This window comes from Brachyhypopomus gauderio, chromosome 5 (assembly GCF_052324685.1).
Source record: "Brachyhypopomus gauderio isolate BG-103 chromosome 5, BGAUD_0.2, whole genome shotgun sequence".
NCBI lineage: Eukaryota > Metazoa > Chordata > Actinopteri > Gymnotiformes > Hypopomidae > Brachyhypopomus > Brachyhypopomus gauderio.
The window spans coordinates 32729321-32869592 of record NC_135215.1 but is presented as its reverse complement, the minus strand read 5'-3'; the positions used below and the strand labels follow the sequence as shown (position 1 = coordinate 32869592).

The window sequence follows — 140272 nt, the reverse complement described above, 5'->3', positions numbered from 1 at the left end:
TCATCTGGTGCGGCCCACTCAAAAGCACGAAGTTCAACGCAGGACGTGGCCTCTGAAACCAGGACGGAGGAGGATGTGGGAAAAGTGGCATCTCAGAAGAAGGCCGTCACTCACAGCATCAGCATCAGTATGAAGGAGAAAGCTGCCAACCTGGCGTTCTCTCCGAAACGCAGCAGACTGGCCTTCTCCAAGTGAGTGCAGTGTCCTACATCACATCTTGGGTTTCCACAAAAATAACATGCAACACAACGCCAAGCGGCTACTAAAGAGCAAACGGATTAAAACATGCATTATTTCACTGCAGATGGGAACCTATTACGAACCTAATATGTTATGTTAAATTTCTTACTAATCATATGCATCAGGGGGAATAAAAGAAAAATATTTTGATCGGTCAGGTATTGTTACATAACTGACACAGATCTGTTGTTTGTCACTCAGGTCCGATAAAGACCTGGTGAACCAGGAACGCTCCGTGGCCTTGCAGAGGGAGAGGATGTTGGGTTTCAGATCACTAAAGACCAAAGAGGTAAAGACTGACGTACATGCAGACATTTCTCATTATTTCAGAGCCGAATGGAATCATCAGGCAGTTTACAGACAAGATTTGAATGTTGTATATGTTGTCCTAACACGACTTCTCTAACCAAATGCTGTTGGTTAAAAAACAACAGAACTTTGTAAACACTGTGATGTTTTGAGCAAATCAACATTACACTAGGAAATACCATGTAAAATAAGAACTTGGTATAAAGGGAGACCTGTCCTGGAAATGTATAAAATGAGGCAACTACAGTATGTGTGGATTTGAACAAGTGTTGCTTGTGTGTTGCATTTCAACCCTAGACGCCTACAGTTTGAACAAGCTGTACATGAATGCATTATACAAGACATGGAGGACTTTCTTTTTTAAGCTCATGATCTTACATAATACCTGAGAATATAAAATCATCAATGCACAATGTTTTGTCATTACTATTTGACAGAATTCTGAAATCATGCCTTTTCACATATTTGGTGTCATATCAGTTGGACAGCTTATTCCTCCTAATTTGTTGATTGGGTTTTGTTGTAATGAATCGATGGGAACGGTCAGGTGGCCCGGGCTGGCGGCCCAAAGAAGGCCCGCATGGCTCGGACCCGCTCCGACTTCCTGACCCGCGCCTGTAGCACCGAGGCCGATTCTGACGACGAGGACGATGAAGATTATGAATACACGCCTGTACACTCTCACACGCTGCCCCTACTCGAGTCCACAGGCCCGGTCAGCACCGAACAGGCCTTCCACAGTGACTCGGAGATGGTAAACTGGCTTCAGCAGTGACCCCCCCCCCCCCCCCCCCCCCCCCCCCCTCCCCCCAATCTCCCTTCTAACCAGCCCCAGTGCAGGCATCATTTTTAGCCACTGGCTGAACCAGCTGGGTGCTGAGACCGGTTGTGTGGTTCCCACCGAGAAAGGCCTTGTCACTAACTCAACATTCCCCTACAAATGTCAACTTTGGTATTGTTTAAAGCCTGGAAGTGATGATGAATGGATCACAACTGTCCAAAGACATCTCCAGTGGCACCATCCGTTCCTTCAGCCAGTATTCACATCCAGTCCTTCAAGAGTTGATGTGAACCTAACCACACATCAACAGCAGTGTTTCAAAACTGGGTTGGTTGTGTTTGTTGGGGAATATTGGTTTTGTGTAAAATGGGCCCCATTTTCCTAACCTGCTCCAGGTTTCCCCACCTGTTCTGGTTACTACCTCCACACAGCGCCTTTCTGATCTGTTAACCTGGAGAGTTTACACTGACCTTAACACCAAACCTTCTACACTGTACTGGCACCTCCTGCCTTGATTGTAGATGAAGAAGATGCTCCGCCGAGAAGACCTAACCATCTTGTTCTTTCTCTTTTCTGTATTCTGAGTAGTTTGAACTTTTTGTGAAGTTGATAACCCGCATGGAGTAGCCATTAATAAATCTGCTAAAGGCTAAAGCGCTCTGTCCCTGTCTGGCACTCACATGAGTCTCTCCTCGGCCCTCCCTCTCCACCTCATTCACTCACATATTCATTCACACCGACTACTTATTTCCATCCAATAAATGTCAAATATACAATTTTGCAGTAAGGGAAAAACATTACAACAAGACTTTCGTGAACTTTCAACAAACCTTTCATTTAACATTCTGATCTGATCTCTCTCTCTCTCTCTCTCTCTCTCTCTCTCTCTCTCTCTCTCTCTCTCTCTCCTGTCCCCCTTGTTCTTTAGCCCTCTCAGAAAGAGCAGAAGCGGCTGCAGAAGACCATGTCTTCAGGAGATCTGGGGAAGGTGGACTCTCTGAGGAAGTCCTCATCACAAACAGATGGCAGGTCAGAACCTCCTGCACGCTCTCGTGTTGAATGAAAGCTGAAGTCTCCACGTGGCGCTATAGTGCATGTGATGTTTCATCTGCACCTCAGCAGGGTCAGGGGTAAAATGCGCTTCTGGGGAAAGTCAAAGCATGGTGATAAGAAGGTGCCCACCAGGGGGCGCTCAGAAGATGCAGATGCCACCAACACCAACAATGGTAAGAGTGGAGACTGTCTTAGTGTGATTTTCTAGAAGATACTTTCAGCATAAGCAGCTTGTCAGCATCTCTCTCTCTCTCTCTCTCTCTCTCTCTCTCTCTCTCTCTCTCTCTCTCTCTCTCTCTCTCTCTCTTTCTCTCTCTCTCTCTCTCTCTCTCTCTCTCTCTCTCTCTCCTCAGACTCCCCCACTGGCAGCCCCGAGCGGGCTGGAGCGCCAGACCCACGTCGGGACAGTAAGGAGAACCGGGAACCAGAAGCAAGGATGATGATGATGATGATGTCGACGAAGAGGAGACGCAGCGTGAAGATCAGCAGCGTGACCCAGGACCCTGCTGCGTGGCAGAATGACTCCATCCACATCCTCACCCGCACGGCAGACTACCGCAGCATGAACGATTTCCTCATCAAGAAGGTGGCGTCACCTCACCACGCAGCACACGGGCCTTCATGGCCGTGCCTCTGTGGGACCGCATGGGAAGTGTATTCAGTATTAGATTAGATTATAGGAATTATTAGATCATGTATCTAAACCATGTCAAGGAGCAAACACCACAGATTTAGAGCAGTGGTCTCCAGTCCGGCTTCTAACCTAATGTCCAGTAGAGTTTAGATACACGTTGTAGCAGTTCTGCAAGGAGATACACCAGAAGAGTTGATGACCAGAATGGGTCTAGACTAGTAACCTCAGTTTGCTTTCAATCCTTTTTCTCATTAACTATGCGTGAATTTCTATGTGCCAGATAAATGATCTGGAGACAGAAGACAGTAAGAAGGACACACCTGTGGACGTTGTCTTTAAGAAGGCTCTGAAAGAGTTCCGCATCAATATTTTCAACTCCTACTCCACTGCCTTAGCTGTGAGTATCCGTTTCCCAGAGAAATGACCATCTGATGGTCAGGCCGGAGCAAACGTGAACCTTGGACTTTGCGCTTTCTCCCACTCAGATGGACGATGGAAGGAGCATTCGCTACAAGGACCTGTACGCGCTCTTTGAGCACATCCTGGAGAAGAGCATGCGTCTGGAGCGGAGGGACTGGTCCGAGTCTCCCGTAAAAGTCTGGGTCAACACCTTCAAAGTCTTCCTGGATGAGTTCATGACCGAGTACAAACCCATGGATGGCACCATGAGCAAGGTAGCGCTTGTAGACCACACGCCCTGATCCGTCTGTGGTAGCGCTTGTAGACCACACGCCCTGATCCGTCTGTGGTAGCGCTTGTAGACCACACGCCCTGATCCGTCTGTGGTAGCGCTTGTAGGCCACACGCCCTGATCCGTCTGTGGTAGCGCTTGTAGGCCACACGCCCTGATCCGTCTGTGGTAGCGCTTGTAGGCCACACGCCCTGATCCGTCTGTGGTAGCGCTTGTAGACCACACGCCCTGATCCGTCTGTGGTAGCGCTTGTTGACCACACGCCCTGATCCGTCTGTGGTAGCGCTTGTAGACCACACGCCCTGATCCGTCTGTGGTAGCGCTTGTTGACCACACGCCCTGATCCGTCTGTGGTAGCGCTTGTAGGCCACACGCCCTGATCCGTCTGTGGTAGCGCTTGTAGGTCACACACCCTGATCCGTCTGTGGTAGCGCTTGTAGACCACACGCCCTGATCCGTCTGTGGTAGCGCTTGTTGACCACACGCCCTGATCCGTCTGTGGTAGCGCTTGTAGGCCACACGCCCTGATCCGTCTGTGGTAGCGCTTGTAGGCCACACGCCCTGATCCGTCTGTGGTAGCGCTTGTAGGCCACACGCCCTGATCCGTCTGTGGTAGCGCTTGTTGACCACACGCCCTGATCCGTCTGTGGTAGCGCTTGTTGACCACACGCCCTGATCCGTCTGTGGTAGCGCTTGTAGACCACACGCCCTGATCCGTCTGTGGTAGCGCTTGTTGACCACACGCCCTGATCCGTCTGTGGTAGCGCTTGTAGGTCACACGCCCTGATCCGTCTGTGGTAGCGCTTGTAGACCACACGCCCTGATCCGTCTGTGGTAGCGCTTGTTGACCACACGCCCTGATCCGTCTGTGGTAGCGCTTGTAGGCCACACGCCCTGATCCGTCTGTGGTAGCGCTTGTAGGTCACACGCCCTGATCCGTCTGTGGTAGCGCTTGTAGACCACACGCCCTGATCCGTCTGTGGTAGCGCTTGTTGACCACACGCCCTGATCCGTCTGTGGTAGCGCTTGTAGGCCACACGCCCTGATCCGTCTGTGGTAGCGCTTGTAGGCCACACGCCCTGATCCGTCTGTGGTAGCGCTTGTAGACCACACGCCCTGATCCGTCTGTGGTAGCGCTTGTAGACCACACGCCCTGATCCGTCTGTGGTAGCGCTTGTTGACCACACGCCCTGATCCGTCTGTGGTAGCGCTTGTAGACCACACGCCCTGATCCGTCTGTGGTAGCGCTTGTTGACCACACGCCCTGATCCGTCTGTGGTAGCGCTTGTAGGTCACACGCCCTGATCCGTCTGTGGTAGCGCTTGTAGACCACACGCCCTGATCCGTCTGTGGTAGCGCTTGTTGACCACACGCCCTGATCCGTCTGTGGTAGCGCTTGTAGGCCACACGCCCTGATCCGTCTGTGGTAGCGCTTGTAGGCCACACGCCCTGATCCATCTGCACCGTTTCTTTTATTCTGATGTCTTTGTCACAGGCTCCGAAACCAGAACGCAAGAAGAGAAGGAAAAAGGAGACCGATATTGTGAGTTGCAGCTTTTAAAAGATCCCCTCAGCACTGATTTTAGATCAGTTTTCCCTCTTTGAAGTTAAAAAGCTTTTCTACCATCCAACTGATCCTGGTTCAGATGTAAAGCACAGTGTCATTATCGGAGCCCTAACCCTTCTGCAGGTGGAGGAACACATGGGCCACATATTCAAGTCCACTCAGTACAGCATCCCAACATACTGCGAGTTCTGCTCCTCTCTCATCTGGATGATGGACAAAGCTTGTGTCTGCAAATGTGAGTTTTTTATTTTTTTTGTATTTTATTTCTGTCTGGTGTGTCATGGGCAGAGCTGGACAGAAGTCCGTTGCCAGATGTTCCTCAGAGTGCACTTACACTCATTCTACCTTATTTTCTTGGGTGTACCTGTGTGTCTGCGTTAGCTGCAAAGTAAGATCAGTTTGAGTGGGTGGTTCTGGCTAAGCCGCCTCCCCAGGGTCTGGAGAACATCGTAATCACGCTGGGCCCATCCAGCCGCACATTTATCTGCTTTTACCTGTGAATTAGCTGGAATGCCCTGTTCCTCCACTCATTCTCCCAGTCAGTAATTCTTTCTCACAGAATTTCTTCTCTCTCTCTCTCTCTCTCTCTCTCTCTCTCTCTCTCTCTCTCTCCATCTTTCAGTCTCTCTCGCTCTCCCTCTCTCTGACTCTCTATCACACTCTGCCTCAACCTTTGTCTGTCACCCCCCTCTCTCTCTCTCTCTCTCTCTCTCTCTCTCTCTCTCTCTCTCTCTCTCTCTCTCTCTCTCTCTCTCTCTCTCTCTCTCTCCCTCCCTCCCCCCCTCCCCCCTAGTCCAGTACAGGGAGCGTCTGTACTCTGCCCTTCATGTTGAAGGCAGCAGGATGTGATTCTTGGGTTGGAGTGTTTTATACTGAAAGCTGAATTTTCATTTCTGTTTTCTGTGTCAGTGTGTCGCTACGCATGTCACAGGAAATGCTGTTTAAGAATGACCACTAAATGTAGCAAGAAGGTAAGGAAGTGTTCACTCTGAAATATAACCTGGGTTATTCATGCATATGTGCCAACTGTGCATAAGATCTTGAAATATTTCTGGAAATAAGGTATTTATGCATAGCAATAAAGTATATATATGTGTGTGTGTGTGTGTGTGTGTGTGTAGTTTGACCCAGAACAGTCTTCTCGGCAGTTTGGCGTAGAGTTGTCTCGTTTAACCAGTGACGAGAGAACCGTACCTGTAGTGGTGGAGAAGCTCATCAACTACATAGAGATGCATGGCCTCTACACAGAAGGCATCTACAGGAAGTCTGGATCCACCAATAAGATCAAGGAGCTGAAGCTGGGCCTGGACACAGGTGAGCACCTGCTCCACCCTCATAGTCCAGCTGCTCCACCTTCATAGTCCAGCTGCTCCACCCAAATAACCCAGGCTGGCCGAACGGATTAAATGTTTGGTGAACAAGTTAACATGTTATAAATGGAGTGAGAGTGGAGTTGAGAGTGAGCTAAATTAACATTCCTAATCTGAATGTATTATATATTACAGACCTAATTTCACCAACAAGAAAACATGTTTTTTGTGACCACGTCATGTTTCCTCATAATGATTGTCCTACTGATACAGTAACAGTATTCTGCAATGCCTCAGCTCTTAACTCTCCTGTTCTCTATCAACATTACCCAGCATTCCCTGCGTGCGTAACCTCTGCACGAGTAGCATTAGCCGCTAACACGTGTGGGCGTTCTGTGCAGTACTCAACCTGCCTTTGAACTCCCATTTCAGACACAAACAGTGTGAATCTGGACGACTACAACATCCACGTCATCGCCAGTGTCCTGAAGCAGTGGCTGCGGGATCTGCCTAACCCTCTCCTGACCTTTGAACTGTATGAGGAGTTCATCAGGGCCACAAGTATGGTGACCGTGTGTGCTGGCATCATTAGTGTGAGCAGGTAGCCTGGGGACTGCGGCCCCTTTTAACGACGCGCTCTCGTGTTGCTGTCGTGCTCCGCGCAGGTTTGCAGGACAAGAGAGAAGTGGTGAGAGGCGTGTACACAGTAATCGACCAGCTCAACAGGACCCATCTCAACACCCTGGAGAGACTCGTCTTCCACCTCGTAAGGTAAAATGGAGAAAATAGTTTTTGCGGGTGAAACTGGCTCAACTAGGAAACTGCAGTCATTTTAATGATGATGATGGTAGGGAAAAGGCAATGCAGATATACCCTCACCGGCCACTTTATTAGGTACACCTGTCCACCTGCTCATTAACGCGAATGTCGAATCAACCAATCACATGGCACCAGCTCAATGCATTTAGGCATGTAGACATGGCCAATCTGCTGCAGTTCAAACCGTATTTCAGAAACTGCTGATCTACTGGGATTTTCACGCACAACCATCTACAGGGTTTACAGAGAATGGCTCGAAAAAGAGAAAATGTGGGACGTGAGATTCACATCATGGATGTGCAGCCGACAAATCTGTAGCAACTGTGTGATGCTGTCATGTCAATATGGACCAGACTCTCTGAGGAATGTTTCTAGTAGCTCGTTGAATCTACGCCACAAAGGATTAAGGCAGTTCTGAAGGCAAAAGCCCGGTACTAGCAAGGTGTACCTAATAAAGTGGTCGGTGACTGTATATTTCAGTCTTTGGCTTCACACATCTCTTATAACATGTGTTCCGTTTCATGATGTATGGTGTACTGCTGTCAACAGGTACTGAAAATATTTTTAAAAAACGCAGACATTCGAATGTGAAACTTAATATTCGATTGTGGGGGGGGGGGAGGCTGTACGCTCCAGCAGTAATCCCATGAGATTACATACCACAGCTGGATGTCTTACGACCTCTCCCGTAGCGTAGCTGAACTGTCACAGACGAGGCCAACTTCCTGCTCTTTGTTGTTCTTGGAAATGTGTGCCCTAAATCTCGTTAAACAAAAATATAAAAGTAGGCTACTGTACTCACTAAGCAGATACTGAAGTCTAGAGACAGAAGCTTCATAACTTGCATTCCCCAATGGGCTGATTATTATTTCCCGTTTATGTCAAGTTAAAAGGCAGGTTTATGATGAAATAAATAAACCTATATAAGCAGTTATGCATCTGTCCGTATAAGCAGTTATGCATCTGTCCGTATTGGTTAGTGCTATTATGGACGTAATGCAAAAGACTGCAAAAATAGATCCTTGAATTGTTCGAATCAATGTATTGCTTTTTTTTAATCATCAAATGTCATTTTTGTTTATGTTTCAGGATCTCTCTTCAGGAAGAGACTAATCGAATGTCTGCTAATGCTCTGGCTATTGTGTTTGCCCCATGTATCCTGCGATGTCCTGACACCATTGACCCTTTACAGAGCGTCCAGGACATTAGCAAGACCACTGCGTAAGATATCACTGGCGGGTGTGTGGGAGGGGCTGTTTGTCTGTGGGAGGGGCTATTTGTCTGTGGGAGGGGCTATTTGTGTGTATGCGGCACATGTGTTTCCCTGTTCAGCTGTGCATTTTTTCCACATGTGGCCGGTTTGCTCCTCAGCTGTGTGGAGCTGATCATCTGTGAACAGATGACCAAGTACAAGGCCAGACTGAAGGACATCAGCACTCTGGAGTTTGCTGAGAGCAAAGCCAAGAGCCGCCTCACACACATCAGAAGGTCTATGGTAAGAGCGCTGACTGTTAAGATCTCAGTAAGAGCACTGTTCTCAGATCAGATCAGAAGGTCTATGGTAAGAGCACTGTTCTCAGATCAGATCAGAAGGTCTATGGTAAGAGCGCTGACTGTTAAGATCTCAGTAAGAGCACTGTTCTCAGGTCAGATCAGAAGGTCTATGGTAAGAGCGCTGACTGTTAAGATCTCAGTAAGAGCACTGTTCTCAGGTCAGATCAGAAGGTCTATGGTAAGAGCGCTGACTGTTAAGATCTCAGTAAGAGCACTGTTCTCAGGTCAGATCAGAAGGTCTATGGTAAGAGCGCTGACTGTTAAGATCTCAGTAATAGCACTGTTCTCAGGTCAGATCCATCCCCCCCAATTATACAAATCCCAAACATTCCAATATTCTGATATGGATTTGTGAATGTGGAGAAATGATGCCTGGTATTCTCCAGCAGGATGAATAATAACTTATCCACGTTTTTCCAGAAGTGCCCAACCCACTAACCCTTGTCTCCCTCTCCCCCCCTCTCCCCCCTACTCCCACTCCCTTCAGAAACCCGTACTAATTGCCGTTAGGTTTATGAGCATAACCCGAACTGCCACCCCGGTATGTATGCAAGTGCGCTGTGCTCTCCGGTCTCTGTGTAGTAACTGTAGTTGTCGTCGCCGTGGCATCGCCGCCATCCCTGTCAATCATCCGTCGTCCTGTCACCTGTCTGGTCTTTCGAGGATGTGGCGATAGAAGAGATCAGATATTTGTTTAGTTAGATCATTTGATTAGTTGGATCGGTTCTTTGTGCAGTTGAAGTGAATAGATACGTGTTCTAATGACTTTGGGCAAGTGGGCAAACTGCCCGTCAGCTGACTGTCCTTGTCTCGGTGTCTCCTCCGACAGAGGACATTTAACTACTAAACTTGGATTCATGGGTCGGAGTGCTTACTGTGTGTTTACAGTGCTGTCCAAGAGCTTGGATGCATGAAGACATTCAGAATTGCACTCTGCTGATGCAGCTGTACTACATAAAAATTCAAAGACAAAAATGTGTGGCTCTGGGTTTGATCTGGTTTAGATCAATGAGGCGATTGCCTCCGTGAGTGCATATTTGATGTTGATAAAGGCAGAAATGCAGAGTTGCTGATATTTTATTGTGAATACTTTGCCATTTGGCTGCTAGACACCAATATAATGCCAAATCAAATTAAATTCAAATGATTTGCTTGTACTGTGCAAACCTGCAAGTGAACAAAGCCAATCTGAGGTCACCTCAGCGCTGACCCCGGCTGACCCAATCGGCTGACCCAATCGGCTCCATGTGAATCCAACACTCTAGCACTCCCGGCCTGCATGCTTCTCACATCGTACTAATGCTTTTTGTTTTCTTGTTTCTTGTCTTGCTTTTGCTTCTCGGCTCAATAATGTGCAGCCAAGCGCAGTTAAAAAGGTAAAGCTCCTTGTGTGTGTGTAGGTCATGTCTGTGTTCAGCATTCTGCCCCCTGCAGGTCGCTCTGAGTACTGTCTCTAGCATAGCACTCATAACTGAATTAATGCCATTTATTACACACTGTGGGTGTCCGATGAAGTATGAAAATTCAAGCTTAAAACCTGCAGAAGCAAGTATATTTTGAACCGTGTGTGAAAATCATAGCAAGAGTGAGGGTCACGTGTCCATTCTCACACTTGCGAGGCGAACGGCCCACGGTGTGGGAGTGACGTCGTGTTTCCACTCGTAAAACATCCTCTGCTCTAGAAGGGTGACCAGCATTTCTGTTCTTCCTGTTGTCTTCATTTCCACCCACAGTCAATGTATCACTCGAGTCGTATTTTGCCGTTTTTCGAGCGTGATGCAGTGAGTTTGGGTTTTCTCTCCCTCTGTGTCTCAGGGTAAAAGCCGGCTATGCAGGAGCAGCCACACCCCCTCCCCCCCCACCAGCCCACGATCCCCGACGGCAGCCGAAGGGGAGGGGCCGGACGAAGAGGGCGGGGACTCCGGCCCGAGCGACCAGCAGCAGACAGCGATGCAACAGGAAGAGAGAGTGCTGACTCAGCAAATAGAAAACCTGCAGAAAGAGAAGTCCGTGTCCTCGCTGCACACCACACGTTTCCAGCCCTCTCGCTGTGTCTACGTGCCAGTCCCTTATCCCGTGTGTGTGTGTGTGTGTGTGTGTGTCGCTGCTGTCCCCGCAGGGAGGAGCTGACGTACGAGATGTTGGCTCTGGAGCCACGTGCCTCTGACGACGAGCTGCTAGAGTCCGAAGCGTCCATAGGAACAGCAGACAGCTCCGAGAACTTGATGACAGAACAAGAAGGTGCGACGTGTGAGACGTGGGGTGAGTCCACATCACTACATTACTAACTACAATTAACTCAACTATTAGAGCAGTGCAGGCCGTCATATTCAGTATAATAAAAATGGGTCTCATTTTCAATTTAAAAAGCAAGATGCTCCACTTACCTCTATTGAACACTAGGTGGCAGTGAAGTAAACAAAACGAATGGACTCGAGTCTTCCCTTTGAGGCCTGCTGAATGTTCATCTGAAAAAAGGTTGTAACATATTGACAGTAATCAGTATAGAATGAACCCAGGAATGAAAGCATGACAAAGTTACATTGTCCTTCGTTTTCACAGTAGCAAGGGTGTTCAAAAGGCCAGTCATGTACCGTACAGTTTAGCCAATAACACGTGACTTAGATGTACAACCAGTTGAGCAGGTCTAAAACAGCCAGACGAGACAGTTACACCAAACACAAACGTGTTCAAACTGAGTCTGGTCATTGCTCATTACACCAGCGGAGTATAAATGAACTGAGCTTCTACACCTCAACTAAATTCCCGTGTGATTACTACCTTACAAAGACCACTTTAGCCTACTACAATGACTATATGTGTAGTATTAAATTAATTGGCCATCAAAGGAAAATCCTTAAGATTTACAATATAGGCTTTGCGTGCATGTGCATGCGCCCGTGTGTGTGTGCGCGTGTGTGTGCGCGTGCGTGCGTGCGTGCGTGCTGAATTGAAATGTCTAAACATCTGCTGTAGTAAGACTGAGATCTCAGCCTAGAGGTTACTAGGTTAATGCGTGTTTCGTTTGGTACAGTGTAACACTCACATATTTTGCTCCACATCCGTTGTAGAGAAAAGCTGCGTCACCGTCCGCTCTCGGAAGTCCGAGTCCAAAAGCAGACGTGCTCTCCAGCGCCAGCCCGAATCTCTGGACTCGGTGGACTCCGCCATGGCCTCCCTCTCCTCCGCCTCCTCCATCCCTCACTACCGCTTTAGGTCCTCCTCCTCCGGCCCGTTCTTCTCCTCCATGGGGGGTGAACAGCTTCCGCTCCCCGAGCTGGAGGCGCCGGACCGGGCCGTGCTCACCGCGCGATGCGCCTCCAGCTCGGAGAAGACGCGGCCGAGGACCAGGGGCAACCGCAGCTGCCCGCCCAGGCCCCGGGAGTCGGGGGACGCAGGGGCCCGGCGGAGGGACACCGAATTTGGGTCGGGGCAGCCACTGGTGCTTTATGGTAATAATGAATTCATGGTGTAAAGACGAGAGCGAGCCCCATATAGGCTGAAGCTGGTATTCAGAGACCCGGAAGCGTCAAAACCGCTGAGAGCGGTGAAGAGAAACGCAAGAAGAGAGCTGAAAAAGTGTGTGTGAAATGTAGAACGAAAGAAAGGCAGAGGGCTACATCTTGAGGACACAGAGGGGCGTAGGATGAGGGTAGTTATCCGTGAGCTCATAGCTTTTCGCTACAGGTTGACGTGGATGCTAACTCAAGCTCTCAGTGCAGGATAATCTGTTGGAGTAGTGGGACAAGATCCGGATGGAGTGACGTTGGGAAAGGGGAAGACGTGGTGGGGGTCAGCCTGCCGAAACAAACGCCCCCACAGCTCCACCCTGCTGGGAGAGGGCCTGCTGGACCGGGCCGCCTCTTGCCGCTTAACCTTGAACTGTCCATCCTCATGTTTACAAAACTGAGCCAATCAGAAGTCAGCTGACTTCAGCAGACTGCATAGCGCTTTGCTAACACTTTTTCATCGCGATCCTGAGATGTCGGCATTTCAGACATTCAGAATGTGCTAAACGTGTAAGATAATATTGTATTATTCAGAGTAAAGAAGCAACATGACGCAGTGCTGCTGTGTGGAGAAAGTTTACTCATCTGGAATCTTTTACAGCAGTGTGTATGTCAGGTTTTTTTTATTTAGGTGCGTCTTTGTGTCAGTGTTGTGTCTCGTAAGCTTGTTTGCATTCTATTTTTCCTATTCAGTTCAAGATATTTTATAGGATAATTTTTTGGGAAGACAAAGGAAACATGAGTGGTTTGACCAGACAACAGCAGCTCTAATGTAGCTCTCTCTATTCATAATGAATATGTCCACATGACAACATGATTTCTGTTTTCTCACGTTCTCTTGTTTTTTTTAATGATTGCATATTAGTGTTTTGTGTGACCAAATCAGGACTTGAAGTATTTGTTTCATTTTATATTATCTATTTTTATGTGGCTGATTTAAATACTGTTCCTAATATATTGTTGTTTTAATGTCCTTTCCCGATTATATAAATATATATCTTTTTTATGAGAGCCATCTTTATCTTCATTTACAGTTTTCTTTTATGCCATTAGCAAACGTTGCTTGTCTCTTCACAGCAGGTCTAAAATCCTCTTAAAGAATAATATCTCAATCATATAGCTGGAGAATGTCAGAATAGTACAATCTTAGTCACACACACACACACACACACACACACACACACACACACACACACACACACACACACACATTTGAAGCCTCATTCCCATTAACCTTGTGCACTAGTACAGTTGCAGAAACCAGTTTATACCCACTAATCATGTACTTTTATAGAAGCACACAACGTTGTTCTGTTCACAGTATATACTGTACTGCATTTAGTACTGTACTGCATTTAGTACTGTACTGCATTTAACAACCACTCCCATCATCCTTTCAGGAAAAGTGTTCCAGTGAAGTTGTTTACTCCTTGTTATGTGCTGTTACAACTATCTCACATAATCTACCAGTCAGCATATAGTGTGAATGTTCCCTGTGGTGTAATAGATCAAGTAACATGAAGCTGCATTGCTCGTGTCTCAGTGTTATGGTGACTTGCAAACTTTTCCTTTCCTTCTCCAGCAGCGTTTGAACTAGACGAGTCTTGCCTCGTTCTGTGGCCATGAGGCTAGTCTCGTTCTGTAGCCCGCTGGGTGACACTATTTCCAGATGTCTTATTCAGTTTGTTTGTAGTCTGAAGGCTGAGCCGGGGTGGTTCCGCTTTCCAAAAGCTTTGCACAGATCTCCATATGTGAACAGGACAACAAGAAAAAAGAAAAGAAAAAAAAAACCCACCAGTTTCCGTGTGCTTCATGTGTTGTCTGTCATACGTGAATGTACTGATAGCAGAAGGCATGGTTCACACAACACTCTTCGCTTATTTCCTTCACATCTGTAAAATTCAAAACCGCCTGCAAGAGTGTAGGTGAGAAAACACTGTTTTAAAGGGATATATTATCCTGTTTGTGATGCTAAATGTTGAATTATCTGTTTTGTGTTTTGACAGACTAGACCGTCTGAAGGAACTTGTTTGTGCATCTAATTATTATTATTATTATTATTATTAATATTTTGTGTGCTAGAATTGGCACCATTGCCTGTGGTTTATTTTCTGTATTTCTTTAATGTACAAATATATGTTTATGGATGTAAAAAGAATATAATGAACATCCACTTATTAAAAAAATAATATAAAATGTGTACAACATTTCCTGAAAGCCTTTTTTTATCCCTGCACAATCTTACTTTTTACAGGAAATAGTTAAAACACATATTTGCAATGTTAACGTAATATAAATGGGGTAGGATAAATAAACAGTGAGTAAGCTCACCTATAACTCGTTACCAAATCTGTATTCCCCACCTTACCTTCCCAACGTGTTTAACATGTGTTTAAACGTTTAAATTTCTCACTGCATTGTAGAGCCAGAGAGGCGCTATAGGACTGTTATTCTAGTACCGTTGGTGCGCACCGGTTGTTCTCGGGGTTTTGTGTACGGGCTTGTCAAACTCTCGCGATAGCTACACATCAATCTTTCACATAGGAAAACGAAACAAGCGATTTCTTAAGTGTGACACCTATGACCGAGATTTATATTACATGACACACCTTTAATGTGTTTCTTGTGGCACCCGTTCGTCCTATTTCGGCAACTCTTCAACAGATATCCAGCGGGTATGAATACTTTTATACTTCAGTTTTGTTCAATCAACTTTTGTCCAGCTGACTGATACGATTTCAAACTGTCAAGATAAACTGTCAAGATTACTTATTAGTGTTTTCGGTAAGTTTTAAATTCAGAATGTGTAATAAAAACTAAAACTCTTTTTAACAGGTATGTCTCACGCGACACATGAGGAGACACTGGTCTTTTTTGACCTGGAGACTACAGGACTAGGTACATAGTCTAACTCAAGTATTGATTATCTATTGATTACATTATACTTCGCTGTATTTATCGATACAAACGTTTGGATTCGTGCTTGACTGGTCCGTCCGGTTCTGGGGCAGACACACAGTCCGGCCGTGATGACACTCAACACCCGTGTGTGGGGTGACACGTGTTGAGGGGCTGTTCCACCCACGATTACATGTATTCATGTGTAACAGGTTCACGATGTTGGGAGCAGTGGAGCAATAATGTGTCATGAGGGCATGTAGTCTAAAGCAGTGATTCTCAACTGGTGGGTCAGACATCTTGTAAAAAAAAAATAGGCTACTCTTCTAATTGGAGAGGGAGTATTAACACAGAAAGGCATCGACATCTTACATAAAGGTAACGCTGGCATATGCCACTGTTATCGGCATCTTACGTACAGAAGGCACTGGCACACGACACGACACTTTGTTTTCAGACACTGGCATGTGCCTATATCTGTGTCATTTGACTTTGTGCCTACGTTCAGATGTTTACGCTGCTGAAACGTTATTTGAAAACTACTGAAAGTCATTTATAGGTGCCAGTAGAAAGTAAGACACCATATTATTTTCCTCTTGGGAAAGACCTCAGGACCCTGTTATATGATGCGTGTTGTGCCGAATTCATACTCCTCTCCAGAGTCCGACTCCCCTCGTTTACACGCACTTAAAGACGCTACAGATGATATTCGCGATTTACGTTGTTTCTTTGCATAAACGTTAACACGGACGAAAGTTGCGTCGTAAAGGCCCCAGAACAGTGCGCCTTGCTGTTTTCAATAGTATTTAAACCGTCTATCATAAGATCACCAAACAAGTTGTATTAAATTACGTGCATTCTAAACAACAACCTCTTGAATTGGTATTAATAACTTTAATAATAATTTTAAAAACATGTTATTTTAAATATACTCCACCACTGCAACGTCTAAGGCACCGTCTACAAATGACCTTAACATGGACGCAAGTGACGGTCGTAAAGGCCCCAGAGCACTGCGAGCTTTTAAACGGTCCAAGACCACCAAAGAAGTTGTATTTCATTAAGTTCATCCTAAATAAAAACCTACAACTAAAATATGGGTATTTATACACTACCGTTCAAAAGTTTGGGGTCACCTAGACAATTTTGTGTTTTCCCTGAAATCTCATACTTTATCAAATGAGTTGCAAAATGAATAGAAATATAGTCCAGACATTGACAAGGTAGAAATAATGTTTTTTTTTTTTTTTTTTTTTAATAATTTTCTACTTTAAACTTTGCTTTCGTTAAAGAATGCTCCCTTAGCAGCAATTACAGCATTGCAGACTTTTGGCATTCTAGCTGTTAATTTGCTGAGGTAATCTGGAGAAATTTCACCCCATGCTTCGAGAAGCCGCTCCCTCAAGTTTGATTGGGTTAATGGGCACTTTTTTCGTACCATACGGTCAAGCTGCTCCCACAACAGCTCAATGGGGTTGAGATCTGGTGACTGCGCTGGCCACTCCATTACCGATAAAACACCAGCTGCCTGCTTCTTCTCTAAATAGTTTGTGCATAATTTGGAGGTGTACTTTGGGTCATTGTCCTGTTGCAGGATGAAATTGGCTCCAATCAAGCGCTGTCCACAAGGTATGGCATGGTGTTGCAAAATGGAGTGATAGCCTTCCTTATTCAAAATCCCTTTTACCTTGTTCAAATCTCCCACTTTACCAGCACCAAAGCAACCCCAGACCATCACATTACCTCCACCATGTTTGACAGATGGTGTCAGGCACTCTTTCAGCATCTTTTCAGTTGTTCTGCGTCTCACAAATGTTCATCTGTGTGATCCAAACACCTCAAATTTTGATTCATCTGTCCATAACACTTTTTTCCAATCTTCCTCTGTCCAATGTCTGTGTTCTTTTGCTCATATTAATCTTTTTCTTTTATTAGCCAGTCTCAGATATGGCTTTTTCTTTGCCACTCTGCCCTGAAGGCCAGCATCCCGGAGTCGCCTCTTCACTGTAGACGTTGACACTGGCGTTTTGCGGGTACTATTTAATGAAGCTGCCAGTTGAGGACCTGTGAGGCGTCGATTTCTCAAACTTAAGACTCTAATGTACTTGTCTTCTTGCTCAGTTGTGCAGCGGGGCCTTCCACTTCTCCTTCTACTCTGGTTAGAGTCTGTCTGTGCTCTCCTCTGAAGGGAGTAGTACACACCATTGTAGGAAATCTTCAGTTTCTTGGCAATGTCTCGCATGGAATAGACTTCATTTCTCAGAACAAGAATAGACTGTCGAGTTTCAATTGAAAGTTGTTTTTTTTCTGGCCATTTTGTGAGTTTAATCGAACCAACAATTGTAATGCTCCAGATTCTCAACTAGCTCAAAGGAAGGTCAGTTTTATAGCTTCTCTAATCAGCAAAACTGTTTTCAGCTGTGCTAACCTACTTGCACAAGGGTTTTCAAGGGTTTTCTAAATATCCAATAGCCTCCTTACATAGTTAGCAAACACAATGTACACATTAGAACACTGGAGTGATGGTTGTTGGAAATGGGTCTCCATACATCTATGTAGATATTGCATTAAAAACCAGATGTTTACAGCTAGAATAGTCATTTACCACATGAATAATGTATAGAGTGTATTTATTAATTACATTTAATGGTGTAATTACATTTATTAATAATATTATTAATTATTTTTGATGCATTTAATGTTAGCTAAATTGAAAAAAAAAACTGCTTTTCTTTCAAAAATAAGAACATTTCTAAGTGACCTTAAACTTTTGAACGGTAGTGTACATTTTTATGGTGGTCAGTTTTTTGACAAATATTCCAATAGCTTTTAAACGGTCCATCATAAGTCCACAAAATAATGTTGTTGATTAGGATGCACTTAATGTACTATAACTTGTTTTATGCTCTTATGATCGACTTTTTAAAAGCTATTGAAATATTTGACAAATTGTACACTTAGTATGTATACTTGTTTTTATCTTATGAAGGATCGTTTAAAAAATATTGAAATCTTTGCAAAAAACAGAGTGCTCAGTGCTCTGGGGCCTTTACAACCGCCACTTTCGTCCATGTTAAGGTCATTTGTAGACGTCCAATTTATAATTTATAATCCAACATATAATTTATTTATATGTAGAAAGTCCAATTTATTTATATAGTGCTTTTCACAACATTATGAACTTTTGAACTGCCATCTTGTGGTGATGTGTCGTTCGCGAACGATCCGGCTCTAAGAGCCGGCTCTTTGAATTGAACGATTGGAACCGGCTCCGCAATGGGAGTCGTTTTAGGATCCTATTTGAGAGCCGTTTTTTTCCTTCAGTATCTCGCTGTCTCTCCGCCTCCCTGTCGTTGTGCTTGTGCTCTGCAAGTGCCACAGTGCCAGTTTTTTTCCACCGTCGTTTTTATTTGTCCTTCGGTGCTTCGCTGTCTCACGTATTGCTCTGCTTCTGCCAGCGCAATGAACAAAGTCATGTTTGCAGGATTCATACACCTTTACAAGGTGGAATTAAAGCACTTGTACGTAATTTTCAAGGTTTATTTTCAATATTTCCCAGCACGTTAAACTTAATTAAGTTAAATATTTATACATATACTCGAAATGATACGAAATAATTCGCTTTTTTTTTATCACATCGATTCAGTCAGTTTTGTTGTGAAACGAAATAGTTACATTTTCAAGCATTTTCAAGTACTTTAGCCCACTTTAGCACTTTTCAAACCTGGAACACAATGCAACATTAAAATTTGTCAGGTAAATGTTCCTTCCCCTGATTTTAAAAGGGGTTGCCAGGTCCTACAAAAATATCCAGCCCAAAGTCAGTGTAAAACCCGCCCTCCAGAAGCTTAAACTAGCCCAAAGTATATGTCTGTCACAGATTTTATACCAAATGGCAAAACTATGGCTGTTTATATTAGTCATTAATGACTGGATTTTCAAACAAGCCCAATTTGGCGTGAAAACCGTGAACCTGGCTACTACATATAGTTTCGGAGAACTCTGCAAAGAATGTCTCCACTGTCCGCATGTCAAGCGTGTGCTCCACACATCTGAACAATCACACGCAGCTTTCAATTAATAATGTAAACCACTGAGGAAAAAGGTTATTTCCACTTTTTTTTGTGGAAACTCATCACAAGTGCTTAACAATGTCAATAATAAAACAAAATGTTATAAAATTAGGTTTAAGCTATTAATTAATTAATTAATTCATAACAGTGATGCCGGTAACGCGTTACTTAGTAACGCGTTACTGTAGTCGGACTACTTTTTTCAGTAACGAGTAGTCTAACGCAACTACTATTTAAAAACTAGTAGTCAGATTAAAGTTACTTATCTAAAACATCGTGCGTTACTATTTCTGCATTTCGGGGGAACGTAGGTTATATTTATTCATTCTTATTTTTTGGCTACACGTTTCTTACGCGGTTACGTCATCTCTGCTCTGCGGCGCCAAAGTCAGATGGAAGGAGAGGTTCGCCTTTAGCAGCTGGAAATACAGGCATTATTTTGATTTTATTTCGGCTAAGGAAGACAACATTAAGGTCCGTTGTACACTCTGTCCTGGCGACAGAGTGCTGTCTACTTTCAAAAACACAACGTCAAACCTGAAAAAAAAAAAAAAAAACCGGGGCTTGGCGGCGAACGTAAATTGTTACCGGGCGGGGTGTAAAATTGACTAAATTCAGTATTATATCGCGATCGATCGATCGCCGGTGGTTGGCGCCAGATCGAACTAGTAACTCATTGAATCATAGATGTGGATCAGAGGTAAATAAACTGGATTTTTTTTTCGGCGTGAGATATCGGAAGTGTGGCGTAAGCGTGTGAAGACAGTCAAATGCGTGTGTCTCAATGCGTGACAGTTGGCAACCCTGTAAGTGGGCGGAGTTGAACAGAAAGACTGTCTTATTTATTTATTTAAAAAACATGTAAGCCTATTTCAAGAAAAAGTTTACAAATGCCAGTGTCATTTTTGATGTTCCGGTTAAAATACATGTCAATAAAGTGAGTATTGGCAGAACTGGTAGTCATTTTCATGTTATAGGGGCGGGGGATCAGCCTCTGCTGAAAGTAACTAAAAGTAATCTAACTTAGTTACTTTTAAAAGCAAGTAGTCAGTAACTTAACTGAGTTACTTTTTAAAGAAGTAGTCAGTAGTCAGTAGTCGGATTACTGTTTCAAAGTAACTATGGCAACACTGATTCATAATGTAAAAAATAAATATGTGGAGCCGTTTGGGAGCCGAAAGAGCAGGCTCTCCGCAGAAGAGCCATTAGAGCCGCATCTCAAAATAGAGCCGAAAATCCCATCACTACCATCTTGGATGCGCTTGCGCAGTAGATGAAAATTGGAGCCAGAGCATGCGCATTAGAACTGGTAGGCAGGACAGTATCTCCGCCAGAGACCGTATCTCTGCCCCAACATTCGTTAGGATACGCCCACCAGTATAGACGCTTGACGTTTTAATAAACAAAGTAAAAGGTTTTAATACTGCTGTCGAGAGTTTTGCTGTAGAGTGTTTTGATAGAGTTTTGCTGTTGAGCCCGTTCACGTTTGAGCGTCTGGTATTAGATGTCAACCAACGCAGCTATTAACTGTCAATCACCTTATCGCCACACCCCTTTAAATAACACTTAATAACTTCTATAAAATTTGTTTATCGTAGAGAAAAACACTGGGAGAGATACTAACGCAATTGGGTGTTATAGAATTGACAAAATATAGTTGCTCAAAAAATGTACTTTACGTGTAATAAAAATTCAAAGTTTCTCGTCCGGCCCGTTCACTTACATGGGAATGGGCGGGGTTAAAAATTTTACTGCAGCCAGCCACTAGAGGGCAGCTGACTCACGGAGGCTTCACTTTTCACTCGTGTCGTCCAGTCCACTTTGGTCCAGATCCCTAATGAGCAAGCCAGACGCGACAGTGGCGAGGAAAAACTCCCTACGATGGTGGGGATTAGGAAGAAACCTCGGTGACGGTGACAGTAGTACACTTAAAATAACATGTCTAATTCCGAACATGCGAACATGAAAGCAACTTAACCACATTTACAAGGAAGAGAAAGACATCAAAGTCAAATTTATTTATATAGCGCTTTTCACAACACAACAAAGCAGCTTTACAATCGTTTGGGTCCATCAGACATGTTGGACGAGTCGGACGACAGAGATCTTAAATAACAGCTGATCTGACGTGAGTGCTTATTAGTTTGTATAATATTGGCACCTAGAAAAAGTTATTGGCGCCTGATTTTTTCCTTTTAGGACCTACTGGCTCCTTGAGTAATTTTTTGTCTTGAGCCCAGCATGCAAACCAATCGTTTACCCTTTAATTTGTTATAACATTTGTACTGTATGAAACTGGACGACTGGCTGAGACCAGTTGAGAACCCCTGGTCTAAAGCTAGGTTTATTCCGAAAATGACGTAATAGCGGTGGCTCTGCCCGTGCGCGAGGGGCTCGCGCGCTGGCGATTCGCGAGGTCGTGCACCTCTCGAATTTTCGCGCGCGCCGCGATTCTGCGCAATGAACAAAGTCATGTTTGCAGGTTTCATACACCTAAACAAGGTGGAATTAAAGCACTTGTACGTCACTTTCAAGGTGCATTTCAATATTTCCCAGCACGTTAAACTTAATAAAATTGTTATACTCTTAATGATTCGAAATAATTCGCTTTTTAATCACATTATTTAATGGTTGTTTATTTTCAAAACGCCCAATCTTAACGTCTTCACGTTCTCTCATGTTTCCTGGAATTACAACAGGCTCGTATTTGTTAACGTAATACAAGAGAACTGTTCAGTCAGACAGATATTTGTTGTGAAACGAAACCTGGAACACAATGCAACATAAAAAATCTTGGGGAAATGTTCCTTCCCCTGTTTTTGAGGGGTGTTTCTTTTGATACCACATATCGTTTCAGAGATCACTGCAAAGAATGTGACACAAGAAGCCCAGGTGTTAACTGAATTCATAAAGCATCAGTGGTTTGCAACGCTAATGTTCCATGTCTGTCCCTGTGTTTCTCTATAGATACTTACAGCTGTGACATAGTTCAGCTCTCAGCTATCAGTGGAAGCAAGACTTTTAATGTCTACATGCTTCCTCGCTGCACCATGTCTGACGGGGCCTCAAAAGTAACAGGCTTGACCACCTGTGACCAGCAACTTTTCCTACATGGGCAGTCTTTGGATACCATCCCAGTTAAAGAAGCTCTAATATCTTTCATTTCCTTCCTGAAGACAATCAATAACCCACTTTTGGTGGGTCATAACTGCAGACGGTTTGACAGGCCTATTCTACTCCGAATACTCCGTGAGTTCTCGCTGCTGGATGAGTTCACAGGTGTGGTCTCAGGTTTCATAGACACACTGCCTCTGAGTAGAGAGATGTTTCTGCTCCAGAAGTACACCCAGCCCTTCCTGGTCCAGCACTTCCTCCAGAAGGCCTATGAAGCACACAATGCTACAGAAGATGCAAGAGCCCTGCAGGATTTGTTCAGAGTGTGGCAGCCAAGCATCGACCTGGTGAACAGGCACAAGTTTACGTTATAACAAAACACTGGTACTGACAGGTCATAGTGCCCCCAGTTAATTGAAGCACATGATTGGGGCTTTAAAAATTATGTACAGTAGGAGCAACAAAATGGAGGAGGGTTTTTTTTTAAACATACAAAAAGATCAGGCTGTGGCGCTTTTATTTTGTATGAGTGTTTGTGTAGAAACATTCCTGATACTGACATTAACAGGTCATCAACAGAACATCTCAACAGAATGTACAGAACTAGTCAATTAAAACCAGCAGTACTTTGTGTGTGTGCATGTAAAGCCTAACCCATCATGACCTCATTAAAAAACTGTAAAAATAATGAAAGGGCTGATCAGTCATCAGTAGTTGGAAACCTCTGTCTACTCTCACTCTTCACTGTCCTTTGAACAACAACTGGGGGGAAAAATAGTCTTCTTCCACCTCCATAATATTGCTACGTATTCATGATGCTGAGAAGTTCTTGTTCATGCTTTCATTACATCCCACCTTGATTACTGGAATTCCCCCCTCAATGGCTTATCTAACAAAACCATCCACTCAACTGGATTGAGGGTAAATTTAGTAAGTAAGTTTTTCCTAAGACATGCTTAAAGATTCAAAGGAAAACAACTAGAAATTACATTAAATAAATGGTCACAGTCAAGAGGATATTGTTGTACTGTTTAAATGTCATTCTATTATTGGAAAGATACATTATTAGCACAACAAATAATACATTAGATGTCCTAGGGCATGCTATGTGATCTATGTGAACAGTTTTTTTATACAAAAGATAATTTGTCCACTGTTAAAGAGATATGTCAGCCAACATGAATGTGTTTAACTGAAGCCCACAACATTTGGCTCCATTCATCGTTTCACATTCTGTGTAGGGAAAAACTTACTGAAACCTGCTGAAACTACATATGTTTCATCATGCCAGGACTCCAGCGAATAGCACATCAATACATTTTGGGATGCAGTAGTCCTGTTTTGAGAAGGGGCCATTCTTGGTGGTTAAATGTCAAACAACAGTTTCCAGAAGGGTGGTTTTAAGAACTTAAAGCCTACGCTTAAAAGGTATGTTCTTGAGAGTCTGGTTAGAGAAAGGATCTGAGCGCTGTAATATAAGAGGCTTAATCTTCCATTTCCACATCTTCTGCCAGTTTCTGTACCATCTTCTCCTCCAGCTGTTTGGCTTTTCCTGTATTTGCAGAAAATATGTTAATACCACATTATGGCAGACGTGTGATTTTATCCAAGAACTGTACAAAGTTGTGTGTTTGTGTGTGTGTATGTATGTATATATATATATATATATATATATATATATATATATATATATATATATATATATATATATATAGAATTTAGGATTAGAATTCAATCCCGACATAGAGCTCCAGGATCATTCACATACCAATTAGTTCCAATTTAAGTGACCTGCTTCAATACACTCTGGGCTGTTGCCTCCTGCTTCTCTCTCTCATTGTATGTACAATCAACACACTGTTAACCACTGTTTTGTTTTTCTTTTATTATTAGTTTTAATTTTTTATTTAATTTTTTTTCCTCCTTTTGCTTATTGTATTGTATCTTTGTTTAATCTTGTTTGTATGGGTTGTATACCTTAATCCAATAAATAAAACAATTAAAAATCCCTATTCCAAATGACTGTGTCAGTTATCATTTAAAAATTTTTCAACATCAATTTGTGAATGTTTTATTTTATTCTAGTCTAGTATTATTGGGTTTATTCATTCATTGCTTAATTATAATGGTGACTGATTTATCAACTAAGAGGAAATCTTCAGGTTCTATAAAAACAATTCAGTGTTTTAAGTCTAAGCAACAGTGTAAACAGCATATTTCTACTAGATTAATAACTGAAGAAATATTTTGGATATGCTTCTTAGCCTGGTATGACCTCATAGTCAAAAGCTTGTCAGAAAAGCAGTTTGAATTCTGTTGCGCAAACTCTGTACAACCTATTCTGTAGTTGTGATGACACATTTTACACCTTTTAATAATGGTGAAACACAGCTTTAAATCTAAATGGCATTTTTGTCTGTATGCATGTCTGTTCCCCTTTAAAATTGCAGACAGCAATTGGTTCACAATTTTTTTTTTCTTTTTTTAAACCATCACTGTGCAGACCATGATGATTGTGTGATATGCAGAGTGCTCCTTTGTGAATCTGCAGACAGGTAAGTGTGATTTGCACGAGTGACTCACCTGCATGTGGTGCTCTGATGAGGTGGATGTTTTTCTTGACTTCGCTGATGGCTTCTGCCTTCTCCAGCTCTTTTCCCTTCTTCAGTCTTTACAACAAAAGAAGAAAACATACTTCAATACTTAAAGAGAAGAAAAACTGAATAAAGTGCCACACAGTGGACGTATAGCCATGTTTGAATGACTCATTAATAATCATTAGTGAGATATTAACTAAAACTAATGTTAATTCACCTGTTCTTGATAAATTGAGCCTGTCGCCTCTGTTTTATCGTCTCCACCTTCTGCATGGCCTCCACTAAAGGAAGAAAGTAAAATGATCACACCAGTTCACCATCATTAAATGAAATATGCTACACACTGACGTGGCACAGCAAGGTCTACACACCAGTCTTGTTCCACAGCTCCCTGGTGTATTTAACTGGGGTGCTTCTACGCTTCTCAAACTCCAGTGCGTTATCCTGTGATGGAAGGAACATGATTAGGAAAGTCACATATAATGAAATATATTCATATTCCTGTTCACTTTATTCTGCATATCCCTCCCCAGTCTTCTTACCACTGTCAGCTCCTTGCCCGCAGCTTTTCTAAATGCTTTTGTCCATCTGGTCTTCCTTGGATTTCGCTTCTTCTTGAAGTTCTTGTGACATTTTGATTTGCAAAATCTAAATACCTGCAAGAGACACCATGTAGATTTAAATGTGCTTATGAGGACTGATCAGATACACTCATCATTAAAGGCATCTGACCTGCATGTCAACTCACAATTCGCTTGATTTGGTACACTGTGTGTGTTTACTAACAGGCCCCTAACCTGTATCTCGCCACACAGCAGTCTGGTTCCAACAGTGACACGGACATAACACTGACACGAGTGTCGCAGAAACAGCTGCTGGAGCATTTGTGTGTGTCTGTCTGTGTGTATGTATGTGTCTGTGTGTATATGTATGTATGTGTCTGTGTGTATATGTATGTATATGTGTGTCTGTCTGTGTGTATGTATGTGTGTGTGTCCCTGCGCGGTTGTCTCCCAACTATAAATATCCAGTTAAAAGCTCTGTGAAATTGCCCCGATAAAGGCTAGAGACTTCTTTATTTTTAAAAATCAAATTTAATTCTAATAGTTAATTTGAACTATTAAAGGTTTTAATAAAGTGGGTGTAGTGACTGATCGGGTCTGATTACTCAAACACTGGCAGTTAGCTAACCAGCCGCGTTAGCTAGTTAGCTAGCATGCAGTGTCTTCTACACACTTTAGCCCATAAATCAGCTATTCATACAAGTTACTCAAATACCTTGCAGTCGTTCCGAACAAACATCATTCCATGGCCCGGATAGACCGGTCCGGAGCAAAAATAACACTTCTCAATGCGCATTTTGATTAAATAGCAGCTGCACTATTCGTCCATGTGTTTATGGTTCAGGCGTGGACGCTGGAAGGAAGTGTCCCTGCGTCATTTCCGGTGTTGTGCTGTCGCGCGAAACTCTCATAAAAGTCTTCCTTAACTGAGCGAGAGTTCAACTTGGGGACTTTTATACAACCAGGAAATAATTACAGATTTGTTTTACGTAGTTTTTATGAGGCTGAAAATATTTAGTAAAGCCACGTAAATGTGTAATATTTATTAGACACGAGTCTATTTCTCTCCCGATATTAAGGGCACGTTTTTCTGTGTTGGTGGAGAGAATGCTGGAATGTGCTGGAAGGTGATGACGTATCTGCAGCTTTCACTGCCGCAGGGTTTCTTTCAAAATGATGGTTGTAACCATAACAATATAAATAAGCATATGTCATTCTCTTTTTAGAGGCATTTAAGATAATACTTTTAGAGAAAATTTGAGATGGATAAATGGAACATCTTAACCACCAGCATCTCTCTGACAGTATACAGTCATTATTCATTATTATTTCACAGGCCATCAGGCTTGTTAACTCATCACTTACTACGTCTCCCCCCGACTGGTTTAACTTTTTTTTTATAAATATGCACCTTACAATTACAATTACACCTTACAAGCACCTAATGCTGCTACCATAATTTGCACAGAATTACTGCTGTCTACACGTGTATACACATACTTGCACATATACACATACACTTTAAGCACATTCACAGAAGATATCTCTATATAATTTATAGTTTTTTTATTTTATTCTACTGTTTTGTCCCCCTATATAGTTTATTTTTTATTCTATTCAATATACTTTGTATCTTTTTCTGTTTTTGTATATAACCTAAACTGACTGGTGAATGGAGGAACACCAAAGAAAGAATTTCATTGTACAGTGTAACTACTTGTTTCTGCTGTGTGTGCACATGACAATAAATTCTTGAATCTGAATTATTCTATAAAAATAAATCACAGCAGCATAAGACAATGACAACTTTCAAGAAATATTTTTTTATTCAACTGCATTGTTCTGACCACCATCAGTATGCATTAATGAATCACTTTTATGTAGGTTTTGAAAGAACACAACATTTTTGGGGAACCAACATTTTAGTGACATAAAGCTTGTTAATATTAGAAAATGCAAAGTAACAAATGATTGGGCCACATCCGTTCAAAGCAAAGAAAATGCACAGAGAATTTCTTTGGCAAGTTAGGGAAAAGGTTCTAAAAACAAAATATTAAATAAGCATTCCTTTTTGTTCTACATGTTTGTAATGAGTCGCTAATGCAAATAAACTTCCAGAAGTCCAAACAAGAATACATACAATAGCCAGAGGAAACAAAAAAGAAATACAGAAATGAAAACTCACACATCCCATATGAAACGTCCCATTTAGTCTGTGCATTCAGCAGTATATTCACATGCAGCCTTTTCCATTTTCTAGCATTTCATTCTGAATGTAGCACATCTGAAAATGAGTCTTTAATATGGTGCAGTAGTCAAAACAAGATGCAGCTTTATGACACTAAAAAATCACAGTCTACTCAGTTTACTATGGTGACTTTAACAATCTTTGGTATAGATTATTTGTTTACTCAAAACATGTCAAAAGCTGATTTTGCTGCACCTCACTTAAAAGGGTTGTCTCCAAACTGCTTGATTAAACACTGCGATATTGTGTCTCACTGTCAAACTCCACAAATAATTCAAATTCCAAATCGCACAGTGATTTCTCAGTCATACATGTCATCATGTGACAATCTTCGGTTCTGTGACACAAGGAAAGCAAGTACTCAGTATGTCTGTGACCAACCCCATTAAAGAAGTAAACAACTCTTTGGATAATAGCATCCGTCACCACTGCTGATAGATCTACAATCTACAAGAGAAAACTCATAAAGAAAATGTTGCATTCGTCAAACAGATAAATGCTAAAGCTAACTTGGAACAATGCATTCCCTAAAGCTGTAAAGCTGTAATGACATTCATTGTGGCACTTACAATATACAGAAATATATAGATGTAGATATATATGTATGCATATCTTTGGAGGTAACAGCATGTTGGCATCAGTCCACATCTCTGTGTCGTTCATTCATTCATTCTTTGGATCAAATATCTTTTATTCATATATTGCAAATCGGCCCTTCCACTATAAGGCCATTATGTTAAAGCTTTTGAGGTTTGATGCACTGAAACACCAGGGCATCATTTTTTCTTCTTATTTAAAAGAAGAGAAAAAAGAAAAAATAAGAATAACCAAAGTATACTGAAACTGAAGCCCTCCACAGAAGATACATATACAAATTAACACTCAAACTGAGGTGAACGTTATCACAAATCATTCTTAGCAAAATGGAAAAAAAATTAAACCTAGCTTAAATACGGTATTCCAAAATAAAAGCGGACCATATATATGATCCATCAACAAAATTAGAAGTATATCACTTAAAACACAGTAAATTATTGTTCTCAATTATCCACACAACATAATGCTGTTCAGAGGAGGTAGAACGGAAAAGCTAACAGTAAAGGTAAGCAGCATGAGAAGAATTACTGCTAAAAATAACAGTTAGCTGGCTGTCCATAGAGATCATGCCATACGTTTATCTTTAAGCAGCTCCACTTACAACTAAATTAGGTCCTTTCCTTAAGAACCTGAGGCACCTTAACCTGCTTCATAGGAAAAAATGTGTAATAAAGTGTAAAATCTTGCACATAGAAAACATGGCTTATAACGCAGACCACGGAAGTTCTGTCAGCACGTGTTAAAAAGGCAAACTGAGGTAGGTAGAGGAAAGAGAGGATTGACCAGCCCCCTCTAGTACGTAACCTGACAGAGAAAAAGACAAAATACTTCACACAAGGGACAATAAAACATTCTATAGAGTAAAGACATTCATCATTTGGTGAGATGCGTTTTCCTCCGAGCAAGCAGAAGAACTATAGTAGTAGGAAGTACATTGGTCATAAGTAAATCCAGGTAAGGTCCAGACCCAAAAGCAGTACGTCTTCAAAGTCTTCTGAAGATTAGCCACTCTTCCTGAGCAGGGCTGAAAAAGCTTACAAGACTTGAGATACAGCTGAGGCAGTGCTCCCCCCACATTCACCCCCCCATTGAGAGGGCATCTTGAAGTAGGCATTAGTAGACTTGTTTGGTAAAGCTATTTGTACATATTTGTTGAACCCTTGAAGAAGAGGCTCGTCTTTGGCACAAAGAGCTCTCACCTCCGTTAAATTAAGGTGAGTATATCCTGAGAGAGAGAGTGCAAACTATTTTAGCCAGTACCACTGGCTTCAGGAAGCATTTGATAATGAAGTAGAACAGAAGTAGGAGCTGCTGGCGATGAGGTAGTCAGGCTGAAGCTTAGACACAGGCATTTAGAACGTGGCTAGATGTCTCCTCCTTCTGAGGTGCTTCAAAATATCTCTCTGTAGCAAAATCTCCTGTGGAACTCCTCCCATCTTCACCCACAAAGGACTGCTGACAAGTGTCAGGGCTGCTGGTTTCTACCTCGTCATGAGAAAAGTTTCCAGAATCACCCGTCTCTCTGCTGCCCTCACTGGTCTGAGAGCTCTCCGACTCCCCCAGTGGACGATAGAGGATTTGCAGAGAAGAGGGCTGGAGAGGAACTGCCTGCTCTTCCTCATATTGCAGCACTGTCTTACCCACTTCATAATAGCAGCCTCGCTCCACAACCTGGAATACAAGGACATTCATATATGTTTATAAAATAATATCAATAATTTGTAGTCTCTGTTTATAAAATCTGCAATTATTTTGTTCAAGTTTCAAATATTATTACACTTATATATTGAGCTTTTCATAATAGACATTGTTATAAAACAGTGCTCCACTGTTCTCAGTTCAGACTGTGAATGATCAAGCCAAGCATGAAGAAAAGCATAAAGAACAAACCTCAAAATCTAACACTCAAAAATGGAGGAAATCACATTATCCATATTAAACAAAGTGTAATAATATTCCTGATGTTCTTATTCTGAATGTTACCTGGGTCTTATTCTGAATGTTACCTGGGTCTTATTCTGAACGTTACCTGGGTCTTATTCTGAACGTTACCTGGGTCTTATTTGAAATGTTACCTGGGTCTTATTCTGAACGTTACCTGGGTCTTATTCTGAACGTTACCTGGGTCTTATTCTGAATGTTACCTGGGTCTTATTCTGAATGTTACCTGGGTCTTATTCAAAATGTTACCTGGGTCTTATTCGAAATCTTACCTGGGTCTTATTCTGAACGTTACCTGGGTCTTATTCTGAATGTTACCTGGGTCTTATTCTGAATGTTACCTGGGTCTTATTCTGAATGTTACCTGGGTCTTATTCAAAATGTTACCTGGGTCTTATTCGAAATCTTACCTGGGTCTTATTCTGAACGTTACCTGGGTCTTATTCTGAATGTTACCTGAGTCTTATTCTGAATGTTACCTGGGTCTTATTCAAAATGTTACCTGGGTCTTATTCGAAATCTTACCTGGGTCTTATTCTGAACGTTACCTGGGTCTTATTCTGAATGTTACCTGGGTCTTATTCTGAATGTTACCTGGGTCTTATTCTGAACGTTACCTGGGTCTTATTCTGAACGTTACCTGGGTCTTATTCTGAACGTTACCTGGGTCTTATTCTGAACGTTACCTGGGTCTTATTCAAAATGTTACCTGGGTCTTATTCGAAATCTTACCTGGGTCTTATTCGAAATCTTACCTGGGTCTTATTCGAAATCTTACCTGGGTCTTATTCGAAATCTTACCTGGGTCTTATTCGAAATCTTACCTGGGTCTTATTCTGAATGTTACCTGGGTCTTATTCTGAATGTTACCTGGTGTCACGCTACGGTCCCCGAACCCTTCCTTTTGGGGCGTGTGTTAACGTTGTCTGTGTCTACTCGTCTGCGTCAGTGTAGCTCCGTGGGTGCGGGTGTGTCTTGTCATTATCCGTCTCACCTGTGGCTCGTCTCGTCATCACGTGGGGTTGATGTGGTCTGTTTATTTAATGTGCGTTCGCGCAGTGTCTTGTGCTCGTCGTTGTCTATGTCTGCATGTTGCTGTGTGTGTTGGATGTTTAACGTGCGCTATTGCGCAACCGTCAGAGAAATAAAGTGTGACGTTTGTAAGGGAAAAACGGATTCTGTGTCTCGTCCGTCTGTCGTCGCCCAGCGTCACAGAACGACGAGCCGACCAGAGACACCATGCCGGGATACACCACCCGACCTAAGAAGGGGAGGAGGCCCAGCAAGCACCACCACGCCTCTTCCCCTGCACAGCACCGCGGAGCCCCCGTCACCCTCGAAGCGATGCAGCAGGACCCGTTATGTGAGATCATGCTGCTCCGGGCTCGGGAAGCCAAGACGGAGGAGTTGGCGGACTATTTCCGCGAGACCGCGGTGCGGTTGTGGAAGGAGCGTCACCCCTCTCCCTCCAGAGACCTCTCACCTCTGCGGGTAGGCTCCCTCGAGCTCTGCTCCACGGAGAAGACCCCCGAGAGCGAGTTCGAGGGGGCGGAGTCTCCGGACGAGGAGGAGGAGGAAGAGGACCGTCCACCCTCTATATGTTCCGCGCCCACCGTAGATTATGGCGAGGGAGAAGAGGAGGTGGACTATCCCCACTCCGTGTGCTCCGCCCCAACCGAATACTACGGTGAGGGTGAGGAGGAAGACCGTCCCCCTTCCGTGTGCTCGGATTATACCGAGTACACGGACAGCGAGCGGTACACCGAGGAAGAGGAGGGCTCCTACAGGGAGGAGGAGACGCCGCCCCCTTCGGAGCTCTCCGCCGGGACGGTGAAAAGGAGGAGTCCAGATGTGGGCTCATCCCCCGAGCGCTCCCAAGTCAGCGAAATGGACTGTTCCCGGGGTGGCAGCTCGGGGCAGCCCATGAGCTGGAGCCGTGGTAGTGAGGAGGCGATGGAGGACGAAGGCACTACAACTGCCGGACCCAGAGGGAGATCCCAGGGCGAAGATGGACTCCCATACGGCCCACCGAGGGGAGGGGCCAGCCGCGCTGCATCTGGCGCGTCCGCCAGCCGCGCTGCATCTGGCGCGTCCGCCAGCCGCGCTGCATCTGGCGCGTCCGCCAGCCGCGCTGCACCTGGCGCGTCCGCCAGCCGCGTTGCGCCCGGTGGAGGGTTTGCAGCGAGGGCAGGAGGAGCACCGCCCACCGCAGCGCCTGCAGCACCAGCAGCTCCCGGTCTCTCTCCCCTGATCGCTCTCCTCCTGGCGCGCAGCCTGGCGCCACTGTCATGTGTGTCCGTTCCTGTTTTCGTATGTATTCCCGTATGTTTGCCTAATCTCCTTTTCCCTTTCGTGCCTCTGTGTGTTAATGTTCCTGTTTGTGTGTTTGTACATGTCCCGTTAAATGTGTCTAACGTGTTTTCCCCGGTCTTCCCAGGGAGGGTGTTCTAGGCTGTTCGTGGCGGATTCTCCACCGAGGGCGGTCATCTCCCAGACGCAGGACTGGGCGCTTCGGATCCGCCCATCGACGTGGGTTCGGGGCACTCGGTCCTGTTGGCACCCCGGGACGGGTAGTGCCCTTGGTGGGGGCGTCTGTCACGCTACGGTCCCCGAACCCTTCCTTTTGGGGCGTGTGTTAACGTTGTCTGTGTCTACTCGTCTGCGTCAGTGTAGCTCCGTGGGTGCGGGTGTGTCTTGTCATTATCCGTCTCACCTGTGGCTCGTCTCGTCATCACGTGGGGTTGATGTGGTCTGTCTATTTAATGTGCGTTCGCGCAGTGTCTTGTGCTCGTCGTTGTCTATGTCTGCACGTTGCTGTGTGTGTTGGATGTTTAACGTGCTCTATTGCGCAACCGTCAGAGAAATAAAGTGTGACGTTTGTAAGGGAAAAACGGATTCTGTGTCTCGTCCGTCTGTCGTCGCCCAGCGTCACACCTGGGTCTTATTCGAAACGTTACCTGGGTCTTATTCGAAACGTTACCTGGGTCTTATTTGAAATGTTACCTGGGTCTTATTTGAAATGTTACCTGGGTCTTATTCTGAATGTTACCTGGCTCTTATTCTGAATGTTACCTGGGTCTTATTCTGAATGTTACCTGGGTCTTATTCTAAATGTTACCTGGCTCTTATTCTGAATGTTACCTGGCTCTTATTCTGAATGTTACCTGGGTCTTATTCGAAATCTTACCTGGGTCTTATTCGGAATGTTACCTGGGTCTTATTCGGAATGTTACCTGGGTCTTATTCGAAATGTTACCTGGGTCTTATTCTGAATGTTACCTGGGTCTTATTCGAAATGTTACTTGGGTCTTATTCGAAATGTTACCTGGGTCTTATTCGAAATGTTACCTGGGTCTTATTCGAAATGTTACCTGGGTCTTATTCGGAATGTTACCTGGGTCTTATTCGGAATGTTACCTGGCTCTTATTCGGAATGTTACCTGGCTCTTATTCGGAATGTTACCTGGGTCTTATTCGGAATGTTACCTGGCTCTTATTCGGAATGTTACCTGGCTCTTATTCGGAATGTTACCTGGCTCTTATTCGGAATGTTACCTGGCTCTTATTCGGAATGTTACCTGGCTCTTATTCGGAATGTTACCTGGCTCTTATTCGGAATGTTACCTGGCTCTTATTCGGAATGTTACCTGGCTCTTATTCTGAAGGCGCTTGTCTGCACTGTTGAAGATGCTCCACTTCCATGTTCTCTGCTGATTGCTACTAATGGGCCCGTTACAATTGATCATTAACGCTGTCCCACCCTGAAAATAATCATTGATGCAAATTGTGTTTAAAATCAAAAGGTGTCTGTGCTCAAATCATGCCATTAAAGAGCTATTATAAGAGGTTTAAGCCATTCTTCAATATCTTACCTTAGAGTCAATAAAGTGGTTTCCCACCATTGGTACCACAACTTCAGAATTGTCTGCCTGGTGATGACTACCTGATGGCGTACAGTTCTGTATGACTTCACCACTCAACCGTCCAGTAATCTTTGAGGATGGGAATTTCCTGCAGAAACAACCAGATGTAGGTTAAATGCCCTTTGCACGGTTGCACAGCACGTGATTGAAATCTAAGATCTCCAAAGGTCTCACATACCTTGCTTTGCTTTTAGCAATCAGGATAAATATACAGATAATGATGCAGGCCAGAGCTATACACACTCCAATAATAATACCAGTCATAGATTTCTCATCAAGGTGATATAAGCCATTTGTGAAAGCTGCAAAAGAAATAACCAAAAGAAATGCATTTACATATCACGTTTTTTTGTCAATAAATAAATAAATAAATCAGAAAAAAACAAAAACAAACCATATGTGAAAATTTTAGCCAAAATCAAAGTTTTGTTGTGTGTTAGGTCAGGCTAAAGACAGAAAATAAGACTTTCGCAGCACTCTAATCAATAAAGAAAGAAATAAGCTAAACAGAGCAATACAGCCTCTTGCACAAACCTCTCACATGCAAGTGTAATGCAAGCAGAAAATGTAGCACCTGTAGTCTCAGCCTGGCTGTAGGTATGACGAGGGATTTTGCCTTGGTGATTTTTGCCCTTGAGTACAGGGAGTTCCACCATGCTGGAGAAAGGGCCGTCACCTGCCTGGTTAGAGGCGGAAACCTTCACCAGGTAGACATTACCTGACTCCAGCTTCTCCAGCAGAGCCATAGTATTGCTCCCTGGAAGTTATGACACAGATGTTTCAGTCTTTAGATCATTTTCATCAATGATGTTAAGAATAAAAACCTAGTGGAGTTCAAAATGTAGCTACATCCTGTAACCGAGCATTACATTTTATTATATGCACAAAGCACAATGGTTTACTGTTCATTTGCAAGACCTTCTCTTTTGTAAGACAATATCTATATCAGCTTCTCTTTTGTAAGACAATATCTATCAGCATAATAAAGACTCTAAGTTTCTTATGAATCTTATTAACACATTTTATTGTAATACACCTTAGTGATGGAACAACCTTCAGTATTTGCCCATGCTAGTGTTTCTAATATGTTTTATTACTCGTTAACTAATTAATTAACTCTATTATTTTATTCCTATCCCTCGTGCAAACATCAGTTCACACATCTATAGCTTCAAAAAGCTGTCACGGATCACACTTTATACCGAGTATTACACTTGTGACAGTCTGCACCATCATACCTTCTCTCTGCAAGACCTGCCACTCTCCCGCTAGCCACGCCCTCTGGGAGGCGTACAGAACGGTGTAGTGCGTCACGGCCAGGTGGGCTTGCAGAGGCTGCTTCCAGGACACCAGCGCGGTGTCCTTCTCTATCAGGGTGGCTCTCACCGCCAGCGGAGGGCAGGAGGGCGCTGGAACACAGAACTGCACTTAACACAGCCACATAGCAGAGGAAACATTCCCACAGCGAAGGGTTCAGATTTCACTGTTGCAAATATGCATTATGTGGATATGTAGGTCTAATTTATATTCATGTAGCAGTAGTATTCAGGAAGAACGGGGATGTAATAGATTTTAGTGTATGAGTTACCAGAGGTGGGACCAAGTCAGTGTTTTGCAAGTCTCAAGTAAGTCCAAGTCTTTATCCTCAAGTCCCGAGTCAAGTCTCAAGCAAAGACAGTCAACTCAAGTCAAGTCTCGAGTCAAGACAAGCAAACGTCCCAAGTCTGAAACTTGGAATTTCAAGTCCTTTCGAGTCTTTTTTTTTTACAGGCACCAACGTTTTACGAATGCTACGCTGATGCGTTTCTTTACTTGTTTTGTTGGTGTCCGCCAGCCAAAAGATGACAGATCATTTACATTTTATCTTTTCTTAATTACATAAATGTACTTAAACAAGAATGTTTCGTTACATCATTTTACACGAAAATATTGAAAATATTGAAGCGCACAAGCTTCATCATAAGCAAAATGCTGTCATTACGAATGGTTATTCTAAACATTTGGATAAAATGTTTAAATATAGACTAATAAAAGGTTAGGGTTATTTTTTCATTGTTTTCTGTTATTATTATTGTTATTGTGGGGTCACAGTGTAGGCTACTATTGTTACCTGGAGATTCAGTGGGGTCACATATTCTGATGGCGGCCGTCAGTATTGGTGACCCCAGTTAAAAAGGCTCACCTGCATGGACGTAATTTTGATTTCAAAGGTGGGGGGGACATGGATTCGTCACTATTTAAATATTTGGTTTTAACCGTAAAAACTGAGGGGGACCAAAACCGGCTTTTGAAAAAGTGGGGGGGACATGTCCCCCCCGTCCCCCCCCCAAATTACGTCCGTGCTCACCTGTACATCCCATTCATGATTTCTTTGTTGGCTGCAGTGGTGAGGGGATGGTAAATCTTGTTTAAGTACATTTATGTAATTAAGAGACGATAAATGTAAATATAAACATCTGTCATATTTTGGCTCGTGGACACCAACAAAACGAGTAAAGAAAGTGCATCAGCATAGTTTACGTAGCATTCGTAAAGCGTTTGTGCCTCTGAACAGAAACTGTGAAATAGTGCCCCCTGTGGTCACAAAACTCGACGGTCACAGAATCTGGTGTAACGCCGGTCTGCGTCAGAAGGACGGAAATGACACACTGACATGCATGGAGAAATGGCAAAAATGAACTGAAATGTGATCAAGGTTTGGTCCATTTTATCACCTTCTAAGAAGGTTCTCTCATAAATGGGAGAACTCCAGGCACTGGACATTTGATCCATGTGTAAGCGCACCGCAAACTCATAACGTGTGTTGGGCTTCAGATCCTGCACCAGCACAGTCTGCTCAGGTCTGCACAGAGTATGACAGAACATCAAACAGAGAACCCTGCACCAGCAGCTCTGAGAACATTCATAATGTTGGTGTGGGCATGCAACACACAAGCTGTGTTTGTAATCAAGGTAGAAACCGAGCCTGAATCGATCCAATTTAGTTAATTAGGTCTTACAAGAAATATTCCAGCAAGAAAAAGTCTTCCAGTGTAATTTCTGAATTCGTATTTGGTTGCACTGGACTCACGTTTGGAGGTACTGTACGGCAGAGGCGTTGTATGGGGCCACGGGGCCATATCGGACAGTGTAGCTGAGTGGTTTTCCAGAGCTGAAGGCAGGACGCCCCCAGCTGAGCCCCACTGCTGCAGAGCTGTTTGCCTGAGCGTGGACGTGGTCCGGAGCTGGTAGAGTGGCCAACCTCCGGTTGGGAGTGGCTGAAAATAAAACATGGTCAAGCACAGCTGCACAAAAACAAACAACAACAACAAAATCCTGACATGAAATCTACAAAATGTTTGTGCGGGCAGAAATATTGGAATAGACATCTAAAAACAATGACATTACATTTCTAATAGCTAGAATTTAAATTCTCAACACGTTTTAATCTGTTATTCAGTTTTCTGGTGTGATTTTGATGCTCAGTGTTTTCCAGGTGCACGTACAAGGACATCCAGGAGTGGAGACAGCCTGGCGTGCCTCATAGCCGTCGCCATGGACGCTGTAGGCAAGGACCTTCACGTGGTACTTCCTCCTTGGATCTGCACAATGACACAAACACAACCATGTCAAATGTTGTTTGTCTTCGGCTGTCCAATCACAGAATACGAACAACTGTATGAATCCCATAAGACAAATGGGCACGGACTTGAAGAGAGTTCATCCTTAAATCTTCCCGTGCCTGAAATGTCCACCAGGAAGTCAAACAGCAGACAAGATGGCGGTCGTTGTGATGGTTCTGCACTGAACCCACTCTGCTCCTTTGTTGAAGTCCACTCTCTAACTACAGGTCATCGGTCAACATGACAATAATTAGCAGTCAGGGCTCTGGTCATTGGTAAATGCTAATTATCATCTGTTCGACCTTAGGAGGGTCTCATTTCAACGATTGCATCCAGAGTTAGTTCACATTCTAATGGCATTTTGAACAAATCCAATTTAACTAAACAAGCTTGTGTCAGGTCATGGTTTCTCTGAAATGTCTTTTAACTCTTATTAGAAGTGAAAAGATCAGGACAGAGTCATTGCTGTTCAGGCTAGAACAGCTATGAATGAAATGCTATTTTACACATAAAATGTGACTAAAACACCTTGCACTGTGGTTAAATTTTAAACTGCAGTTTACTGACCACAATCATTTAGATTTGATAGACTATGAGAATATTGTGCTTCATTAAATCAAAACTTACTGACAATGCTCAAGATCAGAAACTGGACCAGTTCAAAATACAAAATGTGTGATGTCTTGCATATTACAGCCATTTGCCACAGGCCACAGGCAATTACCCAGATCATATAATCGTATAGCTTAATCTTATGACATACGTATAAGACTGACTATAAGTTTATGCTATATACATGATTGGAAATATAACATTTTAAAGTAGTCCTTGTGTATTTTTATAGTAATGCATTGATTGTCATGTGTGATGTATTGTTACCAAATCCTAAACATTTATTTTGACCAAGAAAGACTAAGCTTTTCCTAATTTTGTCTATTTTGGTGTTTAGCTGCTGCTTCTGAGGAGGAGTCTGGCTGGGTTTTGGTAGTGTGGGAGGTTTAGGGTAAGAAGTGTCTGGGGGTAGAGGTGAGAGGTCGTGGGGCACCGTCCCAGGCGCTTTTCAGCTGCCCTGGATTGCCCGTCTCCAGGGACATCGGGCTTATGACTTGAGGTCTAGAGGTCAACCCCAGATAAAACTTCATGTTCATGGACATGTCGAGTGAGTTAGGATAAGGACCAACATGCCTTTAGGATCAACCAAACATGATGAAAGCAAGGGAGAGATTGGGAAGTTAAACACCGGAAACACCTCTACCCGACATTTATAAAACAAACAAATGTTTTTAGCCATGTAAAATTACTTTTGACCAAAAAGGAAATATAGGATTACATAAATAATTCTCTTTTTGAGTAAGATCTATTTGGTATAGAGGCCAGAATTCCTTAATCTTCCTTTTCCAACAATCAACGTTGAAGTAAAATGATTTTGAATCCTGAGTTATTTTCTCTAAGGTCTCTGCCCATCACCCTGCTTTGTGTCCAGCTCAAACCAATAGCCACAGCCTTTGTTTGAGCTGCAGTGTCCAGCTGGATGGAGGGAGGGAGAGATGGAGGGATGGAGGGAGGGAGGGAGGGAGTGATGCTCCACCCCAGCCCCATGCACAATAGATGGCCATGATGGAGCCAGGGACAGAGATGGGAAAAGGGAAGGGAGAGACATCTGGCCAGTGACCTCTGACACCAAGAGGGTGTGGGTTGCACCCACAAAGCCAATGGCGAACTGATCAAACACACCATGCGTAAGTAACAACAGATCAATATCAAGTATTGATCAGAAAGAAAATGGAAAAGCCTAATCTGAAAAAGTGTTAAGGCTACAAATCCCTAAAAGTAACGGCCATGGGAATTTAACACGATAATCCACAAAAAACATTGTACTTTTTCTTAGGTATGCCTTGCCAACATAAAATATACAGTGATAAAACATTCTGACATGTGTGAAGTACATTTGTAATTTTATGATGCATAAAATATCATATTAGTAACCACACACCCACTAGAAAAAGTGTTAATACATTGAAAAAAAGTAATTAAATGCATCTTTATGTGACTGATAAATATGTGTACTACAATAACTCCAATGCATTTGTGCTCTTAAGTATCTTATCTCTTAAGTAGCTACAAAGTGCAGCATCAAATAGGATCCAATATGACCAAAAATAAATAATGCCACTCACCAAGTCCTGCAATAGTGTGCTGGTAGTCCTGTGGGCGGAGCTGGATAGTTAAGTTCTCTGATTGGCCATCGGGATAACAGGAGAGTTTGTAACCCTGGACCACGGCATCGCTGGCTGTAGGATGCCAGCGTACAGTAATGGAAGTGCAGTTGAAGGGTTCTAGCTGCACATTAGGGGCCGGTGGCACTGCGAAAACAAGACAGCAGAAGACAGTTCACGGTTAACAGTAGACAGTGAAGATCCACTCACCCCCACACGTACATGAGAAGGCACGCGAGGAGCACAAATGAGCCATTACACCCTCATTCCTCACTCTCATAACTACTCACTTTTGTTTTGGTGCAGGTGCTAAATAATTCACAGTGGTGGCTGAACAGCGTGCCTTACGGTTAATCAATAACTTAAGATTATTATTAACTAATAGGCATCGTTTAGAGGTTAACAAATACAGTCTTACCCAGTGACTGTCCAATGCAATATGGTCAGAGAGGTACGTATGTAGTATGACCCAGTTAACCCAATCTCAAATGACAATTTATAGATCACACAGGAATTCTCTGTGAGTCAGTTTCCATGCTTACATTTGCATTTGTACACTGAATGGCTGCTTCTAATGGTATTTGTATGGCAATGTGCAATTAATGGTGTGCTGTTCTTAGTATAGTAACTAAGATCAGTGTCACTGAATGGATGAAAATGACTTTCTTTCCTGCGAGGACAGTAGCCAGGAATATAATCAATAAGTGACTCTAAGAGAGAATGCTAAAGGCAGATTAGTCAATGGTAAATAAATAAAGAGTTTCGACTGAACATTTCGACCAGTAAAGCATCTCAACTCATTGATTCAGTGGCTTTGAATTGCTCTCAAGTCACGGATGCGATCGATCACATAGTGACTTCTGTAGTGACATGACCAATGGCTATACAAAACGTGTACTACATCAGAGTCAAGCTCCTAGACGAAATACAAACTAACGTTATTACACAATTTAATCACAGAAAATATCAGTTTTACTTTAATCTCGCAGTATGATTTGACTTTGAATTATCGTGAATATGGTATCGGGACCAATAGCAGGTCACAATACTATCGCACCTCCACCCACATTCAGAATTCCCTCCTATAATTGAATGTGTTCACATAGCCCATACGGTACACTACCACAACCACGGAAACCAAAAATCCACCATCACCGTTCTGCATTTCACTGACTCAGTACAACAATGAGTTTTGCTAGGCCAAACAGCATGCAAAGGGAGATAATTAAATGCAGTTGGGGTCCCTGGCCCTGGCCCTGAAACAGCCCTATTCTTCTCCATGACTGCATGTAGCCTGGGGCCCTCTCCTTTATGACCCATGACTGCACTGGTCCTCAGCTCCTAACTGACAGGTCAGGTCAGAGGTCACTAGGCAAGAAAATGCCGTGCCTTTGACAATGTGGTCAGCCAGCAGCTGGCAGGTTATACGCTGCTTCCTTTGCTCTGCCACACTTCCGAGCAATAATAAACTATTAATACCCAAGACGTAAACCCAAACGCTCGAGTCTCTTGATGGAGATTAAACAAAGCAAACTGCGTTAGAACACAGCAGCTCAGTTTTGTCGGGTAACAGCGAAGGTTAGTATGATCACATTCCTTTTATCGCTGCTGTGGTAGCCAGACTGTCAGTGTTTGAGTTTGGGTGGCACTCTCACCGGTGGTGCTGGAGGCTTTGGGCGTGCGGTGGGAGCTCCAGGCCGAGGGCTGGCTCCATCCGGCGCGGGTGGACACGGCCAGGCGGAGCAGATAGATGGTGTCCGGCTGCAGGCCTTGGAGGAGGTGCTGTGTGGAGTTCTCCCCCTCGCCGGGCAGCTCCAGTGAGCTCACCTGGTCATCCGCGGCGGTGCGGAAGGAGAGGCGGTAGGCGGAGACACGCCCACGGCTCAGCTTGGCAGGAAGGGGCTGCCAGGACACCAGGATATCGGTGGGACTGCGGCTGGAGAGGCTGAGCTCAGGAGCGCGGACCGGCACTGGGAAGGAGAAAGTGAGTGGGACTTCAGCTGTGTGTCTGAAACGTCATATACCGAAGCCGGACTCATATCATGGTGTAATCTGGGAGTTAAAACATCTCCCCATTTGTCCTTCATGATCCAAATGTGAAAGGAAACACGCAGGCGGGCTCGTAACAGAGAGGCAACACTAGGTCTGCTCTGAGCGTGTGCGGCGCTGAACTCACCGTCCTCCAGTGTCTGCTGGCTGACTTGCTCAGACATGCGGCTGGCTCCCATGGGCATGTAGGCCACGATATAAAACGTGTAGCTGCCCGCCGGCTCCAGATCGTCCACGATGTGGCTGGTGGTGTCATTCCCGATCACTGCCTGGTACTCTTCGTTGTTCAGACCTGAGTTTACAAGCACGCACGTAAATTTCACTGGCAGACACCCATTTTGTCGATGTTATATCCAGGTGAGAGCACCTGGAGATGTTAGATCAAACTCAACAAGAACCACAAGGTGAACATGAAAGTTGGAGATTTCATCACCACCATTTTGGTCAATATGCTATAAAAAGTGGACGGGCCTTAATGTATAAGCTTACAAAGTTATTAGATGAACTCATCAGCATGATATATCAGATATATTAGATTAATCAGACTTAATGATTTAAAGTCTGCAAGCAATTTATAAAGATTTTTTGTGATCATTAAATAAAATTTTAATTTGAACAACCTGTGTAGCTTCTTTAAACCAAAACAGGGCATGGCCTGAAGGGTCTGTTATAGTCAGACATCACGCAAGTGTTTTGAAACCCTTGTTGGCAGAAAGAAGAGCTATTTTCTGTTTACTCTAAATCCCCCTTTCCTTTCAAACATCTTTGCTAATACATACAAGGGTACATTCCACTTAAAATACCCCTCATTCCTGCCTAAAGGGTCTCTCCACCAAAAAACCTTATTAAACACTTCAGGCTACAAGCAGACCACAACATTACACAATTCACTGCTGTGTACTAATCACAAATGAAACACTTTGTGTCAAGTCCTAATCAAATTCTGGCACATATAATAAAAAGTTAATTTTCTGGAGTGCTGTAGCAGCTGCAATACATTTTCTTTAACTAGAGTTCACCGCCATTATGTGGTTTTGAGAACTGTTTCAGCATGTGTAAATATGCTCTACCACTGTAGTCGACAAACTTGACCATGCAGTCCCATTCTTATTCTTTCTTATTGAGGAAATCTGAAGATGATGACCTCAGTATGAGCCATCATTTGAAAAATTACATTTCTACATTAACATATATCGATTTTTGCAGGCTAATAAGAAAATGATGCCACAAGCCCAAAACTCAAAGTGTTTTATGTGCCTTTAAGAGTAACAGGAGCTCTGAGTGGACAATAGCTATCCTCAGCCCTCCTCTGCCCTGACCTCACAGTTGTATGGCAATAACAGATGGCCAACATTGCACATCCTTGACTTTCACATGGCTGGGACCTGCAAGCTTTAGTGCTCTCCTGCGTCTGCCACTCTGAAACAGCCCCAGGACTTGTTTCCTGCTTTTTTTTTCACTGCATGTTTCACATAATCTGAGCTGCACAATTCATGAATATTGTATCTTAATCGCTTCATGGTCAAAAAAACAAGCAAAACATAAATAATTATGCAATAATGGCCCAAGCAAATGAGCAAATTAAATACCCGCTTAATTTTGTCAAAATACAGTATTTTTATGGAAACCTCTGATAGCTAGAAAGATATACTTGAGCAGCGAATCATATGTGCTAATATGACTTTGGTGCTGCTATGACTTTGCTGCTGTCAGTCCAACAATTTAGGAGCTAGTGCACAATACGTTAGTCCAAAACAATTAACTTCACATACACTCAGTTCCAAAGCAAAACTGTAGTGAATCCAGATGTGTTTATGCAGCACAGGTGTGGAACTGGGTCTCCGTTTAACGTTACTCATCACTCGGGTCCTTGCCCTTTGGGTCCACCCCTCCCCTCCCGCTCTTCCTCCACACACCTTCCGCCTTCATGTAGTGCACGGAGTACGCGATGACTTTCTCGGCGTTGTACTGGGGCCTCTCCCAGGCTAGCAAGATGGCCGAGCTGGAGATCGTCTCCGCACGGACGTTGCGTGGCGCGCTGGGCCGGTCCTCTGACATGACCACGATCAGCCGAGCCATGGTCAGAACAGAGCCCTCGGAGTTCTCGGCCTGGCACTGGTAGATGGCATCGTCCTCTGGGATGATCTGAGTTATCACCAGTTTGCTGGAGGAAAAGGTTGAGGGCATCTTCAGGGACTCCTGTCACCAGTACTCTCGTACAAACTCTCGCTCACTTTTTTTGTCTTGTTTTTTTTTATCAGCATGTCGAGTAGACCGTGTGTGAATGCAGTCGAACTACCTGTGGTACATTTTAATCCTGCCGTTGGAGTGAATGGCTTCTCCGTTCTTCAACCAGGTGATGCGGGGAGCGGGCACTCCCTCCGCCTGGCAGCTAAAGCGCGCCGTGCCCGCCCTGGGCCGTGTCTGGCTCTCCGGTTTCTCCACTAAAGACGGGGGCACTGTGAGGGAACACATTCACATAACGAGTACAGAGTCCTGGGTTATAACAAGGTGCACAGCCTAAACATCCAGTCAATTAACTCACGAGGACGTTTGTGTCCACGTGTAAATAGACTCATGCACGCGATCGTTCAGCAAGAGCTTGTCTTGTGCAAGCAATGACATCATTGGGGGGGGGGAAAAGTCTCCTTACCAAGCACAGTGAGGTTTGCAGCAGCAACGGTGTAGTTCCTTGTGCGTGGTGTGGTTGCTCTGCACAAGTAAACTCCACTATGTTGGGCTTTCACAACGCTGATGACCAGGTTGCCATTGCCAAGCACTCTGGCCCCAAAAACATCTATGGGCTTGGAGTCAGCCCTGCTCCAGGACACTAGGGGGCGAGGGTTTCCGTCTGCTACGCACTCCAGAACAGCAGTGCGGTGCAGGCTGACACTGATGTTCTGAGGTCCTGCGATGATCCGAGGCCTCATGAGCGGCCTGGCTCCAGACGCTAAAGAGGAAACATTTCACATCAGGGTGGGAACACCACGCTTTTAGGACAGCACTGGTATCCCTGACAGCAACATGTACCACTAATTACCAGACACACATAGTTCAGGAAGAAAAAATCATGTCTGGCTTTACTAACTGGCTCAAGTCAGGAGGAAGAATGAATTAGTGAAACCAACTAGGTGATAGAATACCATGGATTTCAAGTTTAATACCTCTGCTTACATGCTTTCAGATCTGGTCAGGCTCATGCACACACACACACACACACACACACACACACACACACACACACACACACTCACACACACACACACACACTAACACACACTTACTAAAACGCTCACATAAACACACCTGGGTTGACAGTAAGCATGGCCTCTCTGCTTTTCACTCGATTAGCAATGTTGGTGGCCACACAGCGATATATCCCAGCATCCTCTGGTTTAACCTCGTGGATCTGCAAGGCTCCGTTTGGCAATACTGTGATTCTGGACATAAAACAACTCAATTATATTCACAATACAAATTGCTTTCAAAAATCTGTATTCAAACAACGCTTCCACGTTCATTCAAAGGCGTGTCTGACAAAAGGTGTGGTCAATGCTCTAAATGGCGGACCGCCATGGGTTCCTCGTTTGTATTAAAGGTGTACTACAGACCAAATGATTGCACGGCTGAATGTGAAGGTCCCCACCTCTCTGTCTCCAGGGGCAGCGCTCTTTGGTTCACTTCCCATGTGATAATGGCTGGTGGCCTGGCATTGACACTACAGGCAAACCTAGCGACAGAGCCCTCAGTAACTACCACAGGAGAGGGCTGAGTCACAAATGATGAGATATCTGAAAAAGAGACAGAGGGAGAGAGAGAGTAAGGCACAGAGAATATTCAAAATAAGTCTATATATTACACTTTTTGTGAAGAACTATTACATTTAAACAATGAGTATATAAAACAATCAGCATGGTATCCAGTGCAGTAACTCCTCTGATCAATGGATCAATAAGCGTATGGCAGTGAATGACCATTTACAGATGACCATTCATACATCATCACTAGTCAATACTTGCCCTATGGACTAGAATCAATTTATTCAAAATATTGCATTAAATTAATAGCTCTCCTCACTGACAAAGTCAATTCTCACAACATACAGCCATAGGTAACAAGCTCCTATTGGCCAAAGCAATATTGAGGGGTTATGGAAGTAAGCAAAGTAACAGATACATGAGAGATTTTAGATTGTTCTTCATCTTCTGCTCCCTCATCATCATCGTTCTGTCCATCCTTCTCCCATTGCATTTTCTCTACGCTTCACTCTTTCTCTCAAAAAAGGGTGCTAAAGAAAATCAATATATGTTCGTCCCTTGGTATAAACTCCCCCGTGTAAATCACGTTGCAAGAAGGCAGTGCGTTAAAAAGAGTTTTATTTATGCATGGAGCGTAACTACAGTTAAGTGACATTCATATAATCCAGCTGTTCTATCCATGGGGTACCACACTGAGAAGTGAACTTGCATGTGCCTTGGCTCATTGAAATATGGGTCTACACTGAATCATCTCCTCATATTAGTACTGTGATTGGGAATCTTTGATTTGCACATTCTTTGGGATCACTCTTGTTATTCTATAGACATGCCAACTCTCAGTATTGTGCTAAAATGCTTGCTTTGGATTAGCTGATCTAGTTACACAGCTGTTGCTTCCAACATAAAGAACAATGTAGTAGTTTTACATCAAAAGTCAAATTCTCACCCTGAAGATAAAGGTAAGAAGATCACACTTTCTCTTTGAACCTGGTTTCTGTCAGAAACTAAAATTATATTCATTACATTACAAAACCAATTTCTGTAGCTAAAATTTTGATTGTTGAGAAAAGAATGTCCTTTATTACAATTATGTAGGACCTAAAAAATCTCCCCCAAAATCAAAAAGGGTTGATGTAATGAACAAATCCCCTCAACCTTAAATCAGGCCTCTTTGGGCAGGCTTCAGTGGGGGAGGTTTAGCTGGCCAGTCTTGGAAGGTCAGTCAAGTCATAAAGAGAGGATCAATGCCTAGGTTACACAGGACAAAGGTTTCCTGCCAAAGGTCAGGGGTCACCTGAGCTCGTCTGTCCAGTCAATTTCATCCCGAATTTGGAGCCCCACTAATCGAATGCATTCAGAATATTTAAGTACCCAATACTGTGATGATTTTAGATGACCTGAACCTGCAGTTGACATTCTGAGGGCTTTGATGCTTATGTTTATCTTATCTTTATAGCAAACCAGAAAATATCCTGACTATATGCAATGCTATGGATAATCATATAACCAAACGATTCACTACTATTACACTGAACAGACCGTGTTCAACATGAGACCATATTTGTCAGTGGAATAACTTTATGTCAGTAGTAACATATCTGACTGCTGCTTGAGGTTCTAGTTAGGTAGCCGTAGTCTTCCATATGGGGTTAGTAGAACAGTGCCCGTGACAGACCTGCCAGGCAAACCAGACCAATCGTTGAGGCTGACGTACATAAAATAAAACACTTTACTAAATAAAAAACATTACTGAACTTCAAAGCAAACATTTGTAGGATGCAGCTCTCTCAACTAACTGTAATACAACTACAGGCATAACAGACCCACTCAGCATAAACATATCGATCCCATAAAGAACACCTGGTAAAGAGTCCTCATGCATCACTCAGGCTGAACACAGACAGCAGGCAGGCCAGGCTGTAGTGGTGGCTCACCGGCCAGCACCCCGGCGTTGGACAAAGCCAATCCCACAACCTTCCTGACCCCTAGGACTCTCCCATGGGCCCTCACACAGACTGGGAATAAAGCCGGCCAATAGCCAGACCCCCTCCCCCTCCCAAAGAAAACGAGGTTGCCCCAATATGAGGTTGCTGTGGTTACTCAAAGTTTTTAACCCTTTAGGTGCTACTGATCCTTATAATTTGTGAGCTTTTTCTTAGACTACTTCTAATCACTCAAAGTTTGAAAGGTCTTTGAGTGAAAAATCACTCAAAGTTTGAAATGCTAAGCAGTGGTAATGGGATATCTGAGATCCTGAAAAAAACCTGTACCCTCAATACAGGTTGTAAGTTTCATCACAGTTACTAATCAGTATTAAACAATTATGTCCCTTATATTTGGGGCACAAACTTTACCTCGAATTACAGCCATCTAGTATATGGTGCACAGTAGATGTAACTATATGTCTGAAAAAATACTATACTGAATAAAAAAAAACTGTCAAAGACTGAATATTTAACACCATACTGCACCTATGTAACAAAATCACTTGTTCCTCATATATTTATTTTCCCCAGAATGAGATAACACTGTGTTTAGGTAATGTCATCTCCCAAAACAGACTGAGCTCTTCCGTGTCTCTTTGTCAAGGCCAACGCTGGTCTGGCTGAATAGGCACAGCTGCCCTCTGTCCGTGGGTCTGTGGCCAAACAAACGTCCCAAGATCAGTGCGTTTGTCTTTCAGGGGACAGCCAGGGCCACATGGACAAAGGAGGCCGGAGAGAATGGCCCTTTACAGATTCCAGTGGGTAGTCAACCAGAAAACATCAGCATGGGAGGCACTGGCCTCCCTGATACCAGTGCTGAAACCCAACACAACTACAGACAAGCACATGGAGCTACAGGGCATGAACGTGTGTGTGTGTGTGTGTGTGTGTGTGTGTGTGTGTGTGTGTGTGTGTGTGTGTGTGTGTGTGTGTGTGTGTGTGTGTAAAAAACATGCTTCTCTTCCTCATTCTTTTTCATGAAGCTGAAATCTTTATGATGCTCAAGACAGACTCACCAGCCAGGCTTAAATGTCTTTTTAAAATAAGCTGGTAACATTGCACTGGCTTTAAAGCTGAATATCCAAAGCCTTACATCACTATCAATTAATGCGACATTCCAGAAAACCAGGCCAAAACGTTATGGGATGGACAAGGATCTGAGATCTGACACAAACTAGAAAAATTGTGATTCTGACAAGTCAACTTAGTGAATCCACAGAGCAAGGCCTGTCCACCAAACTCTCTGCTCCAGTCTGCCTACACACTGCTCCATTCAAATGGATGTTTTATTTAGAAAGTTAGGAGTCAATTTCATTACACCAGGCTGCTTCCATCTTCACTCTATCTCATTTACTTACTTGAGATTGTTAGGCGAGCTCGTTGGCTTAAGATGGCTCCATATCTGTTAGAAGCAAGGCACTGATAGAAGCCTTCGTCTGATTGCTCTCCGTCCCTCCTTACTAAAGAGAGATACAGCGATCCATTTGGCATGAATCGGACGTGTTCATTCTCCAACAGCCTGAGCCCGTTTTTGTGCCATCTGACGTCCACGGGCGGCTCTCCTAGCGCCTGGCAGTCCATCACTACATGATCATTACGAGACACCATCCTATCACTGGGCTCGTTTACAAAAGACAACTCACTAAAACACAAAACATCTGCAAGAGAGAAGAAGAATAAATGAGAGAATAAATGATTAGTGAAAAGCAAGAAAATGCAGAAATCTGAGGCACTAGGGTCAGTTTGAATGAAACATTATTTACAAGTCTCTAGTTTTTGAGTAAATTAAGTGCTTAGCAGACGTCACATGCTTTAATCATAACAGACTGTTGGAAATTGGAGCAAGTCTAAAGAAGAGCTCCCACTAAAGTAAGGAACAGCTCTCACGTGCTAAGATCAGCATATAAATGAATCAAATGAAGAGTCAACACTGGACTGCTGGGCAGTTTTACACGCGAATTAACGCGTCACATTTTTAACGAGGCAACTTTAAGGGAGGCAGTAACATAAAAATGTCCTAATTAGAAATAAACGAAGTTACTGTCCTATAAAAACGACAAGAACAAATAAAAACTCGGGCTGTTAGAACGTTACACTCGTGACCATGAAGAGACGCTTGAGTGTCCAGAACACGGACTAGTCTGGACCTTAACGGTACCTGAACGACGTTCTTTATGAATGTTGGACGGTGTGCAACAATAATAAAGTCACTTTTCACACTTTCTCCATTAGATACCCAAAATGTCCAGCCACCACTTCAGAGACAGAAATCCACAAACACAGTCAAAGAATAACATTTCACTTACTTGAAAAAGATAAAATCCAAAAGAAAACCAGCAACCGCTGATTTATCTTCCACTTAAAGAACGCCATTTATTGCAATTTATCCGACATTCTTTATGTCAAGAGCAGCCGCGTCTTAGGTGCGTCAAGTCCATAGCGAGGTCCGTGTCCAAATGAGACCTCTGAGCGCTCGAGCCCGGGCTCGCGGCCGCACTCGCCCTCCCCCACCACTACGTCGGCCACGCGCACCTTCTGCACAGCCCCCCGCGCGCATTGCAAGTGCGACGTTTTAAGTGGAGTGATGCCATACAACGGAATTGTAGCTCTAACACATTTAAATTTGCAACATTTCAGCAAACTCAAACGTCTAAGGCAGGGGTGCCCACAGTTTTCAGCTTGCGAGCTACTTATAAGATGACCCAGTCAGAAAGATCTACCGGGGTGGCGGCGAACGTAATTTGTTGAGCCGGGGGGGGTGTTGGTGGCGGCGAACGTAATATGTTGAGCGGGGGGGGGGGGGGGGGGGGTGGCGGCGAACGTAATATGTTGAGCGGATTGCAGATTGGCTACCGTGAATGTCAATCAAAATACAACCGTCAGTGCAGATGTGCGATTCATCTACTACTATTTTATGTGACGCGATCTACGCACATTCCTTCGCGATCGACCGACACTTCCTTCGCGATCGACCGGTCGATCGCGATCGACGTAATGAGCACCCCTGGTCTAAGGAAACTTGAAGAATAGAGTGAAAGAGAAGAATTATCCCCCCCCCCCCCCCTTCATCACATTTGGGAACCCTGTAATGAAATACCAACATGCAATATGTAAATGAAATATGTAATTGTACATGGACATTTCGACTAATTAAAAAAATATTTTGTATTTACATTTAATAAATGTTGAAGGCCACTGCTGGTTGGATTGGTTGGCCTGCTACAGTTCAGGTCACCAATATGATCTCTGCGCTCTCCCCCACTATCATGGCAGCTGCCCTGGTGTCATTATAAGAACATATAAGTGGCCACACATCAGCTCCTCAGTAAACACTGATATCGATCCAGTGAGTGTGTATTGAGAGCGTGATCTCCCCAACAACCACCACGCAGGCACACGTGGTGCTCACACAGAGGAAGGTGTGGGGGGAGAGAGAGGCCCTCCCAGTTCAGGATGTGGACAATGCATGAACAACTGTTAACTCAGCTGACCATTATCAGCATTAAGCCTCGTCTGACTATCCCATGTATAATAGAAGCGGTCACTGAGCACTTTACTTTCATTATTCTGTCCAAAAAAATCTAGAGTCGCACGTTTTAATGAATTTTCTGTTTGTTTCTTGTAATCTGGCCTTTCTGCTTGTGTGATTATCTAAATCCTCCTGTTTCATAGTCTTTTGCCTATATTAATTATTGTTTACTTGCAAAGCTCATCAGTGTTTTTACACCTTCTTAACAACATACCAAATGAAGCCACATTTTTAACCAAGTTTTAAAATATTTTCAATATTCATTTTAATTTTTTGGCTGCTCCCCATGTTACTACGTTTATTACTTTAAATTGCAATAGATAAAAAATGCTTTAATTTGCTTATTGAAAAAACAAAAACAAGTCTTCTCGAAACATATTTCAAAATATTATTGGGTTTCCTTCATAATATAAAATATTTTCCTTTATAGATATTTCTTAATTTTAAAGTCAGTTCCAGGTAGTTCCAAACACACAGGTTCCATACTGTGTTATAAATGTTCTTTACTAACACTGGTGATACATTCTGCCACAAATAACATGTTAGAATGTATAATTTTATTATAATAATTATAATATGAAAGTATTTTGATTCATATATAACAATGATTTAGAGTTTTAGAGTACTCTATTATGTTTTATTTTCTATAAAGTATTTTTAAAAGAAAACAAATAATCAGAAGACATATTATAAAACTGCAAAGCATCCCCTAATAATGATGGTTTCCCTTACTCAACAAATGGCTACGTTGGTAGTTAAATCAGTTATTGATTGGAGCAGAACCCTGACAGATGTACTCCTCCCTCACAGCTGAGGGTCTGATCACCAGACTCAGCATAATCAGACCAGCACTGTTGCCTTCTCACAGTTTACTACACATTATCAGTGAAACCCACATGGATTTTCAGAGCAAACTCTCTCAGCCATTTTCCTGTATTTGTATTTTTTGGCAGTAAGGTCCTCCCAAAACCTTTTCAGCTGATCCCAGATTAAACATCGATTGCTTTTCTGGATACTTAATTTTGATTTTAGCGAACACATTAATGCTTACAGTATAGCTGCATGAAAAAGCAAATGGAGGAATAACAATATTTTGTAAACAACCTGACCAAGTTGCTGATAATTATTGTTGGTGCTACACTGGTATTGACAATGGTCTCTATTCTAGGAGCACATACACGCATGTATTCTCCCTCGTTTTGACATGTGAGGTTTGTGTGTGCTAGATGTTGACAAAAGCAGGAACGAAGACAGGATCAATAGACTAAAAGTCATTAACATATTATGAATATCATTGAGGCCATGAGAAAGAAGATACGTGACCAATGGGCTCCCGTTGCATAGGTCAGAGGCAAGGGCAATCTGAACCCCCACCCCCATGACCTCTAGGGGCAACAGAATGACCTTTAAACTTCGTCAGAAGAGAGTGACCTATAGGTCCCAAATCTGCTCTCACGACACACAAAATTCAAGGATGAAGTTGATTAAGTAGGCATATGACTTCTAAACAAATTTACCCTGTCATAGACAGCAACTTGACTTTACAAAACTGCCATAGCTTTACAAAATATCTAAGTCAGGAAAGAGTCTGAACAACACTCGTTAGCATCTTTTAAACTAGGTGGTGACTTCAGTTATGTGTATGATCATGATTACCACATAAGGGTAGTAACATAAGGACATTACTGCATGCATATTTTTAAATAACCAACAGGGGGCAACGCAACCCCAATTCATAAGACAAGTCTATCAATTTTTAAAATGTCAAGCAAGTCAACTAGGGGAAATGGTGCTATTTTAATAACAAAAATGAAAACACTTGTTATTTAAAAATGTTTATTGGCTTTTAAAACCACTTAAAAAACTCTCACCTGTGAGTACTTTCCATTGAAAAAAAGAGAAAGGAACATGGCTAAAAGGCGTCTGCGATATGAACAAGCTACTGTACACTGAGCGCACACTGGACAACAGCACAGAGAAGGGTTCAGCTCTACGCTTTCAAAGAGACAGGAAGAAGAAACACATTGTTTTCTACGAGACCATTCTGAAATACAGCATTGGACTTGTTTGATGAATCTGTGTATCAAAAAAGTAAGGATTCGAAGTTCCTTCTTAAAATAAAAAAAGAAAATCAGTGCCTTGATAAATGCCAGAACATAGAAAAAATATTTACAATTTTCTTCACAAAGGCATTTTTTTTAAATAAAAGAAAAGAAAAAGCAAAACAACAGAAGATGCATGTAAAGAAAACAAAGAAGAACAGTCTGGAACTAAAACACACAGAACAATATTAACTTAGCAAACACCACACACAGAGCTTTTATTCTGAAGAACTACACGTTTTTTTTCTTTTCTATCTGGTCAACACAAGCAGCCCTCAGTTTTGGTGGAGGGAGTGGTCACAAAGTATACTACAATAGATAGTTCAACATACATGCGCACATACAATCATTGAATAACATAGTGAAGCATGTTCTCTTTTTATTCACTTTTAATAATGTTATCTTAAATTTTGTTTGCTTTTATCTTATTCTCATGGATGAGAATGAGTAAAACATGTATCTCATTGAGATTAGTGCACATTGCTACACAAGGCAATTATTCATTTAATTTTTTTTCTGATGTTATATGCAATTCCCCTTTTGTAATTTACCTTCGAAAAAATCTGTTTTTTTGCCAGCTTCAATTATTCCATTTTGTCTTTTAAATGTCTGACAAAGCCATGGTTTACAAAAAAGAAAATTTTTTTAGTGCAATAAAGTGAACTTCCAAAGTTTGCTGAAATCATGAACCATTGAATATCCAGTGCCTGCCACTCCAAGGTTCTCTGCGCAATACATTTGACTGTCACAATAAAATGAACATTTTATATATCATTATTCATCTTTTTTTATATAACCATGCTATTGTTTTCCTCTCTGAATGTACACATCACATCTGCAAAAGCAGAGACCAATATATTCTTTCAAGGAAAATGGCACATCAGCAAGCTAGAGACCAAACAGACAGCATCACTTGCACAACACATAAAGCCAAAACATAACACACAGCATTTCGTGCTGGCTATAGATTCAATATGATCAGTGTAGTAATTCTTTTCTCAAGGGCGCTTAGCTCTATCTAAAAATCATCACCATAATACAGTGTATTGATAAAATTCAAATTTTATGATGAATGTCAACATCCCCCATCTTTTTTAAAGAAATGTAGCATTATTATGACTACCAATAGCCAATTTAAGTTTTCAAGAAGCTATTAAGTAATGAAGTTGGACAACATGCTTCCCATCATAATTAACTATACATCAGGTACGTTTGCCATATACATACTATACACAAATGAACCCACCAGGAACTCAAGTACATAAAACCCTGTTCAATTCACCAAGGAGTCAAACCAGATCCCTCTTGTAAAGAATGTCACTTGGAGATGGATATAATTGATCTCAATTACTTATTGTTCTTCAACAGCTTGTCTTTGGTATGGATGTAAGACTGAAATTCACTGATGGCAGTTCCAGGACTGACTTTTGACCACAAGCAAGTCATAAAGTATCTATCCATCAACATACCGTTCCAATGCAACAATACCATCATTATGTCTAGCTTTTAATTGTGAGATTATGTGAAGAACCACTGACATGTTAAAATATTAAAAGACAACAGTTTACAAGAATTATTATAAGGAATGTGTTTGGAAATCAAAACATTGATTCACAATGACAAATATTCAAGCTTTTTTTTCTTTTTCTCTTTTTCTTTTGAAGTGCACCAGAAGTTATTTTTTATTCCTCAAATTCCACACATTTAAAGCCTTTCTTAAGATGACATAAGGCCTTGGATGTTGAAATAAGGCAGACCAACTCCCTCATTTATTCTTTTTTTTCCAAAACAGTGTAGATATAGCAAAAATCTGACTTCTCTATCAATCTTTTAACAGTACAAGTAATATGGCCTATTGTTAAATATTATACTATCCATTAGGCAAAAAACAAAACAAAACAAAAAAAAAAACCCAAAAACAGTGAATGGAGTGATTTGGCAGATGCTTATATTCAGCACCTATTAGCACCTAAAATCTTTTGTAACTTTGAAATTTTAGTTAAGATATGTAAGAATGCTAAACTTTCATGACAGTGAAAATTGAGTAAACTCTTTAGCAATAAGATTTCCCAACACACCCACGGAGGCAAACGAAACAGTGTGCAACTGTCCACTGCTTAGGCAAGACAGTTAAAAAGACTTATATGTTTCAATCAAAATATTGCATTTAATTCCACATCACTGGATGATTATTGGGGAGAAACGTTTGTTTCAAATGACAAATTAACTCAAAACTATAAAACGTAACTAAATTTGTGAATATATTCAAAAGGGCAATACATACTTAGTAGTATTGTAAAACAAAGACATGTATGCACAATACAATTGAGCCCATTTAAATGTAACAGATTTACATGAAACAGGCATGGACTAACACGGGGGGGGGGGGGGGGGGGGGGGGGGGGGTATTGAGGTGTGTGTGGAGAACTAGCCTGTGAAAGATCACTTCAGGTCAGGCTGGTGTTTCTCACTGATCTGACAGACATCCAGATTGTTACTGCAGTGACATATCCTAAATCACATTTTAAAAATACATATTAAAAAGAAAGTCACAAAAAATATGAACATTTAACAGAAACTGCAAAATAGTGACAAACTGCAACACCCATAACAGGAAAGCAATAGCAAACGATACTAACCCAACATTTCCACTGTTGGCTGGTCTTTATTCTCCAGCCAATCGAATCCAGCAGAGTTCACAGTGTCACTGCATATCTGCTGAAACAACGGGTCGTTCTTGAGTTCCTCCAGTGTCGTGTCTTCATATTGGTCCTGTTGTTGACTTGGGTCAAACAGAAGGTTGGGATCCAACGTGTTCAAATCATTGATGCTACCAGAAAGGTCAGAGGTCAAACGAATTTCACTGGAGAAGTCCGATGCAACCGCACTGAGTTCCGATGCCACCTGCCCTACTAGTTGTGAGCTAGGGTTGAGCCCATCTTCCCCCAAGAGATCTTTGACAGTGCTGTTGAAGTCCAGTTGCTCCTGCTGCTGTTCCTCATCCTGTTGTGAGGGTTGAGGAAGCAGTTGCCGTTGGTCGAGATCCGGATCATCTTGCAGCTGTTGATGGTCCTGCAGTTGCAACGGTTGGTCCTGCAGTTGTAACTGTTGGTCCTGTAATTCCAACTGTTGGTCTTGGAGCTGCAACTGCTGTTCCTGGAGCTGATCTTGCAACAGCTGCTGATCCTGCAGATCTAGCTGCTGATCCTGAAGCTGAAGCTGCTGATCCTGTAGCTGAAGCTGCTGCCCTTGCTGCTGCAGCCCGGAGCCTGATTGTGCTTGCCCATCACTGGAGAAAGTAATCTGTCCAGCCCCAGTGGTAATGAGGTAACCAGGCTTCTGGAAGTCATATGGTGAAGGGCTTGAGCAGACAGGGAGCTGCTGAGTCTGATGGTTACCACCTCCAGGAAAAGCCTGCGTAGTTTCCAGAATCTGTGTCAAATTCATCCGAGCCGTGTAATTGGAAGGCATGTTATTGACACCAAGCCCACGCACCGCATCGTCCCCACCTGCATCCATCTTGCTTAGTAGTACACTGGTGATCTTTGCACTGTTGCTCTGTTGCCCCTGGTGCACAATAGGCAACATCTCAGACTGCATCATGATGTTTAGTGGTACTGACTGGCTCCTTTGGGCCATGCTATTGGCAGTGACCACTGACTGAGTGTTAGAAAGAATGGTAAGAACTTCTGACGTCAAAGGGGAATTAAATGGTGAAACGACAGACCTCGAGGCAAGGCTGGTTTGTGCAGTTGTGCCACTAAGATTGCGCTGCCGCACGGCAGGGCTTACACTGCGACACCTAAAGGTCCCACCTCCGTTTCCAGAGGTGCATGCTGCTGCTTTGCCGTCTAATGGTGCTGGAACAGCAAAACTTTCTTGCTTACTCTCGACAGTCTGCTGTCCTTGTTGAATTGGTGACACCGTAGTCAGCCGACCCAAATGCCCATCCTGCCTGGACTGAGGCTGAAAAGACTGTCCGGGTTTGGCAAACGCGTGTGGTTTACGGAAGTGGTCCTCAACCAGGTCCTGATAGCTCGAAAGGATTCCAATAGCATTGCTGTTTGAAATTGATGGAGAACTTGAAGCGCTGTTATATCTGTTGTTGATCCAGTCAAGTTTAGCTTTGTCTGGGTGTGTGGCCATGGGCCTTTGCATGGGCTTGACGGGGCTACTGGACACTACGCTACCATCATGGTAACCTGGTATGTTGGAGTTAATGGGAGTAAATGCAAAGGGATTACGGCACTCCACGGGACTTGCTGGAACACTACTGCTGCAGTTGGACAACGGTGTGCTAATAGGTGTATGTCGTCCACCTAAAATGCCATCAACTGGGGTAATAGGTGCCATTCTGGAGCAAGGACTTTCCCTGGTCATGCTGTGGCTCCCTGGCAATATTTCAGAAGTAGGAGTTGGAGTCGGGGTTGGTGTTGGAGTTGGTGTAGGTGTAGGAGTGTGAACTGGGGTGGCGCTACTGTGTGCAGAGTGGTAGAACTGAGTACCGGTTTGGTGGGGGGAAAGGATATTGCTTTGAGCAACTGTTTGGCCTTGTAAGGGTATATCAAGAGAACTAAGATAGGGCTGTAGACTGCTATTCAGCTTCATTTGTTCCTCCATCTGCACCAGCTCTTCCACTATGCTATCTTGTGTCATGTCATCATCATTGAAGGGGAAATAGTCCATGCTAGCTTGAGATCCATCAAAATCAACAATGTCTTGCTGGAGGGTCAACTGAGCAGATGCTTCAGAAGTTTGAGACATCAATGGCAGATGGCTTGCTGTTACCTGCTTTTGTTCTGCCTGTATCTGTTGAGAATAGTCTTGTAATGAGCTCTTGAGCTCACTCACGGCAGCTGCCTCCTGAGAAATGGCAGTGGTGACTTGTTGGTGACTCGCAATTTGTTGCAACAAAGTTTGATCAGATGCTGTGCTATTACAAGAAGCTATGTCAGTCGGACTTATTCCAGCAGGGCTGTCCTCGTGCTCAATTTGTGATGAGCTTTGAGGAGTCACAATAGTCTGAGAAGTGTTTCCAATGGGAGTGTCAGAAAGTGCCAGGATTTGTGTCGGAAGAGAAGTACTCTGCTTCAGGGTCACTTTGCACGGAGCACTCTCTGGTCTTGCAGGAGTTCCTGGCCTCTGTATCTTTTTTGCAGCTATAACAAGACCAGGTTTAAGACTGTTGCTGGGATCCAAAGGTTGCTGAGATATGAAAACCCTTTTAACGGGGATTGCATGCGTCTCCAAAACAGAAGCAGAACGTTTTCGAGGACTTTTTGGACCAAGACACGGATCTTTTTGTGATTGGCCAATGGGAGAAACCGCACCGTTGGATGACAACCCGACATCCACACTCTGATTCATTACAGTCAGATACAGAGTGCTCTCCAGACGATCACTGCTGTTATTGCTGCTTGAGGCAATCGCCCCTATGATTGTACTTGGAGGTGTGGCAGAGTCACTTTTGGCCCTAGTAACTCTTTCAGGCACTGGGGATGCCTTGACAAGAAGAGAAGGTTCACTGGAAGCCCTAAATTTAGTGGCCCTCTCATTCCTTTGTCCAGCAATAGTCCCTGGTGCGGCACATTGCCTGTCAGCACCGGCAGTTGAGTTACCGTCATTCACAGCTTCGGATGTTGCCTTGACTTCGCCAATGGAGGAAGCAGAGACAACTGGGGTTGTTGCAGGGCGGACAACCCTTCCAGCTCCAGATGACTGAAGAGTAGCTGAGCTGCCATTCTGGGCTTGCTGAGTTTGGTTAGGCTCTTCCTGGGAAGCAGTGCTACTGATGCCAGCTGAAGCAGGTCGCAATGGCGTTTGAGTGCTGCTGCCACTGTTACTGTTAGGCGTTAGTGATATAGCGGTCATCTTAACGACATTCACGGAACTAACGTGCGGAGTGGGCATCACTGTTTTGATAGGGCTGTTAGTAATAAGAAGCGTTGGGGGGGACCGAAGAGTGATTGCGTTTGTAGCTGAGGGTTTAGGGAGGATCTGGGCATATCGATGTCTGGCTAACCTGTCACCAACAGGACTGGCAGGAATATTCTGTGGGGTTTTAGGAGCCTGCTTAACAGGCTGGGTAACTACTTGAAAATTAACTGGTAGAACTTTTCCCTCCGCTGCTGCAACTGGACTTGGAGACGTCATCAGCTGTCTATTCCTTTGGACCTACATAAATAAACACAAAAAGTGATTATGCAAGAAGCATTTGCATAATTTTTCTAACATGATGTGATTTTGCAAGTTGGTTTAGTGTTTCATTCAGGGTCACTACCCACAACTGGTGAAGTGACATGTAAACAGAGCTGCTGCAAAGTTTCTAAGCTCGATGGAGCTTCATCATTTCAGCCATATGCACAGGTCACACTAAAGACCCGATATTGGCTATTGGATAAATGTTTTATTTTTAGTTTTGTCAATTAAGAATTAAACATTTATGAACTGGAAAGTAAGAGAACAAAATATTTACAATATAGGGAACAAGTACTCTAGTGATAATAGGTGTATGTAAATCTATTCAATTCACATCAACAATTTTACATTTTGGCATCCTCAGCAGTGTATTCTGTTCTGCCCACACAATTAAAATTGCTCTTAAAAATAATAATTCAAACATTTATTTGCTAGACCACCTAATTAGTTGGACTAGAACAGGCATTTCCAAATCACTGAACATGCATATAGGATCTAATTAGCCATACATTACATTAGCTAGCAAGAAGCAAGTGATACCAGGTATATTTACTGCAGTAAACTCCAGTTAAATTAAGGAGCATAATACTGTGGCATGAATGTGTTTGTATCTTTATGAATATTGGGCAATACATTTTTCTATCATTTCTACCATAATATAATTACATAAATTTATGTGTTTGGAATTTGGGTCTTCAGCTGCAAAACAAAAAGTTTCGTTTTTTTTCTTTGGCTCTGGACGTGAGCTGTGATGTCAGTGAAACAACCCAGTTTTGAAATAACCAAAACTTTAAGATGACAGAGGAGCTGTACACTATACAATCCTCCATGCACTGTAAAATGTAAAATAAAGTGTTCCTTATTTGTCAATTGTGATTTTCCACCGCAATCCTGGTGGTGTCCAGGGAGCAGTTGAGGTTAGGTGCCTTGCTCAAGGGCACATCAGTCATGGCCTCAGGCCTGGGAGTCGAACCCACGACCCTCCGGTCACAAGACCAGTTCCCTACCACCAGACCATGACTACCCCTGGGCAAAACTGGGGATTGTGCACTGGGCAAAACTGGGGATTGTGGTATGCACTGAAGACGGCGATAAACATTCTGCCTGATCATGATCGTGGTTCTCATTAAAAATGTAATTAGTTAAAATTTCTTTTGCCTGAATGTTATTTTAATTCGCTGGGTATACACGTGCAATTTGCACACAAATAATGTGCTTTTAAACATTTTTTCTGCATTCAGTGAACGTGTTAGCAGCCTTTTCCTTAACATAGAAGGATGTGACTTGTATAGCTAATATGCCAGATTTAGATCTTTGCATTAACGGCATGAAGAATTACCGTAATGGGGCTTGGCACCGCGGCCACAACGATGCCTATTGTGGGTTGTGGAGACAGCAAAGCTGGACTTCCAGAGGTGATACTAGTGCCAGGGCCTGGTGTTCCTGCCTCAGCCCGTCTGGCTTGGGCATCGCCAGGCAGCGGAGAAGTAAGTTTCTGCTCCTGTTGTTTCTTCTGGATCTTTCGCTGTAGCTGCTGCTTAGCATCAACGGAGGGTGAAGGGAGAGTCTTCACTTGTGGCTGGAAGGAGTTTGCCTCACCAGTCGGCACAAATGCAGAAGCCGGAGTCGGTGTTTTCACACCTAGCAAGATTAACAAAATGGCGTAGAAATTATTTAGGAAATCAACAATGCTCAAGCTCCAAACGTATATACATCAACTTGTGTGACAGTGTGTGGATCTGAATCATCAGAGGTTTTGACAAGTACATGCCTGTTGGGGTTCCCGTCATAACAGTAAGGGCAGCCATTGACTTGGTTCCAATGTAATGGCTGTTGAGCAGAAAGCGTGCTAGCTCCTCCACGCTGTCAAACTGACGGCTAAGGACCTTCTGGGCCCATTCACAGACCAGGCCACAGGCTGCAGAACGCATCTCGTCTTCAGCGCTGGGAGACTGGCCTGCTGGCTCCAGCAGCTCACACTGAAGAAATCAGATTTTTACAAAAGGTGTTTAACGTGATGAACTCCCATCAATTTTGGACTATAGTGCAGTAAATTGTATTTGAAATAAAACAACAGTGAAAAGTGTATGATGCCAGATTTAATTCAATGGCTTTTCTATGTAATACTGGGTGACCACTATAGAACCACTTGAGTTTGGCATGTCTGGGAATAAAAACACCATATTTCAAGTTGGCATGTGACAGAAAATTAAAATGGGTGTGGGGGGGGGGGGGTATGGAGTTAAAACCAATTGAAATGTTTATTGGAACACAATTTCCAGTGTTATATGCAAACACGGTGTCAATACTTTAAAGACGTATAAAGTTGTTAAAGATGATTGGTAGTTTTTCTTAGATTTAACCAATGAACAATTTTACTCTTGATGAAATATTATGAACCTATCAAGATCTCTAAGCATGATGCACACATACCACTATAAACAGAACACACCAACATTATTTTATAGGGTTTACCCAAGATGCAAAGTGTGAGAAAGAACAAAAACCCTTTTGCAAAAAAATAAATAAATAAACCCCAAAATTTAGCGGCATTATCTAATTGTGCAAATCTACCTTGAATTCCACTGAGCATGCATTTCTACTGACTGAAGACAAGACTGAATGATAAAAGTCCCTAAACCAAGCAGGAATTCAACCAGCGGCATTACAAGTCTGGCCGAGCATCACGTCAGATGATATTGAGTTTGTTAATTGATTGCAGAGTTCACAGGATCCACTGAAAAAGCCTCCAAGAACTAACCATCACAATTTTATTTAGAATTAGGTTAATTAATGGGAAAATATTGAATCAATTATGTTTAAAAAATGTGGTTCGTGTCTCAATGTGTAACGACTCTAATGTTCTGCACTTTAAATTGCCAAGCAGTTAACTTTTTCATTTCAGATCCAATGTACTGAAGGACAGAGCCAAAACAACAGAATGTGTTAAGTTACTTAAAAATAGCAACATGTGTTATTGTTTGTGATGGATAATCTACTCAATAAAACTCTATTGAGTATAAGATGTACAAATTGATCTTAAGCTAGGTAGAAGTTTCTTCTAACCCTAAATTCTCTGTAAGACGCTCTGATCTCACACTCACAAATGCAGTTTTCTGCAGAACCTGCGCACCTCAAGTCTGTATTTGCCACTTAATCTATGTAAATACTTTCAGTGTGTGCTCAGGTGTTCAGTGTGTGCTTGAAAATTTTAAGTTAAAGTGTAACTGTAAGCATAAAGTTTGGGACAAGCTATAGGACACTTACCCCATCTCCTGATTTATGCAGGTCCAGGTTGGGCAAAGATGGCATATGGACAAAGGCTTTCTTTCTTAGCCCGCTATAACAGTATGTGAGAAACGGTCAAGTTCAAACCATGTAAGTTATCCGTGATAAGATTAGCATAGAACTAAAATACATATAGATAGTTCAATGGCTGTGGGTGGGTGATGGTGTGTTTCAAATTCCTGTCTCGTCGTTCCAGCAGATGGGAGGCATGGGAGATTGAAGTGTAGTATTTTCACTATTCCTAGGATTATGCACTTCTGGAATGAGATTGGTGTAATTCCTAGCATCTGTCTCCAGATTATGGTTCACAACCTTAAGTGCTTCCTTCTGATGATAGATCTGCTTCTGAACTTGTACCGGTTCTGTGCTCATATCCACTCTTATAAAAGAGGATTCAGGCTTATGCTGAATGGCAGCAGGGACAGTGAATATCTTTGATATTTTACTAATTTTAAGGTCACCTGTGCAAATACCTTTGAGTTGGCTTCTAGTGCTGACCTCCAGTGTTGCATTGAATTCTGAATGAAAGCTCTTATCTTAATAACTTTATATATGGATAGGCATTCAAGTACCCAGGTGTGTAGCATTGAGTCATATAGGTTCTTATAGTAGAACAAAGCAACACTTAAGTGTGGTAAATCTGGTCTTGGAATCCTGTTGGACATTTCCATTTGCCAGTATGTTGTTCTTTGAGCCTCTGGTGTTATCCATCCCCTGATGAGCCAAATGTCATGGCATTGTACACATGTGCATTCATATTGGGGATTAGTAATCCTGCCAGCAACTTTCATGTTAGGAACAGGGATTTTATTCATGTGAAGTTGAACAGTGTGCATCGGAGGCATAGGAGATCGCGGATTTTGCATAGTACCTTTGCTGTTCCTAGTACTGCACTCTTCTGGACAAAGATCTTGGTTGTTGATCCTGGGATCTGCTGGAGCCATTCTCCCAGTTTGGGGGTCACAGCCCATAGTGCGCCAATCATCACAGGAACCACTGTTGCCTTCACCTTCCACAGCTTTTCCAGCTTCTCCCTCAGCCCCTGGTATCTAGCTTTTCATGGTTCCTGTTCCTGATGTTGCTACATCTGTCTCTACTGTCCTGTTCTGCCATTTGTCCATCAAAACTAAGCCTGCATCTGGAGTCCTTGCCTGGTGAGGTAGGCCTAGATCCCAGCTTCTATAGATCTTGAATTCAGAGTTTGAAGTCCTGCTATGATTTGTGCACCTCCATGGTATCTTTCAATTTAGCCGTTTCCAGCCATTGGTAGGATTTCTCCCCATCGGCCACTTCTACCATTTCCTAGGAGTACATACTATGCTGGGGTCCATCCTCCCATGATGGTTTCTTATCAGGTCACCTTGCCTTGATGCCAGTGATTTTCATTTCCTCCTTTGACCAGATTGCGAGAGATCAGAGATAGATGATGATAGTGCGGATCTTGTTCTTCCCATTCGGCTGACTTCTCGGGACTTGCCTCACTCCTTCTTTGTGGTTTCTTCATGATTCCTTTTTGACTGTGGAAGTCTGAGGTACTTGTAGTTGTACAGCTGCCGTGAGTATTTGTTATGCCCTCAGTTCTAGCAACCTTCCATCTCCTTGTAACCATCTGACCACACTTAATCAGCGCAAACGACATTCCGATGGTGATGCTGTAAATCGTCGTGAGATGGATCGACGTAATCTATGTAGCGGGGGTGGCTCATGGTTGCTCCATTCAGTAGCCACTAGATGATTTCAGTGAAGTAGTTCAGGTATGTGCAGAACAGCCGTGGGCACGGGGCATCTCCTTGGTCGGTTCTGCACGTCATGCTAATGCTATTGGTTCAAGCTTCCCAGGCTTTGTGTGGGGCACTGAGTCATTGGTCTGTCTGGCCTTAGTCTTGAAGTGTTTTACCCACCAGTAGCTGGTGCTTGGTTCCTCAGGGTTTCTTGACAAAGGCACTCATGTATAGAGCCATGTGTCTACTCCTCCTATCCTGACAGGAGCTTCCATGTTGTACAGAGGCAGGTTATCAGCAGGTAGGATGGAATTGCCCCGTTCTGGGGGTCTTTCAGGATCAGGACTGTCTGGCCTTCAGTTATACATTCAGAGTGGCTTCCACCCAAACGAAACTGCTTCAATTGCTTTGCTAGGTGCTAATGGATTGTAGATAGCTTCTTCAGCCAGTAGGCAGCTATCCCTTTTTGGTGAATGATGCTATGCAAGCAACCCAAGGGTGAAACTGTGTCAGTATCCTCTGTGGAGAAGGAGGTTGGAAGCTAAAAGTTATCTCTCACCAGCCATCTGAACTGTACTGTTGGTGGCAGGTTAACACCATGAGAACCGACCCATCAAAATTGGAAACTGAACAAAACTAAAGAACAATATCTAGAGCTCAATTTTCCAGAACCACTAAACAGCCACACAACAAGCTGCTAGCTAGTGAACAGTTAGCTAATACTAGCATAAACCCAGGCTTCACTAACATAGCTAGTTCATTGGTATTATAAATGAAAAACTACAATAAAGTACACAGTAGGCAACTTGACTAACTAGCTAGCCAACCTTCTTAGCAAGCTGATCAGTAATGCGTATCTTCTCCAACAAGGTTCTCTCAAAAAGGTTTTGGAGAAGAGATCTTTCTGAGGGGCACCCAAAACGCCATGTCTTGGGTTACGTGGTTAATCGTCATCAATAATGGCACACTTCCCTTCTCCACTTCAGACTGACTCTGTGTGAGCCAATAAAGGAAGGGTGAGACAGGAATGTGATTCAAACACACACATAAGCATATAAACATGCCGGTTGTACAAAAGGATATTTAGATTTTCCTCGCATTCCAAGCCGACGTGCCTTCATGTTTGGAAAGACATTTTTCATTATCTTTCCAAAATCAGCAGCACTTAGAGGATGGTATCCGAGATTGTCACAGTAGCTCCTGTCAAAATAAATAAATAAATAAAAACACTGAAACACCCAGGAAACACAGATCTATTTTTTCTGATTAAGTTTATCTTTCTCTTTTGGGTCATACAAAGTACCATTCCAAAGTTCAATAAATGAACAATGTATATCATCAGAATTTCTCTTTTCTAATATAAAAGCAGTGCTTATGTTGCATTACTTTCAACAGTTTGAAACATGATGCAATGTACACATAGCTGTGCTGTCTAAACTTAAATGTTGGCTCTAAAGTACATATGCACACATGGTGCAGTTTAGTGAATCGTTATACATACAACTAAATCTGGTGTTATAGATCACATCTCTTACAAATTACTTTGTCCCACCGACACAAACACTGCATCTTGTAGAATGGCAAGTAAATGCTGCACATATCCAAGTATGCCTTACAGTGAGGAAAATAAGTACTTGAAACCCCTGTGACTTTGCAAGTTCTCCCACTTAGAAATCATGGAGTGGTCTGAAATTTTCATCTTAGGTTCATGTCCACTGTGAGAGACATCATCTAAAAAAATCCAGAAATCACAATGTATGATGTTACTGCTTTACATAAGTATTTGAACACGCGTGAAAATCAATGTTAATATTTGGTACAGTAGCCTTTGTTTGCAATTACAGAGGTCAAGCATTTCCTGTAGTTTTTCACCAGGTTTGCACACACTGCAGCAGGGATGTTGGCCCCTGGAGACTGCCTAGGCCACTCCAGAACCTTGATATGCTTCTTACGGAGCCACTCCTTGGTTATCCTGGCTGTGTGCTTTGGGTCATTGTCATGTTGAAAGACCCAGCCACGACCAGTGCAGTCTTCTTGTCCCATGTACAGAAAACACCCCCAATACATGATGTTTCCACCCCCATGCTTCACAGTAGGGATGGTACTCATCATTCTTTGTCCTCCAAACACGGCGAATGGAATGAAGACCAAAAAGTTCTATTTTGGTCTCATCTGACCACAGAACTTTCTCCCATGACTCCTCTGGATCATCCAAACGGTCATGGGCAAACTTGCCTGGACGTGTGCTGATTTAAGCAGGGGAACTTTTTCCGTGCCATGCATGACTTTAAACTATGACGTCTTAGTGTATCACACACAGTAACATTGGAAACAGTGGTGCCAGCTCTCTTCAGGTCATTGACCAGCTCCTCCCGTGTAGTTCTGGGCTGTTTCCTCACCTTTCTTAGGATCATTGTTACACCATGAGGTGAGATCTTCCATGGAGCCCCAGTCTGAGGGAGACTGACAGTCATGTTTAGCTTCTTCCATTTTATAATAACTGCTCCAACAGTGGATCTTTTTTCACCAAGCTGCTTGGCGATTGACCCGTAGACCTACCCAGCCTTGTGGAGGTCTACAATTTTGTCTCTGGAGTCTTAGGACAACTCTTTGGTCTTAGCCATGTTAGTCTGGTCTTAGCCATGGAGTCTTACTGATTATGAGGGGTGTACAGGAGTCTTTATGCACCTAACGACCTCAAACAGGTGCTTCTAATTTAGAATAATAAGTGGAGTGGAGGTGGACTTTTTAGAGGTGAACTAACAGGTATTTGAGGGCCAGAATTTTTGCTGTTTGGCAGGTGTTCACACCACACAAACCACACAAATAAATTATTTTAAAAATCATACATTGTGATTTCCAGATTTTTTCCCCACAGTGGACATGCACCTAAGATTAAAATTTCAGACCCCTCCATGATTTCTAAGTGGGAGAACTTGCAAAGTCGCAGGGAGTTCAAATACTTAAATTTTCCTCACTGTATATCAGTCTCGTCTAATATTAACTACAAGAACACTGACAAATAGCTGATTTTGTTTTTATTTTTATAACTTGTCTATACAAGTCTATCACTGTCCTCAGAGCTAGCTGTTCATGTTTAACACTATAGTAATTATTGTCATCCTGATAGAAAATTTCAGTACCTACCATGCCTTCAGGGCACATGACTGACACTTACGTGGTGCATAGCTTTCAGTTATTTGTATTTGCATCATCATAGGAAGGTTCATACATGTACGGCTGCATTACATATATTCTCCCTCCTTGAACTATTATAGTTCCACGAGTACCATAGTTGACTGCAAATCTGTGGTATCAAACTATTAATCAATTGTACTCATGGACATAATAGGATTGCTCTCAGATAAGGCCAACAAGCTTGTTTGTTTTATTTAAGAACAGTACTTTATCAATTCCTGTTTTTTTTTTTTTTTTTTACTGAAAATTTGCTCAACGTTTAATATAAAAAATCCTGTTTAGCATCATCAAACACATATTTAACACTCAAGACCTGTCAGAAGTCTCCAATACAGCAGTTCTGAAAATATAATTTCAAATGTTTTAAACCATTCTTTCTAAATTTTAAACCATTTTGTTTTATTTGCTTGTGTTAAGACTCAAAAGCATCCAGCACCAATAAATCATGAAATTAAATCATGTCATTAAATTGGAAAATGGCTTTATACTGTATAACCCTTTAAACTCATGTACATTTTTTTTTTTGAGCGAGCAAGTACACTCACTTGTACTCATCGTACACCTCTTGTTTTGGCAGAGAGGTCTCCGGATGCTCTTCTAGGTGATTTCGGATCCAGTTGAAAGCGTACATCTGTTGGGTCCGGCTGGACGACATGGAATTCTGGTCACTGAAGGGCAAACGGGGAGGAAAGGAATGAAAATAAAGAACGTATAGTTTTCCAGAATCCTGCAAGACAGATTTTGGTCTGTTCACCTCTTTTATTAAGTCATAAGACAAGCTTTTAGTTTGTTTTTGCCTTAAATAGAGTTGTAAAAATGTTGTACCATGTTGCAGGACTTGCAGACCCCCTCTGATTTTCAGTCCTATTGGACATCATGTTGAGAATTAGGGTTTGAAGGGGTGAATAGATATGGGGAAACAAGTGACAAAACACAGGATGCTGGGTATTGCAGTGCCAGAAATTTTGCAAAAAAATATTTTGCTTTTTAGTGATCTGATATGTTTATTTGGCCTTCACAATTATGGAATATGCATAAGAAAAACATGGGAAACAATAATAAATATTAAGACTGCATTCATGATGGATAGCAAATGTTTTCTTGAACACCCAGGTTTCTCAGTATCAAGACTGTATGAAAGTGTTGTGGAACAATACACAGCATTAATAAACAAAGGTAAACCAGTGTTGTGCAACATGGGGAAAGATGAACAAATAAACCAGTTAAAATGCTAACTAAAAAGTGAATGCACAGGTGCAAAAGTAATGAAATCACTAGGAATGCAATAGGATATTCATTTGGTAAGTGAACATACCTTTTGTCATTACCACTGCTGGGACCAGAAGGCAACTTAAGGTAGAGGTAGAGTTTTTCAATGTCTGTAAACTTCTCAACATCTTGCTGCAAGAGACAGGTAGAAGGGTCAAATGAGTAAAATGAACACTGCATTTTATTTGCACCAGATACACTACAGCTTAAAGGTGATTCACCCCTCTCCAAAAAGACTTCACGATGTTAAAACAGCATCATCTACTAGTCCATTACCTTTACACATGTTTGTCCTTGAGTGACAGCTATCAGCATTACACAGAGGCCATTCTAAGTGGAGTTGAGTGCAAGAAGTAAACGTGTTCTTAGCCCAAGGTTTCTATTTTTATGGCATCGTCATGCTAACAAATTGCGAGTCCTGTTGGGTTTGAAGGATTTGAGGAGGAGCTAGAATTCTTGAGTCTCAGTAGAACAAGGGTATACAGTGTGTTTATGGGCAACATCAGCCAACCTGAAAATCCTCTGCTCTAAGCTGGTTGCCATGTAAACCCTGACAGTAAGCGTGCATGTCAATGCTGACACACTAGCAACACTTCTTTTCAATGCAAGGCTCCGCCCCACCTCGCTTTCAATTGGCTCGTGAGAATGAATTCATTTCACCTCTTCCTATTCTATTTGCCTCTTTGTTGCTAGGGGAAACCACTGCTCATGAATGAGGCGAGACTTGTCAGCCAATGAAATAAAAAAATAAAATACAGTCAAAAACATACAACCTGACAGGACACACAGTGGTTTATTACGGATACACATAATTTGAACAATGAAGCAGTGTGCAGAACATCCATGAGCATGGAAGGCATGGAGCATGGAGGTTTATGATATATTGTATTCATTTAATATCTTCCTTTGATCCGACATAAAACAAAAGACGTCCATTCCCATTAAAGACAGACATTCAGTAATTATTCCATTATAGTATGGTGGTGTCTGTGGTATTTCCTAACATACAAGTCTCTATCCCAACAAGACCTTTCTTAATGTATAACTACATGTTAGAGGTAGCAGGTTAAACAGGTCTAGTAATGTTCCTTCAGAACATAAACATAATTTACAAGCATCAAGCTGTCTAGTTCTACAATCTTGCTGGTTCACCAGAAAAAAATAATAAATGTTTCAAAGGTTTAAACTTTCATTTAGATATCAATCAAAACCACACATATAATTTAATTATTTTAATTTGATGATGAGCATCAAATACTGACATCCAGTGCAGTTATTTAGTAATTAAAAATGGCCAATTTTTATTTTTTAGGATCTAGGTACAGAATACTTCATTTGAAGGTACTTAATTCTGGACTAGGTGACTCACACAGCCTTTTTATATAGTCCTCCTATTTCAGGTGATCCAAGTTGGTAAAATGTTGGCTTAGATGCTTATCAGCCAGTTGTGTTTTATTGCATTAGCAAGCTCGCCAAATCCCTAGGATCAAAACCCCAGGATCTAAACACAGATGTACCTAAAAAGCACCGTAAACAGAGTAGTGCAGGAGCATGATCAGTGTGTACCACACCATCACACTGGTACGCCTAAGGAACAGAAAGCTCAAGACTCAACCAGCAATCACTGCATTTCAGGCCTACACAGAACGCAGTGGATTCCTCTGGCTTGAGATTTCAGGAAGTCACATATATAAGTTTTTTTTTCCTATATGGTTTATAGGATATACCTACAATACACTGTGGTTGTGGAGTAACCTTCCACATCGTGCCGTCAGGAAAGCTCAGGAGTAGTAGCATCATCCTCCCCCATTATCTGATGAACGAATTCAGTCTTGATGACTGAATGTCCTTCTCAATTTCAGTGTGTTCATTTCACGCTGGATGTCGCATACCATATTGCTGAAGCAGATTCTTGGTATGCTTTAGTGCAAAAACTGTTTGCCATTGTACATGTAAACACCCGTTTAATAAAAGATAACATTTAGCACTTTAACCAAAGTCAATTTCAGATCAAATTCAATGTGCTAGAGTGCATAGCCAAAAACAGAGCCTCTTTTAAATTATTTGCAGACTGGAGTGTATATAATTATGGCATACCATTTCTTGACAGGTATGACCCCTACAAAGAGGTCATGCTTTGCAAGACTACATACATAGTGCAGAGTACACAGTTCAACAGATGTCCTGGAGGCTTTCTGTTAACCACTTAACCACTAGTTGGAGTTATATATCTAATCACTGGATTTGTTAGCAATACAACCGGACTACTAATCTTTTCAAAATATGTCCAGAAATTACAACACAGACTGTGGAACGAAAACATTTCATTTACTGCATTTACTGCTCTATATCTGAAGGGTGTATGGATGACAACTCAAAGGAGTACAAAAACATTTTCTGAACGTCATCGCTCCATATTACGAGGTAGAAGGAATGGCTGCCGTTTGCTGTGAGCACGGTGAGTTTTCAGATTCTCCTGATAAGTCTTTCATTAGCATTCTGTTATAAGGTAATGCCACAAACAATCACACACACGTTCCCAAGTTGCAGGTTTACATGCACAGCAAGAGCGAGAGGAAGCAGTGTTTTCACGGAGCACGCAGACTTTAGAAATATATATAGATTTCCATCAACACCAAATTCTTAATGTCATTAGTTCATTTTTGAATAAGCTGCCTGATTTTCACTCCACCTGTTTTCTTTCTACCCCCATCTTGCCTACCAACACCCACAATAGAAAAAGGGTTGGCACACAGTTTTCCCACAGTGATTAATCTCTCTAGGTGAGAAGCATCTACAAAACACCTGTCCTACACATATACCAGCAGAGGCGGGGCAGGTACTGGCAAGTCTGTCGGTCCCAGTACAGGTAGCCCGATACTCTTACGATGGTCACAAGACGCCCCGAAAATAACTAAGGGACAATTAGCTCACATATTTGGTTCGTTCAGCAGTGTTTATGATTACAGTAGGAGGCATCTTATCAGTTAAAAGACAGAACGATGTATTTCCTTATTAAACACCTGCATATCAAAACAGTGGTCACTGCACTCAAGCTGTAGTCACCAAGGTTACATTCACATAGCAGGTCAAATAATAATAATATTAATATAATAATAATAATAATAATAATAATAATAATAAGGTTTAGCATATGTAGCGCCTTTCTCGTGCTCAAGGTTGTGTTACATAGTCCACAAATGAAATAAAAAAGGGGACCAGGGCTTTTTCTTCATGTGGGATATAGATGTGTCAACTATATGGCAATGTTCACATCAAAAACACAATGAAATCCAGAATTTTTCAGTTTCAATTTGGGACACACACACACACACACACATATATATATATATATGGTACTGAAATCCGGTACGCATCAGATATGTGGCAATGCAAGTCAGTGTGAACAGTCAGATTGGAATTCAAGTGACTTTCACATCAATCCAAGTTGACATTCATCATAATTTGACACTGTTGGGAAGGAAAGCAGAGAAGACATCAGTGAGGGAAGATGTCAGTGGGGGGGGGGGGACAGCGGGCTAATTGTGACTGGATCTCTGTGGAGTCCTGGCAGCTTCTTCCCTTTAAACAGTGAAGTAGCCAACATGAATCCGTCGAGACTCATCTTTAACATTATGGCCATTTAACATTCACCTCATCACTCTCCTGATCATTTGTTTCTGAATTTGCAGTCAGCTTCCACTTCAGATTTACATGAGCATTAACTCCATGTCAGCGGCTGTTGACTCCATTTTGACTGTCCACCTCTGTGTACGCCAGGTGATGTATTGTTCCCGAGCAAATGCGGAGTGCTTTAGGAGCACGTCTGTTTAAACTAATGCTGGATAGAGGTCACATTAACAAGACACTGTAAACAGCCTGCCAAAAAAAAAAGCATTTGGTCACAGAGATGGACCTGGTCCACTTTAACTTGATAAGGCCAAAGGTTTCACTATCAAATTATTCAGCAGTTAATTAAAATATACATAAATGAGTATCACACAACATTCTAAAACTGAATATAAAAAATATGATATTTGTAACTAATAAACATTCTCACTGGTAATTACATGATGTATTCTTGTTTATATCATTGGCAAAAAGCCCAGTTAATGTGCATCCATTCAAGCTGCCTCATCATGTACAGTGTAGCCCAATTTTGAAAACCTTCCTCTACTATCATTATGAAGATGTAAACAGTAGATTTACAATACACTGCTTGGAGGGCTATGTCGTTAATGGAAAGTTGCCCATTTTTAAATTAGCTGGGAAGTGATGAAACAGCATGACCTGCTTACAGTAAAAAAAATGGATCTGAATAGACTGGATTTGTGTTATTTGAGTTAATTTAGCATTGGCTAAGTACTGGCAGAAGGCAGACATGTCCTAGTTAGGAACATAAGTGAAACTTGTTTCATTACCAGCTTGCTTGGCCTACTTACACTATAATGCCAAAAGTATTCGCTCACCTTCCTTGAATCACATATATATGAGCCTAAGTGACATCTCATTCCTAATCCATAGGGTTCAATATGATCTCGGTCCACCCTTTGCAGCTAGAACAGTTTCAACTCTTCTGGGAAGGCTGTCCACAAGGTTTAGGAGTGTGTTTATGGGGATTTTTGACCATTCTTCCAGAAGCACATTTGTGAGGTCACATACTGATTAGAGGTGCACGATATGGACTAGAATTGCGATGTGCGATAACATTGTTGGATATCTCGATATCAATGTGAACCACGATAAATTAAGATTTAAATACAGAAATGTAGTGTCTCTCTGAACAGCAGCACGTTAATTTGTTTTGTTTTTTACTGTGTAATGAATCCAGAATAATTCCAAATATTTTGCAGGTTTATTCAACAATAGATTCAATCTAGGTTTGCACTTTCACGAGGTAGCGCGCGACTCCGCACACCTCGCGTGAACCTCCGCGAACGGCGGAAGCGGTTAATCTTGCTGTGTCACATTCTGTGCGGTGTTGTCCGAAACGATATGTAGGCCTAGTAGTATAAAAAAAAACACCCCTCAAATACAGGGGAATGAACATTTACCTGACCAATTTTAATGTTGCTTTGTGTTTCAGGTTTGAAAAGTGCTGGAATTTAGGCTAAAGTACTTGAAAATGCTTGAAATTGTAACTACTTCGTTTCACAACAAATATCTGTCTGACTGAACAGTTCTCTTGTATTACGTTAACAAATACTTCGCACGAAGTTACAAAATTCGAGAGGTGCACGACCTCGTGAATCGACAGCTCGCGAGGCCATCGCGGACGGGCGAAGCCACCGCGATTACGTTATTTTCGCCTCGCGGACCCTCGCGCCGCGTCATGTGTAAACTAGGCTTAAATCAAATCGCGTGTCTGATGAGCGTGTTCAACTCTGCCTCTTGCCTACTTACGTCACATGATCATTGTCTGCAGCGCGAATAGCTCCCTCTATTGCGGGACGAGGATAATGCAATTTGAGTTTGAATTTGAGAAAAAACAACACCACACCATAACCACCACCCCCCTACCAAACTTTACACTTGGCACAATGCAGTCAGACAAGTACCATTCTCCTGGTAACCACCAAACCCAGACTCGTCCATCAGAAGTGTGATTCGTCACTCCAGAGAACGCACCTCCACTGCTCTAGAGTCCAGTGGCGGCTTGCTTTACACCACTGCATCCAACACTTTGCACTGCACTTGGTGATGTATGACTTGGATGCACCTGCTCAACCATAGAAACCCATTCCATGAAGCTCTCTGCACTGTTCTTGAGCTAATCTGAAGGCCACATGAAGTTTGGATGTCTGTAGTCATTGACTCTGCAGAAAGGTGGCAACCTCTTTGTACTATGCACTTCAGCATGCGTTGCCCCCACTGAATTTACGTGTCCTACCACCTCGTAGCTGAGTTGCTGTCGTTCCCAAACACTTCCATCTTCTTATAATACAGTTGACAGTTGACTATGGAATATTTAGGAGTGAGGATATTTCATGACTGGATTTGTTGCACAGGTGGCATCCTATCACAGTTCCACGCTGGAATTCACTGAGCTCCTGAGAGCGACCCATTCTTTCACAAATGTTTCACAAAAATGTAAAAACAGTCTGCATGCCTAGGTGCTTAATTTTATACACCTGTGGCAATGGAAGTGATTGGAGCACCTGATTCAGATAATGTGGATGGGCGAGCGAATGTGTCATGTTAGTCACTGTGTGCAAGAACCTACAAAATCAACTAACATGATCTTTCAATAAAGCTGAGTGAATGACCCAACTGTAGTGTACTTTTGTCTTTTTAATTAACAGTGCTATAAAAAATGATTACCACAGAACTTAAAAAAACAATCTAAATGATACACCAATTCTTGGGCCTGGTAAAGAGCTTTGTTCACAAAACCAGTATTCTGTGTTTCTAAGATAAAGATTTTATCAAACTAACAATGACTATAAAAAAATAAATAAATAAAAAATCAGGGCAGGACAGGACGACAAATGCTTCCCAGAGTTCTTTGCAAGTGTCCTTAAACAAGTCAAAACGGCAAAATGAGTGAACTAGCTAGACATCGGAGTAGAATTGAGTGTACGTGAGCTACCAGAACAAACAAAGAGCAAAAGGAAGAGTCTAAGTTACAAATTCATATGAGCTAGAGCTGCGCGATATGGTGGTATATATTCTTTGATGACAGGAAAACTCGACTGTTTCATATTATGCTCTACTGTTTATTCCATTGTGTCACTCATGCCTCTTTACATGAATATTTGTAATCACTGGATAACGCTTTTGCGTGAAGGCAACACAAACAAGGGTGCTATTCCGAATGACAGAGTGACGAATCATGAAAACTTCAGCAAATTTATTTAACAGAAAAGAGGATGCAGAGAACAGACAGGCCGTCAGGACAACACAACAAAACAATGAAACGGTGATGACGAATGCCGATATACCAAACACAACAGTCAACAGGAGTCAGCAGTGACACTGGTAAATACACACAGAGATACAAAGTGTGAGAACATAGATGGGGCAACGCTGCGTGAAGCTCTGGTGAAGGAATGCTGCTTCAGTAGCCATGCTGATGAGCAGGTAACAAGAACCAGGTCATTACAATTCACTGCCGGGGGTGCAGAGAGGGAGCGATTGGACGGCTGATAATTCGTTACAATGGAGGAGAGTGAAGGCGACATAACGGGCAATTCGGAACAAGGCGTGTTCTAGGAGTCGTCCGACCAGTCAAAACGAGTGAACTAGCTAAGCATCTAGCTTCTAATACACACTAGCTAGCTAGCTAGCCACCAGCTTATACACACATTCTAGCAACATGCAGTTTTACCTAAATAAATGTTTATGGGAAGCGTTAGCAGTTATCTTAGCTAAGTAGATAACAGACAATACTATTTAGTTGTGCATTTAGCTAGTTCTATACGTATCTTGCAAAAATGTATTTAAAGGCAGTCAACTTCAGTGCAATGAACCATTTAAATGCCACTTTTTTCAAAACTAACTTATCTAAACACATGACTGTGGCGTCGTACCACGACATTATGCAGAATTGCCTTTCCAAGTGGTCATTTTATTGAAACTAGTTCTAATTTACAAAAAATGTGCTATATCGTGATGTGTTGTTATTGGGATGTGAAATTATCTATATTGTGATATATTTTGGTCATATCGTGCAGCCCTATCATGAGTGTAGAACCCGCCCTTTTGATGGCACACGTTGAGCCCTGTTATTAGAGGGGGTTCTAGATAAGGTCTACAATGTTCACACAATATTCAAAATTACATTTCAGGACAAACTGTCAAGAACTAAAAGATTTTGGGATGAGTTTTGAATCCACTACCATCAATCAGTGGGATATAAAACTTTTTATGAAAACAAATGTCATAATGCAATTTGACAATGACTTTGCAAATCTCCATTAGTGGCTCTAAACAGAAACTTAATCTTATTGTATTTCATGTATTTTACACACCAAGGAGGCCACAGGGCTATATGATGTGATTATGACATTAAAAGTTAAAAATGTCTGCTGTCACACATTAAAGAAACATTTCAAATGTCATACAGCAACTAGGCCTATGTTGTAATATTAATAAATGATGAATCCAAATGAAATCCTCAATAAAAACAGATATCTTATGTTTTATGAATGTTTTGTTTAGCAATATGTTGCTGGTGAAAAATAAATTAAAGCAACACCTGAACTAGTTGACTCTCTTTAGGAAAGGTAACAAGGACAAAAAAATAGCTTACTATAAAAAGTTATTATTTTAAGGCATGTTTTATCTTCACTCTGACCCAAGAGTACCTTTGTATTGAAATGCTTGTTATGCACATGTAATACAGGTTAAATAAGGGTCCATTTCGCTAAAAGTAGCAAGATGCAGTTAGTATTATGAAAATCCCAATCAGGGGTCAGTGAATATGGCATTTTATAGATACTGCAATAGAATTTTAAAATGTTTCAATTGAATAGAGTTTATGCCATGCGGTCTGTAAATAAACTCAATCCTGGTGCATCAATTACACCATTTTAGTCATTTCTAACTCTGGCTTTAAAAACTGAGTAACTTCATAAACTAAAAAAGTTCATTATTGCTCAAGTAATGAAATTACAGGTAACAGAGTGGGAACAAATGCCACTGTCTCCACAGAGCACAAGACATTCAGGAATTATTAAAGAAAGGTAGCACTGCTGCATTTAATAACATGCATATATGTATCACAATTTATGGATCCAAGACTAGGCGTTTCAGAATGAATGCATGCACAAGACTAAAATAATTACAATCACTTACCAAAATGCTGTCCACTTTTGATTGTACAGATTTGCTGAAAGACACAGAAAGACAAAACGGTGATTAAAATTAATGGACCCGAGCTTTTCTTGGAGATCACCGTGACCGTGTCCTGCTTCAGGAACAGACACGAGTGTCTGGTGTAGGAAGTGAATCCGTTTTCCTCGTCTAGTGCAAAGCAGCCCGTGCACCAGCAGCACCCGCTTCTGAACACCACCAAATGATCCAGTTCGGCGGAGTGGCAGGCGGGCCGTGTTTCACGTTAGGTGGGTGCAGATGTACGGCGTTGCAACCTGGCAGAAGGATGCACGGCTGGGTGATGCAGCTATAACACGAACCGGGCCGGGTGCAGGGCCACACTGCAGCTTTAGCTACACGATCGCCGTCCGGATCCACGCCTGGCTCGGTCGGTGCCGAACCAGGTAGCACCGATCCTGACGTTGGAGCACAGACAGGCGTTTTTGCGTCCGATCAAATGTAGGACGGGGACAAAAACACAGCTTGCACGGCGCCTGCTGCACGTGCGCACCCGGGCCGTCGGAACCGAGCCCGGCGAGCCTAAAGACGTGCTTTAGGTCCAAACTGCGTGCTGCCGGAGGTAAAAATGTCCATTTAGCAGCAATGCAAGGCAGCAAAGCCGCAGATCCGTTCGGTTCTTACCAGATCGAGTTCTTGATCTTGTTGTACTGCAGCGCGGTGGCCTCGGGGCCCTGCAGACCCGACACCACGGTAGGAAGCGAGCCCAGTCCGGGCATGGGGCTCTGCAGCTGGCCGGGGTGGTGCTGATCATCAGCCATCACGGTGATATAGGAGGAGGAGGAGGAGGAAGGGGTGAGCGTTAACGTGTAGGCCTCATCGGAGACCTCGCGGTTCTCCCGGTGCGCATAACGCCGGAGCCCACCGAGTACTGCTCCCCCTCACACGGACGGACGGCGGTGCATGACCCCACACGGCGGCTTTTAATGCATACAAAAACAAAAAAAAACGGGACGAACGAGTTACGCGGGGTAGAAGAAGAGATGTTGGAGCGCAGCGTACAGCACGGCGGCAGCCGCCACGGACAGCGCTGCTGCGGCCAAGCGGAGGCGGCGCATGCGCACACGCGACCGAGGGCATCTGTGGTAAAATAACAACACGGCGAGGACGAGGACACTCCGCACCGACGGGCTGGGTTTTATTTTGGTTTTCTTTTTTTTGTGAGTGCATTAGTTGAACATTAACATAATATATTTTTAACAAACCTCTTATTGTTTTCAGAAAATATAAATTGCTGGTTATGCCTACAGGGGGGATTACTAAGCTCCAGGACAAACGTTACCCCCCCCTCCCGCCCCAAATAGGTCATTTAAAAAATATGACAATAACCGGTTATATAGTGTACCGGATAGTCCTGTTTCATTTGGACTTTTCTGCTGGACCCATTTTAGAACAAACAACGAAGCTTTTGTTACCCAACCGTAAATGGACTGCGTGAAATTCTTAAAAGATCTCAACTGTAATAATGGATCCCTCTGTTCAGTGAATTCATATGCATTAGTGCCACAAGAAAACTGCTCATAAACTGACATAAAAAAAACGGCCGATGCTTTTATGCAAAGCGACTTCTATCAACCAAATGCATTTCAATCCGCCTTGGGTGAGCTGTCAGTGTTTTGCTTAAGGGCAGAGCATCCATTAGCTATTAAAACTGCTCCCTGGCAGACACCTGCACCCGCGTTGTTTCATAAACACATAGTTATAAAGAATTATTCAGTCTGAAATTATGAACCCTCTACTGGTAATGAGTAATGGAGTCGTTGTTGTTGTGATGCTCTGTACGACCACTAGGGGGCGCACTAACACGCACTACCAGGCAATCAAACGGACACGCCTCCACGGGGTACACACGCTAACAAATCCTTGAAAAATGAAAATTATAATACAGTATATTATATGAAAAGGAAATATTTCGTGTTGTTCTTTTGTTTGTGTCTACTTGAAGAATAGCACCACCGTTTTGTCATGAATCAATACAGCCCTTTCATTTTCTGTGTTTGTGTATTTATCAAAATGACTGAATTACAGCCTCTTTATTTTTTTGTTATTTTATTTCCTATTCAATATCTTATTACTTCAAATCTACCTGTGCGTCCAGGTGTTTGTACAGTCCAGATATATTGGATATATCCCTTTTATTATACAGCCATGTGATTGTTCCACTGAAGGCAAACTATAAACCTGCACTTTTATGCATTGGTTTATAAAACAAAAATGATTCAATGTTAGATAATTGTTCAGATACAGTTTAATCTTAAATTGTTTCTCATTAATACATTGTATTCTTAATTGTATTCATACATACATTGCATGTTTCATTCAATGTTAATAGTGATTTAACAAATGTACACACAGACACATTTACATAACATTTCCTGTGTGGCCCTGTGTGTTTAGGCCAGGGTACATGTACATACATGGTCATTCTGCTTTTATTTCTGGGTATTTGTTGTAGGGATACCTCGTCTTACTCAGAACCATGGTATTTTGAGAGCTTTTAAAATAATGTAATCTAAAGGAGATTACCTTAGTCCAAATCCCGGTGGTCTCCAACTACAAAGCACCATTAGAGAGGTTCCACCAATACTAAATACCATAAATTTAACAGACTTTCTTATTTCACATATGACGTTATGTATGTAAACATAAATGAAAAACACCTGTCTTTCAATCTTTACAACAATGATCCCATTCTATTTAAGATATAATATATATAAGAGATCATATACAGTATATGTGTAACGTCATACCAGAGGCTAAGAAAAACTGCAGCAAATCTCACTCAGAAAGTCTAGGCCAGTGAGCTTAAGGTCAGAGGTCAGTCAGTCTGGGGCTGACCTGCTCCAATCCTCTTATACTGTGTCATCCTTAGCTTCACACACTCTAGCTGCTGGGATGATCTGGTACCTGTAGTCTCAGAAGTCAGTCCTGAACCAAGCTGCAGGCTTGTTTTGAAAAAGTATTTCATGCCTGTGTTTGTAGCAGGAGACAGGCATTATTACCTACGTACCAATACTAACTTCTGCCTTTATAAGATGATCCTTTTGGCAAAGAAACTAAAGTGTTGTTGTCATTCAAAGTTTGTGCATGTAAATATTGAATGTGTTTTAATTGCAAAATAGTATTTATGGACAGAGGCCCAGATGCCTCATACTTTCAGATGAAGAGTTCCGGTGAGGGCAGCTTGTGTTTAGTCCCTCTCTCTCATGGATGTTACTTTACATCATGTCTCGTTTGTTTCAGTCCTGGTTCTTGTGAAGAGGCAGGATGGGATTGTGTGGCTGAGCTGACTGGAGCTGTTGTCATTCCCCAGGATGGAGTGACATTGTGTTGCATGATATTGTGTCACATCAGGGCATATCGATCAGATTTACAGTCCTGACGTATTTTGTTGCTTGCTAAGACTATTCTGGCATATAAAAAGAGTGTATATCTATAGTTATACTTGTATAACTAGAGATATACTTGTATAACTATGGTATATATTGTTTATAATATTCTGGTCATCAGATAACATACGAAATGAATGCCTTCTCTGTTCTGTAAAATAACCTTTTCCTATATTAATTGTATATGTTCTATTTTATATTTACAGATGATCTACATTAGGTTTACATACAGATTCAACACAGTATGTTTCACTGCAAACGCATTTGCATGAGGTGCTGTGTTTCTGTAACTTGGTTTAGGATATCCTCAATTGTCTCATAGCTTTTCTTCTCCTTAGTAATGATGCCTGTATTCCTGGGTCACCCATTCAAAGAACAGACAGGCCAGCAGACAGTAAATCAGGGATTACGTCTTGCTGCAAGATCACAAGATGTAATGAGGAAAGAGTGACAAGAGAGATTCAGACAGAGGGCTGGGTGTATAAATAACATCAGCTCCCCATCAATCTCACCACACACATGTCAGTTTACCTGATGCCGTCTGAGCTGGAGTCTGTAAGGGAAGTAGGTCAAAAGATGAAAGAACACCGCTTTATGGCTTGTGGAAAACACCGACGTGTGTTTGTTTCTGTATGATGTACTTCTCTGATCTCTGTGTGTGAGGAAGAACGTCTGTGCACAGGATGGTCGGGGACCTGGTGAGCCGTATGTTTGTCACAGTCTTCCTCTCTAGTATCAGTTCTGCCTATTTGCCTGTTTCTTCCTCCTATAAAAGAAAAGTGAGTATTTACTAAACCTACAGTATGAAATGCCAACCAAGAAATATTTTACAATCATTCATTCAGCTAAGCTTGCACGCAGTTCATAGCTCATCAAGGCAGCTTCCTGGCTCCTCCCCCTCTAGCCTGCCTTACATGGTGTGGCTCTCAACACCCCCCTCCCCCTGCACACACACACACACACATATACACACACTGTGCACACACATGCCTCATACCCGCTGCTCGCTCTGGTTCAGTCTTGGTTTACATCAGTGCTGTGAGAGTAAGTCTGTCAGAAGAGGGCTGCTGGGATCCTGGGCTAAATGTACATGTGTAAATCTTTGTGGAAGACGACACTGCTGGGAAGTTTACTGATCTAAGGACAGCTATAAGCAAGGAGGTGACGCTGCTGCAGTCATGTTTTGTGCATTCTCTGGCCCGGGGTCAGTCAGTAACTCACTCATGTATCACTATGGCAATGGAAAAACGGTAAGTTGTAGGATTTCTGTGGGATGATTTCTGTGGGATGATTTCAGTGAGATTCAGTGAGTCTGCTTTTAAACTACTGGAGTGCTTTTGTAGCCAAGATTCTTCTGTAGTTTGGATACAAAAATTCATTTTGGATACAGACATAGAGACACACTGAGGCACAAAGTCATGTAGGATACAGCATAATGTTTTGTGTGTATAACATGGTGTTCTTCATGTAATTCACCAATGTGATTACATTTTAACTTATAAGAATACGGTGTGTTTTTGTTGGGGGGCACGCATGTGTTTAATTTCATTTCATTAGCATGTGAACCCAAAGCAGTTCTCATCAGTGAACGCACGCTTCTGTGTCAGTTAATCCATCTTCACTAGAAAAGTGTTCTTCTAGAAGTGTTCCTCTAGAAGTGTTCCTCTAGAAGTGTTCTTCTAGAAGTGTTCCTCTAGACGTGTTCCTCTAGAAGTGTTCTTCTAGAAGTGTTCCTCTAGAAGTGTTCCTCTAGAAGTGTTCTTCTAGAAGTGTTCCTCTAGAAGTGTTCCTCTAGAAGTGTTCTTCTAGAAGTGTTCCTCTAGAAGTGTTCCTCTAGAAGTGTTCTTCTAGAAGTGTTCCTCTAGAAGTGCAATGCCTATCGCATCAGTACTTGAATATTTAAATGCTGTTTGGAGCCTCTGGCATTTCGTACTTTCAAGTTTCTTCCTGCTACTGCAGCAGAGCTTTAAAAGTCAAGGCAGCCACTCCTGTATATCTCCCCAGTCCCGGCCCAGCTGCAGTTGAGAGTGAGATATTTTTTGCCATGAGGTGAAATGCCCTGGTCGGTACGTGGCTGAACTATTACAGATGTTTCCCCTGTGCTCTCCTCCCCAGTGCAGCAGTGCACTGCCCCCTCTTTGATGTGCACACATGGTAAGTGCCTCCAGACGGGCACGGATGACACGGAGCACAGGGAGAAATGAGTTGCACATGTGCAAGGCTGGTTTGGGTTCGACTGAAAATCTTGGACCTGCTAGTCAGTGAGCTTTGATGCAACGCGTTTGAGAGGCGTCCAGTGTTCGTACGCCACAAGGCTGCATTTCAGAAGACATTCCTGCGCCGTGCCTCTCCGCTCCTGTAAAATGGGTTTTGTGGTGATATTTTCACTGGCTCTGGCACTTGCTTGCTTATCTCCAGTAGTCTTTGATCTATGAAGTGCTTTGATATCTGATGAGGTTTGGGCCGGAGGACGAAGCTTTCTAAGGAGAGAGCTCCTCTCTTTATCGCTCCTGAGACTGAGGTGGATGTGCTTTTGTGCTGACCCCTGAGGGTGAGAGGGATCATGTCGGGGGGTGTTAATGTTATTAATGGGTCGCTTGGCCATTCTGCACGGACACTGGGCAATTGGCCTGACCCCGCGCCATATGCTGTGCAGTGTTAGCCTGGGCCCATGATATGACCGGGGCCGAGTCGTCCAATGGGGTGCAGGCTTTTTTGGGAAAGGAGCCAATGAAGGTCAAGCGGTGTGTTTCCTTGGTCATGAGGCTACGAATGGGACAGACTGAATTCTCACTGGCTGCAGCACAATTCTGGTTCCAGAAGACTGTTGTGCCAGTGTTGCAGTACGGGGAGGCCTGTGGTCACTTCCTGGAGTGGGAGGGCAAAAGAGAGAGAGAGAGAGAGAGAGAGAGAGAACAGAGGAGTAAGATCAAAGCAGAGAGCAGGTGCAAAGCAGGCTCAGAGAGGGCTCTATGTGTGTGTGCTCCTTCTGAAAGGAAAACCCACAATATAGCAACATAAAATCCACGGAAATGATTACATAATATATAGATTGCATATGTCCAATGCTGTGGGTGTGACACATATGTGCAGTGTGTTTTGTTGTTGTTCTTTGACTTATTTGAGCCATCTGAGGAGAAGGCGGGGGGGGGGGGGGGGGGGGGGTGTAGCTGAACCTGAACTCTCTCTGGACAAGCCTGGCCTTCTCTGCCTCTCCCTCCGTCCGTCATGTTGATTCTAATTCGTAGGTGTAAAGTAAAATGTTACGTAGGTGTCCGTTAGGTCAAAAGAGAACATTTAATTATATGTTTAAATAATTTTTTATAAAATAAATTATGATCAATTTCCTTTGATGTAAAAATGTAGTCCTATTTTAAAAGAATTACAATCTTTTATGAATATAATCATATAATTATATAATATGTTCCCCAGAATGTTTTTTTTTTCCTTCAGTATATTTTGTTTTTCACACAGCAGGCATATTCTCCATCTCCAAACACAGAAGAGCTGAGAAGGGATTCTCCATCCTACTCATCGTTCAAACTGCCCAACACAAGCTACACAAGCACTTTTTTTGGTAAACACATTTTTAATACTATCCCACATTTTCTATCAACAGACAAACTAGTTTGTTTTCTACATCTGTCTAGAAGATCAGAGACTGTTATTGCCTTCATGTGTGTACTCATGTGTGTCTATCTGACTGTGTGTGTGTGTGTGTGCGCGTGTGTGTCTGTCTGTTTGTGCGTGTGTGTGTGTGTGTGTGTGTGTGTGTGTGTGTGTTGGTTGGAAGACAGAGCTCTGTTGTTGGAAAGTGTTCCTCTCTCAAGGGTACTACAGTCCCTTGGGAGGGAGAATGAAATAAGATCCCCTCTATGGTGTACCACTGCTGTTTCAAGGACTTCTTATGGGGGGGGGGGGGGGGGGGGGCACGCGCGCACACACACACACACACACACACACACACACACACAGACGGTTTGTTTGCTCAGCTGTTTTGGAGGCTTATTTTGAGAAGAAAGTTAGACATTTACAGCCAAACTCATTAAGAAACTGAATAACATATTTCATAAAGAGGAATACTTTACTTTAAAGGTTCTAAGTATTTAGTCACACACTTATGCTTCTCCAATATTCAGTCCTCATCCTTCTCTGCAAATTTTTTTTATCTGATGGATTGTGTAAGTGCTGAAATGTTGTATGAACAAGTTATACCTTTAATTGTTTGTTATTGTTGCACTGTTATGTAAGTCTCTTTCTCACACCGATAAGCAGGAACAGTCTGGGAGAGCAGACAGAAAGAAAACAATAAACCCTGTACAGGTTCTTAGCCAACATCTCTTATTTTGCTCAGTATGTTTTGTCATTTTCTGTCAGATGGGACAAACATCTCCACAGACCCCTGGAGCTCAGCCAGTGGGATCAGCCCATCAGGTCACGGAGGCATGCTGAGATCTTCTCCTTCTAGCCAACTGCCGCCTGAGAACTATCACAACCTGCCAGCGCATGACTGTCTGGTAAGATGTTGCTTTACAATGTGAAAACATAGACGTCTTGAGGATGCTATAAAATTGTGGGATATATGCTAAAATGATTCCCGCTCCCATCTTCACAAGTCCTGCTGTAACCATGGTCAATAATTCATTCAACTGTGGATATGGAAGGGATAATTCCATTATCAATGAAAGGATAACTTAAGTATTTACAGTTGTGAGATTACCTTCAGTTAATTCCATGCTGTTCATTCTTTTTTAAATATCTCAAGGCTTGGGATGGAAGTTCAGTGATCAACGTGTTGTTTTTCTGTAGAACGTACGGAGTTCAGCGGCACCTGCGGCCAGCAAGCGTCTCCCGCCGTTGTCCTGTTTTCACAGTGGCAGTGTGCCACTTCTCATGTCTTCACCCCACACTGTAGCGGTCAGCACCACCCACCATTCCATGGGTGAGCTCCCCAGACCCACACGGTCCAAGATGCTGGGTTCTTATTGATGTTTGCTGATGTAGTACTGCATTGTCTGTGTGTGTCTGGTTTCAGGGAGTCAGGGGAACCTTACTGCGGGCTCTCACACTGGAAACGCACTTGGAACAGCCCTGGCGTCCGTAAGAAACCCCCCACTACCACGGCCGGTTCCCCCCACCAGCCCTTCCACATACACTACGGCCAAATCAGCCGAAGCAGGGAAGTAAAGAAAGAATTGGTTCAGTTAGGAGAGTGTTTCCTTAGTTCACTGAAACCCAGGTACTTGCAGACTATAGCTTTAAGGTTATACATATTCATTTATAGCGTTTTTTCCTCCCTTTCTTGTGCACATTATAAAGGGCTGTGCAACCCCTACTGCACAATTGTGTAGTAAAAACATCAAGATTTATGATGTCATTGTGTTTATGACATTCATGACATTTCCGCCAAAGACTCTGAGGCGTTGAGGACAAAAAGCTTTCCTGAGATGACAAGTAGTGCTTTTAAAATGATGTATGTGCTGTCAGTGAAGCCGTGTTTCACCCCGTTTCTCCCCTTACCTCTGCTTCTCCTCAACTCCACCGTTCTCTGTCTTTTTCACTGTCAGATTTATTCTCCTGATCACACCAGTAGCAGTTTCCCACCCAGTTCATCTGCTACAGGGAAATCAACATCACCTCTGGGTGCTTCTACTGTCTCAGCAGGTGAAATACATTGAAGAGGTCAAACAACTTTTCACTTTACTTTGATCAAAACCCGAAAATAGCCAGGAATCATTAGTGGCATGTCACTAACATATCATAAATTTCAACCTTCTTTCTTATAGTATTTTGAGTGTAACATATTCAAAAAATATCATTTAGAGATCTGAATGCTCTTAAATCAGTGAACAGACCCTTCAGCTGTTGAACAGACGTTCCATCTCTCATTTCTAGGAGCCAACCAGTGGCACCAATCAGCTGGACACAAAGGACAGCCATCCAGTTATGAGAACTCCCTGCAGTCACTGGTAAAGCCCTCTTGATGGCATATCTTTTACACACCGATTTCGACGAATCTGTTTTGTTCATTTGAGTTTATGAATCTAACCTTTGAAGAAAATAAAGCAGTTTAAACATCTTTCCATTTTATCCCTCATTTTTTTCTGGATTGCAGATTGAGGATAAATTGGACAGACTGGACGATGCCATTCATGTCCTACGAAACCATGCAGTAGGCGGGACTAATATTACCCTGACCAATGATATGCACAATCTAATTGGACTGTCACAACATGGACCAATCACAATGAGGCCAAACTACCCCACCTCAGGACAGGTGACCAGTGGATTACCAGCAGATGTAAGTCAGGCTCTTCGTGTTGTTCTAGTCATTGTATGTAAATGTTGTAAGAGTCCTTGTTGTGTACTTGTGTAGCAAGTAAAATGTTATGAACACTGTTCAGGAATGTGTTTTGGGGTTGATGTTGTTTTCTGTGTGTGTGTGTGTGTGTGTGTGTGTGTGAGTGTGTGCAGGTGTCAGAAGATGCCGGCGAGGCTGCACACTTGGCCATGCATACCTCCACCGTTCCCCCTGCTGCCCGTCGGACTAGCCAGGAAGACGGCCTCAGAGGTCTGCCTACGCCACGCACACAGCCCCGTCGACAAGGGGGGACAACCGGGTCTGTTGTCCCGGGCCCCAGGGCCAGGGGGGCCCATCAAAGAGCCCAGCAATTTATTTTTTATTTAAAGTCTATAATTTTAAATAATCTTGAAATCTTTCATTAATATAAAATTTTGTACTCAAAATAAGCTCAATGGCTAAAATATATTAGTTTTTTACCTATCTGCATATTTTCCATTAAGTGCATACACCCCCACCTCCCACTGAAAAATGGTTTGATCCAGCATCGACCGTAGCTGGCTGGTACCCGCCCAACAGCGGGAAATACAGTGGTGGATAGTAAGTAAACATATATCTGGAGCGCAGAAAAGAAAGGAAAACATTTACCTGACGAATTTTAATGTATTTTAATGCATTGTGTTCCAGGTTTGAAAACTGCTGGAATTTAGGCTAAAGTACTACTTCGTTTCACAACAAATGTAATTCCAGGACGAAACATGAGAGAACGTGAAGACGTTAATATTGGGCGTTTTGAAAATAAACAACCATTAAATAATGTAAATAAAAAGCGAATTATTTCGAGTATATGTATAAATATTTAACTTAATTAAGTTTAGCGTTCAGGGAAATATTGAAATGGACCTTTAAAGTGACGTACAAGTGCTTTAATTCCATTGTATAAACCCTGCAAACGTGACTTTTGTGACGCGGCGCGCGCGAAGTTACAAAATTCGAGAGGTGCACGACCTCGCGAATCGAATCGCAAATCGAGGCCCTCGCGCACGTTCGGTGCCACTGCGATTACGTCATTTTCGCCGCGCGGACCCTCGCGCCGCTCGCGACACGTCAAGTATAAACCAGTCAGCTGTCAGAAACAGCTTTGATGTGTGGCTATATTATATACTATATTGGGGGGGGGCACATGAAACTTTCTTGTCCCGGGCCCCAGCAAGACTGTCAACGGGCCTGCACGCACATGCCTGCTGCCTCTCAGGCACTCTCTTCCGTGTCTGTCCTGGGTTGTGCGGTTCTGAGGGCCACAAGGCCGTGTTTATGGACCAATTTCATTCCGTTGTTGGTGTGGAAGCACTCACGGTCTTGTCGTGTCTGGCAGGGATGCTGTCTGGGATCTCTCCACACTCTCTAGAGGCGTCAGGAGAGCTATCTGATGGGGAACAGCTTAGACTACGTCAGGTGCACCTCAACCTCCCCCTTCGACCCCCTCACTCCACACACCTGTCTCACCCCTCCTCTGATGGTCTGCAGTCCGATGCAGAGAGTGACACTCAAGATCCTGACCTACCCAGTGCTGACCAGACCAGGTGATGAACTCTTGATGCAGTAAAATATACTAGCCACTAGAGGGCAATAGGGAACTCCAATAGAAATACATGTATAAGTCTGTCATGTTGTCCAGAGAAAGCTCACACTTTAAAAAATCTAAAATCTTTTATCGCTTGTATGCACACGTGCTCAACATTGAACATTGGGCTTCGTGTACTTTCTGCTACCCTGCTATAGGTTATTGTCTGACCTTGAATTGCTTTTTAATGAATAGTAATCTTGATGTCAGGTCTGTGCCTGTAGAAGATCTTAAGATAAAACAGAAACGCAGGAAGCTACCTAACAGACTAACAAAATGATGGCCGCTGTCTCTTCTGCCAAATATGATATCAGAATACACTTCGTCAAAATTGTTGAGCATGAACTATACGCCAGAAATATGAGATATTCATATAAATTTCCAATTTCAACTTACAAAGTTTCTCTGTGTGCACATGTATGCCCATATCTGTATGTCCATGCATACGCGTATGGCCATTGCTGGACGTTGGACACGTGTGTCCACAGCAGCGTCCACGAGGACGAGGACCTGACCCCGGAGCAGAAGGCCGAGAGGGAGAGGGAACGGCGGATGGCCAACAACGCTCGCGAGCGTCTGCGCGTGCGCGACATCAACGAGGCCTTCAAGGAGCTGGGGCGCATGGTGCAGCTGCACGTGAAGAGCGACAAGCCCCAGACCAAGCTGCTCATCCTGCACCAGGCCGTGGCCGTCATCCTCAGCCTGGAGCAGCAGGTCCGCGGTAAGGGATCGGGCTCGTTGCCTCCACTTGCACTGACGTAGCGCCCAGATGATTACAAAAATGATCACAATTCCATTATCTGGCATGAAGACCAGTGATTGATTTGTGTTCGGTGTGGTTCTCAGAGCGGAATCTGAACCCTAAAGCCGCATGTCTGAGGAGGAGAGAGGAGGAGAAGGTGTCTGCACTCACCCTGGATCCACAGGCCATGCATACAGACATCCACTCAGCACTGCCTAACCGAGCCAACAGTCTCCCTGGACATCTCTGACACCCTGTGTGTGTGTGTGTGTGTGTGTGTGTGTGTGTGTGTCTGTGTCTGTCGGGGCTAATAAACAGCAGTATTTTGTGAAATGTCAACAAACTTAATTCTTTTTTTATAGCATTTTCATAATCGTTAGATTTATAATAGATTTTAAAACAGAGAAGAACATTGTGTTTTTTTCTCTTGCTACCACATATACTGTTTATATGTACACAAGCACCTGACAGACCATTGACAGATTGCTGTTTCAGGAAAACACAGTTCCAGGAATTGTATAGCACTATCTTCCAATGATATATATTTTATACGGGATTATGAATCACGAGTGTCCAAAGAACATTTGAATTGTTCAAAATTGATTTATGTAATTAGTGTCATCACTCCCCCTCATTGCAGTAAATTGTGCTCGTCAACGTGGCTTCTCGGTAACTTTATGTAAACTTTACAACGGATCATATTCTTGACAAGTTACAGTATGGGACGTAATACTAATTGAGATCTGGTGTGTGATAGTGGACAATGGTGAGCTCGTCTGCCTGGGTGCCGGTTTGGGCGTGACACATTTTATTGTGGATTTTCTACAAATGCATTTTTTTCCATGTTAAATATTGTCTATTGTTTCGGTGTATACTTCTTTGCTAGAGTTTTAAATAAAGTTTATGAATAAAGAAGTATTGAAATCTTATTTAGCCTATTTGAAAGAGCAATATTTGGTGATACTTTACACTTTACACTCTAGCTTTCTATTTTGAAGGTGTAACGAATTCAAAAATATACATCTGGTTAGTACTGTATGTTTTGTCATAGAAATAAATATATTTCTTAAGAAAATAAGGTAAATAAATGGCCCAGGGTCTGGATGTCTAACTTCGACGGGGAACTGAGGGAGAATCGGAGCTCCTCCTGACATTGACCAGTGGATGGTGTCTGTAAACCTGTAGGAGTGTCGTCGGTAGTTCAGGATGATTCTAGCTTTCAGGACATACGACCCTAGATCGTTTCACAGTCGAAACATCTCGCTGTGTATAACTAAGCGATCCCGATAAGATGGAGACTTCTTTAAAGTTATTCTGAAAGAAACGTCTCGACTTCGAGGAGTGTCTCTGGTAAGTGGAAGTTTTCACTGCGGTTATTTGGGCTTCGTTCGCCTTACTGAGGAGTTAATAAACGCATGACTGACATGAAAGGGCTCGAAGGCACTTAAGAAACTTGTTTTAGAGAATCTGTCAGCTTTTTAAATATGTTAAAATACATTTTTATTCTCGCTAAATTAATTAATCTTTGCTAAATCTGCTAAAGTATGTATATGGAATTATGCGACTATACAAATTAGCACGGTGAAGTAAACTTTATAACAATGTATCTAAAAGACAACAAAATCTTGCTTTTCTTGGGGATTGTTCTTGTAAAAGACAATTACGTTATGACCAATATACACTGCCACTCCGAGTGTAATGAGTGTATTTTTTTTTTACTTTCCTATTTATCTGTTGCTTATTTATTTCTAAAATGTAAACTTGGGTTATCAGCAAACTCAAGTCGATACTGTTTTCTATCTCAGACAAATCCAATTCAGTGCTCTTGAGGGCTGAAGTCATGTAGGAGGTTGACACAATAGCACAGTGTTAGCATACAAGACCATTTATTGTCATAGTAAACCTCACAGTTGAAGGGCTGCTCAATTTCTCCTCTAACCTTGGCATACTTACAGCTGAGTGACATACTAGTGTACAGTGCTATTGTTCCACAAGCTGATGTAAAAGTAAACCTCGTCATAGATTAGTGTTGCGCATTGTCGGTCTGTTTAAGAACATGCATATACAAAAGCTGACCTCAGACGTTGCTGAGAACTCCCATCATTGTTTTTTTCAGCATCTGCTGCGTTGTGGAGGACATCTAACATCTAACAATGGAACTGCAAGGAAAGATTAAGCGTCAAGACGGCCACGTTCATCTGGATAGTAATCGACCTGACCAGTTTCATGCACCTCACGATGCAGACGAGGGATCTTTTGGTGTGAAAGTCCAAGTTCAGGGGATACAGGGGCGTCCATACGTGGTTCTAAATGGACAGGGTAAGTCCTTACAACGTCCTGACTACCCAGATGTTTTCTTAATGGACCAGGTGCAGCAAGAATATGTGTTGACGAATATCTCTCTCTTTTCCTCCTCCTCCGTTGTTGTTGTTGAGAGAGATATCTCTCTCTTTTCCTCCTCCTCCGTTGTTGTTGTTTTGTCCACTATAAATGGATCACTACCATCTCCCTTGCTAAACTACCATAGACACCCTGAGCTCCTGCAACCTTATGATCCCAGGAGCAGCAGCCTGGACCTGCAAGCTTTTCCAGAGGCTAAGAAGAAAGCCAACTCTGACCTAAGCCCATTCAACATGACACATCCCTCACTTGTTTGTGCACCTCATGTGATGGTGAAGAGAGCCAGGATCCCTCTACCTGGGCCTGGGAGAGAAGGAGCCCAGGACCAGCTTGGTTCTGGAGAGCCAGCAGCAGAAAGCGTACCCTACCGCCAGTCACACATAATCTGCAGGCTGTCTGTGCCAGACCACAGTACTGGTCCGAGACAACCCTCACAACGCACAGGTAGGGCTAGACATAGGACCCTTATGGGCCCAGAAGAGAGGAGGCGATCACGAAGTGTGGGCGAGTCCGTGTCTGGTGACTGTTCAGGGACAAGCCCAGTACCCCTGGCAGCACAAAGGCTTGGAGAAGGAGCGATCGCTGCTCAGGGCTCTGCATATCAGAACGACCATCTTCATGAATCTCAGTACGACCATCTTCCAAGGCTGACAATTGAAGAGAGCGTGCTCAGAGCCGACATAAGAACGCTAACTGCAGCTCACTTTGAACAGCGACAAAAGAAAAGGATGAAGTCACCAAGATCAGGGAGAGTTATTTACAGAACAGACAGAGGAAACCTATCCAGATCTCTTCAGCAGAATAATGACAACTCAAGCCCAGAGAGAGAGGCCCAGGTAACGTCTTGTTTACTTGTCCATCTCTGTACCAAAAGACATTTCTGTGATTTGTAGGCTGTACTGTAAATTAAGCAAGTTTTTTTTGTATAATGTAATACTTTCTAAATCAGGCATATATTATTGAAATTTGCCCATAACATCCTAAGTCTATGGACAACCTCTAGAGTTGTACTGGTAATTAGAGTATTAATTTTTACTTCAATTAAGTCCTTATGTACATTTCTATATGTTTTTGAGTAAGGCAACCCCTGATATTTTGAAAGGACAGCGAGATATTCTACACCGGCCAGGGGAAGATGCAGCCAAACTAGTATTGTTCAACTACCTCAAAGATGGGTGAGAACACACCAAAATCACATTTGTTAACGAAGTTATTAGGAGGATTTGGGGGACAATATGATGAGGCCATCTAGTAAACATTTCCCCAGGAAGTTCACAGCCTTGCGTAAGTCATTTGATGATGAATGTTTTGGAGAGGTTTGCACTGCTGGAATTCATAGATAAAGTGATGTTATTTCAGCTGGTCAGACTCAAGTCCCGGGCTTTAGAATTCAGGATTATCTACTGCATGTTTTCAAGTCCCAAGTTAAATTGAACTCCTTGTGCTAACACAAATGAACCACAGTGAGTTCATTAAAAAGGCAAAGGAAAAGCACTGGTTGCTTTAAGGAAGAAAGAGGCACGTGTGCATGAACATAACGTGGGACACAGACGCTGATATTTCCTTCAAGATGAAAGCTGCCTGATTCATGGGAAGCCTGACTAAGATGAATGTAATGTACACTGCCTTTAATTCCACCGTGTAGGAGTGGTGAAGGTGAAGAGATCATCAAGCAGAAGGTGAATCTGCTGTTTGAGAAGATCCAGACGTTGAGGGCATGCACTGTCCAGAGCGCAGAGGAGGTGAGCACCGATACCCTCAGTGATATAGCTATACTCCATGGTCTTCAGCCCTTACAAACCAGTGGAGTTCAGAATTCTGATTGGAGTTTGTTGCTTTGGCTCCTTGACTTGTTACCAGTTACAGAACGAAGAACATTTTTAATATAAAAATGCCAGCTTAGTGATGTGTGCCTTGGAGAACCTAAATTGTACTGAAGTGTACTTTTGAATATAGCTCTGTGTGTCAGTGACTGAGGTGAAGGAGCTTCAGGACAGAAGGGCATCTCTGGAGGGCCAGGTCTCTCAGCTCAAGCAGGAACTGGAGGAGGAGCTGAAGGTAATGTGGTGTCTAACAGAAACGAGCAACTGATTAAACACCTTTCAGTTGCGATGAGGTCCTGTCATGTTTGGAGTTAATCGCAAAGGAACGGACTAGCCGTGGAATGGCTTTGGGGTGTAAAACGTGGATTAAAATACCAAGGAAATTGAAGCCACTTTGGTTTCACAGAAGACAGAGAGTCTGTCTGAGGCCAGTGAGAAGAGCGCAGAGGAAGTGAGAAGGTTGCAGGAGAAGTTGGGCAGGAGTGAACAGGAGCAAGTCTCCCTTCGCCAGAGGCTCACTGACATGGAGAAAGAACTGCAGGCCTCCCTGGAAAAGTAAGAAATCTTCATTTCTGGACATGACAGCATTGTGGATCCGGGGGGGGGGGGGGGCAGACCGCTTGACCCTTCAGTAAAAATATTTACACAAGTGCTGAATTCCCACTGTAGTGTAGCGAACACACGTCGTTGCTCATGTGAGCTTGTGATTGCGTGTGGTGCAGACTGCTGCAGATGAAGAGGGAGCGTGAGCAGAGCCGTGCGGAGGCGAGGGGTTTGCAGAAGCAGCTGTCCGACATGCACGACGAGCTGGACAGCACCAAGAGCTCCGAGCAGCAGGAGAGAGACGCCGTCCTGAAGGTGAAGATCTAACGTGTCTCGCCTGATCCTCATTTGTATTGCAAGTCAAACACTTTGATTAATTGTACAGGATTGCGAAAGGGAGGATTGTATGTAGCTCTGATTTAGACACAAGCCCTTCTTAACATGACCTGTCAGAGTCATGTGGGATGTTCTCACTCTGACTCATTATCTCTCTCTCTCTCTCTTCTATTTCTCTCTCACTCTCTCCCTCCTTTCTCTATTTTCTGTTTCTCTCTCACCATCCCTCTCTCTATTTCTCTCAATCTCATTTTCTCTCTCATTCTCTCCCTCTCTCTCTCTCTCTCTCTCACTCTCTCCTTCTCAGGAGCTGGCAAACCTGCGTCTGGAGTTCCAGGAGCTGCAGCAGATGCAGGAGGAGCAGGAGGAGATTCTGCACTGGAAGGAGAGGGAGCTCACTGCCCTGAAGGGGGCGCTGCAGGACGAAATCTCCACCCATGCCAAGGAGGTGGAAACACTGAAAGAACAACACAAAGAGGAGGTGCAGAGGTTTCTGAAGGCTGCAGAGGAGGCGAAAGAGGCAAGTGAGACAGAAGCGGTCACACCGCCGCTTCCCTGCAGCCCGGTTCTTAACGCGCACCTCACTCTGGAGTACCAGCACCTTCGGCCCAGTGTTGGGACGCTCACGGTGACACGGTCTTCTCCCCCTGCTCAGGGCATGGCCTGCATGGCCCAGGAGAAGGCGGAGGTGGAGGCTGAGCAGGGTGTGAGTCAAGCCCAGGTGCAGGAGCTCACCCTGGCTAAAGACCTGCTCCTGGGCCGGGTCCGCAGCCTGGAGACCCAAATCACCAGCCTCAACAACATCATCCAGCAGGCCAAGGGCCAGGAGAGCCATCTCAGAGAGCATCTGGACAAACTTATGGTGAGGGGTGAGAGAGGAAGTGGAAGAGACCAGGAGAGAGAGAGAGAGAGAGAGAGAGAGAGAGAGAGAGAGAGAGAGACTACCTACAGTAGATGATCGTAATGCTTGACTGTGAACAAACCCTCAGTTTAGTGTAAACATAAAAGTCTTGATCGTTAGATGGTGAATAAAATTGTAATGAAACACGAATGAAACATTTATTTGTTGTTAATATATTTTGAGCAGGAGGAGAAGCAGAGGTTGGAGGAGGAGTTTTCGGAGGTGAGACAGCAGGAGGAGGACATGTGTAGTGCTAACAGAGCTCTGACCAGACACCTGGAGGACACGCAGGTATGAAGTTAACTCTGGGCTGTGGGGCTAGTATGGAGAGCAGTTGGACCTGCTGCCAGCCCTGCGTGGACGGGCCTTGTACTGTACTCGGAGGGGAGGACGAGGAGGTGAGACGCCTCCGCTTCACCTGCTGTGCGTCTGTGCAGAGTGAGCTGAGCAGACTGAACCAGGAGCACCGGCAGCTTCAGCAGAAGCTCCGTGAGGAGGAGAGACACGCCGAGGAGCTCCAGGACAGCCAGCAGGAGATGGAGCAGGAGAGGAGGAGGCAGGACGGGGCCTTCGAGAAACTACAGGAGGAGGTGAGATGAAGGAGGTGCATGTTCCTGACTCGGGGCGTTTATAGTGTGGGTGACGTTTGAAGGCAGACCCGTGTTTGGTTTTTAAAGGGATTTGTTGAAAATTCATTTCTCTCTCTCTCTGTCTCTGTCTCTCTCTCTCTCTCTCTCTCTCTCTCTCTCTGTAGATCAGTGCAGTGCTGTTGGGCTCTGAGAGGGAGACTCAGAGATTGCAGGAAGAGGTGGACAAGGCCAGAGACCAGAGTGTGACAGAACTCAACGTGCTCCGCACACAGCTGCACAGCACACAGACAGAGCTGGACAAGCACAAGAACGCTGCGCTGGAATGCCAGAAAGAGGTGTTGCCCCCCCCCCCCCCCCCCCCCCCCCCCCCCCCTTTCCCACACACACACACACACACACACACACACACACACACAGACACACAGTGAAAGCAGGGTGCGGTCAGTCAATAACCATATGGTAACAGTTATTGACTCTGGAAGTGAAATCGTTGAATTACTTCCAAAACCGAGTGAGAGAGAGAACAGCACAGCAGACGATCAGAAGATCAGAAGATCAGGAACTGCACGTTTAGAAGGTTAAAGTGACTAATTGTTGGGTGAAACCAGAATGGTGTAGTGAGAAACAGAAAAATGATTTAAGTCCGTACAGAATGTTTTTAAATAGTTTTGCCAACCCTTTGACTAGCAGCAGTAATATATGGTACACAAGTAAAGTGTGTTATTCTTGTGTGTAGATCTGTGCGCTGGAGGCTGAGCTGGCCCGGCGTGAGGGGGAGTTGGAGCAGGCGGAGGAAAAGTGTAAACAGCTGGAGCGTCGGGTGGAGGAACTGCAGGAGTGCAGCAGGAGTACACAGGATGACCGAGACCGACAAGTCAAACTTATGGAGGTACATAACCACACACACACACACACACACCCACCCGATCACACACACCCACACAAACACACACACACACACATGCATTTACACAGACTCACAGACACACATTAGATCATCTACTGGCAAAATAAAGTAAGGAACATTTTGAATGACGTCAGCAGTGCTATCTTACCCCCTCTGCAGCACCAGTGGTCATGGGAAATGAATTTCTCTTTTTGAGAAATGTTATAGAAATAATACATTCACTACTATGATAATGGAGTATTAGAATAAACATGTGCTAACTGAATCGTTACACTTTTTCACATATTTTGATCTGTGATGTATACTTTTGCTTTCTTTGTTTTCTGTTTATGTGTATTTATTTTTTCTGTGTGTATGCATGGTTTTGTATGTGTCTGAATGTGTGTGTGCGCATGCATGTGTGTGTGCGTGTGCGTTTGTGCGTGTAGGCACGGGTCCATCAGCTACAGGAGGTTCTGTCCGACGAGCGCAGCAGTGGGGACTTGCTGATGCAGAGAATGGAGCGCATCCAGGAGCAGGTGTGTACGGTTCTCCCGCACACCACTACCACACACAACCACCGCACACAACCACCACACTCCACTACCGCACACCACTACCACACACCGCTACCGCACACTACCACCACCACACACCACTACCCACACCACACACCACCACCGCACACAACCACCGCACACAACCACCACACTCCACCACCACCACACACAACCACCGCACACCACTACCACACACCACTACCAAACATCACCACCGCACACCACTACCACACAACCACCGCACACAACCACCACACTCCACTACCACACACCACTACCACACATCGCCACCGCACACCGCTACCGCACACCACCACCACACACCACTACCCACACACCACCACCGCACACAACCACCACACTCCACTACCACTAGCGCACACCACCACCGCACACCACCACCGCACACCACTACCGCACACCACCACCACACACCACCACCGCACACAACCACCGCACACCACTACCACACACCACTACCGCACACCACTACCACACACCACTACCGCACACAACCACCACACTCCACTACCGCACACCACTACCACACACCGCTACCGCACACCACCACCACACACAACCACCACACTCCACTACCACTACCCACACACCACTACCGCACACCACCACCACACACAACCACCACCACACTCCACTACCACACACCACTACCACCGCACACAACCACCACACTCCACAACCACCACACTCCACTACCACTACCACTACCCACACACCACTACCGCACACCACCACCACACACAACCACCACCACACTCCACTACCACACACCACTACCCGCACACCACTACCGCACACCACCACCACACACAATCACCGCACACAACCACCACACTCCACTACCACACACCACAACCACCCACCACTACCGCACACCACCACCACACACAACCACCGCACACAACCACCGCACACCACCACCGCACACCACTACCACTACCCACACACCACTACCGCACACCACCACCACACACAACCACCACCACACTCCACTACCACACACCACTACCCACACACCACTACCGCACACCACCACCACACACAATCACCGTACACAACCACCACACTCCACTACCACTACCACAAACCACAACCACCCACCACTACCCACACACCACTCCCCACACACCACTACCGCACACCACCACCGCACACCACTACCACACACAATCACCGCACACAATCACCACACACAACCACCACACTCCACTACCACACACCACAACCACCCACCACTACCCACACACCACTACCGCACACAACCACCACACACCACTACCACACACCACCACCACACACAACCACCGCACACAACCACCGCACACCACTACCACACACAACCACCACACTCCACTATCACTACCACACACCGCTACCGCACACCACCACCACACACAACCACCGCACACCACCACCGCACACAACCACCACACCACTACCACACACCACTACCGCACACCACCACCACACACAACCACCGCACACAACCACCACACACCACCACTGCACACCACTACCAAACATCACCACCGCACACCACTACCGCACACCACTGCCACACACCACTGCCACACACCGCTACCGCACACCACTACCGCACACCACTCTCACCCCAGCACATGCCCCTCAGAGCACTACCGCACACCAGCTACGGAAACAGAGCCCTCGCCACCTCACGGCCAGCCTGGCTGGTTTCTCAGGCCTAAGGCTGGCGTGCAGTCTGCCTGTTGGGTGAAGGAGGTGGAGCTGGCGTGCAGTCTGCCTGTTGGGTGAAGGAGGTGGAGCTGGCGTCCAGTCTGCCTGTTGGGTGAAGGAGGTGGAGCTGGTGTGCAGTCTGCCTGTTGGGTGAAGGAGGTGGAGCTGGCGTGCAGTCTGCCTGTTGGGTGAAGGAGGTGGAGCTGGGGTGCAGTCTGCCTGTTGGGTGAAGGAGGTGGAGCTGGTGTGCAGTCTGCCTGTTGGGTGAAGGAGGTGGAGCTGGCGTGCAGTCTGCCTGTTGGGTGAAGGAGGTGGAGCTGGGGTGCAGTCTGCCTGTTGGGTGAAGGAGGTGGAGCTGGGGTGCAGTCTGCCTGTTGGGTGAAGGAGGTGGAGCTGGCGTGCAGTCTGCCTGTTGGGTGAAGGAGGTGGAGCTGGCGTGCAGTCTGCCTGTTGGGTGAAGGAGGTGGAGCTGGCGTGCAGTCTGCCTGTTGGGTGAAGGAGGTGGAGCTGGCGTGCAGTCTGCCTGTTGGGTGAAGGAGGTGGAGCTGGTGTGCAGTCTGCCTGTTGGGTGAAGGAGGTGGAGCTGGCGTGCAGTCTGCCTGTTGGGTGAAGGAGGTGGAGAAGCACAGCCTTGCCAAGGGGCTTCTCTCCATGTTTGCTTTCAGAGAAACGTCCTCTCAGCACAAAAGTTCTGAAATACTGGTTTTTAAACTAACACACACACACTCCTCAGTTCACGCATCACTAGATATGTTGATGCAACAGCATAGATTAAATCTTGCAGGTGGTTTTCTCCTTTTCCTGATCTTATTCAGTTCTTCCTCTCATTCACCTCTCTTCTCTCGTCCGATGCCAAAAGGCAGGTGGAATTGTGATGTGGGATAACTTTGGGCCTTCGGGTAACTCGTCTAACTCGAGTGGTACCTGTTACTGTTGTTTGTAACAATTGTATGTTGGTTACTAAAGCTGTTCAGTTTAAAAGTTGAATTGGACAAGATAGTGATGTAATGTTTATGAAATAAAGGTATATAAAATTATGAAATAAAGGTATAATATGTCAAGAAGAAGCAAATAACATTGAGAGCTTGGTTGGTGTGTGTGGTTGTTCGTAGCTTGGCATCCTTTGCCAACCTGTAGTCTCCCTGTTTGGCTGTTCTCTAGTGAAAGTAAAAACCCCTTCACCACTCTTGTGAGAGATTTTCCTGCTCTGCATGTTTTAGTTAATAACTTCCGAACTGCTGACACAGGCTGTGTATATATATGTGTGTGTGTGTGTGTGTGCCTCTGACAGGTAGGACAGGTAAGAGCAGAGTTGTTGCAGGAGCGAGCAGCTCGGCAGGAACTGGAGTGTGACAAGATGGCCTTGGAGCGACAGGTAAATATTCTGATCAGCTCCGTGGAAATAGAGCAACACTAACCACCAAACCTCAAGAGCCAAAGCAGCTCCAAGCACAATAATAACGGGTGTGGATATGGAAACGCCTCTGTACTTGCAGAGCCATTGCAAAGTAATTATGTTGAAAATATGTAAACACACTTTCACATGGACAGTTCTCTTGTCCTCTGGACTGTGAACCACTGTGACAGTTTCAGGTTCAATTACCCTGTGGTGCTTAACGGTTCCATTTTCCACCATGTCTAGAACAAGGACTTGAGTAGCCAGGTGTCCCACCTGGAAGGCTCTCAGAAGTCAGGCCAAGAAGGGCTCGTGTCCAGACTGGAGCTTCGTATCCAGGAGCTGGAGGAGAGGCTGATGGAGGAGGAGAGGTGGGGAGCCTGGAATCGATGCTACAGTAATACTCGGGCTCAGAAGCATATGTCTCAGATCACCATTGCTAAGATCAAATGGCATGTTACATTTATATCTAAGCAGTGGAGTTGGTGTGAATCAGGCACTGGATGTTTGAACGTGGCCTTTTGAAATCGGCCTCAGACGTTTAAAGAGGAGTACCGGACGCGCCTTCTTTAGACTCCGAGGTCGTAGGGTCACAGTGGAGCACACTCATGGCATCGTATCTCATGGGCAGGGACAGCAGCGGTCTGCAGCAGGCCAACCGCAAGCTGGAGAGGAAGCTGAAGGAGATGACCATGCAGGGAAGTGATGAGCAGCTCGCGCTACAGAACCAGAGGGACCAGGTGAGTGACGGAGGACCTTCTGACCTTCTGCCTGGAGCATGACGCAAGAAACATACGCCGTGCTCCGATTTGTCTGGAGACATGATGGCTCTCAGAACCTGCTCGTGTGTTTTAAGACTGAATGAATTTGGTGAACATCTGCAGATAGAGGCAAGGAGAGAATACAGTCATTCAGAGAATGGGCTCCTGTTTGAATAATAAAAACAATTCGCCATTTTCAGTTGTCTGCAATGGCAAATCTGCCTTAATATTTGAATCTAGAGGTTCTGGGTAATTGGACGAACCCTTGGAGGTCCATTGAACGTCTGTGAACGTCTCTTTCAGTTAATTCTGCGACTGAAGTCACTGAAGAGGCAGCTGGACCGGGCAGAGGAGGAGATCGAGAGGCTCGAGCACAACAAGAAGAAGCTTCAGAGGGAACTGGACGAGCAGCAGGAGACCAACGGGCAGCTCCAGACCCAGCTCTCCATCCTGAGGACGGATCTCAGGTGCCTCCCCAACATCTCACCTCACCACCTGACAGTCAAACACGTGCCGACGCAGTGAAGACTCTCACAGACGCACTTCAGAGCCGTTCTTAAGAACTTACCTCATTCAACGTGACAGATTAAATGTCGTCGCACTCCTGCTGTCATATTCTCATTCATGTTTTCACACATCGGTTTGTGTGTTTTCTTCATGTAGGCGGAAAAATAAAACAGTTCTGAAGAGTCTGGATGAAGATGAAGATGAGGATGAGGAAGATACCATGAACTCATTCTGAGAAATTATAGAACCAAATTATTACAGCTTATTAGACATAATACCACTAATTTGTGTTCATTGTAAAATCAAGAGGTCACTTAACACTTGAGTTGTGTATTTGTCAGACTATTCCTGTTAGCAGCATTGCAACTGTGAATTGTGAGCCTGCCGTTGTGTAATTACTGTGATCTTCTGCCCCCTTCTGGCAAAATTAAGGAAGCATTTCATCATATTTATTTCTCTCTATTGCTTTTCACATGTTGCTTTCTGTTGAATTGGTTGATTCTGCCTAAAGCTGTCATGTTACGTAACTCAGGGAAGGATTTTCTGCTATTTTCAGATCCTGCAGGGCCAAACAAACCCTTGTGACCTAACTGCATACTACCTTTAAGGCAATAAAATACTCAGTTTTGCACATTCCTCAAAAATACTGCTTTCATACTGTTTCAGTATCAAGAAATGTTCCATCCCACACTAATCTATAAGACTATATGTCTTCTAATATATAAAACCATAAGTTTGTATGTTTAGAAATGACTCTGGATAACTTTTGTTTACACAATAAACAAAATACAACTGTAGCTGTTGTTGACAACCAAATATGAATATACTCATGCAACTGTAACATTAATGCCCACGGTGCAGAATCTGACCATAATCACACAATATTGCAGTACTGCATTTATATCCAGGGCTACAGGCCCGCCACCTACCAGGATGACACGAGGTGACTAACGGATCAATGGCCTGTTGCAGGAGGGCTCGATCTTCCTGGGCTGAGGGCATTTAATGTGGCTGAGCACAGTTGGTTGGGTCGCACAGTGTGTCTGGCTGAACTTGAGAGGAGTGTATGTGTGTGTGTGTGTGTGTGCGCGCAGAACGTGCCCAGGATAGAACCATGAAGCAGCACTACGCTCTTAAACATGGCATCGTTAAAGAGTTCTTGGCGGAGTTTCTTGGGACTTTTATATTGGTGGTGAGTCCTTGGGCCCGACTTTCTTCGTTGATATGCTCATCCTGTTGTGTACTCACACTTTCCATGTTACTCTTAATTTGATTATTGGGATAATTTATTGCGTGCCGTTTGAAGCGTCTTGTGCTCAGTCCTGTGCTGTGTGTGCCATGCCAGTTGTTTGGGTGCGGGTCCGTAGCTCAGACCGTGCTGAGCAGGAATGCTCTGGGCGAACCTCTCACCATCCACCTGGGCTTCACCACCGGACTCACCATGGGTGTCTATGTCTCCGGTGGAGTCTCAGGTAAATAAAAGTCAATAAAAACTTAAATGAAACCTTAAAACTGTTCTTCTAAATTACAACTACATCTTAATTATTGTTGGATGCGCCTCTAAACATGTTGTAGGGTCATTGCTTAGTCACTTTGGACTTAAGTGGTGTTGTAGATAATGGTGTGTCTGTCTGCACACGGCTCTAGCTGAAGGACTCATGTGGTTTATATGCACTATCCTGCTTTGAAACCAATATGTGCTTCTGTTCTTTTTACAAACAAAATAAATGGCATAACACAAATTGTATAACCAAATTTGCTAAATACTTCAATGTTGTTGCAAAATAATTATTTACTATCAAAATAACATGGCATGTGTACTTTTCAGAACATAAACAATACTCCACAATACATAGAACACTCCACAAATTGTTCTCTTTTAGAGATAAATAGATAACATTCTGTTCACGATGTTAGTTCACCACTTAAATACATAAAATAATGCTCATTCATTCAGTTTCAGTTGGTTCTCCTGACTAAATTATAGATTAATTAAACCTAGCCAGCCGTGATTTCTGTTTTTCTCTGAGAGGTCACTTATAGCCTCAGGCAACTAACACAAAGTGCTCTGACACACACGTCGATCTACACACTGCATGTGCAGCAGCTCTGGTGAGAGCTGTCAGGAAAACCAACCTCAGATTTAACACCAATCTTATTACCTGTCAAGGCAGCAGCTGCTTGTAATAATGTAGAGTAATGTATATTATTCAGTTATACTGATGTAATGGGGTGTTTTCTATTACTGCACATTAGGAGGTCATTTGAACCCAGCGGTGTCCCTGGCCATGGTTATACTGGGCAAACTGAAGATCTGGAAGTTTCCCATTTATGTTCTCGCACAGCTCCTGGGAGGTTTCGTCGGGGCCGCTGGAGTGTTTGGACTGTATTATGGTCAGTGAGTGTTTGGACTGTATTATGGTCAGTGAGTGTCTGTATTGTGTCATGGTCAGTGAGTGTTTGGACTGTATTATGGTCAGTGAGTGTTTGGACTGTATTATGGTCAGTGAGTGTCTGGATTGTGTCATGGTCAGTGAGTGTTTGGATTGTGTCATGGTCAGTGAGTGTCTGTATTGTGTCATGGTCAGTGAGTGTCTGTATTGTGTCATGGTCAGTGAGTGTTTGGACTGTTTTATGGTCAGTGAGTGTTTGGACTGTATTATGGTCAGTGAGTGTCTGGATTGTGTCATGGTCAGTGAGTGTTTGGATTGTGTCATGGTCAGTGAGTGTCTGTATTGTGTCATGGTCAGAGAGTGTCTGTATTGTGTCATGGTCAGCGAGTGTTTGGACTGTTTTATGGTCAGTGAGTGTTTGGACTGTATTATGGTCAGTGAGTGTCTGGATTGTGTCATGGTCAGTGAGTGTTTGGACTGTATTATGGTCAGTGAGTGTTTGGACTGTATTATGGTCAGTGAGTGTCTGGATTGTGTCATGGTCAGTGAGTGTTTGGACTGTATTATGGTCAGTGAGTGTCTGTATTGTGTCATGGTCAGTGAGTGTCTGGATTGTGTCATGGCCATTGAGTTTTTGGACTGTATTATGGTCAGTGAGGTTAGGCTCACACACCCAGGGGTGACTTCTCATTCATCATGAGGTACACAAGGTAGGAGATACACGAGGTAAGGGTGGATGGTTTAAGACTGAATGAAATTTTAAATGGCAGTAAAAACTCAAATATCAGTAATTCTAAGCACTGGCATCAACTGTTTCAGGCCCTTATTTCCCTTTTCACCAGTTCACACCAATCACTGCAAAACCTCACATAGTAGTACGTCCTCCAACGATACTGGATTAGTTGTTGGTATAATGATAATGCATTCATCCATATAATCTGGACACAGAATCATGAAACACAGATGTGTAACAATATTCCGTTTTGAGCAGATATACTAAAGGACAAGGCCACGTGGGCTTATCTTTTGATACAGTGTTTGATAACAGGACCAGCCGTGTGGGTGGGGTGTAGGCACTGTGCAGAATTCTTCTTCTTCTGATGAAGCTCTGTAGGTATTGAATATGAATCAAAAACAACACCTACTGCATGATGTTTCCACAGACGCCTTCATGGACTTTACTAGTGGAATCCTGTCAGTAACAGGCATTAATGCCACAGCACATATTTTTGCCTCCTACCCTGGACGACACCTCACTGTGCTTGGAGGGTTTGTGGACCAGGTGAGTTTTTTTTTTTCAGTTTTCTTTTACCTCATGTGTGTGTGTGTGTGTGTGTGTGTGTGCTTGACAACACCATATTTTGCTTTTTAACATAAAATGACAAATGAGCAGTTTAGACACACCAGATTCAGGCAGCTAGAGACTAAAATCTGTATATACCAGCATCAAGAAGAAATGGTTTTTGAGTAGAGAATGATCTGTCAAAAGTCTAAATGTAATTGATACTACTGGAGAGGTAATGTTTTCTATTAGATTTGACTTATTGTAAATATTTTTTGTCAGTTATAGACACTGGTCAGTTTATAGGTCATTTTGAACTAAACTACATGCTTTGAAATTCTCACTAATGTGTATTGATTGGCTACTTTATTCCCAGTGCATGCACCAATTAGCTCACTTGGAATCCCATTAACCTACCTTTGCCTCTTTCTACCCAGTCATGTAACTGCATTAGATTGATCATGTAAGGCATATGCTAGGGCAGTATGATTATACTAATAAGGTTACACCCTTGTACATGTCCAATAAAGGAAATATTAAAATAAATAATTTTAATTAAAATTTCAAATGAAAATACATGTAAATTGTTGATAGAGTTGTAAAGGTTGATAGAGTTTCAACCTTTTAAACACTAAAAACAAGCCACTTCTACCCATACATTCAATAGTGCAATTACCAGAATATGTCCATGTCACACAGTGGAAAGACGGACACAGTCCCTGTCTGCTCTCCTACTGCAGGTGATTGGAACGGGTTCGCTGGTGTTGTGCATCCTAGCCATAACCGATGGGAAGAATACAGGAGCCCCGAAAGGAATGGAGCCGCTAGCCATCGGCCTGATCATCCTGGGCATCAGTGTCTCCATGGGGATGAACTGTGGCTACCCGCTGAACCCTGCCAGGGACCTGGGGCCCAGGCTCTTCACCGCCGTGGCTGGCTGGGGCATGGATGTGTTCAGGTAACACTCTGTAACAGTGTGGCTGGGGCATGGAGGTGTTCAGGTAACACTCTGTAACGGTGTGGCTGGGGCATGGAGGTGTTCATGTAACACTCTGTAACGGTGTGGCTGGGGCATGGAGGTGTTCAGGTAACACTCTGTAACAGTGTGGCTGGGGAATAGATGTGTTCAGGTAACACTCTGTAACGGTGTGGCTGGGGCATGGAGGTGTTCAGGTAACACTCTGTAACGGTGAGGCTGGGGCATGGAGGTGTTCAGGTAACACTCTGTAACGGTGTGGCTGGGGCATGGAGGTGTTCATGTAACACTCTGTAATGGTGTGGCTGGGGCATGGAGGTGTTCAGGTAACACTCTGTAATGGTGAGGCTAGGGCATGGAGGTGTTCAGGTAACACTCTGTAACAGTGTGGCTGGGGCATGGATGTGTTCAGGTAACACTCTGTAACGGTGTGGCTGGGGCATGGATGTGTTCAGGTAACACTCTGTAACGGTGTGGCTGGGGCATGGAGGTGTTCAGGTAACACTCTGTAACGGTGTGGCTGGGGCATGGAGGTGTTCAGGTAACACTTTGTAACGGTGTGGCTGGGGCATGGAGGTGTTCAGGTAACACTCTGTAATGATGTGGCTGGTGCATGGAGGTGTTCAGGTAGTGCTCTTCACCGTTCGCTGTTCTTCACTCATTGGAGCAAAATATGATTAACGAACGCACACAAACACATTTACACACACAAAAACACACTTACACACACTCAGCAAACCTGCACTATGGTGTTTCAAAGAGCTGGGTCCCAGTCCCAGTTTTATTGCCATAAAATCCACAACCTAAATTCTCACCTGCCTTCATACCTTCACGTCCCCAGCACTGCAGATTACTGGTGGTGGATCCCGGTGGCCGGGCCTTTGACAGGCGCCGTTACAGGAGCTGTGGTGTACTTCCTCTTCATCGAGGTCCACCATTCCAACCACTGCGAGAAAGCAAGTGAAGAGTCTGAGGAAGAGGAGGATGAAGACGAGGAAGAAGACAGCAGCCTGAAGGACAAATATGAAATGATTGCAATGAGCTAAATGCGAAAAGCTGATTCAGGACAAAATGAAAATGTCTCTCATTTTGCTGCAGCTTCTAAGCTCAAACAATTAAAAATCATATTTTCATGGATATTGCCACCTACTCATTAGTGTAGGCAAAACAAAACAGTATTGGGGATTAGAGCAAGTAGCCCGTTTTTAAACAGGATAGTAGTACTTTAGACATTGTGCTTTAAACATTGTTACATGAAAACCCTCTTTTGGGATTCACTTGTTATTAACAGCAAGTCAAAGAATCATGAGAAATGAAAAAGTAAATCTTCCCAAGAAAAATGCTTTCCTTTCCCAAGAGTAAATACAGTTTAGCTATGTGTTGATTTTACATGTAAATATTAGGTGAATGGACGTCTGTGTCTGTTTAAACATCTTTGCCCCTTTATTCTAAATAATAGAGATGCATTGCTTGTAATGAAGCTCTTCCTGTTCAGTTACTTATGTAATTTGACACATTTACTGAAATAAACATAAAATCTTTTACAGCGAATGTTAGTCACTAATATACTGACACATGCATGCGCCCTCTCACCCCCCCCCCCTCTCTCTCACACACACACACACACACACACACAGCTACCTCTATGGCAATAAATGAGAGAATATAGCTAAGAGAATGAAGACTTTGCTGTTTAAAGCATAATACTCAGCCAGCCCACTGTGGTCGGTTCATCAGTGGGCAGAGCGGTGTGAGGCAGGTGAAGATAAGCAGACATCCACCCCACAAATCTGTGTTTGGATCACGGGAGAGCTGTGAGGAGACCTGAGCAGAGAGAGCACTGGCAGACCATCATGCTTCCCAAACACATGAGGGTCTCCATCTAATACGAAGATCCCAGAAGACTGATGTCTGCATGTAATGCAAATGGTACCGATGAGACCTTGACACAAAAGGACAAAAAACGTACCATGCAAAAAGCTAAAGTCAGTGAATGATAAAAGCCATCATAGAAGAAACGATAAATAATTTGGTTATACGTGTAAGCTGGTGGAGCTGCTGTGGTGTTTTTAACGGGTTTTAGATGTGGAGGCATGGAAAGGGTTGTGCTAATGCCCACAGCCACATGCACCACTGTCACACATTAAGGAGGGTCCCTTGCACCTTTGTGTGTGTGTGTGTGTGTGTGTGTGTGTGTGTGTGTGTGTGTGTGTGTAGAATCACAGCCAAAGGTTTTGAGAATGGAACTAATTTTGTTTTTAACAAAGTATGCTGCCTTTCCTGTAGTTTGTGAAAAGTGATTAGATGAATTGCATGTAATTGCAAAGTCATTCCTTGTCACGAAAATGACCTTATCACAAAAATAACTGCATTCCAGCCACTGTATGTTAGCCCTACATTGCTTTGTAATATAATTTCAGTGATCTCGTTAGCTCAGTAGAAAAGACTAAGGAGGACAAGACAACTGATATCACTCTCATGCTGATTAGAAGAGCAGATTGGTTGCTTTAAAAGGGCAGTGGTGCTTTTATGTTTTCTTCTGTTAACCATGATTGCCTCCAAGGAAACACATACAGTCATCATTGCATTGCATCAAAAGGGTTTCACAGGCAAAGACTTGCTGCTTGTAAGATAACACCCTAATCAACCATGTATCAAATCATCTAGAACTTCAAGGACAGTGGTTGAATTGCAGTGAAGAAGGCTTCAGGGTGACTAAGAAAGGTAAAAATGAGGATCACCTCCTAAAGAGGAGGCAGCTCAGGAATGGCAGAGGGCTGGTGTGAGTGCATCTGAACACACAGTGAGACGAAGATTTTTGGAGGATGGCTTGGTGTCAAGAAGGGCAGCAAAGAAGCCACTTCTCTCCAAGAAAAAGATCAAGGACAGACTGACATTTTGCAGGAAGTATAGGGAGTGAACTGCAGAGTATAGGAGTAAAATTATTTTATCTGATGCAGCCCCTTAGTCTGTTTAGGACATCTGGAGAAATGATTGGAGAAAAGGTGCTACCATGAGTCCTGTGTCATGCAAACAATGAAGCATCCTGAGATGATTCATGTATGATGTTACTTCTCATCAGGAGAGTGTGTTTACTCAAGTTTGCCTAAGAACACTGCCATGAATAACGAATGGTATCAAAACTTCCTCCAAAAGCAACTTCTCCCAATGATCCAGGAACAATTTGGAGATGAACAATGTTTTTTTCCAGCATGATGGAGCAACATATAACAAGACAAAAGTGCTAACCAAGTGGCTCAGTGAGCAAAACATTTCCAGGAAACTTCGTAGATCTAAATCCCATTGAGAACCTGTGGTCAGTCTTCAAACAGGGTGTACAAACATTAACCCAAAATCTCTCCAAGCACTGATTAGGCTAGAATGGGTTGCCATCACTCAAGATTTTGCCCAGAAGCAGATATTCAGCATGCTGGAGTGAATTGCAGAAGTCTTAAAGATGGTCAACACTGTAAATAAGTCTGGTTTTTAAACTGGATGTAATTTTCATTAAAAATGTATGGTATGTTCCTTATGTACAGATAAATTGAATCATGGAGTCTGGTTTTTAAACTGGATGGTATGCTTGTAGTTTTTTATTTATCATGAATGTCTGACAAGGTTCTAAAAAAATATAAAAATCTGAGGCGGCAAACATGCAAAGGAAGATTTGTGCTATTCACAGAGCAATAATCTGATAATCACAGTCTCAGATTGGATCAGGGAATGCTAAAAACCAAGTTTCTGTTTTCTGTGCTAAGGGTCATAGCTGCTCTGTTGCCCTGATATTCCCTGAGCCACACCCCTCCCCCCTCCAACACCCTCTCCCGCTAACTCCTCCCCTCTGCTGCTAACTCCTCCCCCCATCCTGTTCCTTATGTACAGATAAATTGAATCATGGAGTCTGGTTTTTAAACTGGATGGTATGCGTGTAGTTCTTGGTTTATCATGAATGTCTGACAAGGTTCTAAAAAAAAAAAAATCTGAGGCAGCAAACATGCAGGAATATTTGTGCCATTCTCAACTTTTGGCTACGACTGTAGCGCAATAACTCAATAATCACAGTCTCAGATTGGATCAGGGAATGTTATCCTCAGGAGTTAATCTGATCTCTGCAGGGCTGAAGTGACTCCATTCTGGTAAAGGTGGAAAAGAGAGGCCACAGTACACAGACTCGCGTGCGCACAGACACACACACACACATGTATGCACATGCCCAAACATCACACCATCATTGAGCAGAGCTAAGGGTGAAAAAAGACCCTACGGTTTGCTTTGTTTGTGGTTTCGCTGTTTAACTTCACTAAAACATTCAGGCTCTCTTTCCAGGTCATGTAGACCAGCAAAGTGGTCACCCTATTCTGAAATGTGCTGTATGCAGCTTTCTGGCACCAGGATTCAGGGAACTGGAGCAGACAGTATTCCCCTTAACAGAGTATCTCATTTGGTCACTGCTGAACTTTGGAGTATTCTATACTTCCCTTTGATGGATTAAAAATGTACTTGGAATATGCACAATACACAAATGTAATCCCAGTCCTCCCCAAATGCCACACCCACCCAAAAGATACTAGACTTCTCTAGTTGTTTATTTCCTATGATAAATATAAACCTAGTGCTGAATGATGGAGGAACCACCCAGAGTCACGTTGGAGTTGTAGCTCCCAATGCTCTCTCTCTCTCTCTCTCTCTCTCTCTCTCTCCTTTTACCTTTCTTCTTCTGTTAAATACAACTATCCAATCAGAGCAGGGAAGGTTTTCTTTTTTCTTTTCCCTCAGCCCTTTCACCCCACCTCCCTGTGCCTGCCTCTCTCTCTCTCTCTCTCTCTCTCTCTCTCTCTCTCTCTCCTGGCGGAGCTCCATTAATGTGAATCGGTCTACTAGTCAAGACAGGTCTGTGGATGCTCCTTCATCTCCGTGATCCAGAACATTTGACCCTAACCGCTCCAGCGTGGTGATGGAGGACACCGTGTTGGTCTTCTCTTTAATCCTGCTCGTTTTTGCTGTCAGGGAGGACGTGGAAGCTGGAAGAAACATGACAGGTATGTGAACTATCTCTTGTTTATTAATAGCTACTTAACGGTATGGTGGTGAAATCACAGATGTTCACAAACACGAAAGGAAAGTGAAAGCACGAGCCTCACGCTTCAATAGACAAACTGTAGCGTTCACGTTCATCGCCTGTGTTATGCCATGCTCTCTTTACATCTGCCATGGATAAATATATACATAGCACAGATTTAAATGACATGTGGCACAGAGGGTTGTTAGGGCTGAAAATGAGACGTTATCTTCTATCTTTAGATCCTGTTGGGGGACATCACCAGGATAATGAAGTAATGCTGGTGGTCAACTCCACCTTTCACATGCACATACATGGAGACTCGTTTGGAGATACCTGTGCCATCGTACCCTTTCGCTCCCAGACTCTCTCCACATGTGGCTACAACTCCAGCAGCCCTCTGGTTCTCATTATCCATGGCTGGTCGGTAGGTACTGATCCGAGACGAACAGCTGTAGGACCGGCCCAAACATCTCTGCAGCCAGACTTCCCCGGAAAAGCCTTTTAGGTACTTTAGAGAGCAGATTTATGGGAATCCTCAGCTGCCCTGCGGTGTTTAAATAAGCCCTGCGAGTAGATTCCACATCTGGACTGCTGCCCACTTGAAGACATCAAACCTGCCGGTTACTGGTTACTCTAGAAAGCTGTTTGTGGACCTTGTGTGAGTGGAGCTGGTATTTAAAAGAACGGAGGGCCTGTTATAATCTGGTCAAGCAAATTTCCCAGACACTGTAATAAAAACATGTCTCTGTTTTCTGTGCTAAGGGTCATAGCTGCTCTGTGGCCCTGATATTCCCTGAGCCACACCCCTCCCCCCTCCAGCACCCTCTGCCGCTAACTCCTCCCCTCTGCCGCTAACTCCTCCCCCCATCCTGTTCCTTATGTACAGATAAATGGACTCATGGAAGAGTGGATATTCGGAATGGCTTCAGCACTCAAAGCCAAGCTGGGCCACGTGAATGTCCTGATCAGTGACTGGAGGCCTCTGGCACTGCAGTCGTACCCAAACGCAGTGCGGAACAGCTGGAAGGTGGGCGGTGACGTGGCCACGCTGCTCACCTGGCTGGAGGTAATGTAGAAACTATTTAAACATTGTGTCCAGTTTGCATTAGTAATCATTTCCATAAGCAAACATTTTATGTTAATCATACAAACTAATCTCACTTTAGGGTTAAGTCAATCTATCTGTTCACATTTAACATTGCAGTGTTGTCACTAGAAATAATGTTAAATGTTATTAAAATAATAACTCCAACGCCTACCTGTTTGGGTGTCTGGCCCTTTAATATGTTGCTTATAAGCAACGGGTTTGTGATGGAGTTAGAAATGTGAACATGACAGACTAAAACAATTCAACAACTTTGTTCACTGACACAGATACATCTTATATACAGATTCAAATTCTACTTCTGTCTCCCGAAAATGGGGAAAATGCACACATTGGTTCTTCATACACTTCATAAGATCATACTCTGACTTCCTCATCCTCACCTGGCACTGAGTCCACACTAAACAGACTGTACACTACCTAGCTAACTTGCTCTGATAGATTGCATTGTAGATACAAACACTGGCATACATCACAACTAGCAGTGCATAAATGCACACAAAAACAGCCTGGCTGATAATAGCTTTGTGCACAACTAAATGAGTGTATATGTGTGGATGATGAGAGAGTGGGTTGGTTTAATTATGTTTATGACATGAAATGAATGCATCCGTACCAGGTTTTGAATGGGGAGAAAAAAAGAGAGAGACCCTTAGTTGTAATCTGGGGGTAATCTGGGGTTAAGTGTTCAAAGTGTGAGGATCCCACAGACCTGCAGTGCAACACAGGGTGGTCTGCAGGCAGGTCCTCACCACCCACAGCGAGGATAACGTATCACCATATGGTGTATGCATTTCTTCTAAAAATGCCTAGTTGGTCACTGGTCAATATGAGGACACTCCTCTTCCTGACAGGAAACCGCTCAGCTGTCCATGGATACGGTCCATCTGATTGGGTACAGTCTAGGGGCACATGTGGCTGGATTTGCAGGAAGTCGTTTTAAAGGCGCAAGAAAGCTGGGCCGCATAACAGGTACTTCTGTTACTTCTGTTCAACTGAAGATAAAATCAGGCAGCTTGTAGATAATGTAGATATATTTAGGCCAGTGAGGTTGCTGAAAACACCCAAAAAACAAGGCCAGATCAAAGTTTGTCAGTCAGAGGGGAGTTACGAGCTCTAGGTGAATGGAATCACTTTGTATTTGGAGAACACTTACTAAATAAAAACAGTCTATTCTGATACTCTACATCAAGAGTTTCAAAGTGTGGAATTTTCTGCCTTTTGCTAACTTATAACAAATTCAGATATAAGTTGTGGAACATGTAGAAACCATTTTAGAGCTATAATCTAATTTTAGAACTAAAATCGTGTTTGTTGTGTAGCTGTATTTCTCACAATCCACTTATGATATGTAAGTGGTTTAATATAATTGTAATATATACATAATTACATAATTGCACATTTGCAACAGTCATTTGTATTATGTTGAACATAAGAAACCAGTCTGGAATAAAAGAAAGAAAGAGCAGATTACCTGAATACAGTATCACAGGCTGGAAAAGAAAGGCTACAATGACTGTAAACTCACCTACAAAAACAGCTCAACTATCGAGCAGACAGCAGAGCACTCCCTCTAAGAACGATTAAAAGATTAAGAAAACCGGGCAGGACATTTGACTATACAGCTCCTGGTCCAGGTTGGCAGCTCATAAGGAGCTTGACTAATTAAAGACATTAGGTTGACCTGCAGGAGGCATTGCAGGGGAAAGACATGCGGGAAAAGACTGAAAGCCTTTGGCTGAGGAAATGTACAAGGACCCCATGTTCTTTGCAGCTATATCAGGAACCAACATTATGACTCATCTCAGTTCCATAAAAAGGAAATTGTACTTACACGAGTAAAACTGAATTCATGCCGTGTTTATATAAGCTAGTTCAAACGCTGAAGCTGGAGTGTTGTTTCTACCTTCTGCCTCTGTAACGTGTCGGTTCTTCCTGGACAGGTCTGGATCCTGCTGGCCCTCACTTTGAGGGGGTCTCTGCCTCCAACAGGCTGTCTCCTGATGACGCCAAGTTTGTTGACACCATTCACACATTTGCTAAGTCTGGCATTGGGCTTGCATTGGGTATTAGACAGCCTGTGGGCCATGTTGACTTCTACCCAAACGGAGGTTCATTCCAGCCTGGATGTCATGGGACAGACATATATAGCAACTTGTATCATTTTGGGCCACAAGGTAGAGTAGAACACATAAGGGCATAAGACACCCATAATACAATCTGCAGTTCTGAACTCTTTATGAGCTGTGAGACACCTGTACTACAACAGTGCTTGTCCACAGGTTTACCAAAGACCATAAAATGTACCCACCAGCGAGCCGTGCACCTCTTTACCGACTCCCTTCTGAACATGGATCAGCAGATGACGGCCTACCTCTGTCGAGATGATCGTGCCTTTAACAAAGGCCTGTGTCTGGACTGCAAAAAGGATCAGTGTAATATTCTGGGCTACAGTGCGAGAAAGGTGAGAGGCAGGAGTAAGGGCCTCTACCTGAAGACTGGCCCTCAGACGCCATTTAAAGGTTGGTGTGGATGGGACCGTATTTTGCTGTTAATTGTAATTCTCATTCAGTCGAGGTTCAAAGACAACACTGAACATTAGGGGTGTCTTCAGTGTTGTTCTTGTCCCTTTATTGGTGCTATTGGTGAAGTTATTACCTGGTTATGTATTCGAGATGCTCACCCAAACAACGTCCATAGTCTGCCTTTCTATTCCTGCAGTGTATCACTACCAAATCAAGGTACTACTGACGAATGTGATTGAGCCTGACGAAGTCTCTGTCTCCATCTCTCTTGCTGGAACCAATGGACAAAGTGAATATGTAACTCGGTGAGCAACTCGAATCAGACTCTAGAGACAGAACAGCATGGTGCTCATCACAAGTGTGACATTGCAATGTTACACTCTGGCACACTGAACCAATTCCTTTAAAATCTTGCCTGTAAGTTTGGAATTTTTTGATCCAGTGGCTCTTTTCCACTATGAACAATTCTTTTATGGGTTTCTCTAGTGGCATCGTCTGTAAGAAGCTTAAAATGGCATGTAACGTCTTTAACATGCATTAGTGAGAGGCAAGTGCAAAGAACTGTGTGTATTCTGAAGATATAGAGATATAGTCAGCCCTCCTGCATAGCAGGCTCTTTTGATTGCTACTCTAAGATGAGTCAATAATGGTCTACCACAGGCACCCAACATTCCTGAATCCAGGTCTACAGCTTATAATACAACCCACACGACTGCACTGTCCACACGACTGCACTGTCCACAGCAGCGGACCTACATTGAAGATCAATGTCTGTAATAAATGCATCCGCATGTTGTTGACAACTTGCATTTATATGAACATGGCTTCACCACTCACTGCACATCAACTCATTAAGCTTTGAAGCTGCAGGTCAGCTTTAAGATTTTGCAACTCTAAACACTGTTTAGCAATTTCTACGACACAAGTGCATAAAACTACTCAACTATGTTTATCAAATTTACAACCGTTTTCACTGGCTAACAGTAAAAGTGCAACGTTGTCACTTCTTTGACTTCACACAGGAATTTGGAACATACTGGGAATAAGACGTACTTCGCCCTGGCTGTGGTGGGCTGGGACCTGGGTGTCCTGCAAGCAGTGTGGTTGCGCTGGGAGAAGGAGACGTCCTGGACCAGCTGGTGGAGACAGGTCTCGACCATGGTGAGCGGAGACAGGACCTCGCAGGACACAGAGCTCATCGTGGGACACGTGCGGCTCAAGTCCGGCGAGAGCCAGGAGAAGTAAGTACACACAGACGAAAGCTGAATTGGAAGGTTTCACCTTTCTGATTTAAATAGGACATTGAACATTTCACGCGTATTGCTCCCTCTAGTGACACGTCGACCTCAACGCAACATAAAAAGCTTTGCTGAACCAATGCCAGATAAACCTACCGCACCCTGTTCAACTAAAACAAAATCATCAATTAACAGGACAAGTACTTGTTATTACTCTCTGGCTCCCAAACAAACTTCACTTTTTCTTTCTCTTCAGGATCTGGTTCTGTGGTAAAACAGGAGGCACGACACACCTCAAGCCCACACAAGAGCAGGAGTTCATTCGTTGTCAGGAATCATCAAAAAAACAAAAACAAAACAGAAGCACAAGAATCTGGGAAGAGTTCAGGATGAATTAAAACCGATGGGATTTGATGAAGTGTTGGCCAAAAAAGACGAAAAGAAATCACAATCCCATTTCCATTGAGCCTTTTTATTAATGCATTTCAAGTACTCCAAAAATTACATCTCTTTGCACAATACGTTTTGAAATGTTAAGTAAAAATGTTCAAAGTGAACAAAAATTTAGGTACTGTATAAAACACAGTTAACATTAACAGACAGTAGTATTTTTTCTAAGTTTTGTGATCTTTCGGCCTATATCACCTACATGTTGACTCAATTCAGACATTTTCAGTGCACTTTTTTCTATAAAGATTCACCAAGACTACACAAAATCTAAAAAGTAAAAGGGGATGTGATGGGGAGAAGGGGGGGGGGGGGGTTGGGGGTCAGACACAGGTAGATGATGGCACCTCTAACCAATTAACACCACAAATGGAACCGAACCAAAAACAGAATAAAAGAAGAAGATCTATGCACTTAATTGAATTGAAACATTTGTATCATTGTCTGCTGTAAAGAAAAGATAGCCAACTATGAGCACAAAGTCTACTCCGATAAATGTGGGGGGGAAGAGAAAAATGTCACTACGTGGTCACACCTGAACTCTCAAAAGTAAGCGGGAAAAACAGACATACAAGTCATACAAGTATCAAAATCTCATATTTATCTTCAAATTTAAAATTACACTTCAGGAACTGTACATACTTTACAATGGAGGAAGTTTACAGCTTGGTCATTCGAGCAGCGTTCACGATGCCGTCTTTGCTGCTCCATGACCTTTGAGACCAGGGTCTCCCATCAGTGGCTCTTGAAAAATGAGTCCAGTCACTTCATGTTGTTTCTAATGCATTTGAAAACAAAATAAAAGTTCAACTGAGTCATATGCACGACTGGATCTCTGTATACCTACGAAACCCTTAATAATGGAAGCTAGGTAATTTGGAAATGACCGTATTTGAATACTCATTTCCAACGGAATTGGAGACTTGTTTGGTTGAGATGAGACTCTTCTCGATGTGAAAGTGAGAAATGACGGCCCTGAGGTCAAACGGTGCCATCCCTGCTCCCTCACTGGAATGCCCACAACTCCTGTCCACCCGATCTCCCACTGTACAGCATGGCTTCAGAAACATGGTGAGCCTTCATGGAGATGGCAGTGGCTGGATTGATGTAAACGTAGTGGTACAGTACCAGGCATTTTATGGGGCTGTGACTAAAGGAACAACTCGTCTAGGAGACAATATAACCTAACCTCAACTCTCCAACAACATAGCATTATACAGCCTAATCACTCCACTTGCTTGAATGATTAAGGCCACTGTAAACTCCAATTTGATAAGTCTACTCAAATAGTCTAAACAAAATGATTGACTGACTCACTTAAAAGGCCCTTGATTGATCTGTACAACCTGTAGTACAAAGTATAGCACAAACGACCCATTTACATGAGGCATTTGCGCAAACTACTAAAACATTTTTTTTTTGTTTTTTTAACAACCCCCCTCCCCCGCCATGCCTGCTTAGTTAAGACTTTAGCACATTTGACCAGACTAAATAAATGAAATGCTCAAGGTGAAGGTGGTTCCAAAACGCTTTTGACCTTTGTGGCTTAATTTGCAGATGTTACATAATGGGGAAAACAGTTAACAGCTCGATCAAGTACTGTGTCACTTCACAGAACATTTTCACATCAGAGGAAACAGACATGGCAGATATTTAGAGTAGTGTTGAACTCGTCATAGACCCCTTGTAGTTGTCGATGTGTCTGACACAATCTACAGGACCTTAAGGACCTTGTTCTAATTTTAAAACAGCAGGCATAAGCAAAAAAAAGTAACAGCTAAGTACACAAAATCTTGCAAAAGGAATGAAAATGGTATGGACCTTACATGTAAACTTGAAATCAATCTCATTCATATATGTTAAGATGTACACATTTATCTTAGATGGACTAATGTGCATGCAGGTTTAATAGATATACTGTCTGAATGTTTGCAATACGTCGGTGACTGTTCTAGACTGCTGCAGCAGATGACGTGTTGAACCACCAACAGAAAAAAAAAAAAGGTATGAAAATGTTGGATATCTGAGGATAACTGGGTTTTGTGCTGGCTATGTGCACCTCACCAACATGAACACACAACTCCACCCCAAGACCACCGGCTGGACGGAGACGCTGCCTTAATTGGTTCCTACTCTCCCTGACTCGTCCCTGTGTCTTTGCTCATGTGCACGGTCCCTTCGTTTGTGTCCAAGTCCTGAGAATGTTGATCAAAACTACAACTTATTTCTTTTCATAATGATAGAAGAAATACTTTTTTTTGTTCTCACATATAATACAATTTTTTGTTCTCTATAGCGGTGCGGCTCTGTACAGCGGTGCGGCGGGCAGCAGCTGCTTGGTGAGGACAGCCGGCTCAACTGAGAAAGAAAACGTTGATTTGAATTGTGCCGCAAATATCCAGATAGTCTTCCCACCTCCTGGCACTGATTACATAGATGCTGTTGATCTTAAAACAATTCTCATCAATGTTAACTGCTTAAAACAAACAAAAAGGAAAAACCCCTACAGAAATTACAGCTGAGGCTGTATGTATGCCTGGCCCCTTAAACCAAGGCACAGGTAGGGAATGAAAAAACTAAATTTCAAAGACTTAAAAGTCTCTTTTTTGTTGTCTGTTTTTTTCCCAAGGGTGATTGGCAAAGGTTTTGTGTTTTTTTTATTCTGCATTCCTCTTCGGAGGTGGGAGAACAACCCAAGATGTCCACGCAGTTTGGACTCGGTCCTGCGGAACGCAGCAGAGATGTCCTTCGCTGCACTGGAGTGGCTCAGTATAAAGATGGTAGAGTGAACTGGAAGCATAATGGACCGGTCCAGGTTTCCTCTACAGAGAGCTGGACATATTATTGTAAACGGTTCCTGTTTGGTGTACGACTACTGACAAAAAGCTGCTTTAAAAAGGACTTGCTCTTATGGTAGCATACTGTTGTAGTTTGTGGCTGTAATGTACAGCTGTTAAAAATGGGCTGCTTTACTGTAATACAGGGAGTGTAGCGATGGGTCCATGTACTGATCCAGTTGTATTCTTTGGAGTAAAGCCTCATTCTTCAGCCAGAAGGTACAAATCCAGAACAAAACACACTGGATTTCTAGAATGGCAAACAGTAAAGAACTCCAGAGTTCTTTACAACTGGAAAACAACGTGCGTTTTCCGGTAGGGCTGAAACTAGAGTTCTGGCTGTGTAGTAGTGAAAACTGAAGTGACCGTTATCCCACTGTAGGCAGGCACTGGGAGGGTGGTGGTAGTGTTGGGTCCCCGGGGGCATCTCGGGGGGGTGTGGAGGTGGGGACGAGCGGAGAGGGCGGGGTCTCAGCGCCTCATCTGGCCCATCTGGTAGTTCTCTCGAGGCTGGCGGTGGTGGCGCGGGGGCTGGGCCTGCCGCTGCCGCTGGTTCTGATGGGCGTGGCCGTGGGGGTGCTGGTTCTGGGCGTGGTGGTGCTGGTGCTGCTGCTGCTGTTGATTGGCGTGCTGAGCCCGCCTCCTCTTCAGAGTGCCTGAGGAAGAGCGAGGGCAAAGCACAGCTTACACGGACAGGCCGGACTAGGAAGAGCAGGAGTGCTGATCCAGGATCAGCCATACATATCTTAACATATTCAATTTAAATGGACAAGAGGAAGACACGCATATGGATAGAGATGTATCCACACTTGCCCAAATCAGCTGGAGGTATTTACACCACTTTCAACACGGTGAGCGTTTAATTAAACGCCGACCGCAAGTGATCGACCGGGAGCACGTTGCACCGAGGGAGACGGAACGTGTGCACGGCAGTCGTGAAAAGGTGATTAAAAGGAGCTTGGGCTGAATTACCTGGCAAAGGTTTAGGTGGGGGGAGTTTGGGGTTACTGCTGGGTGTGTGCACACTACAGATCTTGATGAAGCCCGCCATGAGCATGATCAAAGCAATGCCCATCAGCAACACTGCCCACCAGTGAGCCTGCGGACGTAAACAGGAATAAATGCAAAAGGCACAGAATATACATTTAAAAAACCTCAGAAAAGCCCATTAACGCTGCCCTCACACACACTGCCAGCATTCATTATTCAGATTAAAAAGTTTGCACATTAAAACTTTTAGCAGAGAAAATTATTTGCTTGGGGCAGATGACACGGTGCATAACACCAACGGTTCTGTCCATTTTTTTAAAAGGGCACATCACACAAAGAAGAACGGCATTTGGGATCAAAGTCACGACACTTGCCACTATCCACTCGGCGATGTTCTCGTAAAGCTCTGGGTTGAAGATGGCCTTCTTCAGTCTGGCCAGGGGCCCGTCGGCGTCCACCAGCCTGCACTTCATGAACACGTCACAGTAGCCCTTGAAGTCGTTGCAGGGAGAACCCGCCTGCAGTGTGGTCACCTTCTTGTTGAAGAAGCGGGCCAGGCGCTCGGAGCCCGTGCTGCTGCACGTGCTCGGGTTCACTGTGGGGCAGCACAAGACACACAGCAGGTCCCATTAGCTCGACTACTGCGAGGTACGAAAGGATAAGAAATGCGTCAGATGGAAGGAGGAGCCGACAGCAGCCGCACGGACGGTGTTGGGGGGGGGGGGGGGGCACACACTCACTCTTCTCCATGCAGCACACGTGGCACAGCTCCGTCTCGTCCTTCCCGTCCACACTAGCACAGGTGCACACCTCCAGGCCATACTTCTCACAGATAGAGCCCGAACAACCCTGAGAGAGAGAGAGAGAGAGAGAGCGAGCGAGAGGAGAGAGCGAGAGGAGAGAGCGAGAGAGAGAAAGGGAGGACACAAAAGGAGACCAAGACAAAAGGAGCACTCCCTTAGAGGATATTTTTATACATCTTCACCTCAAACTCATGGCATTAAGGGCTGATTTCCCAGACCCAAATCAGTCTTAGCTAAAAATATTACTTTCACTGCCAAGTCACCACGAACACTACAATTTAGTCCAAGACTTGCGTTAATCCACGCCTTGGAGAGCATCCTTCAGGGCCGACTCCCAGGAAGGCAGCGTGTCCTGTCATTACGGGCCTCACCCCGTTGAGGCACACTTGTGTTTCTCCGTTGCAGGCGGTGAAGTTGGCCTTGGGCTCGGACGTGGGGCACTGGGCCGAGGCTCCGCTGCACATGCCCGGGTGGGCACACTCCGACTCCTCCCGACACTTCTCGTTGCGGCTCTTGTACGTGCACTCGGACGTGCAGCAGGGGCCCTGGCTGGGGCTGAGGATGACGATGGTGGGGTGGGCGGAGAAAAGGAAGGGCAGGGCCGGGGGTTACATTACGGCACTCATGACTCACTCAGCACAGTCGACACCACGCTCGTGCCCCACCATGAACCCTCCTGTGTTTCTGTACACTCCGTTAATGTGGGTGTATTCAAAAAATTTAATCCTAAAAGATCTAGACCGCTTAGATAAAAAAAAAAATCACAACAGTACAGGGGCACTATAAAGCGAGCCAAGCAAACGCTGTAGCTCGGACTGTACCTGCACACTTTGTTGGGCTTGAGTTTGCATTTCTTGTTGTCTGGCTGGTTAGCGTCATAGCAGCACTGGTCTTTGCACTGGTCATTGTAGCCACAGTCACACTCCTCTCCCGGTTCCACCAGGCCGTTACCACAGATGGGCTGCCCGGACTCTGTGGTGATACACGCGTGCACATACATTCATGCACAAGCACACACACACACAAAAGAATAGATGCATTCAGTTCCTCCACAAAGACAGTCCTTTGTGGAGCAATGTGTTTAAGCAGCAAAATAAGGCCTGGTTGTTAAGCACTTGAGGGAGTTGTCGATGCATCACAAACCTGTGCTTTGCAGTGGCATCAATCACCCTGCAGAAAATCTGCCATCACCATTCATACTGCACAAGGCGGCGGAGAACGCCACACAAAACCCCCTTTTATTGTAAACCGCCGACTTCTTTTGATTCAATCTTGATGTCACACTGTGGCTATGCTGAGCTTGGGCTGCATTCAGAACCACATGCAATCTTCTGCCCCTCCTCACACCATCAGATAAGGATGAAGCACAGGCTGTGTTTTCCAAAGGCCCGAGAGAGGAACATACCCACAAAGCAGTTGGCCCTCTTCTTCTCCAACACCTGGCTAATGTTGCGAATGCTGCAGACGGAGAACTTGTTGTTGTTGAGCTTGTCCCCCGACGTGGCTCTGGCGTACATGATGTAGTTGCCCTTCTCCTTCTTGTCCTGACTCTTGGACTCCCCGGGAGTGCACTCGGAGCCCGAGTCATGCTGTCAAACGGGGAGTGACCAATGTTACGACAGCACCTCATTACGTGCAAGATCTAGTCATCTTACATCTATTCTATCTAAGAGTTCTCACATCAAAGAAGTCCTGGAGTATATTACACTGCTGCTGTATATTACGGTACCAGAGTTAAATGATGTGCTACTCTGTGCTAGTCATGGTTTGTCCATAACGAACACCATGTTCGAGCATAGGGGTGTCCACAAGTGCACCTGGCACCAGGACACCTTAGGTCGGAGGTCGATGATCGACTTTGTTGTCGTTTCATCTGATCTCCGGCCCTATGTTTTGGACACTCGGGTAGAGAGAGGGGCTGAGCTGTCAACTGATCACTACCTGGTGGTAAGTTGGATCCGCTGGCAGAGGAGGGGGCTGGACAGACCTGGAAGACCCAAACGTATGGTGAGGGTCTGCTGGGAACGTCTGGCTGAGCACTCTGTCAGGGAGGTCTACAACTGCCACCTCCGGGAAAGCTTTTCCCAGCTTTCGAGGGAGTCGGGGGACATGGAGTCTGAGTGGACCATGTTCTCCGACTCTATTGTTGAAGCTGCTGTACTGAGTTGTGGACGCAAGATCACTGGTGCCTGTCGCGGCGGCAATCCCCGTACCAGATGGTGGACACCGGAAGTACGGGATGCCGTCAAGCTGAAGAAGGAGTCCTATCGGGCCATGTTGGCCACTGGGACTCCCGAGGCAGCTGATAGGTATCGGCAGGCCAGGCGTGCGGCGGCTCAGGCAGTGGCAGAAGCAAAAACTCGGAGCTGGGAAGAGTTTGGTGAGGACATGGAGGAGGACTATCGGTCGGCCTCAAAGAAATTCTGGCGAACCGTCCGGCACCTTGGAAGGGATAAGCAGTACTCTGTCAACACTGTTTACAGTGCGGGTGGGGAGCTGTTGACCTCGACTGAGGATATTGTCGCACGGTGGAAGGAATACTTTGAGGATCTCCTAAATCCCTCTGTCATGTCTTCCATGGAGGAAGCGGAGACTGACGACTCAGTGGTGGACCCGTCCATTACCCAAGCCGAAGTCACTGAGGTGGTTCGCAAACTCCCCAGTGGCAAGGCAGCGGGAGTGGATGAGATTCGTCCTGAGTATCTTAAGTCTCTGGATGTTGTGGGGTTGTCTTGGTTGACACGCCTCTGCAACATCGCATGGCAATCTGGGACAGTTCCTCTGGAGTGGCAGACTGGGGTGGTGGTTCCACTTTTTAAAAAAGGGGACCGGAGAGTGTGCCCCAATTATCGGAGTATCACACTTCTTAGCCTTCCTGTGGATCTGGAGAAGGCATTCGATCATGTTCCTCGTGGTATTCTGTGGGGGGTACTCCAGGAGTATGGAATCAGGGGTCCTCTACTAAGGGCTGTATGATCGGAGCAGGAGTTTGGTCTGCTTTGCCGGCAGTAAGTCGGACCTGTTTCCGGTGCATGTTGGACTCCATCAGGGCTGCCCCTTGTCACCGGTCCTGTTCATAATTTTTATGGACAGGATCTCAAGGCGCAGCCAAGGGCCGGAGGGAGTCCTGTTTGGAGGCCACAGGATTTCATCTCTGCTATTTGCAGATGATGTTGTTCTGTTGGCATCTTCAGGCCAGGACCTTCAGCATGCATTGGGGCGGTTTGCAGCCGAGTGTGAAGCAGCTGGGATGAGAATCAGCACCTCTAAGTCCGAGGCCATGGTTCTCGACCGGAAAAGGGTAGCTTGCTCCCTTCGGGTGGGTGGAGAAGTCCTGCCTCAAGTGGAGGAGTTTAAGTATCTCGGGATCTTGTTCACGAGTGAGGGAAGAATGGAGCGTGAGATCGACAGACGGATTGGTGCAGCTTCCGCAGTAATGCGGTCGCTGTACCAGTCCGTTGTGGTGAAGAAGGAGCTGAGCCAAAAGGCGAAGCTCTCGATTTACCGGTCGATTTACGTTCCTACTCTCACCTTTGGTCATGAGCTTTGGGTAATGACCGAAAGAACGAGATCGCGGATACAAGCGGCCGAAATGAGTTTCCTCCGCAGAGTGGCTGGGCGCACCCTTAGAGATAGGGTGAGAAGCGCGGTCACTCGGGAGGAGCTCGGAGTAGAACCACTGCTCCTCCACATCGAGAGGAGTCAGTTGAGGTGGCTTGGGCACCTGTTTCGGATGCCCCCTGGACGCCTTCCTAGGGAGGTGTTCCAGGCATGTCCCCCGGGGAGGAGGCCCCGAGGAAGACCCAGGACACGTTGGCGAGACTATGTCTCTCGACTGGCCTGGGAACGTCTCGGTGTTCCACCCGAGGAGCTGGCTTAGGTGTCTGGGGAGAGGGAGGTTTGGGTTTCCCTGCTCAGACTGCTACCTCCGCGACCCAGCCCCGGATAAGCGGTAGATAATGGATGGATGGATGGAGTAAAATGACTTTTGCAGTTTGCTTTAATCCATGTACTTTCAACTTACTGGAGAGCCAAAGTTGTGTCCAACTTCATGGGCGAAGGTGATGTGTGAGACTTTGGGGGGCACATGGGAAGCGTAGTTCTGTACGGTTATAATCCCAGTGTTCAAGGACTTTCTCTTCCCATCAGAATACAGCTTACTCTTTTCACAGATACCACCAGAGCTCCCTGAGAACACACAACAGCCACCCTCAGAACACTTCAGCAGACACAAAAACACCGACCGATAATCCGCGCCAAATTCGGCGGAATATCAAACTGCACAGCGTTTAGGTTTCGGTAGTGATGTTTAAAGACCAGAATCAAGTTTACCAAGAGTACTAATCACCGAAACATTGGTTTTCAAAAAGAATCGGGCGTGTACCTGAAGGAGCTCCCACCCAGGCCAGGCCCAGCACGCCATCGTCGAAGTCTCGGTCGGTGAAGACGTAGGCCAGGCAGTAATCGTCGTGGTTTTGCTCAGAGTTCAGCTCCAGAAATTTCTCCACCCCAATGTTAGCAAAACGGAAGGGGTTGGACTTGTCCTTTTCATTACTCGTCTCGTTGATCTGAGAAGAGACAGACGGGTCGTCCATAACGCAGCACGGCTCCACTTTGAGGAACGGTGACAAAGACCGCAGTGAACTCACCCTAATCCTCTTCACCATGAAGCTAATGTTGCGAATGCCCAGGAAATCGGTACCCTGGTAGATTGCGTCGATCGCCTTAACATGGCTGGAGATCTAAGGACATAAAGGTCGTTAACCACAGGGCAAATATTTATCGAGAAAGTTCAACTAGGTGTACAATTAGCAAGCGACAACTAATAGATGAATCTGACAAATACCATTATGAGGCCAGACACTGGAACTTCAGTGTTATCACCTGAGCAATGACAGCCTCTCTGGTCTTGTAGAACTTGTAAAAAAGGTGGTCTGTCTGGATGAAAAGCTGACAGGTGTTCTTCTCCACCTGAGTCATTCGCTTTCTCCTTTGTAACACAGGGTCGTCTGAGGAGCCCTTCACGGACACTACGTTTGCTTTCTGCAAAATAAACACATTGAAAACTCACACATAAGAACAAAAACCACACAACACCTTGAATAAAAACATTTTGAAATAAGACACCATGTAATGACAATGTAAAAATCACAGAAATCCAGGTTTAATTTAATAGTTTCCACAAAGATTTGGGAACGGCAATGGAAATCTGTACCCATTTATGCCTCTGATAAGTACAATCATTTCAAAGATAAATGTAAAGATAATGTTTCAGAAATACCAAATTTTCACATTATACAATGTACGATATTGTTATTCAAAATCTATGAAGTGGAAACACCATTACTCTTGGCCAGTGATTGGGAGGAAGGAAGGAAGAGAAATGACAACAACAATTGTTCAAAGAGGCATTTATTGTATTTGAATATCAAATACAGTAAAGAATCTAGCCACTACAGTATTAGTTCTTGGACTTTACAGTGTAGACAGGAGAGGACGTGCAAAGGAAGGTTCTCAGACCTATTGTCCAGTTCCCTCAATACTGCAGTATGTGAATGTTGTAAACCTGAATCAAAAATTGAGCTGGACGTGCTGTTCTAATCCCCAGAATGTAGAGGAAATGTGCTCAGAAGTGCACTGGCTCTATTGACTCTTACAGCGTGAAGAACTGAAACATGACTGACCTTGACTGGCTCCTCAACAGCAGAAGACTGATATTTCTTCATCCTCTCAAACACTGTGCGGTCTGCACAGCCTCCCTCCGGCCCATACTTATGAGGGTAGTCTGAATTGAGAGATCAGTACATACTACATATTACACATAATTAATGATTCACCTAAAGTTTAAGGATAAAACCAAACAGATGCACTCACGGATGTCGTCTTCGTGGTAGATGACAGAGTGGAAAGGCACGTTTTTGCCCTCCAAGTATCTCTCGGATGGCTCCACATAAAAAGTGCCCCGGTGCGTCTTAATAAAGCCCTCAAACTTCCCATCAACAACAGAGCCGTGACTCATGCTTCCCTGCTCACCTGCAGGAAGGGTGTGATCAACACACCTGTGATGAAATCGAACCATTCTAGCAAACCTTGAACCCTAGCTGGGACTGAGAGGCTAGCAGTCCAACAGGTTCAGGCACCCGCGTTTGCTCCAGCACAGAAATTACAAAACCAACATTCAACTGAAACAATCGACTTTTAGGACAATCTTCTCACCATAGAGCTCCCCAGTGTAGATATGTGAAGTGTCATAATCTATTTCTTCTCCGGACACATCAAGCTTAAAGTCCTTGGCAAACAGCTGTGTGTCCCTCCTCATCCTCAGGTTAAAATGTCTGTATTGAAATTCGCAAGAGACACATTAAAGAAAACTTAAGCATCAACACTTCGTTTAAATCATTTTATATATATGTATAAAAAATGAAAACCAAAGACAGACATATTAGCATCAGATATACAAAGCTTTGCTTCTGCCGAGCATATAACAAATTTAATCAGATGAGCTTTATCTCCTACAATAATTTGCCCCATCAGATAAATGAGCCTTGAGAGGCTAAATAAGAAATATCCGCTTGGGGAGCAGATAATGCATCTGCTAGTGTGTGTATGAGAACACCCACAACAGAGCTGACGTGAATTAGCCAACCGCCCCAGTAGTAGACAGATCATAGTTCACTACAGCCACTTGGCTTCTATTATCTCAAATCAGAAAGTGCTGAAGTAGTGTAAGTCCACCAGCGTAATGTTGTTTTGAAGAGACAGCTGGTTGGTTCGTGCGCCTGTGTGTGCTACGCTCTCCCATCCTTCTGCTTGGCCAGTGAACCGCAGCGCGCACACACACAGCTACCGAGAGCAGACCTACCTACAGCAATCTACCAGGCACTTTTCCCCCAGATGGTCCATGATGATTAGGAAAGCGCTTTAGAGAAATATTGGGGCTCAGCACTATATTTCTTTCTTTTAAGAATATGCTTTTTACTTTTTTTTTTAATGAATTTAAAAACCAGTGGCATATGAGTGTTGGGAACTTCAAACGAGTGTCATGGGCTAAGGATTCATACGGGCATTAGAGGAATGTCTGAATCAGCAATAGTGTTCTTAGAAAAGATAATGAACTACTGTTTCCTGCAAAGACATTAAAATGCATGGTGAACAATTCAGGATTATACAATTCTTCATGTCCTTGAATTCCCAAATCAGTGTTTTGAGAAATATTCTCCCACTTAAGCCAAAATGCTACTGTGCCTTTCCACATGTCTCAGAGGTCTGTAGTGGGAGAGACGCCATTTGTTTCTTTGCATAACATCTTTTCTTTTTTTTTTGCTAGCAAATATCTGGGAACAAAACCCAAGCCTAGCACAGGGTGTCTGCTATGCTCAAAGGGCCAATTTCTCCTAATGAAGGTTCACTTTAAACTAAGACAAAGGTGGTAAATCACAACTCAAGTTTAATCTTGTCCAAGGCTCGGCATAATCTATATTCGGTTTGATATTTTTTAACGTAGAACACATAACGGGTCCAGACCTTCCATGAGCATGGAAGTCGAGGTGAAGGAACCGGTCGTCATGGGAGACTGCTCGCTTTACTCTCTGATGGCTGTTGTGCACCAGATCCGTGTCGTAGGACAGACCTTCGTAGTGGCGGATATATTTATTCAATGGGTTGCCATAGTAACCTGTGTAAAAGACAATAATAGGACAGTGTCAGCATTCAACATATATAAACGAACTCTAAATATCAGCGTACGACGAGTTAACGAGGATCAGCTGTGAGGGAAACTCCCTCTCAAGTATTTAGTAGAGCAGTATCGTCGTTACGGTATTACAGGCTCCTTTCATTGTAGAGGTTATTCTTTACCAGTTCAACAGATAATGTGACGTGTGTATATGTATAGCACAACACTGGTCTTTGTAATATCAGCATCACAGAGGTTTGCAATATGCAAATGAGCTAGTTTTAACAAATCACACAATGTTTCATTGTGCGCCGTGAGCATCTCAGTGTTCAAGTTGAGCGTTCTGTGGGTGTTTTGATGAATCACGACATTCACATGAGCCAACAAATGTAAATATTTTGGTCAAAACGATGCAGCCCAACCTTGAACCATGTCACATGCAGGGCTCACAAAAGTGCAATCAATGCGTGACGATTAAGAGTGCAGCTGAAGCCCAAATCATATAGTGGACCATGGATAATATCAGCCAGTATTTCCACAGGTCATGTTTTCATTCCACCTATACTACACCAATAATTTGAGCTGAAGGGCAAAGCTATTTTTCTTTTCCCATTTTAATTTGTTTATTGAAATTCTGAGTCGGCGTGTCAATTAGTAGTTATAGTACACAACCAAGCCTTGGGGTCAGATGCAGCTATTACTTCAGCAGGTTTAAAGGATGAATGTACTGCTAATGGTGGACGCTTCTGCAGGCTTTAAAGATCAGATGTCAGCAGCAAACTAAAAATTGGTACTTGCGAGTTAAGGTGGACAACATTAAATAAACCATAAAATATAACCAAAGACAGAAACTAACTGAACTTGGCTACTAATATTCATAAAACTAGCATTATTATTACTAGTATCTAGATGGTGAACTAGCAGGTTTTTCTTTCACATTTACCCAGTCACCAAGCTGTAGCTGTTGTGCAAGTGCTCATCTGCATTCAGTGAACGCACAAGACAACTGGTGTTAAATGTTAAGTTGTGATTCTGGACACTGTGACTGAATGAGGCTATGAGCGTCATTACTGTGTGTACAACACAGTATTAGTGTATTTCTCACTAGTGTGCAATTCACAGCATGTGCTTACACTTGGGCTACTATACAAGTTGTAATACTATTTCTGCTTGGGAAATGCACTCATATTAGTGTCAGAAAGTAACACTAATCTTGAATTGCTCCTTAAGCAATTAAGGAGCTTTTAATTAAAGCCTAAGACAGGGCTACACATCACATGTATTTGAATGTTTTCAAATACTAATTAATTACTACAGAACCACACAATAGATTGTTTCTTACGCATCATCACAATACTGGTGTGAGCAACACACTTTACAGAATGCTACATATATTTCAGTTTTTCAGACTAGGTTAAATCCTCGTCCAAAAAAACTGGCCTCAAATGTTTACCAACATATACAACTGTATACCTTATTTATGTGTTTAAAATGAATGAGGTGTTTAACATATTCAACAATATTTAAACACACCGACAGAACATTGAGTCTTCTACCTATTGATGGATTACAGCAGAAATATGAAAATATAATTAGGAACTGTATGAATATAAACGTGTAAAATATTGCAATGGGTCAAATGTGGATAATAACAGTGCACTTCTGCTTAAACAAAACCTGGAGAAACACACAGGCAGCTAGATGTGTCAGCAGACCCACTACAAAAGGCTGAGATCTCACTGAAGCATCCATAAGGCTTCATGAACACATCACGTGTATGACCAGGAGGATAGAGAGGGCACTGCAGAATTGGTTCCTGAAGGTGGGTCAGTTATTACAGCAACTTAGCGTTGAACGGAGGAAGACATTATTCATTGCTTTATTAAATGTAATTCCCGTGCGCCAAATGAAGTCACTGTCAAGTCACTTTCTAATGTTTCAATCATTTTCACTTATAATTTCCAAATTCAACAACACTGAGTTACACTCTCACACTAGAAGACATAAAGACAATGAAATGTGACAGTCTGGATTTAGCAGAACATAATTATTCACCTTTCCGCTCATCTCAAATAGAGAGGAATAAAGTAAATAAAGGTCCCTAAAAAAGCAAAATACAGCCACCCTAGCAGTACACAAGACAGCTGTAGTAGCTGGACAGACAACGCAGGCTACATTATCAACGCACGACCCTGGCAGTAGTGAAACAGGGTGGTGTACATGAGGTGTTATTAACATTTTACTGTGTTTTTCTCCCAAACCGCAACGTTTTTCCCTACTCGATGTCTGAGTTAGCTGGCCGGCTAACGTGAGACGCCTCGTCCAACACCTCACAAATCTCACCCGCAAACGCTGCCTGCCGTGTATGTTTGCGTTACGTGCCACTTTAAACGTTAAAAGAACATTCGTCTTGTTGTAAATTCAACAACTATCTTGTCACTCGGTTTTGTCTCGCATTGATAAGATAACTGCCGTTTACCCGTTTTGGGTGAAGCTGTCTTGTTAGCCGTTAGCTTGTTAGCTAATGCGGCTAAGGCGCCTAGCTGAGCTCGCGAGGCGAGCGAGAGACAGAACGGTGGCTAGCTTGTAAGCTAACCGGCGACTACCTCGCGTCAAATTAACCCCGAACGATGATTATGATTTTTTTTCGTGTTATCTTCTATTCTTTATAACTGAAATAAATAAATAAAAAATCACATTTGTTGTCGCCACACAACGAGCTCGAATCAGTTCTCCATTTGCAAAGTCCTACCTGCTAGCCAGTGAGCTAGCTAGCTAGGTGGCTAAGCTAGCGCTTTTTACTCATCCTGTCCGCTCGATCTCGGGCACAAAAAAAACATATACAAGATTTGTTTGCGAACGGGACGTTTGTTGACGCTTACCTTGTGTGCATTTCGAGGCGCACAGAAAGAAAAGCAGTTGTATCACGACCATATCGGTTAAGTGGATTGCTAGTGCATTGATAAAGGAAAGGCTTTATTGTCCTAGTTAAGGCGCAGACGCCCTGTGTTTACGGCTCTCCTTCATAGACGCTCCCGTAACGTCGTGACGCCGGACGCGGAGACCCGGAGCCCAACACACACCACACTGTGGCCCAGAGATCATCTACAACAACACGATGTGCAGATGTTATTCATCTATAATCTTGGTTAACGAAGAGAAATCATTCATGAAGCCCCCAAAACAGTTCTTGTTAACTATTTTAGACATATGCGATGGTGCATAATAGCACCTGATGTTACAATTACTCACTATATTCTCTGCCACATTCAAGAGAGCCTTAATAATATTTTAAGATTTGTTATTCAAGATTGTGCATGATTTTGCACGTTGAGAAGAAAAGTTTGCATTTCTATGCTGAATTAATGGTCCGGCAAAAAAAAGAGAGAGAGAGAAAGCCCCTCAGCTTGGTTGTATTGTCTTCATAACCTCTCACAGCTTCGCTTTTGAATCTAAATCTTCTTGCTGGGTTTGATAGTGGTTTCCTAGGGTCTACATAATGCTGTTGTAAGTGAGTGCATTGGTTAGATATAGGGTTGCCACCTGTCCTTGTTTTCCCAGGATTGTCTATCTTTATAATATTCAGTCCCGGAAAAAAATTATCTTACTAAATGTCCCTTTTTTTTGCCAGACAAAGGTGGCAACGCTATGATATGAATATGTATAAACTACTCCTTAAGTGGGAGGAGACTGGAACTGAAATAAGAAAAAAGTATATGTCCCATCTTGGCTAAAACCAACAAGTCTAAAATAGTACTAGAAAGTATGCAATCATGTTTTCACTAGGACATGCAATGGATGTGCTCTGCCACACATATTTGCAACTTTGGCAAACAGCACAGTAGGCATCTGCTGAGTGTTTCTGAGTTCATAGGAGTCTGTGTAACTTGAAGCAGGACTGGGGCCACATGGGAGGAACCAGCTCACAGACTGAGTTTCTGGCAGCTACAGTAGAGCGTCATCCCTGCTGTGAGATGTAGATTGGCAAACACGACAGCAGGGCAACAAATGACTGCCGTTATGCTTGGTCCAAAACCATTTCGAAAGCCACTTCTAAGTGAAATTTACCATTGTGGTGTGTTCACTTTAAAAGCTACATCTAAGTGAGATTTACCACCGTAGTGTGTTCATTTTAAAAGAGAGCTGTTGTCTTGTCCTAGGAATCATTCACTAAGATTGATTATTTTTAAACTAGTGTGTACTGTAGTGTGTAGTGATGGAAGTAGAATGATTAAATCAGCTGGTATCTATTCATTGTTAACATGTTCTCAGTTCTGACATCACATGGCCCAAGGATTTACTATTTAAAGCAATGTTTGTAGTGGATGTGATTCTTCTCATTTGCACAGACCTCCTGCATAAAACCAAGAAATGGTAGCAGCTACTAAAATATGCAGTTATCCTTTCGTCTTGTGTGTTTTAATTGATTAGTTGTGTTAGGTGATGATCTGTCCCATGTGTTACGGGTATATAACTATTTGAATTATATATGTAAAATGTATTCTCATAATGTTCTCATTACATTATTTTCAGGAGGCTGAACTAAAAAATGTTCTGATCAAGCCTGGGGATCAGCTGAAAATCAAAGGGAAAGTTCATGTTGGTGCTAAAAGGTATGCTAAGGCTAAATAGTTGATCAAATCTGACCCATAACCCAATTTACAACTCTGAATTATATTAGTTCTGACTATTAATGTAAACATTTTGTGGAATTCATTGGCCACTCTTAATGTGGACAAGAGGAACCATAGAGACACGATGAACCAATTCCAATGTTCTATCTCCTAAATTAACTATCAGATATTGTCAAATCTGGGACTAAGGTTTTGAACTCAATACACATGACCTATGCACTGAGCTTCAAAATAATTTCAGTTTTATAAAGCTAAGTAAAGGAAAATGGCAAGTTGTCACAACACAGTTCATTGTTTTGATCATGGGAACGATCCAGTAATTTTAAGCTTCTCATCACTAAACAATGAAAATTGTAACTGATACAAATGATCAGGGTAACAATTACTAGTGCCATAAGAAACTTTTTTCATTTGATGTTTCAGGAAGAAACTCAATATTAATTATCATAATATACCAAGTCTCTAGCTCAAATTAACCATCCATCCTAACTAGTTCTCTTTAATTCACCTATTGATGTAATGTCTGAGTTTTTGGGGTTGTCTACTTGTCATTTGACCCAACATTCTCTTCCATCTGAAGATTCCAGATTGATCTTGGATCCAGTTCTAGTGACCTGGCCCTTCACTTCAACCCCCGTTTTGATGACGATGATGCCAATGCTCCAGTGTTGGTGTGTAACTCTCTGTGTGATGGTATCTGGGAGCAGGAGCAACGAGACAGCCACTGTGCTTTCAAGCCAGGCGCCAACTTTAAGGCATGAAACCACATTTCTAAACAAAATATTGATTCCCTTTCACAAGTTTACTGCAGGGATATGATATTTTATACAGTTATAATAACTGTAACTAAGTTACACTGTCTGAATCCAGCATAGTCTACTGGATATTGGTTCCAAATCTGGGACCTGGAACTGGGTGTAAATCCTACTGTTGCCTCCACAGGTTGTGGTGAAACATACAGAAAAATGGTTTGAGGTGCAGCTCCCTGATGACCAGACGGTTGAGTTCCCCAATCGACAGGGACTGGACGTCATCAATTATATTCGTGTGAAGGGCGACATCAGCCTCACCTCTTTCAAGATATACTAAGGAAAATACTATTTTAGCTTCTGCAATAACGAAACGATCAAAACATCTGGTAATAGTTTTATCATAGTCGGTCTCCATCTTTCTCTCAAGGTCGGCAGCCCCATCTGCTGGACAAACATGAAATAACTGTTGTGCGCCCGGATAGTTATGGAATAAATCTTACCTAAATGTATAGTGTAATGTGTTTGAGTTTGTGTTTCTAAAATTGTATGCCTCATTTAAAGATGACAAAAATCCAAATCCATCTTAGTAGTTCGTGTTTAGGTTTTTGTTTGGTGTTCTTGAATAAATTTCTTTTGTTAACCAATCAACGTCCATCATGGCCACAGAGCGGGCCAGTAGCCAATCGGGAGGCCGACCAAAACCACGTGACATTTGTTTTCCTTGAATCTCATTAATCAACAGAGGCCTGTCAGGCCGAACGATATTCAACCTGAACGCGAAGTCAGGTTGATGCATTTTAAGACGTTATATTCACAGGTCCGTGTACTCGCGTTGTTCTTCGAGCACTGAGATTGTGAGATTGGCTTTTCTGATAATCACAAAGTTATACTTGAGGTCAATTTGACGTGTTGAACCGGTATTGGGGAATAGAAACGCGTTAGCTCAGCACTGTCAGGTTAGCTAATGAGCTAACGGCGCTTGTGTATAGGACCATTAAACGCAGCGCGTGCTAGTTGGCTGTGTAGTTGCATACATAATCTTAATGTACAGCTCAAGGTGTTTTAATCCTAAACACAAATGTGAAAGGTTATTGAACAATAGTACGTGACTCAGTTGTTGTCAACTATAAAGTAATGGTAGCTATATGATTATGAATGTCATTAAGTTCAGTTCTTGAGTCTTTTGAAAGGTTTTTCACAGGGACCTCTGTTTAAAAGGATGCATCTTCCAGGTCAAACAAACATTAGTATTCAGGGATTGTAACCTCTGTTAACTAAAGCCATGACTTTTAGAGTGGTCACAGATTCATATAGCCTGTGTCTCAATAAGGCTGCATACCTGTGGCACACACAAGGCCAGAGGTTTGTTTCATTCTCACCATTGTGTAACCCAACATGCCGACTCCATGTCAAAAGGTCTGTCGGCTACAGAGACGGCAGTCATAACTGGAAGCTCCTACACGGTCAAGAGGCCAAAGTCCGTGGGATTTGCCGCTATAGAACAAGCTCCCTCAGACACAAGATGTTTCTGATCACCAGTATTTCTAGTTTCAATACCTCAGCCTGTCTTGGGTGCGCTGACCTGAAGCATCGGGTGTCAAGACTAAAGAGCACTTTAAAATCTGTTTCCAGTGCTGTAAGTAGGACACAAATGGACATTTTCTCCAGATTAAAATGGCACAAGCCGAGTGGCAGCCAGGAGACCGGACCGAGGGAAGCAAATTCAGCGTCCTATAAAGATCAGAGGAATGGATCTGCCTTGGCAGCTACACCAACACGTGTACCTCAACCCTCCTCATCATCCGTAAGCTCAACCACATGCACAACCACACGCACAACCACGGGCTTTCCTGAAATTTCCTCTACCACAGCTCGGCATATTCAGGATCAAAGAGAAGCAAAAAGTAAGATTTCTGAGGGCCACAGCGCGAGAATGAGTGGACCAGATACCACCATGTCATCTATAACTAGACCAGGAGTACCTGTATCTCTTTCCAAAAGTTCTAAGTCATCCAAGCCGACCACTCCTCTCTTCCACCCGGGTTCGTTCGGCGTCAGCCTGGACGAGACGTATAATTACCTTGCACAGCATATCAATGCTTACTTTAGCAACTTTACAAAGACAGAAGAGAACAAGAAAGAGGTCCAAACTTGTACTGATCAGCCACCACCTTCCCTACCTGGCCAGAGCCACCCTAACAGTGAGCACATGCCTGTCCATGAGCCGGTGAAAGAGCCGGTGTCCTCTGCACCTCTCTCCGGGCCCGACCCTCCTTCGTGCTCCAAAAAAAGCCTCGGACATTACCTTGCCTCATCTGCACCTACAGTACAGGCCTTTGTGGGAAACTACCTTGTCCCCCTTGTCCCCAAGTTTAAGACGGAACCGAAAAGTGGACCACCAGAGGCAGACAAACCCGTCCCTAACGAGGACTCAAAGCAGAAGGAATCGGCTGAGATTAAAGAACAGAGAGCAGCAGAGGAAAAAGCCAGAAGACTGATGCTTCAAAGGGAAAAGGTAATGAGTGGCATACAAACATCTGATAAATGTTCCTATAAGCTTCATATTTAAAAGATGTTTGTTTATTTAATAACCATTTTAGTGTTCCTATAAACAAATCATTACAGTGCACCTTTCTGTGTGTAGAATGGGCATTAACAACCCACTGGTCCTTGATTATAACACCTTTTTTAACACCATCATGGTATGACAAAAGGAACAAAAGCCTACACTGTATGAATGTGGGTGTCTTTAGTTATGTGGATCTGCTGATAATGTCACAACATAAGTGCTGTCATTTTATTTGCATTTATGTTTGAATCCCTTTCTTTAGCACTCTCTTAGCTTTAGTACCAGTCAAGGTAAAGATAGCACAGTCTATGTCTATACCACTGAACATGTTACTGAGAACAAATGCTATATTTAGATTTTATTGCTACATATTCTGATTACATTAGGCTATACTTTGCACAAACCTCTAAACACAACACCCACAAACTCAAGTTATATCTTGCATTTAAAGTTCATTTAAGTTATTTTTACGAGTATTTATGCTTTTTCTGTGACTGCTGCAATTCATATAAACACCCACAGAACAAGTAAATAGGCCTGTCTGAGATTAGTCAGGATTGTCACAGCCATTAAGACGGACAGATGAAATGAAAAGGGAGACTTGCTCTTAAGGTTCCATGCATGGGACGGCCTTGTGTGTACAGGTAGTGTTGTGTACAGGTAGTGCAGTGTACTGTGTGAGTGCTGTAGTTCATTACAACACCAGTGTTTCATTCCAGTTATCCAGTAGGTTTTGGATTATGATAAACTACACACAGATTTTGTAGTGAAAACGAAACAAAAATGTTGTACTGCATGCTGGTTCAACTAAGGTTACTTGGATAAGCAACAGAAGCTTCCGTCCTGTAGATCATCGCTCGGGTGAGCGTGGATAACCGAACACGAGCGCTGGTGCAAGCCCTGCACCGGGCGACGGACGTGCGTCTCTACATCAGCAGGGTGGAGGAGCTCAGCTGTCACCTGCTGGAGTTCCCCGAGACCAGACTGGTGGCCGTCAAGGTGAGTCACTACAGCAGCTCACGGGGACATGAAGGTGATGTGATGGAGCGCATTGTGAGAAGTATTCATTCATCTGAGTATTAATTTATCTAATAATTTACATGTGTATATGCTAACTATGAATATTGTTAGGCCTGCTGTTTATAGCCATGGGTCTGGAATTGGTTTCATAATTGGCAGTTTTCTGCTGGTTGTATTACGGTGTGGACCCCAGTTCTGTATGTTAAGAGAATGACTTTGTAGTGTGCTGTATGTGTCACAAGTGGGCATTATAACTCCTTATAACTGAAGAAGCTTTGTTGTAAATCTTAAAAATTGGACACATGACAGCCATTAACTGGGCTTTATCATCAGTAAAGGCTGGTTTCAAATCCTTCGCACCATAAATCCGTTGTTTTATTTCTAGTGAGCATGGTGGTGCTACACTTGGGTGTTTGTTATTGGTTTTCAGATACATCTCAAACGGCAGCTAAGCCGCCCCCCTGTTACATGTGCTGCTGCTATAGCCCACGTAACTACTGCTACTGTAAGAGGTGCTGTAAGGGCCTGTTAACATGGCGTTTGTTTAAAAGAATATACTGTATACAACCCCTGGCAAAAAGTGTGGAATCACTAGTCTGGGATGAGCACTCATTCAGACATTTTATTCTGTAGAACAAACTCAGATCAAAAACATGTTGCACTTTGGAATGACCTTATTATTGTATCATGATCATGTTGGCTTTCAGAAACACTAAAATAAAAAAAACATTGTGGAAACAAAGTAAAAATGTTACTTTTATTGAGCAAGCACAGGGAAAAAAAATATATAGAATCACTCAATTCGGAGGAAAAAAATATGGAATCGTGAAAAACAGATAAACAAAAAAACATTCAAAATACATCACTAGTATTTTTAGTATTAGTTGTACCACCTTTGGCTTTTATAACGGCTTGCAGTCTCTGAGGCACCTGGACTTGAGTGACAAACAGTATTCATCAATTTGGTGCCAACTCTCTTTGATAGCAGTTGCCAGATCAGTGTTGCAGGTCGGAGTCTTCTTGTGGACCATTTTGTTCATTTTCCACCACAGGTTTTCAATTGGGTTGAGATCTGGACTCAGATCCTGACATCGACTGAGTGTGTCATTCTCCAAGGAATGCCTTCACTGTTTTTGCCCTATGGCACGATGCATTGTCATCTTGGAAAATTATTTCATCATCTCCAAACATCTGTTCAATTGAAGGGATGAGAAAAATGTACACTTGTGCATTGATGGAATTAACCACAGTGCAGCCCCATATCATCAAGGACTGTGGAAATCTGGTTGTTTTCTTCAGGCAGTCCTCTTTATAAATCTCA

At 43.5% G+C, this 140272-nt stretch overlaps 12 protein-coding genes across 22 annotated transcripts in view; 8 read left to right on the top strand and 4 right to left on the bottom strand.

The window, feature by feature from the left end:
• myo9ab (myosin IXAb) overlaps positions 1–14297 on the top strand; it is a 56224-nt gene extending 41927 nt beyond the window's left edge. The window contains 21 exon segments of the mRNA XM_077004640.1: positions 1–191; positions 442–529; positions 1097–1303; positions 2259–2359; positions 2453–2556; positions 2737–2969; positions 3298–3414; positions 3503–3691; positions 5204–5251; positions 5399–5510; positions 6185–6246; positions 6397–6589; positions 7018–7146; positions 7251–7356; positions 8494–8625; positions 8776–8899; positions 9446–9499; positions 10317–10334; positions 10774–10964; positions 11078–11220; positions 12030–14297. The exon segment at positions 1–191 is cut by the window's left edge and continues 907 nt beyond it. Of these exon segments, the coding sequence (XP_076860755.1) occupies positions 1–191; positions 442–529; positions 1097–1303; positions 2259–2359; positions 2453–2556; positions 2737–2969; positions 3298–3414; positions 3503–3691; positions 5204–5251; positions 5399–5510; positions 6185–6246; positions 6397–6589; positions 7018–7146; positions 7251–7356; positions 8494–8625; positions 8776–8899; positions 9446–9499; positions 10317–10334; positions 10774–10964; positions 11078–11220; positions 12030–12433 (2946 nt within the window). The 3' untranslated portion in view covers positions 12434–14297.
• A 679-nt stretch (positions 14298–14976) lies between these two features.
• Positions 14977–23785, top strand: plex9.1 (PML-like exon 9.1). The gene is made up of 3 exons (XM_077007241.1): positions 14977–15142; positions 15303–15365; positions 22406–23785. The coding sequence occupies exons 1-3, from the start codon at positions 15082–15084 to the stop codon at positions 22924–22926; spliced, it is 645 nt and encodes a 214-aa protein (XP_076863356.1). The 5' UTR covers positions 14977–15081; the 3' UTR covers positions 22927–23785.
• Positions 23570–26589, bottom strand: rsl24d1 (ribosomal L24 domain containing 1). The gene is made up of 6 exons (XM_077007242.1): positions 26428–26589; positions 25692–25805; positions 25521–25593; positions 25367–25430; positions 25136–25221; positions 23570–24104 (listed from the first exon to the last, which is right to left on the bottom strand). The coding sequence occupies exons 1-6, from the start codon at positions 26506–26508 to the stop codon at positions 24037–24039; spliced, it is 486 nt and encodes a 161-aa protein (XP_076863357.1). The 5' UTR covers positions 26509–26589; the 3' UTR covers positions 23570–24036.
• Positions 26590–27557: 968 nt separating this feature from the next.
• On the bottom strand, positions 27558–50473 carry prtgb (protogenin homolog b (Gallus gallus)). Its single transcript, XM_077007240.1, has 19 exons — positions 50338–50473; positions 49390–49689; positions 45935–46079; positions 45595–45728; positions 44942–45238; positions 44588–44747; positions 44205–44452; positions 42416–42580; positions 41895–42209; positions 40201–40386; positions 37907–38002; positions 37492–37678; positions 37136–37263; positions 35660–35830; positions 34996–35178; positions 34600–34723; positions 34371–34509; positions 34146–34259; positions 27558–30228 (listed from the first exon to the last, which is right to left on the bottom strand). The coding sequence occupies exons 1-19, from the start codon at positions 50402–50404 to the stop codon at positions 29896–29898; spliced, it is 3492 nt and encodes a 1163-aa protein (XP_076863355.1). The 5' UTR covers positions 50405–50473; the 3' UTR covers positions 27558–29895.
• Positions 50474–53379: 2906 nt separating this feature from the next.
• On the bottom strand, positions 53380–79229 carry rfx7b (regulatory factor X7b). 2 transcript variants are annotated; one of them, XM_077007233.1, is made up of 10 exons: positions 78793–79229; positions 78133–78166; positions 69383–69468; positions 68893–68931; positions 68613–68735; positions 65953–66069; positions 63128–63212; positions 61632–61839; positions 61200–61501; positions 53380–59836 (listed from the first exon to the last, which is right to left on the bottom strand). In XM_077007233.1, the coding sequence occupies exons 1-10, from the start codon at positions 78927–78929 to the stop codon at positions 56297–56299; spliced, it is 4671 nt and encodes a 1556-aa protein (XP_076863348.1). In that variant the 5' UTR covers positions 78930–79229; the 3' UTR covers positions 53380–56296. The 2 variants fall into 2 exon arrangements, with proteins under 2 accessions (XP_076863348.1, XP_076863349.1); XM_077007234.1 differs by lacking the exons at positions 65953–66069; positions 68613–68735; positions 68893–68931; ... (1 more) ...; positions 78133–78166; positions 78793–79229 and adding an exon at positions 65697–65907 and having other exon boundaries at positions 63128–63200.
• Positions 79230–82516: 3287 nt separating this feature from the next.
• LOC143515179 (transcription factor 12-like) lies at positions 82517–91139 on the top strand. 4 transcript variants are annotated; one of them, XM_077007236.1, is made up of 12 exons: positions 82517–82807; positions 85035–85134; positions 85935–86074; positions 86367–86499; positions 86593–86657; positions 87125–87221; positions 87453–87526; positions 87673–87858; positions 88023–88128; positions 89234–89441; positions 89971–90203; positions 90329–91139. In XM_077007236.1, the coding sequence occupies exons 1-12, from the start codon at positions 82736–82738 to the stop codon at positions 90472–90474; spliced, it is 1560 nt and encodes a 519-aa protein (XP_076863351.1). In that variant the 5' UTR covers positions 82517–82735; the 3' UTR covers positions 90475–91139. The 4 variants fall into 4 exon arrangements, with proteins under 4 accessions (XP_076863351.1, XP_076863354.1, XP_076863352.1 ...); XM_077007239.1 differs by having other exon boundaries at positions 85032–85134; positions 88032–88128; XM_077007237.1 differs by having other exon boundaries at positions 85032–85134; positions 89974–90203.
• A 255-nt stretch (positions 91140–91394) lies between these two features.
• Positions 91395–103440, top strand: LOC143515175 (cingulin-like protein 1). The gene is made up of 19 exons (XM_077007230.1): positions 91395–91574; positions 92341–93460; positions 93705–93799; positions 94270–94366; positions 94581–94682; positions 94854–95002; positions 95170–95305; positions 95634–95846; positions 95982–96188; positions 96414–96518; positions 96665–96817; positions 96982–97152; positions 97554–97706; positions 98153–98242; positions 101271–101354; positions 101622–101746; positions 102007–102115; positions 102440–102603; positions 102800–103440. Exons 2-19 carry the CDS (start codon positions 92378–92380, stop codon positions 102876–102878), a joined length of 3315 nt encoding a protein of 1104 aa, XP_076863345.1. The 5' UTR covers positions 91395–91574; positions 92341–92377; the 3' UTR covers positions 102879–103440.
• Positions 103112–108819, top strand: aqp9a (aquaporin 9a). Of its 2 annotated transcripts, XM_077007231.1 has the most exons (7): positions 103112–103251; positions 103738–103835; positions 103989–104115; positions 104900–105037; positions 106200–106318; positions 107059–107276; positions 108136–108819. In XM_077007231.1, exons 2-7 carry the CDS (start codon positions 103758–103760, stop codon positions 108338–108340), a joined length of 885 nt encoding a protein of 294 aa, XP_076863346.1. In that variant the 5' UTR covers positions 103112–103251; positions 103738–103757; the 3' UTR covers positions 108341–108819. The 2 variants fall into 2 exon arrangements, with proteins under 2 accessions (XP_076863346.1, XP_076863347.1); XM_077007232.1 differs by lacking the exon at positions 104900–105037.
• A 3309-nt stretch (positions 108820–112128) lies between these two features.
• On the top strand, positions 112129–117972 carry lipcb (lipase, hepatic b). Of its 4 annotated transcripts, XM_077007225.1 has the most exons (11): positions 112131–112333; positions 112596–112780; positions 113243–113422; positions 114316–114433; positions 115405–115638; positions 115744–115983; positions 116183–116291; positions 116647–116673; positions 116718–116759; positions 117009–117227; positions 117481–117972. In XM_077007225.1, the coding sequence occupies exons 1-11, from the start codon at positions 112249–112251 to the stop codon at positions 117620–117622; spliced, it is 1581 nt and encodes a 526-aa protein (XP_076863340.1). In that variant the 5' UTR covers positions 112131–112248; the 3' UTR covers positions 117623–117972. The 4 variants fall into 4 exon arrangements, with proteins under 4 accessions (XP_076863343.1, XP_076863342.1, XP_076863340.1 ...); XM_077007228.1 differs by lacking the exon at positions 117481–117972 and having other exon boundaries at positions 112129–112333; positions 116647–116755; positions 117009–117165; XM_077007227.1 differs by lacking the exon at positions 117481–117972 and having other exon boundaries at positions 112129–112333; positions 116647–116856; positions 117009–117143.
• A 2858-nt stretch (positions 117973–120830) lies between these two features.
• Positions 120831–133030, bottom strand: adam10b (ADAM metallopeptidase domain 10b). The gene is made up of 16 exons (XM_077007223.1): positions 132859–133030; positions 129826–129976; positions 128518–128636; positions 128176–128334; positions 127986–128086; positions 127186–127344; positions 126951–127043; positions 126686–126869; positions 126326–126489; positions 123707–123890; positions 123123–123273; positions 122673–122856; positions 122239–122347; positions 121873–122093; positions 121481–121607; positions 120831–121164 (listed from the first exon to the last, which is right to left on the bottom strand). Exons 1-16 carry the CDS (start codon positions 132908–132910, stop codon positions 120980–120982), a joined length of 2343 nt encoding a protein of 780 aa, XP_076863338.1. The 5' UTR covers positions 132911–133030; the 3' UTR covers positions 120831–120979.
• On the top strand, positions 131600–135928 carry LOC143515174 (galectin-2-like). Its single transcript, XM_077007229.1, has 4 exons — positions 131600–131798; positions 134510–134589; positions 135191–135365; positions 135553–135928. Exons 1-4 carry the CDS (start codon positions 131754–131756, stop codon positions 135697–135699), a joined length of 447 nt encoding a protein of 148 aa, XP_076863344.1. The 5' UTR covers positions 131600–131753; the 3' UTR covers positions 135700–135928.
• A 188-nt stretch (positions 135929–136116) lies between these two features.
• Positions 136117–140272, top strand: part of LOC143515171 (calcium-independent phospholipase A2-gamma) — a 20712-nt gene continuing 16556 nt past the window's right edge. For all 3 annotated transcript variants that reach the window (XR_013131047.1, XM_077007222.1, XM_077007221.1), the window contains exons 1-2: positions 136117–137877; positions 138781–138930. Coding sequence is in view for 2 of the 3 variants with exons in the window: in XM_077007222.1 (XP_076863337.1) it covers positions 136645–137877; positions 138781–138930 (1383 nt within the window). In the remaining variant the exon portion in view is untranslated. The remainder of the gene's footprint in view (positions 137878–138780; positions 138931–140272) is intronic.

Bases quoted from the DNA above. Each gene is read 5' to 3' on its own strand.
- rfx7b (XM_077007233.1), bottom strand. From the start codon at position 78,929: ATGGCTGATGATCAGCACCACCCCGGCCAGCTGCAGAGCCCCATGCCC. The intron at 68,932-69,382 runs GTATGTTCACTT...GATGTCCAATAG, and splicing joins AGCAGTGGTAATGACAAAAG to GACTGAAAATCAGAGGGGGT. The intron at 61,502-61,631 runs GCATGTACTTGT...TAATCTTGCTAG, and splicing joins TATGACGGGAACCCCAACAG to GTGTGAAAACACCGACTCCG.
- aqp9a (XM_077007231.1), top strand. From the start codon at position 103,758: ATGAAGCAGCACTACGCTCTTAAACATGGCATCGTTAAAGAGTTCTTG. The intron at 103,836-103,988 runs GTGAGTCCTTGG...GTGCCATGCCAG, and splicing joins TTGGGACTTTTATATTGGTG to TTGTTTGGGTGCGGGTCCGT. The intron at 106,319-107,058 runs GTGAGTTTTTTT...CTCCTACTGCAG, and splicing joins TTGGAGGGTTTGTGGACCAG to GTGATTGGAACGGGTTCGCT.
- LOC143515174 (XM_077007229.1), top strand. From the start codon at position 131,754: ATGACCAGGAGGATAGAGAGGGCACTGCAGAATTGGTTCCTGAAG. The intron at 131,799-134,509 runs GTGGGTCAGTTA...CATTATTTTCAG, and splicing joins TGCAGAATTGGTTCCTGAAG to GAGGCTGAACTAAAAAATGT. The intron at 134,590-135,190 runs GTATGCTAAGGC...TTCCATCTGAAG, and splicing joins GTTCATGTTGGTGCTAAAAG to ATTCCAGATTGATCTTGGAT.
- LOC143515179 (XM_077007235.1), top strand. From the start codon at position 82,736: ATGTTTTGTGCATTCTCTGGCCCGGGGTCAGTCAGTAACTCACTCATG. The intron at 86,075-86,366 runs GTAAGATGTTGC...GTTTTTCTGTAG, and splicing joins TGCCAGCGCATGACTGTCTG to AACGTACGGAGTTCAGCGGC. The intron at 87,859-88,022 runs GTAAGTCAGGCT...TGTGTGTGTGAG, and splicing joins CCAGTGGATTACCAGCAGAT to TGTGTGCAGGTGTCAGAAGA.
- prtgb (XM_077007240.1), bottom strand. From the start codon at position 50,404: ATGGCGTTCTTTAAGTGGAAGATAAATCAGCGGTTGCTGGTTTTCTTT. The intron at 46,080-49,389 runs GTAAGTAAATGA...TCTCTTTTTCAG, and splicing joins AGCTCGCCTAACAATCTCAA to ATATCTCATCATTTGTGACT. The intron at 45,729-45,934 runs GTGGGGACCTTC...TTTTATGTCCAG, and splicing joins CTGCCCCTGGAGACAGAGAG to AATCACAGTATTGCCAAACG.
- rsl24d1 (XM_077007242.1), bottom strand. From the start codon at position 26,508: ATGCGCATTGAGAAGTGTTATTTTTGCTCCGGACCGGTCTATCCGGGC. The intron at 25,431-25,520 runs GTGTGTAGACCT...TTCTTCCTTTAG, and splicing joins GGAGCTGTGGAACAAGACTG to TGGAGGCCATGCAGAAGGTG. The intron at 24,105-25,135 runs GTGAGTCACTCG...CTGCAAATACAG, and splicing joins CATCAGAGCACCACATGCAG to GAAAAGCCAAACAGCTGGAG.
- lipcb (XM_077007225.1), top strand. From the start codon at position 112,249: ATGGAGGACACCGTGTTGGTCTTCTCTTTAATCCTGCTCGTTTTTGCT. The intron at 114,434-115,404 runs GTACTTCTGTTA...CTTCCTGGACAG, and splicing joins AAAGCTGGGCCGCATAACAG to GTCTGGATCCTGCTGGCCCT. The intron at 117,228-117,480 runs GTAAGTACACAC...CTTTCTCTTCAG, and splicing joins TCCGGCGAGAGCCAGGAGAA to GATCTGGTTCTGTGGTAAAA.
- plex9.1 (XM_077007241.1), top strand. From the start codon at position 15,082: ATGTGTTTCTTGTGGCACCCGTTCGTCCTATTTCGGCAACTCTTCAAC. The intron at 15,143-15,302 runs GTATGAATACTT...TCTTTTTAACAG, and splicing joins CTTCAACAGATATCCAGCGG to GTATGTCTCACGCGACACAT. The intron at 15,366-22,405 runs GTACATAGTCTA...GTTTCTCTATAG, and splicing joins CCTGGAGACTACAGGACTAG to ATACTTACAGCTGTGACATA.
- adam10b (XM_077007223.1), bottom strand. From the start codon at position 132,910: ATGGTCGTGATACAACTGCTTTTCTTTCTGTGCGCCTCGAAATGCACA. The intron at 128,335-128,517 runs GTGAGAAGATTG...CCCTTCCTGCAG, and splicing joins CTACACTGGGGAGCTCTATG to GTGAGCAGGGAAGCATGAGT. The intron at 127,345-127,985 runs GTCAGTCATGTT...TTTATTTTGCAG, and splicing joins CTGTTGAGGAGCCAGTCAAG to AAAGCAAACGTAGTGTCCGT.
- LOC143515175 (XM_077007230.1), top strand. From the start codon at position 92,378: ATGGAACTGCAAGGAAAGATTAAGCGTCAAGACGGCCACGTTCATCTG. The intron at 96,519-96,664 runs GTATGAAGTTAA...GCGTCTGTGCAG, and splicing joins GACACCTGGAGGACACGCAG to AGTGAGCTGAGCAGACTGAA. The intron at 102,604-102,799 runs GTGCCTCCCCAA...TTCTTCATGTAG, and splicing joins ATCCTGAGGACGGATCTCAG to GCGGAAAAATAAAACAGTTC.